Raw genomic sequence first — 144179 nt, 5'->3', positions numbered from 1 at the left:
CTGCGAAAAAAAAGAAGTTGTGCAAATCTATGCAAAACTGATGGTGGCCTGTGTTTCCATCAAAATGTCCTGCTGAACGTAACTTCATCCATAATTGTCAATGTGGAGTTAAACCAGCGGTTTAAAGGAGGTTTCAGTAGTATTAAAGTGCTTATAGTGCAGGTAGTTTGATGAAATTCTACTGCATTGTGAGCACTTGCAGTACTCCTAGACATGTGTTCTTCCCGGAAAACTGCAGAGGTAGCTTAAGCACATGGGTCTCTGGTTAGTTTTGCTGGTTTGCTTTCAGCTTTTCGCCATACTGCTGTGCAAATCCATGCAAAACTGACCATAGAACTGAAATGAATCGATCACAAGTGATCCCTTTCTGTGCAGGTTGGGAGGGGTAGCAATGCTCTGCACTTGTGTGGTATTGCACTTGTCCCGGCCTGTTGAGGAAGTAGGGAATTGTTCTGCACAGAGTTGCCCTGTGAAATTGTCCACAAATAAATGTAGGATTTATACATCCTAGTTGCTGATGTGCTCAAAATGGTGACCTATGAATTATAATCCATGTGTCAGCGTCTTGTCTTGTTTGCTAATTATTTTGAAAATTTGCATAACTAAATGCTATTGTTTACTATATTTAGTTCAGGGTTAAGCAATCATACATTCTACAAGTAAGTATTCAAAATGTTCCCAATCTAACTAAAGTCATGTGAACAAAAAAAAAAATGGAAAAGAAAAAGAAATTGTATTCATTTCATTAAAAAAAAAAAAAATTCCCTTGGCTAACTGATGTGCTTGTTGCTGTTTTTCTCCTCATCAAACCTTTTTTTTAAATTGATTAACATACTTAGTTATCCTGCTCTTATTTCAGTGAGCAAATCATCTGTAATTGTGTTATATAACACGTTTCAGTTTAGTTCTTTATTTCAATGGGTTAACTTTGTCTTTTGAGATGTGCAGTTTGATGAGCAATGATGGAAACCTGCATGTAAATACAAGCTCATTTACACAATCTTTGATACAACTGAACAGCATGAGTAAGTTCTTTTAACTAACATTTAGGTTAAAAATATTTGAAAAATTAAGTAATTGTTGAAATGCCCATAGACTAACATTTGTCTTTTAACAATAATAATTAATGTAAATTGCTAAAAAAAAAAGAATATTAGATATGTTTAACAAATTGATGTCAGCATTTTGTTTAGCATTTAAACTATAATGTAAACTGAATTATTGGAAGTAAGATAAAAACAAGATAAGATATACTTTATTCATCCCAGCAGGGAAATTTAGGTTTTCCAGCAGCCAGCATACATACAAACACAACACAACACATGTATACATATATATCCCACCCATACAAAAAACATGAGCCCACAATACAGTTTGACATAGGATATATGCAACTCAGGCTAAAGTTCAAAAGTTTAAATGTCTTCTGTCCTTACTTAAAGGGGAGTCATTATAAAGTGCAATTGTAGTAGGTAAAAAGGTATTTTTAAATCTGTCCTTTTTGCAGCTTAGCTGCTGTAGCCTCCCACTAAAAACACTCTTTTGTTCACACACGAGATTGTGTAAGGGATGCATGTTATTGTCAATAATGTTCAACAGTTTCTGTATCATCCTTCTCCCCATCACCACCTCCAGGGGCTCCACAGCAGTCCCCAGCACAGAGCCAGCCCTCCTAATCAGCTTATTAAGCTTTTTAGCGTTACAAGCCCTGATGCTGCTGCCCCAACAGACGGCTGTAAAACAAATGGCACTTGCCACAACAGTCTGATAAAACATGGATAACATTTTGCTACACACATGAAAAGACCTAAGCTTCCTCAAGAAGTAGAGTCTGCTCTGACCCTTGTAGACAGCCTCTGTGTGGTGCTTCCAGTCCAGTTTATTGTTCATGTGCACCCCCAAGTATTTATAGCACTCCACCACCTGCACCTCATCCCCAAGGATAAGAGATGGTGCTTAGCTCAGGCCTGTCCCTCCTAAAGTCCACCACCATTTCCTTGGTCTTTGTTACATTTAACACCAGTCACAGGTGCTGCAGCAGGGATTATACAAATTCTGAGTAAAAATGGTTTCCAGCTCCGGTAGACCATTGACATGATATCGATATGCTTTTTATTAGAATTAATTAGCAGTCTAAGGACTGCACTACCTCGATCATCCAGCAGAGAGAGCTCTCTGTCAACCTATTTCAGAATAAGAGCTTTATCTACTGACTCTATTGTAAGGTGAAAGAAATGAAGGGACACATTTTTGAATGAAGCTGCATGCATTTTTTCTGTAATCCAAATTATCTTCCCTTTTTGTAATGGCATCGTGATTATTGTGCTTTGAGATAGAACTGTTGTCAGAACGTTTTTGGAAGAAAATATTTTCATGTGTTTTAAATATCATTCATACAAGCACAAATGTATATCGGATAAAAGTAGTTCAAATGCTTTACCTTTCACTCCACACACTCATGCTTATACACATCCCTCATCTAGCCAACATCTGGTCACTGAGCAAAGTTTTCATTATTGGGCATTGTATGGTAGGCTGGCACAAAGAGAGAGCGTTCACTGAAGTGTTCACCTTTCATTTTCATGTTCTCTATACTTGACAGTCAAGATAAATGGGAAGCATCCAGAAAGGACATGAACTCAAAGATGCATTTCTGTGTGTCAGCCAATGCTGATTGCTCTACAACCCCTATTTACTCTGATGTCTAGAAACAGCTTATGCCTTTATTAGACAGAGTGCTGTGTGATCATGGGTTGACAGGCAGTGGGCACATGGTGTTTTAAGTTGTTTAGCTGGAGTGACTTAACCATCTCCACAGTGTCAACTAATGTGACATAATTCCATGGTGCAAACACAAAATTGAACCAACTAGAAAAGCTCATATTAAACAGTCTTTACATTTGAAATCCCCAATATTAAAACTAAACATACATTTTTTCATATACGGAAATGACTAGCAATTCTCAGGAATGATTCATCCAGGAAATCTGGATTTTCAGATGTGAAGAGGTGACTCTTAAATCTTGATATAGAACATATAATACCTTTAGAGTAGACCTATAGGACAGTGTTTTGTGAAATAAGGAGAATGTTAGGACACAAACAGTCTAAACTGTGATGTGAAGAGCTATGATTACTAATGATTGTTTTGAGTTTAAACTAGACCTGTTTTGAAATTGACAGCTGTTAGCCATGTTGGTTCGTGTTCATCTGCAATGGCATAGCAAGCATGATTTTGTAAATTATGATCCGGTTGTGATCAATGCTTTGTTTCGGTACGGCTTTGTTACGAGGGCTACCATCTTTAAAGTCACCTGGGTCCACAACTTATTAGCTAAAATGAATGAAATTGGGGCTATCTAACTATAAGGATGTTGTTACCTTTTTTTAGTTTACAGCCCAGACTGAGCTTCATTACAAGGACTGTGCTGCCTGATGGTATGTGTTACAGAATTTAATCACATTCTGAATTATGTTTGAATTTAAAGTTTTTGTTTAACCATTCTTGCAAGTAAACAAATCAAAACTTTCAGTTCTTGCCATCATGCCATCCACTCAAATAGGCTAGGACTACACCTAGTGAGGTAGTACTTGAAATCGATCTTGGTCTCAAGACCACTTTTGATGGTCTCGGTTTCGTCTCTCAGTCTCAGACTGGGCGGACTCAGGATTTTACTTCAAGACTGGTCAAGACCACCACTGAAAGACAATTTTTCCATGTCATTACTGTGATTAGAAGGAAAATGTCCCTACCCCAAACAACAAATAACTTCAATTCATTTGTAGTTTTTGTTTTTTTTCCTCTGGTTAACCTTCCCAGTGTTAGACTAAATGAGTGACACGCCCACTGCACACAAGATGAAGATTTTCAGTGATTTTTATGGTCTTGTCTCTGCCTCACCCTGCCTTGGTCTTGACTTGGTCTAAATCCCTTAAAGTGATACTTTACCCTTTGAAACATGAATCTGTATTGACATTGGGTCATATATGTAGTAGAAATGTGAAATACATTTTGAAGTTGGTGCCTTCTTGACCGTGAAAAGGCAGAAAGTGTCTTTTTGGCTCATGTGGATGAAAGACACCAAATCCCAGAATGCACAGCACCACAGGCCACTCCCACTAAGGTCCTCTAGTTCAGAATCAGAAGTACTTTATTAATCCCAGAGGAAAATTCGATCGTTACAGTTTCTCCAAAATATACAATATATATAGAAAATATAGAAATATAGTAATAAAAACATTTACAGACATATTTACTTCAACACATAAGGCCGTTTACACAACTGATTCAGAAATTTCTTCCAGAATTGATCTTGTAAATTCCTGGCAGAAAACAGACTCTATGTCTGTGTCCATAGGCAAACAGTGAGAGCACCAACACTACCAGTCCGCCCCAGCTCGAGCCGGCCCTGGCTCCTCTTCGGCAGCAGCCGTCTCGCAGCTATATGTACTGTATATTTTTTCACCATTATCAGCTTTCTCCATAGAGCCTGTTAGCATAGCTTCCAAGCAATATGGTGGACGTTAAGTTTTGATTCTGGGAGTGAGTTCCCACCCACTGATCTGTGATTGGTCTGTAGCTTCAGTGGTCGAAAATATGAGGAACGAGCGTTCTAGTTTCACCCGCAAAAATCGTCATTTTGCGTCAGTGGTATATTCAAAAATACTACCAGGTTTCTAATGATACAAAGCTTAATGCAAATGGTGAAGTATTCCTTTAATGTCTCGTCTTGGTCTCGGAGCACTCTGGTCACTGGTATAAGTCTTGGTCTCGGATAGTGTGCACCCACATGCACACATAAGAAACTCTGGACATGCACTAATGGAGAGATGTTAGAGTGAGGGGCTGCACATGAAAGAACAGCCGAGCAGTATTCAGGTTCGGCTACCCTCCGGTTCCTACACCAAGTCTCTGCTTTCTGCCGCCCCCAAAATCAGTTACAAAGGGTACTTGTAGAAAACAGCTGTAGAAATTCTGCAGTGCTGAAATAGAGGTTTGTTAATGTATTAGGTGCCATATGCACACTGAAAATGATGTAAAGCAGAGATCACCATTTCACATTACCTTCATTTGTGTGCACATAGTATGTAAATCATACTTTACATTAACCTGAGGCAACTTTGTGTTAAGTGGAAACAAATCTTAGCATGCTGACATTCTAATCGGAAATTATGAAAAGACCTCACAACCTTAACATCATCATGTAGATAATGTCATTAAGAGCATGTTAGCATGTTACCATTAGCATATACTTCAAAGCACCACTGTGCAGCCACAGCCTTTAATCCTGAAGACTGTCTGTTTTATAACGAATACCATTTTTTATTACCCAGGAGTCACTTCATTCTATTAAAAGTAATATATAGGAGCAATTTCATATTCTCATTTTAGTAAAGAATAGTCCAATTTGATGTCCTTTATTAAAACATAAATCATATGTGATTACCCCGTGAATGAGGAATCGTGCTGAGCAGATGATTGCATGCAAAGATGATTAAATATTTCATATGTTGTTTGGGACATGTATTACACTTGCTCTGAGATGGTCATAAGAGAATATGTGATGAGCTATTAGCTGTATCCATGAGAAATGAACACCAATCTCTTTGCAGATGCCATTTGTCCCGAGTCATTCAAAGGCAGACTCTAATTAAGACACAATCCTCTCAGCACTAAAGTGCTCTTTGCTGGATGTGTTGGTCTTTTTTTGTGTTTGGTCTGCTCCTACTCTTCATCTCGTCGATATATTCCACCCTGATCTGTATTCAGAGTTTAGCCCCTCTCTCTGTGTTCTCTCTCACTGCCTTTTTTTCTCTTTTCATCCACAGACAGAAATGATAGAATTTTTTACTAGCCCCTTAACCCATGGCTGGTATTTTTCAGCTCAGGCTTATGCTAAAGTGACCTTTTATTGTGAACAGTTATTGGCCTCACTCTCTCTGGATTAGAGGAGATGATATAGTGTACACTCACCGCATAAACAAGGCTGCTCATTCACTTACTGCCCGCAATGTGCTCTCCTATCTCCTCAATAATAACTATAAATCTAGCACCACAAACGAAAGCAATTTGTGGTTATTACTCAAAGATCAGACTGACTAGACTCTGTTTGCACATGGTTGTTCAGTTTCCTTGTGTAATAATAGCTACAACTGTTCAGAGATTAAACAACAAGAACAAGTGAATGATTTTGATTCTGAACGGGTTTGAGCAACATTTATTAGCCGTGATTTTCCCCAGATGGCCTCAAACACTTAATCAACGGAGGTGCTGAACAAACATACTTGTCGTGATGGTAATTATCCAACACTTACTGTCTGCTATCTAGATTAATATGAAATACTCACCATGCTACCAATTAGACTGCTACCCATTTGTTTTCTCCACTTGTAGAATCTTTAACCCAGAGAGCTTTTTACAGGTACTTCATGGTTAACAGGGTGGGACTGATGTATAACCTGGTTAGCTTCTCTTGTAGTCCTAATTAAATATTCAGAGGGGACCTTGTGTGTGTTCATGTTATGTCTCAGGGGATTGTTTAATTCTGCTAACAGACACAAAAAAAGGCCTGTGTCAGCCACGCTGCTGAGGCTGCATTTTATTGCTGGCGTTCACTCTGATGGGGGTCTGATCCTTTAGCCGACCTCTGCTAGTGAACCGCATCTCCATCTCAGGATGGTGCCCGACCGCGGAGTGAACTCCAATTTTACGTATGCATACGGCGCGCCACAGCTGTCAATTTATGCTAATGCACTTTTGAATTAGCCATGAAAAACAATTAATTTCCTGAACAGGTTGATGAGGAGTTTTCACAAGGAGCTTATTCTCAATCTTTTGTGCTCCGACACTTGCTGACCATGCTTTGGCTCGTGGAGCGAGACACGGACAGAATTCAAAGAATGTCCACTCGAGATTAGGAAACAATCGCTTGCCTGTTTGTTTAATATAATGCTCACACACTGCATGTGTTGTGATGTCAAGCTGGACCCTTGTGATTTATTTGCCTTAGTAATAATCATATCAGTTATTCTAAGTAGCAGATTCTGAGTTATAGAGACCTACACACATCCCTGATTGCTTACAGATCAAGATATTTGCCAACTGCAATAGATAGAGATGTTAAAGCATCCAGCTTTACACCTTGACTGGGCAGATTTAAATAATGGTAAAATGTTTCAAGTAAACTTAGAAAATGTGCTCTGAGGCAAAAATACAAAAATACGTTTCATCCAGATAACATTTTCATTTCAGGCAATCCTGTTACAGTGTAATAACGCCTATATAATAGAGCATGTATGCCAGAGTTAGGCAATAAATAATACTTGTAAGTTGTGTGCAGAGCTCTCCAAAAAAAGGTCCTTGCAAAATATGGGCCAATTTGCGGATAATTGTGTGACGTTGGAGGACCCCTGAGGCACTGTGCACAAGAGACAGTGCTGCTGCGGTTATATACTGGTCTGTTAAATCACGTAAAATGTCTTTTAACCACACTTTTTCTGTGTCCTATTTTCACTCAAACCTACTGTCACCTGTCTCTCATTTCCTCTCCTTTGGGAGTCGAAGTTCCCTTTGGCTTAAAAACTCTTTCCAATCTTTTTTCATCTGCTCATCTCTTTTCCAGTAGGCCAGGCAGAGAGGTTTCAGCACTGCAGATGTCAACGCACCGACTGCTCCACCGTTTTCTGGCCCTGCAGTTTAAGAGGCTATTTCAGGGTTTGTAACTGGGATGAGAGCAGATTCTTGTCATGTTTTACTGTATTTGTGATTGAATATACATGCTTAGCAGTATTTACTATTCAAATGATAACAGGATGTCTCCTCTTTTCCTCTTGTTTGTTTGTTTTTTTTTGTTGCTCAAATGACAGTATGAAGGAGCAGAGGGAAAATGGTGAATACCATGTTGGTTTGTGTTGTTGAAAGGCCACACAGAGCAAATAACGGAGAAACATCTGGGTATCTCATCAATATCACAGGGCAAGAAATATTCAAAATGGGCTGTTGGTCCCAAACATATTCACAGGCTCTACAACACTCTCTTCTGCTATCTCATATTTGTGGTACTTTATCAGTTAAACATTTTAATTACCTGAGTGCTAGCCCATTTGAACAAGAGAACCAATGGGGTTGGGGTGTTCTAGTAGGATTGTATGCCTCCTTTAAAATAGGCAAAGAAAAAGTAAAAGTACTCATGGGAAAGGAAACTGCACCATGACATAGTTGGTCATGTCACTGAAAATTGATTGAATGTGTTGGACAACAAAAAGATATGTTACTCTCACAGTTTATCATCTAGGAGTTACAAAACTATTCAATGAAATAAGTTCTTACTAAGATGTTGATGTGGACGACCATGCTATGCTAAATCTGGCAATGAGGATGCTAACATTGCAGAGACATGGTAGCCCAGGTGAAGGATAGTTAGGGCAATAAGGAGGCTGGTGTGGAGGACGACTGTCTGAGCAAAGTGGATTTATACTGAAAGCATCTTGAGCTAAAGCTACTTCTGTTATTTGCTGTGTTCCTCAGGTTTACATTAGCTTCAGCAGAGAGCTGCTAGCTAGTTTGAGTGGTGTGATGCTGTTTTCATGCCGTTACAGGTTGTCTTAATCTTGTCTGTTCTCAATTAGTTCTTGCTCAGAGCTAGTGAGTTTATTATAGGTTAAAATGCGCTTTTGTGGTAACTATCATTTGGAACTTTCTTGTTTGTTGTATACTTTCGCATGCTTTTGATTTGTTTGTAAATTTGTAAATAAGTAAATGCTGTAAATAATCCCATCCCCCATAGCTTCACCAATCACAGTACCATGGCACACTTCATGGTTTGTATGAGCATTGCACTATTATAAAGTCCGTTGTGTGACCTACTATTTTAACCTCTTCAGTGACAACACCTGCCTGCTGCTGTAAACAGGTTAATGAGCAGTGAGCAGTGAGTTGTAGGCTGTACAACAGCAGAGAGCTGAACATCACTATGTTACTGTAGAGCTATACTTCATGTTGTTAGTTTAACCTTAAACTTTGTTTAAAATAAAATAAATAATAATTTAAATCATGTCTTAACGGTCGTTACCAGCAGCAGAAGACAATAAACACTAAGATCGATGTGAGATCAAATATTGTTTGATATGATATCTAATTTAATTCAGAAGTCATGTTAGATAAGGTGGATCTCCTTCATGTAGGAAGGCTTAGTTTGCATAAATCATACAGTCACAACTCGGAAATTCAGCCATTCCTCACTACAAAATGAAGTGCTTTGCTGGATAATCTGTCGCAGAAGACAACTTTCATAACTGGCTCCGTGGTGCAAATCTGCTGGATACCGTCTAATACTAAAGAGGAAGCAGTATGGCAGATGGCGGATCAAATGAGAATCAATACAGAGATCCTTTTGATGCAAGTCCTCTTTAGAACAGAGAGAGAGAGAGAGAGAGAGAGAGCACTTTGATGTGAAGATCTTAATTAAACCTTAAAGAGAAGCAGTTTACGGTAAACATGGTCCTGGGTTTGATAGACTTCTACCATGATGATGACGATGAGGCTCAGCCTGTTTCACATCTATTTACAGTGAAGAAATCAGTTTCATTAACACACGATTACATATAAACCTTTTTGTTCCATTTTCCGTTTACTGGGAGAGTTGAAGGCTTATTCACACATTTACAAGAATAGCACACATACTGTCACGGCCTCATGCGTGGTGTCTCATGTTTCTGTCACCTTACGCTTTGTCCTCAGTTGCACCGCTTGTCATGGCCGACAGCAACATAGAAATGTTTGGGGAAAAAATGACAGAACATTATGCGCCACTGTGGCAGTGTGCCTGTAAGACACACAGCACATTCTTAGAGAAATATGTGTTTATTTTCCAGCAGACAAAGAGGAGCAAAGAGCCTTCTCAGCCCATTCTTATGTCTTATAATGGCAACATGAAACATTGGCTTAGCCTTATCTCACTTAAGGCATTCCATGGCAGGAGTTATGTTCAATCGAAGAGAGGCAAAGCTTTCTTTTTAGTCCTGGGCATAACTCAGTTCCCCTCAAAGAGATCTTCTCTCCCAGCACATAGTTAAAGAAAAACTCCTTCAGGTATTATATCTTTTATCTTCTGCATTCACGGATAATAATCTCTCCAAGAAAATGTCACTTTGACATCACATCCACAAGGAACGCTCCACTGATTTTATTGTTGGCTCCAGTATAGATTAACAGTGGAAGTTATATTTGCAGTGGTTATAACTGATTATTATAGCCTCCCTCCCTCCCTCCCTCAGGTCTTCCTTCTGCTTGCTGAGGCTTTGCAGGAATGTTGTGAGACCAGGTCACCTGAGGTAACATGCATTGACCCGTTGTCAGGCCAGGGTCTGTCTGCCTTAATGAGTGCTGACAGATGTTGCACCATGCACATTGATTGTTGCCAGTTCCATTAAGGGATAAAGTTAAAAGCTGCATGCAAAGTGGTTGAGGTAACACTTTACAATAAGGTACACATATTTTGCATAGTTAGTGGAAAAATTTTGGGAAACTAACCACTAGGTAACCACTAGGAAACAACTAAGTAATGGTAGATATGGTACACATTTTTTGCATAGTTAGTGGAAAACGAATAGGAAGCTAACCCCTAGGTAACCAATAAGTAACCAATGCCTTTTCACAGCCAGCCCTTCCTCATCGGATGCAAATGAACTGATGAGGAACATTGTGAAATTGTGGCAATTAGAATCCTTCCCTCATCATGATGAAAAGGAAGTGACCAGGTCAAAACTTGACAAGTATGCCCCCCAGCTCCTGAAAACAAAGACCAGACAACTACGATATACAACTTCAAAACTTTAAAAATCTTTACTGGTTTCTTTTGAATATACATGCGTCAATATATATGATTTCGACCATAGTCTGACCCTGAATTGACACTTTTCTCAAACCAAATGGACTATTTGGCCTAACTGAATAGGGTCTGCCTGTAACTATGAATTCTAAGCATCTTAATTGACAGTTCAGCTTCCTGGCACTGGTTGCCTCTGTAGTAGCTCATGTCCCTGGCTGTCTAAATAATAATGTTGTATATGTGCAGTAGTTTTTGTTAAATTATAAATGCTCTAGTCCAGACTGAAACATACCTGTTCAGCAGCACATTCAGACTGCAGACTCTTCTTCATACTTGTAGTTAATTTGCTGTAACTGCCTCTTTATTTTATTCCCACTGAGCTGTCTTCATTTACAAACACAATGCATGTAGCATCTATTACATTATGTAGCATCTTACATTATGAAAGCATTAGTAACAGGCTCATCTCTTCTGCTCCAGCTCTTTCCCTTGCCAAAAGCCTTGGACATAATGTAACCAACCAGTTACAGAAGCACCTCTCTCAAAAGAAGATGAGGAGATTTCTGATTCCTCCTCCTCCTCCTCCCGTTCTTCATCCTCTTTGGAGTCATGCAGAAAAAAAGAAAAAGTCCAAAAAGGGAAACAGGAGAAAAGAATCAGAAAAAGAAGCACATGAAAAGAAAGAGAGGTAAGGCACATCTAGAGTGTAATAATACTTGTCTGAAATAAATGTGGGCTGTCTGTCATGTATGTGTGGGAAACATATGTTTGTGACAGAGACGTAGTTTTCTTAAGTTTGAGGGATTTGTCCCTGACTTTCACATGAATGTTTACACCCTGCTGATATGGCAGTATAAGAATTATTACATGCCTCCATGGCCAGAAGTTAAACATATCAGTCAACGATTTCATTAATATGAATTCATGTATCATCTAACGTCATCCTAATATATCAGCTTGACGTGGAGGAACAGAAATTTAGGAAAAGTCAGATTGAAAAATAAAAAAATATCAGGGTTCTCGTTTATTAACAGTGCGTAGAAAATGTTCTGAATTTTGTCTTTCAGATGAAAAGAAGAATGTACAAAATCTGTATTTATCAGACATGTTCACACCATGCACATCAGTAGGTAATCAGCATTGATAAATCCTCCTTGTTAACCATAGTGATGTAAAGCTTGATCGTGAGGCAGTTCAAAATCGATTTGAAAGGAATCAAGTTTCACATCGGTACTCTGAAAAAAAGAATCGCAATAATATCGTGAGCGTCCGCAGCTGCAGAGCAAGATTTAGAAATTGAGAATGCACCACTTTCTTTATATCGGAGGTGTGGAAGCATTTTAGCTTCCACAAGACAGAAAATGAAACATGAACTACACAAATATCACAACATGATGCAGTATTAATCCACACTGAGGCCAAACCCCTCTGACAAGCGGGTTAATAGCCCCGCTCGCCCAAACGAGTGCAAGAGCCAAAGAGATTACGAGGTGTATTAGTGTCTTCATGAACAAAATAAAGGAATATTTCAATCACAGAGCAGACAGCTAAATGTGACCAGTGATTAAAAGTTTTTCATTGATCAAACTTTTGATTAATAATATCAGAGTGAGAGAAACTGCTGACTGATGTGTCCTCTCTGTCATATGAAGAAGTCAGTGTGGGTCCCGTAAACAGGTAAACATTGCAGATGTACTCGTGTGTAATGGTGAACGGCGGATGTTTGGGCACATAGGACAGGGTGAATGCAGCAGTGACGTGGTGTCATTCTCTGATTTATCTTCAGTTTGTGATCCACCTGCTGCAGTAAACTATCCATATGTTCATTTTATCCTTCACTTCATTCACAAACTCCTTTGTTTCTGGGTCAGAAAGTTTATTTTCTTCGTCTAAACTTCCTGTTTTCACAGCAATCCAGCACTGGAAACCTTAGCTCCGCCCCCTCGTTTGTATGCTTCTTCATTCACGAGCTGCTCTGCATTGACTGTTTATGGTTGATTGTGGGCGTGTAGAGGGCAGAACATGGGACTAATCTACGTGCGCACATTTCCAGGTGGATCGTGATTTATAAAGGGAACATTGTGTGCAGGTGTGTGTACGAACGGTTTTATAAATCTGAATCATTTTGTGCGCACGCCATTTCCGCAATGCGCATGTACATTTTTTGTATGAATTCTACGCACTCTTTTATAAATGAGACCCCTGTGATGTTAACATTTTGGTTTTTGGGTACAGGGATATTTCCAAAAATATGACTGAAACTTGTGATTTACTAGACCAACACAAGTAAAACTTAAAAAGATATTTTAGAGGTCCTTCCCTTAATGAATGGTATTGACAGCTATGCCTTCAGTACACAAATTGAATCACTGACTGGGCAATAACCTTGGAGGCACCAGTACGAGACATGATTTTATAATTGTTGGTAATTCTTTTCTCAATTAAAATATCTTGTTTAATAATTGTTACAAAGCTTTGAACATTATTATGTTAACATATTTATGTTTTTGTTTTGTTGTTGCAGTCTTGACCCCAGAGGAGGCCATCATGAGATACAAACAAGTCCTGTTTGTGTATGGAGGAGGGAGAACCAAGACGGCAGCCTACAGACGACTGAAGGTAGAAAACAGTTACAGATACAGCTCCTATTGCAGAACAGCAAGCTGCAGATGAAGAGTCTTTTGATGCCCTGAGGGCCAATATGGGGAAGAAGGAGACTTTGGACTCCTTCTCCTCCAGGTGTAGAAAACATTTAAAGCAAACTGGCCTTGAGGAGAGAGTTGAAGGCCTACTTAGATCTTTTTGTGTGTGTGAAAACTGGTTAAGGTTATTTTTCTTTAAGATATAAACATTGTATAATTTGTTATTAAAAGCTTTCAAATGTACAAAAGTTCCTTGTTACTTGCTTTTCTACACTTGTGTCAGGTATGTTAAATGCACTTTGGATTGATCCAAACAAAGTTTTAATGAATAACAGGTAAAACAAGAGTGAAGTGGTACCTTTTTTAAGAGGGAAGGAAAGTCATTCAAATGTTATTATGAATGGGTAGTTCACACAAAAGGAGCAAGTATGATGCCTGGCTTCATTCTCTTAAGTAAACAAAAGCTTCTCTGTAGAATTGGATGAGAAGTTACTATCTACCCATTAACTAATAGTAGTTCATTCCCCATTAACTACACATCAATTTTTGTGTTTATCCAGCATTCATTATCCTTTAAATAAGCATCAGCTACTCTAGAACATTTCTTTAAAAATACTTTTTATTTGATAGTTTTGAAGAAAAATAACAAACTGTCAGAATGAGCACAGATCTACATATAAGTGCATCATCTATACAGACATGGATAAATATTTCTGTTAGCTCATTCTACGACAGAAGAGAAGAGTGAGCAAAAAAGAAGGAAAAAATAAAAATAAAATAATAAAATAGAAAAAGAGCAAAAGAACAACAGAGCATATTAACTTATCAAAAAGAATAAATAAAAGATGAAAAACAAAACAATAAAAAAAGTGGGCCTTGGATTGTTCTACTCTAATAGAATTTAATATATATTATTTTGTTTATGTGTTCTTCACCATCTGCTTGTGGCTTAAGTTCAATTCAAAGTATACGCAAAACTTCGCTCTTTGTTGATCTTTGTTTCGCCCCTATATTAAATCTGTGTCTGTTAACATCTTCCATCGTGACTCAAAGACGTCACCTAGATTCCTTATCCTATGTGTAATTCTCTCCATATTATAAACGTCCTTAATTGTTTCTTTCCATTTAATTATTTGTGGTGGGGTTGGTTTAAGCCAGTTTTTAGTTATCTGTTTGATCGCCGTTATTCTTAAAATTCTATAGAGGTATTTATCTGAGTTGAGGGACAGAGCATGGGGGGGAGCTCCCAAAAGTAGAACTTGTGGACCGAGGAAGAGGTTACATTTAAAAATCTTGTTTATTTCCTTTTTCACTGAGGACCAGTATTGTTCTAAAACTGGGCGTGAGTAGAATATGTGAGTGTGGTTGGCTTTGCTTTCTCCACAGTTGCGCCAGCAGCTTGATGTGACGCTATGGCTGTATTTGGATTGGATGATAGGTGTTTTGAAGTATCTAATTTGAAGTTTCCAGGAGAACTCCCTCCAAAATAAGGAGCTTGTTGTTTTCCAAGTGTTACTACAAATATTTTCCCATTCATCATCCATTATGTTTACATGTAATTCGTTTTTCCAATTAGTCAGTGCCTTAAGTCGAAGCACATCTCCCTCCCCTTCTATAATTCTATAATACATTCTTAGAGTTTTGTTTGTTATACATGTTGGCTATATATGTTACTAAGGGGTGTATGTCATTTAGAGTCTTATTGCCCATTATTTTTGTTAAGTAGCTTCTTACTTGGAGGTATTTAAAAAAAATTTGAATTTGGCAGATTGAAACTTTTTGAGAGATTCTCAAAGGTATCCACCCCCTTATTTTCAATGAACTGGATAAATCTGGTCAGCCCTTTTTCAGCCCATAATTCAAATGTATCATCTATTGTATTTGGTTTGAAGTCTCTATCGCTTGCAATTTTTCTCAAGTACACCAGGTCTTTTTGGAGTTGTTTTATTCGTGTAACTTCTACCCAGGCTCTTAACCCTTTGATGCACAACATGGGTCTAAAGTGACCCGGCTGAGTTTTATTTTCTATATCTTTGCAATAAATTCATTTCATCATTCAGTATTCAAGGTATTCCTCAATTAACTTGTTTTTGATCATCATACATCCTTATTTTATTTTTTCCTTTCTTACTTTTTGAATAAAAAACATTTTTGTATCATTACCCTTCTAATGCACAACATGGGTCAAAATGACCCATATCCACTTTCTATGTTATTTCATGTATGGCTGAGTGTTTCTATGCTATATCTTTGAAATAAATAAATTCTATCATTTACTTTTCCAAGTATGCAGTAAATATCTTGTTTTTGTTAAGCACAAATCATCATTTTTATTTTTCCTTTCTTACTTTATGAATGAGCACAGCTTTTGTATTTCTACATCAAGTTTACACGCATGGGTCAGAAACGACCCACATGCATTTACTATAGCATTTGGTGTGAAACGTGTTTGTTTCAGACATTTCACAGCTCAGCACAGCTCCCTTGGCACATCTAATACATGTAAGTATTGTTTTTAAATTGTTCTAACGTCACTTTAGAAAATATTTGATGACAATTGTGAAAGATAACTGTACATAACATTTGATTAGGTTTAGGTTACCTTGAGAGTGAGTACATTACTTGTCAGAAAGTTACAAGTAATTACTATTAGCTAGCTAGCTGTTGACACTTATTTTTTAGTTAGCTAATTCTATTGTAGTTAGCTAACTATTTGATGTGCATCTGAAAATGTTATTGTGCTTTTGATTTTCTTTATCCAGAGTATGGCTGGTCCCAGATTTACTACTGAGATGGTTGTAGCGATGCTGCAGGAAGAACCAGATGAGGAAGATGAGGAGGCAATTTGTTTTGATTCAGAGTCTGAAATTTCTGATGATGATGACCCAGAATATTTGCCACAGGGTCAAGCTGGAGTTGTGGGTGTGTCTGGGAATCCAGCTCTCCTACATGAAGAAGACTCCTCTGATGATACACTCATCTGATGAGTCCTCTGAAGAGGAAACTCAGACCCAGTCCAATAGATTGAGTAAAAACGGATCTTACTGGAATGAGAATCCCCCCATGGCATGTCAAGAACAAGAAGCCATAACATTTTGAGGAGCTGCCCAGGACCTACACCTGGATCACCAGCTGTTTCACCAAAAGATGCTTGGGATATGTTCATGAGTGACAACATCATTGAGGAGGTTCTAAAATGCACCAACTTAGAGGGACGAAGAACAGCCACAGCAAAAGGGAAAGAGTGGAGAAGCATTGATAAAGAAGAATTCATGGCCTTCATTGATTTGACCCTCCTTGCAGGGGGGGGGGGGAGAAGAGCTGGGATGTGGCCTTGCAGGAGCTGTTTGTGGATCCGCTGCAAAATCCAATTTACAAGGCCACCATGGGGCTTAGGAGATATGAAGATATCCGCCGCGTCATACGGTTTGACGACAAGAGGACCAGGGCTCTGCGACTGGAAACAGACCACATGGCGGCATTTAGGTACGTGTGGGACTGTTTCCTGGACAACTGCAGAAGAAAGTTCATCCCCAGTGACTGTGTCACCATAGAGGAGCAGCTTGTGCCATTCCGAGGCAGGTGCAAGTTACGGCAATACATGCCCAGCAAGCCTGCAAAATATGGGATAAAAATCTTCTGGATGTGCGACGCAAGGGTACCTTATGCAATAGATGGAATTGTCTATACCGGGAGACAGCCAGGAGAGGAGGTTCAGAGGAACCTTGGAGAGAATGTCGTCCAACAATTGTGCAGTGGAATCAGACAGACAGGTGACTATAAAGTACAATAGAGGAACTAATGTATTAAGTTTTAGCACAATACCTACATACTTTTTCCCAATCTTTAATAATGTGTATTTTATTTTTTTATTTGATTTCTCTGTAAGCAAAATAGTAAAACAGAATAAAATGCAATGCAACAGATTATGACGTTAGAGTTGAGTAAATTTACAATCTTTTCCCCCTCTCATAGGTCGCAACATCACAATGGACAACTTCTTCACCAGTGTCCCACTGGCTGAGAAGCTCCTCGAGAAGAACCTGACCATTGTTGGGACTCTTTGCCAGAACAAATCGGACATACCACCTATCATGAAGCCATCCGAATCACGGGAGATTCATAGCTCAGAATTCGGATTCAATGGCAACATGACCATGGTGAGCTATGTGCAGAAGAAGGGAAAAGCTGTTGTCCTCCTGAGCACCATGCATGATGACAAAGCAGTGGATGACAGCAGTCAGAAGAAGAAACCAGAAGTGATCCTGTACTACAACAAAACAAAAGGAGGAGTCGAAACAATGGATCAGATGGTTAGCAACTACTCGTGTAAGCGGAGAACCTCGAGGTGGCCCATGGTTCTCTGGTACAATATGCTAGATGTTGCCACCCTCAACGCCTACACCAACTTTACTGCACAACACCCTGATTATATGGGTGGTGTGAACAATGCACGCCGGCTATTTATCAAGGAGCTGGGCAAAGAGCTCGTCATGCCACATACGAAGAGGCGCATGGAGGGCACCCCCAAACTCCAAAAGCATATCATTGAGGCAATGGGAAGATGTGGGTTTAAAAAACAAAACACAGCCACCACCCAGCCACAAGAGGACATCAGACAGGAGGGCCAAAGGAAGAGGTGCGCGATCTGCCCAGTTTCCAAAGACAGAAAAGTCAGCAGCTAGTGTTCCCAGTGCACCAGGCCTGTGTGCAAGGAGCACAAACTCTTAGTGATCATTTGTGAGGCATGTCAAAATTGAGATGGAAATTTGTGCTCTAGTGATGTGTTCAGTTGTATTTTATTTTGTTTGGTCACATTCACCAGTTTACAGTTGCTAAATTACAGATACAGTTCAGTTCAATAGCCGTGTTATCTGTTATCAGAGGTATGTGTATGTGTGACAAAATGACAAATAAACATGTTGCAAATATGAAATACACAAGTGTTTGCCTCCATTCACAGCTAAAGTAATTACTTGAAACAAATTATTATTATAGTATTGATTCATTTAATTTTAAATCACACTTGGATGAATGGGTCATTTTTGACCCATGTGTGTAAACTTGATGTAGTAATATAAAAACTATTTTTGTTCATAAAGCATGAAAGTAAAAATGGAAATAATGACCGGTGGTAATCAAAAACAAGATATTTAAAGAATACTTGGAATATTCAATCATAAAATAAATTGATTTCAAAAGATAGAACAAAGAAAAACTCAGCCAGCATGAAATAACCAGGGAAATTAATGCGGGTCATTTTTGACCCATGTTGTGCATTAGAAGGGGTGTGCATATGTTGTGCATCAAAGAGTTAAAGTACTGCTAATGCATATGCTATCTATTCTATCGGCGGTAAAATTAGTTACTTTAGTAAATATGCATTCATTTAACGTTTTCTCCATTTGTGATATTTCAATTTTTCTCTATTTTGCTTTAGAATTGTTGTTCATCCACGCTAGGATTACTTTTATTTGGGCAGCTATATAGTAGTTAGAGAGGTTTGGTATGGCTAGTACTCCAGATGTTTTTCTTTTTTTTAGTGTCTTAAATTTAATTCGAGCTTTTTTCCCTCCCCAAACAAAGGTATTCAACAGTTGGTCCCATTTATTAAAGTTAGTTTGAGAAATGCATGTTGGTAGGTTTTGAAATAAAAACATGAATCTTGGCAAAATGTTCATATTTATTGTTTCAACTCTTCCTGTTATAGATAGTGGTATGGTTGACCATCTCTTTAAGTCCTGTTTAAGGTTGTTTTCCAGTTTGCCATTGTTGTATTCTTGTAATTTACTGAGGTCTTTGGGGATGAACACCCCTAAGTATTTAATTTAGCTTTGTTCCCATTTAAATTGATATTTCAGTTGAGTATCTTGATCTATTGGTTGGCCAATTACCATTGCCTCTGATTTATTTGTGTTTAGTTTATATCCAGAAATGCCGCTGTATTGCTTTATTTCATTCATCACTGCAGTAAGAGACTGGGTTATATTAGTTACATACAGAATTATGTCGTCCGCATACTGCATTGCCATTTTATGTTCTTCCTGTCCAATATGTATTCCTTGTATATTGTTATTATTCCTCATTTTTTCTGCTAATGGTTCCATAGCTAGTATAAAGATCAACGGGGAGAGGGGCTCCCTCTTGCTAAAATAGCTGTCAGCAGTTTTTGGTCAACGTTCAGCAACGAAATTGGTCGATATGACGCACAGTCTGTTGGGTCTTTGCCCTCTTTGTGTATTACTGTAATTATTGCTGAGTTCCATGTGGGAGCATACTCGAGGGCCCAGTTGTATACTTTACATAAATATGGTATTAATTCTTGTTGAAATTCCTTATAAAATTCATTTGTGAAGCCACCACTACCTGGGCATTTCTCATTTTTAGTTTTTCTTCTAGTTTCTTCTAGTTCCTTCTCTGTTATTGGTTTTGTCTTGTCTAGATCTGTTTTAAACATAAACAAGTAGTCCAGTCTTGAATATTTATTGGGGGCTGCAGGGTAGTAAGTGTAGTCTCTTTTGTTAGGATTTAATTTTCTCCAGATGTCTATAAGACCAATCTCAGTTTCTGCTGCTTTTAATGTTTGTGAGGCCTTCTCTGCTCTATGTTTTACATTGTATTGGCAGTCTAGCTTGGGATTCATGACCAGGTTTAGATCACCCCCCATAATCACTGTCCCTTTTGCCTCTAGAATGATCAAGTCTATTACTACCCCTACCGCTACTCCCCTCCTTGCAGAATGAAAAGAGGCTGAGTGTACTTGAGCATTTGCTAATCTTTCTAGTTTCTTGTGTTCTTCTCTTGAGAGATGAGTTTCCTGGAGGAACATGACATTTCCTCCCTCTCTCTTCATCTTTTGTAGCACTTTTTTCCTTTTTATTGGGTTATTTAAGCCATTCACATTTAGTGAAGTTATCTTAATGTCCCCTGACATAATAAGGTCATTTTTAATGTTTTGAGTCTCATAAATTCTTTCATATTTGTCTTCCTAACTATGTTCCCAGGCCATATCAAAAAGTAAGCAAAAGTGATAAATTGAAAATAAAATAAAAGTAACATACAATTAAATAAAATGACTTCCAATAATGCCACCCCGCTAATTGGACAGCTTTGTTTGGTTTTCCATGTGTCTTTTGTCACATGGATCCTAGGGTCTATAAGCGGTTGTGACTCTTTGCTTATCAAAATAAAAAAGTGTCTGTTACAACACATAATGAAATACAGCAGCAGTAGGCTTTTATAGCCCCTTCCACCTCGGTGCCTCTAATTTCCCTATTTTATTCCTGTATTTTTTTATCTTAAGGCCTAATTTCTGCTTCATCAGGAGGCATTTTTTTCCCAGAGCCAAACTAGTCAAAACAAAACAGCAATATTAAACTAATTTGATCATACATATACAAGTGAATAATTTCATGTTAGTAATTTCATTTTAATAAGGTAGAGACAGATTCAACAGTTTAGAACTAATTCTGATAACACCAATTCTTAATTGCTCTTTTCAGCTAACTCACCCTTGCCCATTATTTTTATTTGTTTGTTGATAATTGATCAAATTGTATTATTTTATTTGTGCTAGTTTCCATTTAAGGCAAATTATACGCTTGTCTAATATTTCAAGTGTCACCCCGTCCCCTTTAAGTCAGGGTGAAGAAAAGGGGGCTGTATCGAAATTATATTATTTTTCTGACACTAAGAGAATTAAAGAAAATCATCGTTGCTCCTTAATCTGAGCTAATTTATTAGTGTATGTTAGAAGAAAGCAGAAATTCATCATAGTCCCCTGCACATTAGTTTTTAAATAACCAAAAAATCTATTCAGTGAAGTTTATATTTACGACAAGCATTCAGTCAAAGTTTAAGCATATGCAAGGGGAAAGAGAAAGTTTCCTGATAAACAAGGGATTAGATGTACTGAGTCATACCAACCAGTACACCGTTAGAAGTTGTCTTCTTTAAACTTAAAACAGTTTTCCATTTTTTTTTACTTGTGTCTCTGTCCATGTTCCGCTATCTTGGCTCTGTCCAACACCATATTTCAGTCTTTACAACATTGTTATGTTTAAGTAACTTAAAGTAATAGAAAGGCTAGATTTATATATAGTTCATGCTTCTTCTTTTTTAATTATTTACCAAAATTACGCCGCATATGAGGGATTTCCTGCCTATATCAAAAGCCATTAGTCTAATTGTCCTGAAACTCCTCATGCGTGCTCCTCTCCGCCTTGCATCTTCGCTGCCGTTCCCCCTTGGATGCATGCGTTTTCCAAAAGTCTCCTTCAAGCAGCTTCTCCTCCAAGTCAGCAATGTGAGATCTTGGGATCTGTATATCCAGGGCTTTACCGGCTGCATAGGCGTCTTCATAGATGTCTATTCGGTCTTTTTCAAACACCTTTAGCCTTGCTGGGTAGATTATGTGGGATTTCACCTGTCTTTCCTGTAAGTGTTTTCTGATTGGGTGCAGTCAGTTTTGTTCCTGTTTGATTTTAGTAGTGAAATCTTCGTCATAAAAGATTCTTGTGCCCTGCAGTAGGATTTCTCTTTTCCCCCAAGCCGATCTGAGAACTTGTCTTGTGTCCCAATTAACAAAAGAGACAATAATCGAGCGTGGTCGAGGGCAATTGTTTTCTGTGCGCTTACTTGCTGCGGCACGGTGTGCTTGTGAAATTTTCTCTTGAGCTTGTAGTCCCAGTTTGCCCTTAAGCAGGCCTTCCAAAAGGTGGATCATGTCTTCACCCTCTGCTCCTTCCTTCACATTATAGATCTGGATGTTATTTTGTCTTGATTTATTCTCCAAATAATCCAGTTTATTGGTTGTCTCTTTCAACTTCATCATTAGGAAATTATTGATCTCATAAAAAACTGTCTCTTTTTCTTTGCAAAGTGCCAGTCTTTCCTCCACCTCCTCCATCCGTTCTCTGGTGTCTTTTATTTCTCGTTTCACCTCTTGTAGTTCAGAGAAAGCTTGCTTTGTTTCCGTCCGAAAGTCTTTGAAGTCTTTTCGGAAGTTGTCCAATTTACAGGTGATTTCGTTGGTAAACTTTTGGAGATTTGTTTGTTTGTTTTACCTCATGATTTCTTTTCCGTCTTCTTCTCTGAAACTGAGAGATTGCTCCTGAGCGCAAATTCATTCCCTTATGAGGATAGGCCTTTGGTTTTCCCCTTCTCGTTTAGAACATGTTATATGTTTATCAACTTAGACCGAGGTGATAGGGAGCTCGAAACTCACGCTGCCATCACTTGTGCGCGTCCGCCGGAAGTCCTCCTACTCTAGAACATTTGATGAGAAAGTACTCACTATCTACCTTTACTTAGAGGTTAGTTTCCCACTAACTAATCATTAGCTAGTCTAGAACATGTGATGAAAAAGTACTCACTATCTACCTTTACTTAGCAGTTACCTAGTGCTTATCCCCATTCGTTTCCCACTAACTATACTAAATGTGTGTACCTTATTGTAAAGTGTTACCCTGGTGGAGAACTCTTTGACACATGCTCTGATCCTGGACCGTCTGTGGTGGGGATGTTGTCTCGTCTTCTGACTTTTTCCTTTCAGAGGTCTGCAGGAAATCAAACCTTGTGGCAGCAGAGATTTATTGACAGCTCAAATGGCACATTGATTTTCTCTGAGTAAAGCGACTGAGAGGAGAAAGATACAAGCCTCTTAGCCGTGTCTCATTAATGAATAATTAGTCTCTATGGGGAAACGAAGCAGTCCTGTAACACTGCATCTTATGGACTACTGCGGGTACTGTGGGTGCAAAGCAGAAGTCCTCAATCATCTATAATACAAGTCTATTTGTCAAATATAGTTAACCACATTTTGATAACACACAAACATGCATCTCTGCTTGTGAGTGCAAACTGGTTTTTGCATGTTGCAACATTTCATTCTACAAAAAACTGCCAGTGTTGTAAACTAGGCATGACAGCTGAAAGCACGTATGAGCATTTACAATCCTCCTCCCATCTCACAAACATGTTTACAGATCCACTGTGGCCGTTGAATTCTATATTTTGTCATCACACAGCGATTCCCCTCTGAGCTACTATTAGATTACTGCGTTTCCTAATTACTCAGCCTGAATTAGCATAGTATTTCCGCTCCACCCTCTGAAAGTTTTACAAAGTAAAGCTGCAAGCGATTATCTGTCACCCTCTTCAGTCTGGAGAATTGACACTTTGACCCCACTTGTCTGAAAATCACACTTGACACTTGTACCCCTGCAGGCAATGTCAAATGAGACAGCCGGGGCTGACATGCATCACTGACGGCTGCTAAAGATGTACCATTTGTCAGAAAGAAACTAATATTTCCTTTCAGAAACAGCACTCTGTTCCACCACATTTCATAATTGCTCCAAGGCAGATCTGAATGCATGCTGGATTGGGAGGGTCTCCTTGGTACTGACATGCCATTTGTCCTAGATATAGGAACCAGCTTTTTTTTTCTGCTAATGTGATCCAAAGAGTGCTCATAGAGTCAAGTTGAGATTTACTTTTAGCAGGCATTTTGACAAGAAACCCTGGCAATGCTGCAAGGCTAAATTCAAAAAGGACCTAAGTGGTTTGCACATCAGAGAGCGACAGCCATCACAGTGCATCAGGCCAGACATTGTGAAGACACTAAAAGTTTATGATGTCTTATCACCCTGTCCAAATGTCTGTGCCTCTTTCAGGACGTACCAGAAAATATACTGCAGCTTTTACACGATTTAGTCCACAATATATGGCCTGTCACAACAATCAGAATTGCTTTGTGCATGCATTTCAATGTAAAGGAAGAGAAGAATTCCAACAATAGACATGCGTGGGATTACATGAAAACAGGAGGCTTGAGGAGCTTATTGATGAATTAGTGGGTGGATTGTATTCCAGGCATCTCTAAACCTGAGGTGCATCTCTAATGTTCCAGGATGTTTTTCATTAGATAACCAAAAAAACATTTAATGACATCAAATTTTAAACAGGTTATGTCTCCTGTGGGTCACATGTATGTGTAAATGTACCACTAAGAGTTATTGGACTATGGACTCTCTACTTTAGGAGTAAAGCATCTCTAATGAGACCTTTCTGTTGTTCTGTGACCAAAGAGCCCCTGTCTTAACCTTCATCATCTGCAGTAAAAGTAATACAGGCTTTGAATTAATGAGCTGGAACCTCTGCAGCAACGCCATCTTGCTAATGGAGCGTGGACGGAGCAGGTTCACACCACCTCGTTGTGACTGAGCAAAAGGCCCAGAGAGAAAACCAGGTTAAGACTGATGATGATTTAAGTTCACCATGGACAGATGTAACAGTATGCCAGGCTTTAAAAAAATACCCTTTATTACAATTATCATAGTCACTGTTACTCTAAACTAGAACAGAGTCCACAGTGAGAAAATAGATCTATGACACATCCCATATTAAAATGACATTAATACTGTGAGAGTAAAATCAACATGTTTCTTTCTCTGCTTTTACTGAGCAGTCTCCAACATTTGACTTGGTGCAGGTACAACTGAATCTACCTTTATACTAAATAATTTGACTTTCATCTGCAGCCTGTAATCTGAAGTATTACCAAATCCTATATGGAAAGCCAACTAAGTACTCGTGGCCTCTGCAAATATTACATAAAATCTATAAATATCCTTACATGAACTCAAAAAACCTGGTATCCACCAGATGGACATTGTGGTTACCTCAGGCCAGGAAGACCACCGCACGCACACACTCTCATACAAGCTCGCAGGCACACACACACGCACACGCACACGCACACACACACACACACAAACACAAACTAAAAAATACTCATAGCCACGGCAAACTGAACTCAACCAACTCATAGTGCTTGGAGGAGGATGAGCAAACCTCTCATTTGAACTCAGTGACCTCTTCTAACAACAACCTAGAATAAAAAGGAATTTTTTAAAAGGAATTTCCAAATTTTGGAAAGGACAATTCAAAAATGCAGCAGTGAAATCAAACAGAAAACAAACATTTACATATACCTGAATAAGTTAAATAAAGCTATAGTCACGTGTAAATTAAACCAAAATCTAAAATAAGACATTTTTAAGAAGAAACAATATCTAAATAAAAAAATGTTTCCAGGCATGTTACTGAGGTCAACGGCTAACAAACAGACCAACAGATTTTTTTAGCTATAAACTCCTCAAAAAAAGTTTGGAAACATTATTCTGGTCACTTGTTTCGCCTCTTCAATAATACTAATTGGTGTTGTATGTTATATAGTGGGAAAGCCTGATTAGTCACCTTTACAACGAGGTATAACTTGTAAGGATCGTGCATTCATGAAATGTGCAACACAGCTAAACATGTGGGTAGTGCCCAAAAACCAATGAGCCAAAATCCTCTGAAATGTTCTTGTGTTGGTATTCACTCCTGTTTTGAGCTTCAAGTGCTGCCAGGTGTGTACCAGTTACAGGTGTATGACTGACACCTGATTGGCACCTGACTGACAGCACTTGTGGGATCATCAGTGACCAACACAACCACGCTGGTTGACCTTCAACAACTCCTGGTTGAGGAGTGGGATGCCATCCCACAGCAAAATGTGACCAGGCTGGTGACCAGCATGAGCATCTCCTTGATTTTCCGACTATCCTGTCTCTCCAAAAGGCCCAAGAATAAATCTTTTCAGAAAAGAGAATAAGTTGCTGATAGCTTCAGCCCTAACTTTTTCCCACGCCCGGTATTGTTGAAAGTTTTCAACATGAAGTTCCTGATTTCTTCATTAGATCTCTGCTCTGATCCATTGATCCTCTCCTTTAATTAACAGGTTTACTGGCTGGCTTATTTATATTCATTACAGGCCAATGGAAAATGCCAGAAACCTGTCGATAACTGACGCCTCTTGACTACAGCTAGAGGTCAATAAATAGACCATTTAATTTCTAATTTAATTTCCTTCTTGCACTTGAGTTGTATCTGTTTATGTGTTTGGCTGGTCCAGCATTGATTTTACCTACAGTATGGAATGACCCACTTCTGCTGCAGGTTCATTTCAAACTGATCTGCATTAACAGTGGTCTCATACAGTTGTCAGATAAAGTCAGATATCCATACACACTCACAAAGGATCTTTCAGTTTCTACATCACTGTTGGCCTTTGCTAGGTGAAGAATTGTGGGAAGTGAGGAGGTCAGAGCCTGTTCACAAATCCCATCAATGCATTTATTCTGTATTCACAGAGCTCATTGAAGACATTTACATGTCATCATTTTGTCAACTTTAAAGATTTTATTAAAGAATTAAGAAGACACAAAAGAAAAAGCAATGGCTGCCAGGGAGACTTTTGATAACATAAAAGACTGAAGTCAAACAAAACTATCCAGCAACCAAACTTCTATACTGGGAGACAGACAATGGAAATCTAATACCCAATGATCTGAGTTACTGTTTATATATAAGACACAGACACAACTTTAGAGAAGCCGCAGGGAGAACCTCTTACTACCTCTGAAGGTGAGATCATGAGTCAGCACAGAGCACTGGAGAGTATATAAACACTCCCCACCTGAGTTTAATCAAAGCCAATCAGTGACACACACGCCTGACTGCAGTGATTCTCTCACACTAATCAGAAAGAGGGTTAATTCAGATTGTCCCTCCTATCCCCTTTCACTATCCACTTTACCTTAACCCCGGGGAAACCATCATGAGGTCACGTTGCTCTGACAATCCCACCGCATTTCCACTAGGCAACGTGATTACATGACGCCGGAGGTTAATGACGTGGGTCTGCCGTGATGAAACTCTGATTATATCCAATCATGTAATTATTCCTCTGACATGTTGGTCAAAAGGAACATAATGCAGAAATAGTTCTTAAGTGTAAATGTTCATTCTTGGCAACACATTCAGTACATCCAGGTTACTGAAACTAAGCCTTTGATAGTTGAGTCAAAGGTTTACATGTTGAGTAACCCAGCCCGTGATGACAGTCTTACTTTGGAGCCCAGTTTGACTTTCATACCAAAATGAAGAGTTTGGATAATAAACTTTCTGCTTGAATACATTTTTGACTTTCAAATAAGTCATCTGATTAAAAATGTGGACCCTCTGCTCAGAACATTAAGGCTGACAGTGTTTCAAACTTGTCAGTTATATCAAGGATTTCTTAAAGTTTCTTCCCCCGTACTTCCAACTTTCCTTCATTCAAAGGGTTTTTCCATTTTTGTTGCAAGCAGTTTGATGTTTGAAATTGAATGTATTCTTGATGAGGGGAGCTGGGAATTGGCTGGCTGTCAGATCAGCACCATTATCTGCCTTTTAGGTTTGAAGCAAATTAGACTTGGGGTCCCTGAGGTGCCTGGACCCTTGCATACTGCAGTGTTGAATTCTCAGAGCGTGTCACTTCCTTGATGGAAATTCATTTTAATCTGAGGACGATTCATGCCCCCCTCTGGACTTGTTCACAGCCTTTCTGATTTGTTTTCAGGACATGTCAGATAGCAAAAAAAAAAATCACCTGATTCTGAGAAATGTTCAATTGATCAATAAACACCCAGTGACGTCTTTTTTACCTGTTATGAATCCGGTCAAAAACATTGGCAAAATGTAGGATCATGAATAACTGTAGGCATGTACCATGAAAACAAATGGATGTAATTCATACAGCAATGGAGACTCCTGCTGGAGCATAAATTAGAACAACTACATCCATAATGTGTGGCTGGCTTGACTGAGCATTGAAACAGATTTTATTTAATTGTGTTTATCTTAAGTGGTGTGCCAAAACAATTAGGTGCAGCGCCTCAGGTAGAGACACAAACGCAGAATTCTACTGCTGCTAAATCTGTTCAATGTACAATGGAGTTCTCCATGGTGGCCTAACACAGAAAGGACGGCTTTTTTGTGTTTGTTTGTTTTTTCAAAAGGGAAAAGCATCCATCTGAAACAATACACTGCGATTATCCATGGTAAGAGGACAATAAAAATGCAAATACATCGGTGGAGCTGATTTGATACAGAGATGCTGTTTACATTTGATTTTAAATTCAACAAAATTGGAGATAAACCAATCCGGGAAGTGTTTCTTTCAATCATTTGGTGTATATTTTCATTGATTAATCCAGAACAGAAGCAATAGAATCAAATGTTTAAATCCGTTTAGTAAACCAATGCTGCTTGACCTGATCGCTGGGTTTCTTTTCTTTTAAATCAATAATTTTTAAGGGCAGTGAAGTGATTTTTGTTTTACAATTGATGACAGGAAAGAAGCCCAAGCCCCCTAAACATGCTCACATAAAACCTCCCACACAAACAGATTTTTCAAGCCCTTGCTGTTTCAGAAACATGCCTATATCCACGGGACAAATACACATGAAACCGGCTTTCAGCGTTCAAGCGTCAACATTTCAGAAACAGCATAGCTCCGATCTTCCTCTGCTCCCATCCATCTTGTCTTATCTGTGTTTATAAGCCATCAGGTGCGTTGTGTCTTGCCCGTTCCCACAGGTAATTTGACTTGCAATATATTTTCAGAATATCTTCCAGACGCCCAGAATAGTCCAAATCATTACGTTTTCTGGCAGCATGGGCGAAAGGATTAAACCAGAGAGGAGCCAAGGAGTGTCAGGATTTGGTTTGTTTGTCCCAGCTGTGTTATTTACAGGCCCTGTTGTTATAGTCTGCAGAAAGCAAAGACTCGAGGTTCGGGAGCTGTGTCGAGCCTATCTCCCCTTGCACTTATTTGCAGGCTGTGAGTGTCCGAGAGGGAGCGTGATTGACCACTAGCCTTAGATTGAAATTGATTGCATAAGGGCTGTAACAATGAAAGAGTGTTGATATTCTGGTGGCGGTGGAGCAGGAGTGTCACAGGATGGGCTTCTGCTGTCACCAGAACAACTGGGTTCTATATTAACGTATTGTCTGTCAGTCAGATCCCTAAGATCAGCTTAGGCTTTTGATCCCAGAGATACTGTGTTTCTAATTGGCTTGTATTGATCGCTACTGCTCAGGCTCATGACTGCACAGTCATGATGAATGTCAGTCTGCTGTGCTGAATGAAAAACTTGGGAAACCAGCCAAATGTTGCCTCCACATCAGGTCGGTTGTCTAGGTGATAGGTGGTGCCAGGTACTAGACATTTTGATAAGAATTAAACTTAAGTAGCAGAAAACATGTCAGTCTAAATCTGGTTTTATTTTAAACTAGATCAGGGACCTGAATGAGTTTGTTATTAACAAGAAGAACATTATGCATTTTCATTTAAAAAACAGATGCACCTTATAAGCACACTGCTCTGGATTTCAGTCAAAATGTATCTACATAGCACCAAATCATTAAAAAATGATGAGGACGGGGGCACTGGTGGTGTAGTGGTTAGTCATAGTCCTCGAGGTGGGCGGCCCGAGTAGGAAACCCATCTGGGGCTCCTTTCCCATAGGTCATTACCCACCGTCTCTGTCCCTGAATTCTGACTCTATCCACTGTCCTATCTCCAAAATAAAAGCCCTCCAAAAATAAAAAATAAACTTCAGGTCTACAGCTGGTCTACATTGTACTCTTTGTTATAGAGACATCTCACATTTATCCAACACAAGCAAACACTTGGTAACTGTTGCAAGAAGAAAAACCCCCTGGCAGAAACCTGTAACAGAACCAGATTTATTGGTGGACAGCAAGAGTAAGAAGGGATAGAGGGAGAAGCAGAAAGGAGGAGATTTCCAATAGGAATGACCGACACAAATGTATGCCACTTAAAGATCGATCTGAAAATGAATTTAAAAAATAAATAAACTTTATTTATATAGCACCTTTAAAAACAGATGTGCTTTGTCTGTGCATTATGTGTTACATTCAAAGAAAATTGCAATGTCGATTCTTAGAAGTATTTATTGTTTTGAAGTGTGAGACAGTTTAGTCTGGGGGCACAATGTTAGGACTATAAAATCTAGTTTGAGTGTATTTTTCCTTTAGTCGACACACACTGCTTTCTTTACATTCCTTTCCTCTTCATGTAAAGCCCTGATTGAATAATTAAGTCGGTGTCCCTGGACATCTATGAACAGCTGAACATGTGAATAAGAAGCATATAGGATAAACATAATCTGGCCCTGAAGCCTATTGATTTGATCACGTTCATTATTTGACATTTGTTTGTTGCCTATAGATTTACACAACCTTCATTTTGTTGACATATTGTGTATTCATACTTGCTGTGAGTAATTGACGTTAGCTAATTACTCAGCTCAGTGCATGCCATTGGAAATCCATCTGACATTTAGAACAAGAGCAACTGTTGTACATACATGCACACCATGTTTTGTATCCTCATTGAAAGTTGCATAGATCCGTCTGACACAGGCAGTGTGTGCCACTGATTCATTATGCTGCATTAGATGCCCCAGGAGGAAGGAGGAAGGGGCAAAGCTTGAAGGATTGCACTGCATATTAAAATCTTTCTCACTGAACATCAGTTGAATGAAGCATTCCCATGAAGATCCCAATGCAGATGTTAAATAACAAGTCGCTAGTGGGAAAAGGAATGACTTTTAACTCACATGCAATCCAGGGACAAACACTGAATTCAGTGATTCTAAAAGTAAGAAAAAGGCAGGTTAGGTAAGATGAATTATTGTATGAATCACAGATTTGTATTGCTGTGTGAGTCAGTCCCTTGCATGTAAAAAAAATAATGTGAGTTGTTGCAGAGGTATTTACTCATCATCATTAAATCTAATAATGCAACCTGTTAAAGCAATCAATCTTCAGCAGATTCTGCAGAAACACAATAAAAAGTTCCTCTTTATGACGAGCTAAGTATTTGCACTTGAAACAAACCACGCTCTTAAAACATCCCACCCATAAAAGAGTCCAGACGAGACTGGGGCAGCCAAGGCCATTAGACCCATGATAAATCATTGAAATGGTCCGGTTTAATGCCAAGACACTTATCTTTATGTGCTAATCTGCCCGCGTTTATTGCTCTGGCCTGGATGTTTGCTAGTGTTAGCAGGTTCTGTCAGGTGGAAGTCCTCTCACTGTGCGGCTCCGCGTTCAGATTACAGTGTTATGAGAGTGCTAATTCTTTCTCTAAATCAGCAGATCCCAGGGAGAAAAAGTGTTTGAGCTTTGCTTATTGCAAAATGTGAATGATACTGATTCAAACGCCAGGAATTTCAAATGCTTTAACTTTCGCTCTTAGATTAAAAAACAATACATTTTAGTTTGGAGGGTACTTTCTTTCAAGGCCCAGAATATTCTGTCGATTCTATCAAATGCAGGATTCATCATGGAGAAAATCTGATGTGTTGTTTGTTTTATTTGCATAATGTAACTGTTTATCGTTCTTCATTATATAATGGATCCATTTCTCAAAGTCAGCCGAAGACATGCCCCAAAGCCACAGTTTGTTTTCTAATGCACTGAAAAATTGCTGAGGTGATGAAGACTGAGTAATGAAAATTCAGTCTTTCTTTGCCTCAGGCTGGCAGAGAATGTGTGGGACCTCTCTGGCCATGAAAACTTTCTTGGTGAACTGCATCAGCAGAGGTGAGCAGATGCAGTATCAGGCCCACAGCATTTTTTTTTTTTTCTTCACACATGCTTTTTTTCTTCACACTTTTCTATGTTCCTGAGAGGTTGAGAGGTTTTTCAAACCTGACAATTGATGTGAAAAGTCATTCAAGTGATTGACTTTATGTGAAGTAATCAACACCTTCCAGGTCTACTGTGTCATTCTAACACAAGATGGTGCATGCCTCCACATAACAAACACTTACTAAACCTAAGGACTATTTTAGTGCAAGAGATCATTTCTATTGTGAAAGAACAAAAAGATGAACCTGCATGTCTGTAGACTTCATGTAGACAGAGTCACTGAGTCATTTGGAGGCCCTCATAAAACACCATGCAATATGAGGCCATTCCCAATTCTGCCTAAAGCAATCACTTAGTGAACAGAATACATTCTGCGGAGTCTCCTTGAAGTTAACAGTCACAGAACTCCAAAAACCTTTTTTAGGGTGTCGAGTGTAACCAGAGGTTAGAGGTTGTAACATTACTGATTGTAAATCAACATTAAAATTGGGATTGAAGTGTGGCTGTTTGGCACTGGTGGTGAGTAAAAAAACATCAGGGGGCAGAATAGATGCAAAAATAAGGTGGTTGATTTATTAACCAAAAATAGCACAAAAGAGCAAAAACAACAGCATCATGTATTAATCTTATAAAACAACTAGACTAAATAAACTGAGCATAGCATTTAATGCACAAGGGGAAGTCAAAGAACAAAAATACTACTTAAAAAGTAATAAATCACTTAACAGCAAAATGACATTATATTATTTAAAGTGGGAATCTAAATCACAAACTAACAACAGTAACAGAGAATTGTTTTAATTAACCCTTTTAAGTAGGAACAAGAAACAACACAAACTGAAGGCTTCACTCTGTCCAATCAGGCGCAGGCAGCCTCACTCTGCCTCATCACTCTGAAGGCTGCAGGACGTGTAGGGAAGGTGGGGGCAGGTGAAAAGGTATGGGAGAACCTTTTCACAGAGATAAAGAACTTCTGACCAAGACTTCTGTGTCCCTGTATTAACATAGTCAGGAGTGAACTGTTAGCTCCACTTGCATGCAGATGTCCATTTAAAGAGATGTCCTAAAGCTATAAGTCATCAGATGACCAGTCCAAGAAAACACTGTTGGAGGATACTACTTGGGGAAGAAAAACAGAAAACAGAACACTTCTGATACCCAAATCTGGTTCGCGGTTACATATTCTCCATTTCTATGCAGGATCTGTAAATAGAGATGAGCATGATGCTAATACACGTTGTTACTTGTCCCAGACACATACATCTCAATAAGCTGTCTTGATTTGACCCTTTTTGGTAATTTTTGTTCTTGGAAATGCATCTTCCTTGTAAAGCCTCCACCATGAAAGAAATTGTTCATGTTTGACCGTTTTCATTTGAATAATTTGGGTTTCATTTTGTTTTTCCGTTAATTAAGTTCAATTCACAATCTTAATGTCCTCATATTCTTATCTTTTTTGAAATAAGATCACAAACAGTGCAGTATGAATGTATGACAATAGCATGTAATTACTCTTTCTTGAGTCTGCAAAGTAAAATATGCAACATGGAGGCTTTCTTCGAAGCTGTCGAGAACGCTGATTTAATTAAAATCACTTGATGTGATTTCAGGTGGCAGCAGTTAGTTTTGTTTCGTTTGTTGAATGTGATTAGCTTTTGCTAAATGTAATTATGGTCTGCAGCTAAAAGAAGTGTGTACAAGTGAAGTGTTGTGTTTTCAGGATTGTTTTTTAATCATGATGTCCATACTGGAATACAGTTTAAACTGATATTGCAATATAATATAAGCTAATAACATCATTTACATCATCTGTTGCATTTCATTAAGGTACCTTGTTATTGTAATGTCCACTTAGAACTTAGACAAACAAAACATAAATACATTTGATAATAAAACAAAGGAGTTATAAATCCATTAAACTGCAATTTAAGTTTGCATGATATCCACAAAGTTGATGTCGTGTGTACAGTGAAGAAGCTTCACAGATATAATATAGCCTGATTTACTTACTTTACACAAATGGAAATATAACTTCTGTTTTTGTCACATTTCTTTTTCTGCCACTTGAACTTATTGATTTTCTTTCATATGTATGGCGACATGGAAAAACATTTTCAACCGAACCTCAAACTAAAACGTTCTTGCACATTAACTCTATTAACTGCTCTCATCTTTGACCTTCACGTTACACTTCCAATACCACCAATGCTTAAAGTATATAAATCCACTGCTTTCTCCTCTTCAAAATAAGAGTTCACTTGCTTTACAGGAGTTTCTTAGAACAAACTCTTCCATTTATTTATGCTTCCCGTTTAACTATTGGTCTTTTAGTATTTGTGTTTCCATTTCTAACTCTGTTCTTCAGTTGAACCCTTTCAGCAGTTTAAAGACTTTCCATGGCAGAATAAGAAGCCTTTTCAAGCTCTGTTCCCCATCTTGTCGATTTTCTTTTGAAAATGACACATTATGGTCTGCTTTGTCTTCTTCATTGACTACATGTTTGATTTTTTTGTATTTTAGAGTGGGCATGAATGAGTATAAAAAGAGTGTGTTTAATATATTTATGATGGTTCTTTTAAGCCTGAGATTGCCCAGTTATTGTGGTGAAGTGGTTTGTGAACCTTTGTAACCACAAGGTTGTGTTTTGCCTCATGCTCCAGGTAAAGACACACACGGTGAAGTAGTGTCAGCTGGAGGTCTACGCAATTTCAATTCAAGAGGAGATCTACAAGTTATTTAATAAAGCAGACCTCACCTGTTGCTGCACACAGTGAAGGGTTTGGAGCTTGGTAAGCCATTATACTGAAGGACTGTCTAATTGTTTTGATGACTAATTTAGCTTTGTGGAAGCCAGTGTTTGTTTACTCCTCTCTCAGTGGGTCCTCTGTGTCTCAGCTGAAACAGCTTGTTTCATTGGGAGTGTATTAACTGTCTCTGTTCTCTGAGCATCTGCTCACCATCTACCCACAACTCAAGACTCCTCATGCACAAGGCTGTTTTTACATCTCAGACAAACCTGAATGGGGGCACAGTCGCAGCAGAAATAAACTTATACAGCAGCCCATATCGAGAATTTCTCCCAGGAAGCATTTCAATCTTTCAATGCCAGAAAAACACAACTAAAAATAGACATCAAATAATCTATTTTTCAAGAGACAAACACTAAAACTTATTCATATGGACTTATTTCCCAGTTTGTAAATGTTCAGAGATCTCTCCCCCCCCCCCCCCCCCAGTGAAGAGTGGGTTGATTTTGCAGGTTTAGAAGTTCACTGCATATAATAGTTGAAAGCAAATGATTTATAGTTCACTCTTCAGAGGTTTGAGTTTGAAGTAGGTTGGTTTGTGGTGACTGTTTTGTACTTGAAGTTCTTCCGAGTGAGGTTAACAAACAGATTCAGACTTTTAAAATGTTTTTTATTTGAAACAAATTATTCGTTTGTTCTACTCCAAGGGAGTGTTTACGAGGTTAATGCTCTAGATTGCAGTTCAAAATGTTCAGCCTAGAAACTATACATTTATTTAAAAAGAAACAGAGAAAGCTGCTGTGATTCAACTTTTTAAATCTGTTTGATTGACATTTTTGAACAGGCCTGGCATAACATCACAGCATGAAGACTGCACTCATAATGGTGGAAATGATGTCCTTAAATTGTTTCAGGAGACAAGAAAAAACAGTTTTTTGCTGCTTTTATTGTCCAGCCGTTGATACAGTGAAGCGCACAATACTTTTTGATGGACTGGAACAGTGGGTGGGATATGTGTCCTCAATGGCTCTAGGATCATGTGTCGTATGTTGTTTCTACTGTAGGCCATAAATCCTCAACGGATCACCTTGACATGTGGAGTCCCCCAGGGTTTGATCCTTGTGCCACTATTAATCAACCTGTGTGGTCATTCTCCCTCAAGGTCAAATCCTACAAGACAGTAATGGTTCTTATATCACAGATACATAGATTTACTTTGCTCTTTCACTGATTGAATAAGGCCCCTAACAATCTCTCCAGCAATGTAGCAAGTGAATGGCTTGATGAAAAAAACAACCTTCGATTGAACAAAGAAAGAGAATCAAAGTCAATGTTGACAAAAGAGCTTTTAAAAAAAGAAAACTAAAGCTAGAAATCTGGTGTTTGAATTGACTCAGACTGGAGGGAGCTTTAGCAGCAACATGGAACTAAATAAGCATTTTATGATCTAAAGAAATCAACCATTGCTTTCCTGATTTCAAATACTACAACTATAATATCAACGTTACATCTATTAAAATTTATATCAATATTCAAGTGAATCTTAGAGCTGCTCAACTTCAACCTCTATCATTGACATGCTTAGTTGTTACTGCTTACAATACACATCCTTCTACTCTGATAATTAATATTGTAGACATAAATCTTTCTCATTCATTAGTGTTTTTGTTGCTGCTCTGTTTGTCCCTATATATCCTTACTCTCTCTTTATCCCATTTTTCAAGTCCAGCTCCGTTTGACAGATGGCTGTTCATCATTTGTCTGGTTTTGTCAAAGGTTTCTGCCTCTTAAAGGAAGTATTTGCTTGCCAGAAACAGACTTTCCATACTTTTCCACTGCAAAGACTCCCAGTGAGTGATAACTGTGAAAAAGACAGCAGGAGAAAATATGTGATCAGAAAACAACACTACACATGTACAATATGAGATAAGATATAGGCCTATGCTTTGTCCAAAGAAGGTGCCCAAATAAACACAAAATAAAGTTCCTCAGGAGCTTTATAACCTGAATTTAGCCAGGGGTTTCACTTGACTAAAATAGTCCTTTAACATTTAAAGTACAGTGGTCATGAAACATTATTTTATAGTGTTATTTTTATGTTCTGGAAACAAAAAAAAAGAATCCTATGGGTTTTAAAAGTCGACAGTGCATTGTATGAATCCAGTTTGGCCTGTTCTGAACAGATTTTATACTCTTTTATACTAAGTTTTTCTATCCACATTGTATGGTATGATAACTAGTGGAAATATGAGCCATCATCTTACAGTATCAGCAGGCAGAATACCCTGAAGGGCTCTAAATGTCAATGAACCACCCTCTTTAAGGAATGTTTAGTGCAGTCAATACATGTATTGGAGGGATCAATGTCCTAATATATTAATGAATAAATAGTTGATGGGACCAACTTGCACTAGAGTCAATTCTTGGAGCATGACTCATGAAAGAATCCTATAAACAACTTTTACACATGTTATTTTAACAGATGCTTTCCTTTGATTACTGTCTATATTATATTAACATGTAAAGAACACACCAGACCCTCTGGGTCTCCAGATTGATTGTTATTATTGACTAAAGCATGTCTTTCATTTACAGAAGTAATAGCTTGGACTAAGAGAGGGGAATTGAATGCTCAATAATATCTTTTAAAACTTGAACTCTGTTGCAGATGGGGGCTCACCTCTGTCTATGTTAAATAACCTAACGATCCCGAGGAACCTTTGTCAAAGAGACAAACAAAAAAACGTGTTGACTTCAGGGAAAAAGGAATTTTAACACCTGAAAAAACGAGGTTCTGTTAGAAGGTGAACCCAATATATCAGCTGATCAGGGGAAGAGATGAATCATATCATTTGACATTCATTAACACATTGTCATAAAAACAACAACAGGGGCTTGGAGCTAGTTTAAGCAGTTGACATTACATGTCTGCTTTTATTAGATCATGCTATCAGCTCTGGGATCTCATCCCCTCAATGTCTGACACCTTTGTCATTGCCTTGAAAAACCCAAAAATGTTTCTCCTTCAAATGAGGAGAGGACAGTTGCAACTGCAGGCATTTCTTAGGTATTAGGGTGATACTGAAAGACTTTAAGCAAGCCAGCAAGAATCATTTTACTTAATATTCAGTAATGTTTGTATATTCGTCATAATGACTCCAAGGATGATTAAAAACCAAGTCATCTGATTTTAAAAGTTCAGCATCCAACATGATCATTTTTAGTTTTCTCTTTTATTCAAAAAGGATGGAACTATATACCTTCTCTATACCGTCACAGATATATAACCTTTAACTAATCCCTATTTTTTACAGCAGAAATAAACATGTACATGTTTGCCTGTTACTAAGTTGATCTAAAGGTAGATGGTGAAAGCATTTCCAACATGGCAATAGCCATCGTTCTACAAACTCAGCTTCAGAAACCAATGGGTGACATCACTGAGACTATGTCCATGTTTTACACAGTCTAACCATAAAACCTGTTGTACCTTCAGCCCTTATCACAAAACCCAGTCACCACTGCACTGTAAATCTTTGTTGTTAATTACATTGAAACTTCAAAATGTTATTTTTTTTGTGATCAATTTTTTATTATTTATGTTTAAACATTGTCACTTACAATAAAGGAAAAACAAGATGTTGTGGTTTTAACAACAGCCCACAAATATACAGGAGAGGAGAATCATATACAGTATATCATATACATAAGTCCCATAAGAAGGAATGAAAACAGCGGACAAAAGGGGCAAACAAAGATTGAATCATCTCTCTCCCCTGGATTACCACAACACAGAAAGTATACAAATAAGTAAAGAATAATGGCAAATGAGGGGGGCAAAGAAAATAATTCAGCCAATATATTCCACCCTAGAAAATGTTCAACCTGAAAATGTTCTACTCAGTTACTGATTGCAATCTGGGGGAAAACTATTTGAGTATAGCACTTTCAGAGAATGCCACTGTTAACAGGAATTAATCTTAAACTTTTCTGTAAACATATTTTAAAAGTCCCCATAGTCTCATCATCAGCTGACTCTATACTGTAGTTGTACTTTTGCATGCTAAATCATGTGGAGAGAATCAAAAATCACACCGCTCTATTTAAAGTTTGATCTTGATTGTGACCGCCACAGGCTGATTACCAAAGGACTTGGGATGTAAATACACAAATAAGTACCTTCCACATGTTACTGGTCTCCACATGTCATAGGGTCATACGTCTCAGCAATCTCAGATTATTTTAAAGATGCACAGTTGACTTTCTCATTTTCCAAAGCTAAATGAGGTTGTTCAGGTAATCTGGTAAAACAGTGGTGCTCTCCAAGGTGCTGATTAAGCAGCTGTCAACTGCAGAGAAGGTGTACCAGGTACACCTCAATTTATTACAGGTGCCAGGTGTTTTTAAGCCAGACTATAACTGAACTCAAGTACTTAAATCACCTGCTTTAAGATTGCTTTTTGATGGTACTCAAGTCTACAGAGACTGTCTTTGATACACCTGATTATATGTTATTTAAAGGTACACTTAACAGTAGAAGTAGATTCTGTTTGTTGCTTCCTGCTATGTCAAGTGATTGCCAACGTTATAGTTTAGTCACATTGGTGGCTGCAGTGTTTACTCTTCTGCCAAGTTGTGTTTGTGCTTTTGCCAGAAAAGAAAACTCAAATTTCAAATCATCTCCGGTCTCCTGCCTCTAAACTGCACTTGCGTTTCTGATTGACTACTTTGTACACCTGGCTTTGGAGCAGAATTGGATATATGACCAGCTGGAATGAGACCCTTAGATAAAGTCACAAAGGGGGAGCCAGCATATCTCGCCGGTCTGGGAGTGTCTGGGAATCCTAAAAGAGCCGGAAGAAGTTGCTTGAGAAAAACATGTTTTGGCAACCCAATGCATCTTAAAATAGAAAATACATACATCACAAGAGGCATGCACAGGCAGCACTGAAGGCAGCCCATATCCCTGCGAGACACACACACACACACACACACACACACACACACACACACACACACACACACACACACACACACACACTGTAAACCTCCCTGCAGTGGCTCACAGTCTTGTTAGGCCACTTGATAGTTATCTTAGCTAAGAGTTTCCCATGAAATTAAATTGTCATTGTATTAAAAGTTTTCATTTGGATGAATTCATCCTTTGTGTTTCAAAGTTGGATACATTAATTAACTGAGAGATGTCCAGGTCAAAAAGTTAGAAAAGGAGAGGAGGATTCATAGCTTAGAACATCCACTGTCAGACTATAAGACTACATTTGTGCCTTAATATATACACAATAAGAAACCGTTTGGCTAACCCACTGTCAAAACCTGCCCTTGTGGATTTTAATATTTGATCCGAAATATTACAGTGCAGTGTCTCCCTCTGAAACAAGCCAAATGTCACTTCAAAGATCCTCTGAAAATGTGGTGTCCCATACCAATAGGAATCCTCTGATTGGTGACGGCAGCCATGTTAATCCACTGTTGATCTACCCTTGGATCAAGTTGTTCCAAAATCAATAAAGCCCATGAAAGCTGGCCTTCTGGTCTCCATCACTTCCTTTACATCCTCTAGTTAATACACTTTAATACCTTGTGGAATTTGAAAAACACTGTTGGCATTTACATTATGTGAATTCAGTAAAAATCTACATCAGTATAGGCCAAATATGGTGATGGCTTTTTTTAAATTATGTGTGGAAACTGATGATACAATTGAATTAATCACATTTCACAAAAAACATTTTTAGTTTTACACAAGTGACATGTGTCCAGTTATCCTATCACATCACTTAAGACATTATAATACAAATAATTAGAAATAACTAGGATAAAAGGGTAGACCAAATATGATTGTCTGTACTCATGCCCAGTCGGTGTAACATCATATATATTCATATATATCATTTCTGACCAACTTACACAATCTTTATTTTAAAAAGTTCCAACATTTTTCAAAATATTCTTCTTTTTTATGTTTTACTGAACTTAAACTTGAACTTTTGGCTACACTGCTTTACACTGTCCCCATGATTTCCAGTATATTACAATGTCTGGTCCGTATCTGTAAACTTCCAGACAACGTGCAGAAATACAGACGAAATGAACATCAGAGTCCGAACACAAGACTCTGTCTGCATCAGTATGTGTATCGGGCTATATGAGCCTTTAATCACTTGGTCTCACACACTTAACTTTATGCTTATGGTCTCGTTTGCTTTTGTTGCTCATTAAGAGGCATCAGTATTCATTTCAGAATATTTCATAAAAAGCTAAAAAAAAAAGTCCTCATGGTAGCTTTAAATGTTCACCAGATACAGCAGCTATATGTAGCTTTTGGTTACATAATTACTTCAGTAAGTTTTCCAAAATGTCCCTACATGTATTTCGTGTGTAGCCATACTGTAATTTATTGTGATTTTAAGTGTTAAAACACCCCATAAATGACTTAGGCTACTTTAAAACCTGGCTTATTGGGATTATAAAATTCCATGATTTGCATTATTTCGTTAATTTTTATCATATATCTTTGAGGTTTTCAAGCTGCAGCCTACACCGACGTGGATGAGGCTAGATTCCACTCCATATTTTGTCTCCCGCTCTGCCTCAGTATATCTGATCTGAACACCGTGCGCTCCTCTCCACGCAGCATTTCCACTCCAACACAGAGACCAGAAGCTTCGCCTGGCTCACACAAGTTGAGTCAACACGCTGGGAAACGCGCCGTCTGGATTTATATGTGGCACCTCCATACTGTCGTCTTTTATGCTGTACCGGAGGACTTTTCTTTATCATTGTCACTTGCCGTAGATCCCCATTCTGCTCTCGGAAATGTGTTAAGTCACTTATAGTTGAGTTGCAACCATTAACCGTCCGGTCATTAAATACCTGCAGATCTGCTGCAGGGGAGTTTTAGCAGCACGCGGGATACTGCAGAGATCAAGGATATAAGTGAACAATGCTTAGACTACAGACTATCATTTGCACTTTTTCTGTGCTGTTTGTTGCAGCCAGAGCTGATTTTAAAGCACGGAACTGCAGCGAGGTGAGGGAGGCATGTACCGGGAGAGGCTTCGGCTTCGCACATGTTCCTCTTCAGGAGATCCCAGGTAAGGCTAGACCCAATGACACCTGTCAAGCATGCTCGCGAGCAATATGCTTGGAGCCGTGAGACACACTCATTGGATAGAAACGCATCTGGATTTATTGTTGTGCTCTCGATGCAACACTTAAAAATCCAGACATGTATCAAGTTTTAGAATTATTCTGATGATAATATTACTGTAGGTTTGGGAAAAACTTCAGTGGTGCAGGGGATCATTTTCTTGCATTTGACCAACTGGCTACATGTCAACCACCTGTCAAAGTTGTTTAGACTGAGTTTACTCACAGGAGATTTACTCAATTACCAAAATAGTCCTTAATGACCTGACCTGACTGGACGTGCAGCCTTCTTTCTGCGGCTCGCCTCAGTAAAGGAACTATCCGATCCCCTCATTCAAAACGCCAGAGCACACAGTCCTGAGGCTATCAGTTTATAAGAGCCCACATTCATGCTGCGATAACAATACATCCCAATCAGCCGGCATCAATAACTCAGTGATTGTGCAAAGACTCCCCCCCCCCCCCCCCCCCCCCCAGGCAGCAGCAGCAGCTGAATGTGTCCAGTAGAGATCTCTGACTGTGCTAACCAAGCCATGATAATGAGTGGTCAGCTTTGCAGGTTACCTCCTGCTGGCCTGAGAAAAAGAAAGTGATAAGGTGAAGCACTCCATAACTAGGATGAGTCACTCTTTCTGCATGGACACAGCATTTTCCCTTTGGAGCAATTAATCTTAATACCCTTTTAATAACTTATAAAGGAACCCATGAATTGTTGCATTAAAGAGAGGGGACTTAAGCTGCAAAGAGACAGGAGTTCACAAGTTACAGGTTTATAATGTTTAAATTACCCACATGCTGTCAGGATATAAGTAACAATCATAGATCCATATCATGAATAACCAAACAGGATGCAGCAGGATTCAAATACATAAGTTTAAAAGATAAAGATTCATGTTAAGTCCAGCAATACATTTCCTGAAATCATAAGTAACATTATCTGATATTAAATGATCCTCTATATCCTGGCATGTTTTGATATAGTGAATATGTCCACATCTGGAAAAGGTAAACAGGAGTAGATGTTTTTGTCCCTGCTGATTTGTCTCTCATGGTCATCATTTTTCTGCTCCTGGGCCAGCGGTTCTCTCTATAAAGCCATGAATCTGGCACACGTAAAAGGCTGCATATTTGATAAGAGGCGCACCTGTTCATGGTTGGGTTGAATAACTACCTGATTAAATCCTTTGGATCCAGGTCCCTGACATCACAACTAATCTGCCAAATGAGTGCAGAATTCAATCTCTCTCATCTCCGAGTGATGTCACCCTGAATGATCGTCCTTTGATCGGCTCTTTGAATGAGTCATAACCTTACATGTCTGCTGGAGAGACAAGGCATTATCAACAGCTCAGCAAATTCACACGCTGATGGACATGCCCTTCAAGGCTTGGACGCTTATTGCCTCTCACTCATGCAAACAATAATCAGGCTGAGAGACACATCATGACAGAAGTGAGCGTGAAGAGGCCTTTCATAAAAAGGTTAATGAAATAGCATGCCATTGCAGGTCTTTATTGTCTATAAAAACAAATTAAATTTTTTATTCTATTCTTTAAGCAGTTTCCTGTGCGGTGACACTTGGCAGTTTGCAAGTTAAATTTCTGTCTTCAACTTTTTCTTTCCTCTTATGTTTCAAAAAGAGGTCATAAGTGACAGAAGCAGAGATGCATATTTACTGTAGAAAATCTGAAGAGAATATTATCATCTTGTGCTGCTGGTATATAATTTCAATTGATGTATATCTGCATTGGTTCACTGTTACATAAATAACTTTAACTGTCACATTTAATAAAAAAATGTGCAATACAGAATGAAATGTAGTGTAATCTTACATTAGATCTATTAACAACAAGTATAGTTTCAGTAATTAAAGTGCACTCAGTACCCAACCCAAGGAGCATGACTGCACAGTTAAAGCCTTTGTGCAGACTTTATTATTTCCATGCAGCAGGTATGTGATATGAGCTTTGGAAGAGTTGACACAGCAGGGGTCAACAGCATCCAGCCTGGCTTCAGCCTGGAAGCTCTGGAGTGATGACATTACATTACATTACACTGCACTTAATATTCCTCTACTTGTGGATTAGTCAGTCCATGTGGGACTCTGTGTTGAAGGGGGCTGTTAAGATTCCTGTGTAGCTTATTGTTTCTGATAGCCGTACAGCTGCCATCACTCTATTAACTCTGATGATTTGCACACACACACAAAAACCCTGCCAACCTTCATGTCACCAGTCAGGCTCTATACAAAGAAGCTTTCACTGCTTCTGCACACAGTTTGTATCTTCACCGTAGATTATAGCTCTTTGCTGTGCACATTCTGGAAATCTGATATATGCAGAAAGTAAAACATCAAATTGAGGTAACAGACAGATGAGGTAACAGTCCATGTTTAACCTCAAATTAGACAGAAAACATACATTTATCTCATGACGTTGTATATATGCTAGAAATTTGGGACTTTGGTTCATCTGTTAATCAAATAATGTGACGTTAATCTGATAAGATTAAATTGTAATCAACTGTATGTTTTGTTACCTTTCACATTAAGAGCGTATTAAATGTTTCTGGCCAATTTGAAGTAACCATAACAACCATTACAAATATAGAAATAACACACCTTTTTGTGTTCAACATAACTGCAAAACCACTGCTACAGTATTTCATGAAACGCTTAGTATCCCAGTGTTCGGTTGCTTTTTTTGTTTTGGTCAAACAGAAGCAAACAGGTCAGGTGAAATGACTGCAGGGTTATGACAGAAATGTTGTTATGATCTGTAGCCCAAAGGCTCACTGGGTGCAGTAATTCCACAAGACTAAGCCGATGCTTCTGCCTGCTGACCAGGCTGGGCTGAAATCTGTCAACAGCTACAAGGTGGAGGTATTTAGAGCATGGGAGCACGAACCTGTGGATTACTCTACAACCCTTTGAGTGTTTGCACATCTAAAAAAACACCCAGGGAATCTTTACCATCCACAGCTGATATATATTTATTCAAGTGCAAACAAATTCATGTAATATAGCTGTATTTGTTCCTCTGATTAAAGATCAAATCTGCGCTCAGCCTGCCCCCCCTGCTGTCTTCACTTCACTCTGCATTACCAAACGTCTGAGACGAGATACGCGATATGGAAAGTTAGTCATAGAGAAGACTGTTGGATTCAATGGAACTTCTTAGCATGTCACACTCGGCGCTATCATTTGACGTCCGTCTCTGTTTACTCTGCGCCGGGAGGTGGAGGTGGAGGTGGGACAGAAATAACGGTGCTGATATTTGATGTGATCTTCAGCCGCTTCAGCAGATGATCTCTGCTGAAGCGTGTGATGTGCACAGGTTCTCTATTGTCATGTAAGGGGATGGAGAGGATTAAAAGGGGCTAAATGTGAGTGCATTCAGAGGGAAGGGCTGGTTGTTAACCCCTGCAGCAAACGTCTGTATTACTGTGATGCATGGTCAGATTATTGCGACCTTCTGGTCAGTCACTTGCAGAGAGGGATTTAAAAAGGCAGTCATGGCGTCAAATTTACGATGGGTTTATTCTTCGCATCATTGCAAACGTCAAAATATTTGTGATAAACCATCTAATGATTGCTCTTTTGGGATTCAGTGTTTACTATACATTAGCGCTTGTATTTTTAGGCTGCATCCTCCTCCATTTAATGTGAACGTTCCCCACTGAGCAGGGGGGGGGGGGTGCACTATCAGGGGAGAATCATCCAAACAATCATCATTTTCTCTCCTGCTGCAGAGGAGATTTCTCAAACGCCGCCTCCATCTCTGTGTCATCAATCATGCTCATGAATGCCAAAATGGCCTCGTGTTGGCTCCTCACGGTGGGGGGTCCCTCTGAGAGCTACAGGAGACATCTTGTCCTGCAAATGGTTTCAGGGCTGCATTGAAAGCAGAGAAACTCAACACTGAAAGCGAATTAAAAAGATAAAGGAGGGACATGATTGATGTGTTTAATTGTTTATCAAACTTTTTGTTCTCTTTGTAATTGAAGGAAAACGTTTTTTGTTTTTTTTTACTGTTAGATTTACTTTATGTTTTGTAACAGTTAGAGGAGAAGCTCAAAGGAGCATAGGTTCATGTTTGAATGCGTTTCAACACACAAGTTTAGAATTAAAGGCTCTGAAAAGCATTCAAAGGCAGTTTTTACCATGAGCTACAAGGGTCTGCCTAAAGCAAGCGTTCAGCTGAAGTTTTGGCAATTTTCCCCTTTTTCCCCCTCACATGTGTGACTGAAGGGCAGATGCAACTAAAATAAGTACAGGAGGAACCAGCTGCATGCAGTCCTGCATCAGACCACAGAACTTTCCTAGCATGGAGATGTAAGGCAGCCTGTAGCCCAACCTTTATTCAACGTATATCTAGTTTTGACCATTAGCATTCTAAGTAAAGCCCCTTCATTTAAGAGCCCCCTGAAGGGCACAGTTCCACATGTCTCAACATGAAGGGTGTCCTTGGGGGCACTCTGCCATTGTCATAACTTTTTATTTTTCTAAAGTTTAAATGATTGTGTTGCTTTTTATCATTTTTATGTCCAGTTGTCTGTTGTGTTTCTGAGTTTTATAGTTCCATTTCGGTTTCACACGAGGTAGCCAAGGACACAGGTGTCGCAGATCACTTTCCTGTAAAAGTGAAGGGTCTCTTCTTACTGAGTTTCGTCCTTGCTGCAGAAGCCACAACGTGAAAGCTCACGTAGCTCAATGCACAACAGCTTTCTGTACATATTGCCACTTCTTCCATGTGGACCTGGCTCAGCTAAGGTGATAGCATATATTTCTGAGCTACAACCAGAGTTGTATCAACGTTTAAATCTAAATCCAAAGGCGGTTAGGATTATATGCTTATGTTGCATTTAAATCTGAACACACTACACCCACCCACTTGTGAAATAAACAAATATGAGTTTGTTTTACACTCTAAATTATTAATACCCATCATAAACTTTACTTTCAGTATGCAGTCATGAATATTTAATGTTATTGAGGACCATGGTCTCAGCACCTTAAAACTTTATGTACTCTCTTCGTAAAGGAGGAAATGTAGATTCTAGAAATGTTTCTTCCTTTTTTCATCTCTTTATTTTGTTAGTATATACAGTACCTTATGATTCCTCGTATGATGGTTATCCGCAGTATGTCCGTCACTGCAGCACTGCTTCTGCTCCCAATAGGAAGATAATGTTTGAGTTTCTTCAGAAGAGGAGAGAATTGTCTCCAGGGTTTCTGTTTGTTTTTTTTCCAAACACCAAAAGTAGCTTCTGGATAGTATTTTCTAAACCTTAATCCTGTCTGTGACCCAAACTTTCTATTTATTCTGTTTGTGGCCTTCAGCAGGGCTTATGTCCAACTCTCTGCTGCTCATAACCCTGATTGCTGAAATGTGAATACAGCCTGAACAATTTAAAACCTGCAGGGGTTTCAGTTGGCAGTGAAGCTGTTATTAGCAATACTGTTTGTTTTGCTAATTCACACTGCATGTAATGTGAATAAGGCGATCATTATTCAGCTATTTTCAGTTCAATTTGCTTTCACACAAAAGCCTTCTTCTTAGACTCATCTCTGAATACATTATAACCAGAATCAAAAACATATGAAAGAGTCATTGGGTTATTGAAGCTTGACCAATCACGTTAGCCTGATGCGCCTTTAATTACACAGTTCATAAGCAGCGGTTGTCATACAGGTTAGTGATGGAAGGAGGCTGCAAACACAGCCATGAAGAATGAATGTTTGTCTAACTCCTTTGAGATAAACCCACTGTTAAAAAACAAGGAGACGGTTTGAAGTGATTCTCCTGAGACCACATGGCAATCGCTGTTTAATGGCTGAAGAGAAATTTGAATGTCAAAGAATGCATGCTCCTGCTGTCAACAAGAGATTGAATAGATGTTATTTGATCTATTAGTTTCTGTCAACAACTGTCCAATTAAATTACAACCTGGAGCCTTTGAGAAACAACTTTTTTTATTCCTCATTTGAGAGGCCTACAAACACATTTCCTTATATTCATTTGTTAAGCTTTAGGTCAGTAGACTACATATACTGATACAGGACAGATTTAAAAATACATCATGCCCGGATTTTTTCCAAGTTTACATTTAAATGATCGTGCTCAAAATTCCGTTCACAGATTAAAACTAGTTCATGTTCATAGTTAACCATTTTGATGTTGAACTAAGTCAACAGTCTTAAAGATGATCTAGTTCATGTTCATTTATTCAGCTTCTCTTTTTCACCAGAGCTCTCTGTGCTTCTTGTAGTGACCATACTACTATGGCCATAAACTATATACTGTTAAACTTGATGAAAGGATCGATTCTATACAAGAGATGTGCTCAACAGTACATTATAATTAATGCACCTCAATAAAATATACATTGATCACTCTTCACTTCTCAGGCTGTTTACCTGTACAGAGGTGGTATCAGTTGATTTACAGGTTTTGCAGAATGGGATTTTAGAAAACATTTTAATTTACATTAGAAACAGGTGCTTAACATACAGGTATTTTATATTACTAACATAGTGCACCTACGGCCCTGATTTCCAACTACAGCGTTTTTTTTAAAGGAGTTTACCAGAGACCAGAAGAAAAACAAAAAAAGTGACTTCATTCAATATATAACTGACCAAAACAAGTATTATTCCATCAAAGAAAAACTAAATCTGACATTTACTCTGAAAGGAAGAGCACATATCTGATGCATGTTAGGTGTTTATATCTAACTTTGGCACACAGTTCTCTACAACTGTATAAACTCTAATACTGGTGCATGACATCTTATTACACAGCTGTGATAAATACTCAATTCTGATTGGTCCATAACAGCATTCTAAGGTCTTTTATTTCTGCTATACGAAGAACAGACTGTTTCTAGAGGCAGCTCTGATCACACACTCAGGATGACTATTATCAATTTCCACATACTGTAGTCCACTACATGCTATGGTCTGCACATTACAGCGCTGCTCACTGCCACTCCAGTCAATGCTCCTGTTTCTGTCTCAGGTGCGTGCCAGCCGTGAAACTATGCTCTGCTCTTTCAAATGCGCACAGAGTCTTTTTGTTGACGGAGCCCACTGCAAGCATGTGTCAAACTGAACAGAATAGATCGACCTGGCCAGGAAGTCAGACAAGGAAAGGCACAGAACACCCAGTCACTTTCAAAATAAAACACAATAAAGAGGCATTAGAACTTTTGTTGCATCACTTTATCAACGTCAAGATAGCAAATCATCCTCAGCATAACAAATCAACATGTTTGCACATTTTTTTTTTAACTGTATTCCCGCGTGATGTTGTAATTCTCCTGTAATGTTGTGAAACCCCGTGTACAGCTGTTCATGGCTGCGCTCTGCTGCGCCCCCGCTCCAGAAATGGACCCAGTGGGGCCGGATGCACCAGTGGAGGGAGCAAAACCGTGGCCCTGACGGAATGCAGCATGCACAGACTGTGTGGAAACTGAGGGTTACTCTTATCAAGTCAACAAGCAAAAATAAGTCTGGGCAGTTTAACATTCAATCCTTTAACTGTTGTTTAAATCCTTCAGTGATGAAAAGGAAAGACCAAACAGATGAATGTTGTATTGGATACAACAGTGTTGAAAGACTGCTGAATGGAAAATAATGATCTGATTGTGACTAGACGGAAACCTGCTGTTGTGTCTGGGATTTATGCGCTCCAGTGGACATATGTTAAGAAGGTTCCAGAGTTTACAGTTTCCGTACAAGCAGCCACAACCATAGAATCTGAGCGATTACTTCTTTAGCCGAAGAATATAATCCCTTTCAATCCATTTTAACATTTGCAAGTCAAAATATTTGTCAAATTATTGGTTTCTTAGTAAGCGGCCTTGCCAAGAGCAATCAAAGTCTTACAGAAACTATTTTAAACCACCTTCAGTTCAGGCACTGACGTTGTTCTGTAAACTAGCAGGCTGAAAACGGAACATTTTGTTCCCTCACATCACACTGGAAAGTTCTTTAGAGGTGTTACTTTGGGTAAAGTTTGAGATTGACTGTCATTTCTTATCTCGCTGACAAATCCCAGATTATAAAATGCCACCAGAGTTCTTTTTTTCCTTTTGTTTGAGACGATCTCTTTTCGACAGTTTGGCACATGCCTGTTACTTGATATCTGACTACATCGTCTGACACTATTTATTTATTTATTTAACAGACTTGTTTACACATTTTCCAGTAGTTGACAGTATTTCACCGTCCTGTTTCAAGCCCTCATCACTGACTTTCAGGCAAACAATCCTCAGGATCAATGTGCTTTTCTTCCATGACACTAGGATCAGAGTTTTGTCTGTGATGTGTTATCTGGTTCTTTCCCCCCCCGACCTCCTCATCTACATGATGTGCAACTGGAGAGGATGTTTGCCTTTACACAGGACGGTTCAGTGTGGAGTGGGGGGCCGTAGAGGACACTTACACTGTTAGGGTATCAGGTCTTATAAACTAAACTGTAAATGCTGACTGAAAGGTAATGATCAGTTCAGGTTTCCAAACAGTCACCAGCTGCTACCTGTAGTGCTACCTCGGCCATGCTCCACTTAGCAACTTGTCGCAGAGGAGAGGGGCTCGCCTGCTCTTGTCTTGGTCTCCGGGGCTTCCAGGCGTGCTGCCTGCGTGAATCGAATATCCACACTTGTCTCTTCATGCCTCCACTAGGCCTTTTTATTACATGCTCCTCCAATAAATATCAAAGGCAGACATAGTGCTACATGTGCTGATTATGTGCTGCTTGTCATTCTGAAATGTGCTGCACATGGTGTTGGGGAAAGTCATACATTAATCTCAGCTGTAGTGCTACTGGTGCACTTTGCAGAAGGGAATGTATGGCACATGAATATTCCACAGCTATTACCCCTGAGGTCAAATGTATTGTACTTTTTGGTGGTGTATTTATCTTGTTGGCAAAGATTTATACCAGGAGTAGTAGTCATGCACATGTTGGTGCATGTAGGGGATTGCTGTTCAACAGAACATAGGGGCTGTGCAAATCAAATGGATACAGCTGCATTATCAATTTACTGCTAAATAGTTCTACAAGGCCAAAATAGTTTTGGCCTTGTAGAATGGCTCCCCTGATTTGTCAGAGCCTAATGTGCAATTTTGACACATATTCTGACCAATAGAAAAGAACAACTTAAAGTCATTTAGTTGTCTAAAGAAGAAAACCATTGTTATGATAAACTAAATAACCCTCTGTAGTGTGGCTCGAGTGTCTAAGGGTGGTGGGAAATCAACTTTTTGTTGATTATTCCTTACATCAAATATTTCCAATAGTTATCAAAGCCAGAGAAATCCGTAATTTTATAGTTGTAATGGGGCGTGTCTTATCGAGGCGACAACAAAGAAATCAAAATAAAACCTTAAATTAACCTTATAGCTCATTCACTCAACTAAATGAACTTTTAATAATTAAATAATACTCTTCTAGTAACTCAAATATGAAAGAAATGATAAGAAAGAAAAAAGAAAACCCTACAGTTGGTTTGCCCCCGTGATGGCAGCGATGACATCATCAATCTTGTAAAAACCCAGGAAGTGCTGGGCCGGCCCCTTTAAGCTGCATGGGACCACATGGGAACTGAACTAAAGAACAAACAAACTTAAGTATGGATAAAGACACAATTATATTTAGAGAATCCTGAAACTAAATAAAAATGACTGAACTTTACCAAGACTGTGTTTTATATTTAGTCATGTAAATATTAGTCTTTTCTGATTATGTTTATTGTTGATATTTAATGTTGTACCTGTACATATGAGAGCACAGTTCACTGAAGTTAAATTCCTTGTGTGTGTAAGCATACCTGGACAATAAATCTGGTTCTGATTCTGAATCTCGATGTCCTCCCTAAACCCTGAGCCCTTTTTATTTAACGTTTTTTACCTGACTCACTCACAGCCATTCCACTTGTAAAAAGTTCTCACTTATGTGTACATCTCTCCGTTGTGGGATAAAGAAAATGGTTATCTTATCTTATATACATATAACAGGACTAACATGCTCTCTGTCTCGCTTGTTTTGTTAAAAGACTCGCAGTAGAGATCTGAATTAGCTGTAGTTTATACTTTTCTGGTAGACTAAATAGAGCGTGGTTTCACCACGGTCTCTTCCCTTTTTTTCGTTTTATGGCGTTTGTTTGCCTTTCTATTCTTGTGGGCTTCCCCAAGGAATCATATGTTTCTATATTTCATGCTATGAACTATGGGTAATTCCCTCACTCTAAGTCTGCAGATTTGCCCTCTTACGGACAGGGTGCATAATGCCTCAAAAAGTCAGCGAGAGATCCCTCAAACACTTGATGATTTGATGGACAGTCCTAAGCCCTCATAGACTGAGCAGGAACTGTGTGAGGGTGGACATCGAGATTGGGGATTTGCTTTAACTTAATTTGTACTTTGAAGTGAACTGTTATTTAATGATAACACAAACAAACCCAGGATAGTAAGGGCTGTAATGTTCCTCAAGCAAAGTTAAATAATAATAAACAACTGTAAAGAATAATGTGATTTAACAGTGGTGAATAAGACAAGAGTCTCAACCACTTTATCACACCCTCTAATACAATCTAAAATGCAGTATCTGTATCAGTACCACAATAATAATCATAATCCGTTTAAATCAAAAATCCATTCTGAATCAAATCCTGAAATAAGGAATCGAAATCATATCCAATCGTGAGATTTTGAAAGACTCTGGTCAATAAACATCATGAAGCCAGTTTGTGGAGATCATCAACTTAAAACAAAATAAATTATCTATGAAAGGTATCCCTCCAAACTGTTTATTAAAAGCCTGTTTAGATATGTTCCTGTGCAGTAACAGAGGGCAGTTCTTCATTTATATCTCTCTCTTCAAATACTTTTTTTTAATCTTCCATTTGATAATATTTCAGTATGACACAGTGTGCAGTTGAATCAACATTTGGATGTTTCATCATACATCCTCACACATGATATCATTTGCAGTGGAATATCTTGACATATTCCCAAAGAAAAAAAATAAACACTGACACATTTGCGAGGAGTATGAAACCGTTCCAACATCTTTATTCCTGTCCTTTCTCCCTTCACGCTGACTCTCCTGAGGATGAAGAATACCATCATACTATTGTAGTGCGCCGCTTTATTGTCGACTGTTTTATGTCGGTGAGAATTCATTTCCTCTTCAACCTGTCCTCATTCACCCAAGGACATATACTCCTCTGTATCTGCATCCCCCAGTTGTTTAAAACACAAGCGTTTCTTTCATTATGACTTCTGACATGACCCAAAATGTGATAGGAATAATGTCATTCAGTTTTTTTTGATTGATGCCAGTTCCAACTTGAGCAAGAAACTTAGCTATTCTGTACACAAAGCCCTCTGGGGACATTATTAAAAGTGTAAAGGAAAGACTGTGAAGGATACATACTGAGGTTCATATGCATTCAATCTCTTTCTTGTGGACTGTAGTTCTTTTTTACATATAGTTTTTATGTCAAAGTGTGATTATCCATCAGTCAGCTTGTTTCAGCATGCTGTAAAGTCAAGGGTGAAACAGACACTGAATACTTTCTACAAGTGATCACTGAAAGCACGTGAAATTTTGATTTAACAAGCAGGAGAAATACGTCTGCTTACTGTCAGCTATAATGAGATCCTTATAGTGTATTATTGAGAGACATGATGCATATGAAGCCAGGAAATAATAAATATTATTAGGGCTGTCAGCATGAACTAGTTAATCGTGATTTATTAAGGTCTGAAATCAATCGATTGCTTTTTTGTCCCTTTAGGCGCACGTGGATCAGATTTTGCAGGCCTACATTTCTTTAGGTCGGGTTTTGGAAAAAGAGCTTTGAAAGAGAAAACATAAAGTAAGGATTGCTTGAGTCCTTAAGTTAGGCTCTGAAGAGGTTGAAGCTTTCTCTTTTACAACAAAAAACACTAGCAATGTATTTTTGATTTGAAGTCAGGGCAGTTTTATGGGTCCACTCTGACTGGTTGAAAGTTCTGTTGCCCATGTGAAATTGTGGAAATTCAATTAGCCTTGCATGGCATTTATTTTGGATTTGACTTATCGACCTGTTCCCATTCCACAATCATCACATGCCAATACTTAGTCAGGATGTATAAAGTTCCCTTTACTGTCAGCACCAGCATCCACAGAACTGAAGAAAGTAGCATTGTGGTCATGAGAACAACAAGGGCCTTTAGGAGACCAGGGTTCAAGTCCCAAGTGAAAACCAAATGTTGAAGTTATTTTGGGGTGTCTTCCCTTTTAATGGATAGGGCAGTCGAGAGGGGCAAGGAGCCACAGCTCGAACTTGACCCGAGACACCGGCTTGGAGGACTATATCCTCCATACATTAGACACAACCTAACCGCAATTTTTATAGTTTTAAGCCACCAAACATAACCATGTGTTTTTTCTTTTTTACCTAAACGCACCAAACAGAACATGTCACTGTTATCAAACAAAAGACACAGCAGTTTGTCTTTGTATGACACTCACACGACTTATGTGTTTCAATAAAATTGAGATGGTGTGGTGTTACAAAGGTTATGCATTTTTCAATTTTTAAAAGAAATGTGTTGAATATTGAATATTGTTGGATACCAAACAATATAGTGAGTAACAGAATCAGCACCTAATGTTCAATAAAAAGTCACAGTGTGTCTCGATAGTCTTGCACAGTGTACACAAATACATGGTTCCAAGCAGAGTAGACACATCAAATGGTATCAAAGAGAAACTATTTAGGTCGTTTTTGGTAAATAAAACAAGAATGGCTGCCACATTCTGTCAAAGATTGCAGAACTGAGAAGGTACATACATATTCACTTTCCTGTAGAGTTAAATGTTCCTGTTCGCAACAGCCATATTGTATTGTCTTTAGATGAAAGTGAGGAAGATTTAGAAGATGTTGGGTTCTGCTGCTTGTTCTGCTGCATGAAGCTCATTATCTGACCAGAACTTAATTAGTTTGGGGCAAGGCCAGAAAAGGTGGCTCAAAGGGCCCTCTTCTGATTTACACTTTTGTGAAAGCAGTGTCATTTGGTGCAGGAATGGTGAAGCTTGTGAAATACTTAAAGTTAATGAGCTGTGTGTAGTTTATGGAGAACTGTACAATTGTTCATTTACAGTTTTGCAGCACTGTACACAACTGTTAATGTCTCTTGCCTAGGCATTTTCCTTCAACTTTACTAAGGTGGCGGAAGTGTTGACATATATGTCTGCTATCATGATGATGATGCATTTTTCAATGAATGACCAAAAAGATGAAAGAAAAAAAACCCCTAAAAAACCTGAAGTTATTATCGAAGAAAAAAGATGTGCAGTTGTGTTTTGGTATTGAACTGATGTGACTTGTTGTGACATCAGAGTTGCTTCTGGTGTATAAAAAGTTTGTCAGGGGGGAACTGTGGGACACGGCAGATGGCAGAGAACATATGCTGCGGGTGTCTTTGGCCAGGTACACTGATGAACACTTCTGAGAGTTGAACTTCGTGCTGGAATGCTCAGGAACTCAAATGCACTCAAAAATGTATTATATCCGTATAATAATAATAATAATAATAATAATAATAATAATAATAATAAAAAATTCGATTAATGTCTTTTCTAAATACTCAAAGACGCTTTGACAGGAAACAACAAAAAAAACAAAGCAAAAACTAAGAACAATACAAAATAGAAATAGTGTCAAGGGAAGAGGATGAGAGTCAGTGGATGAGTTTTTAGGGATTTCTTGTAGGAAGTGAGTGTGGGGGAGTCTCTGATGTTTTTAGGGAGAGGGTTCCAGAGGGTGGGAGCTGCAATGGAGAAGGCCCTGTCCCCCCAGGACCGAAGGTTGGTCCTGCAGGGGGGGGGAACAGGAGGTTTGCATCCGCAGACCTGAGAGTGCGGGTGGGAGTGTGCTGATGGAGGAGCTCAGACAGGTAGGGGGGAGCCAGGTTGTGGAGGGCTTTGTAGGTGATGATGAGGAGTTTGAAGTGGATACGCTGGGGGATGGGGAGCCAGTGGAGGTTATGAAGGACAGGGGTGATGTGATCTCGAGTGCGGGAGTGTGTGAGGAGACAAGCAGCGGAGTTTTGAATGTATTGAAGTTTCTTGAGTGATTTGGATGGTGAACCATAGAGGAGACTGTTGCAATAGTCTAATCTGGAGGTGATGAATACATGGGTGAGGGTCTCGGCAGCTGAGAATGAGAGTGATGGGCGGAGGCGGGAGATGTTTCTGAGGTGGAAAAAGGCTGTTTTGGTGATTTGTTTAATGTGTTTGTCGTAGGAGAGGGTTTGGTCGAAGAAGGTTATGGATGTGGGGGGAAGGGAGCACTGTGGAGCCATCGATGATAAGGGAGAAGTTGTTGGTGGATTTGATGAGGAATTTGGGGCCGATGACTTCTGATTTGTCGCAGTTGAGAAAGTTGGTTTGAAGCCAGGATTTTATTTCTGTGATGCAGTCAGTGAGGACTGAGTGAGTGGCAGGAGTGATGACTTTGGTGGCGATGTGGAGCTGGATGTCGTCGGCAAAGCAGTGGAACTGGAGTCCATGGCGGCGGATGATGTGACCAAGGGGGAGCATGTACATGATGAAGAGGAGGGGACCTAGTACTGAACCTTGAGGAACACCTTGGGAGAGAGGAGCAGTGGGGGATTTGCAGTGGTTGATGCTGATGAACTGGTATCTGTCCGAGAGGTATGATTTGAGCCAGGAGAGTGCAGTGCCGGTGATGTTGAATGTGGTTTCAAGGCGGGAGAGAAGGATGGAGTGGTTGATGGTGTCAAAAGCTGCGCTTAGGTCCAGTAGGATGAGGATGTTGAGGTTTCCGGCATCAGAGGAGAGGAGAAGGTCGTTGGTGATCTTGAGGAGAGCTGTTTCAGTGCTGTGGTGGGAACGGAAACCAGATTGGAATGATTCTTAGAGGTCATTGGCAGAGAGGTGGATTTTGCGTTGTGAAGCAACAGCATGCTCCAGAAGTTTTGAGAGAAAGGGGAGGTTGGAGATGGGTCTGAAGTTGTTTAGGATGTCAGGATTGAGTCCAGGTTTTCTCAAAATGGGGGTGACAGCAGCAAGTTTGAGAGATGGTGGAACGGTACCTGTGGAGAAGGAGGAGTTAATTGTTAAGATAATGAGTGAGTCCCGGTGCGGACCAAGCTTGGAAGTTGGTCGGGTAGCTGGAGATGTGCCAGATCACCTTCTGAGCACTGCCGAGGTGCCCTTGAGCAAGGCACCAAACCCCCTCCCCACCATCAGCTCAGGAGCGCCCACTGTGGGCAGCTCCATCACTCTGACATCTCTCCATTAGTGCATGTCCATATGATCCTGTTTGTGTGCATGTGTGTATATACTTCAGCCTATGTGTGTGTTGCATGAGTACAGAGTGTAAAAACTTAAATTTCCCCTCATGGGGATCAATAAAGTAAATCTTCTTCTTTTTACTTATTACGTTTTAAGTCATGTCACTTGTTCAAATAAAAGGACATGGAATCATGATATACTTAGTGTTTGTAGCTTCCCTAAAGTAACCACCCTGGGTATCTGTCAAATTTCAGCTTCTCTATTTTTGCGCTTTTGCAGGAATGATGATGAGCAACCAAAAAGCATTGCTGTCCTATTGGGTTGTCCACTTCTTTCGGTATTGTGTCAGAAAAGTGAATGACAAATCAAATGAAATCACAGTTTTGAATTCAGTGTTTCAGCTGTAGTTTGTTCTCTCTTCTACCCTTATGTTGTCTCCAGGTGAAGCTTCTGATTGCATAACGAGGCACACCTGGCCACAGAACATGAAAACACAGTGTTGACTTCAGGAGGAGAGGCTTCTGGAGTTGGGACTGCTGTTCCTCTCAGCCAGGGATTGTGTGTGTGTGTGTGTGTGTGTGCGTGTGTGCGTGTGCGCGCGTGCGTGCGTGCGTGTGCGTGTGTGTGTGTGCGCGTGTGTGTTGTTGTGTTAAGTTGAATTTGAGTATTTGAGTTGATCTTTGTCTTAATGGTTTAGTTTGTCTGGTAATAATAAATCCCTTCATTTTGACGTAAGGTGAATAAAGAGGTTTTAAAAAGGCACCAGTGAAGTTCATTGAACTTTTTAAACACTTTAACAACAGAGTCTATTCACATTGTAATTCCACTATGGAATAGTGGGAATAAATGCTGTACGACATTACAAAATGTGAGCAGTCCAGCACTAACAAGGTGGATTTTCAACATCAACTTAGGGTAATAATCGAGCTGATTTGATTGACACTCCATTTGATTACAGGGATTGGAGCGACGTTAAGTAATTGAGACTTACAGTATGATTACAGCACATACAGTATAGGTATTAATGAATCACTGAGTGCGTGCATAATCAAGCGTCTTTCATTTTTCAGCTTTTCAGTCCTCATAGTGTTGCTGTGTGAACTAAAGTGACTTCCCATGAGCATGTATTGAACTTGCTGCTTGTTTTGTTGTCAGTATGATAGTGAGAGTGAGATCTGCTGCTTTGTGTGCATTTATAACAAACTGTAAGACAGTGCTGGTACTCCATGCAAGTTGAGGTTATGAATCTTTTCCAGACAGAACAAGGACAATGTTTGGGTTAAATGACTGAGTTTATTTTAGTCCTAAATGCTTGTCAAGGTCAGCTTTGATACAAGGAAGCATCAGGTGGAAATTCAACTTTGGTGCCAGTAAAAAGACTAAAACCCATCAGCATACGAGTTAGCTCAATGTAGATCAAATAAGTAAAGAAATGAGATGTTCCAAAGCTCTGTGAATACATTTACCTGAAACATGTGAAACTCTCTGGAATCATACAAACCGTTCAGTTCTTCAGTCTGAAAGCTGACACTCAGGGTGTTAGAGTAGTTGTTAAAATCTTGAAGTTTTGGTAAATGATTAGACACATTTTTTTTGGATATAATTCTTGATTTTTCTCTGCATGATTGAGTGAGTAAGAGACATTAAGGAGGAAGACAAAATATGAGTTGAACAGTTTTTAAAGAACAACATCCTGTTCAATGTTTCCCCTCTACTCAGCTATAACAGTAGACTTGAAGTGTTCATGTGTTGCTTCTAGGTATGTATAGATATCAAAATCTCAGTTTATGATAATACCTCGATAACAAGCCCAGAGTACGATAGGTATAGAACACCATTTATTAATCAAAACTACACTTTTTGCCCGTAAGACCCATTGTTTATACCGTCACAGGTCCACTAGGGGCGCACAACTACTTCATACAAGCACTCCTGGCGCACAGACACTGACGCTTTTCTGCCTGGAAAAAACACTATGCTTTCACATGAAAAAAAAACAAAATAGTTACTAACAAAAGCCAAGTAAGCTGCACATCTGGCCAGTTGCTGTTTAGTAAAAGTAAATGTCAGAATGACACAGAAATGGTGAAATGCTGACCCCCTGTTGGTGCTGGAATGGTGAGGTAGGAGCAGCACTGACACTGACTTTTACCAATTAAAAGTCCTCTCTGACCATTAATGTGCAAACATCCAACTGATGTCAGATTTAATGAATCCATTTGGGGTAAATGTATTTATTGAAAGATTTTTTACCCATTACAAGTGAAGCCCTGCATAGGCTTCTTCCCATGCTTTAAAATCACGTATACATCCCTCTGTCCACATGTCACTGTACATGCAGTTACTAAATCACAATGCAGACACGCTAGTCCAAACTTGACAGAAAGCAAATCACTATTACACTATTATAAAAAAATAGCACTTTATTTTACTGTAATTTTACAGTATAGTGTAAGAACTTGCATCGTACAAACGTCATGTATGTCATTTCATGCCAGGGGCTTCTGCTGTACTCCAAGGCTGCTGCTCTGTTCAACATTGTTGGATAGAAACAAAGGCTTGAGGAAAGCTAAGCCTGGTTGTAGGATTTTTGTTCGGTGGTTGCCAAGGTTTTCCAGTATTTTGCCATTGCGTCAATATTTCTGCATTCTGACAAAGCTATTTTTTTCTAGAATGTTTGTATCTAGTCTCTGGTGTGTCCTGCTGGACGCCAACATGTGTTACTGTTTACAGAGAAAAGGGTCTTCCAAAATGGTCCATGACATTACAGTAGGTGGACCAGAACTTTTTCATACACCACATTCTAGACTCTAAAATAGTTATTGGGGTTATTTTAAACCCAATAATTACATTTTTGGGTTGACTAAAAACAACTGACGATGCCTTTTCTCATCATGAGTAACATGCAGTATCACCAGTGCACAAAGGTAGGTTGATAAAGGTGGTCCATAGTAAAGAGACAGTTTTCTTTTAGAAGTAATTCTTGTTTGTCCCTGTAAAAAAATGCTTTAAAGAAGTGTCCAGTCAACCCTCCATCCTGCCTCTTGTTAAAGTGTGTGCTCCAGGAGATAGATTATCTGTGTGGACACAGTGATGTTTTAACCTTGGCAAGGAAGGTCACAGCACTTTGCTAAGTGGTGAAGTCCCTTGAAAGCAGCTTCCCATATGTTGATGTATGACAGGCTTTTATTTGAAAGTGATGGCTCTGTTGAGACTGCCGCAGCGCACAGTAGGATTGTTGTGTCACGTTTGATTTTCCATTTCCTTATTTTGACATATCTGATGAAAAGTCTGCACTCAAATTGTATAGCCTGAGGGACTAATAGGAGACAGTGTGGAATTGATGATCCTACATCAATGTTTTTTATATCTGTGTCAATAAGTGGTTATTTTACACAATGTTTTTTTAGTGAGAAAAAAATACCATTAGTGGAAAATGAACTTTTAAAAGACACATTTCATATCAGACATACTTAAAGACAACTGTTACTAAAATTGAGCTTTTACTCTACCAGCCAGATGTGGTTTAAAACCTTCAGTTGATATTTCTTTTACACACAATATTGTCATTATTCTTCATGTATTGTTTTACCCTCTCTCAGACCCAGGCAGCACATGCTTCTTATTTTTTTATAGAGTCATTAAAAGTGCAACAGACTGCAGCTGTAAATGCTGAGTTTCTGCATTCTTAACTGCTTTCATGCATCATTACATAGAAAATCCACTGCAGCAAGCTTGGTCATACCCAAAAAACATGTGAATAATGGATGCCTCCTTTTTATTTTGCCTGAATTGTTTGCTGACTTGATTGCCCACAGAAAGTTGGACCTTGTATATTTTTGGGTGAAATTCTGCTGAATGATAAAATACAATTCTGGGTAAACCTTTTATTTGTATAAATTCTGGATGTTCTTAAAAACACTTCCTGTTACCATTTGTAGATATCATTGGGAAATAATCTTGTGCTCTAAGTGGAAACCATTTCTTGTTCTGCTGCGGTGCAGTGTATCTGTTGCTGCATGCAGGGAGGATTTCACAGCTGCCATCTGCTTACAGCTGCTTTGTCTGATTGGAAGCTCATGCTCGTTTATGACCGTGTACATTAGATCTGAATTTTCTGAGAGCAAACTGGTTTCACGGTTCTTTGTGTAGGGAGAAGGGATGGGATTGTAACATGTGCACAGAGGAAACAATTGAAATATGAATGAAACTGCAAAAATGTGTTAGTCATTTGACATAACCCAGATACGGGATGCATTCTCATTTCAGTTGTAAAGGGAACCTTGGATCTTTGTGAAATATGCCACAGCTAACAATCACAATAATTTTCCTTCAGAATCTGATGTGAGTGATGCAATTCCAATAATATGCATGTTAAGACCACACTTTTGATTTTCTCCTCTGAAAGAAAAGATTTGCAACAATGGTTGTTTAGGAAAACATGTTATTAACATTGACATGAACGCCTTTCTTGTTCAGCCAAAGATTTCAATTGTTGTGGATCTTCACTATAATTAAATTTTTTAGTGATGGTAAATGGACTTGAGCTTATAAAGCACTTTTCTAGTCTTCCGACTACTCAAAGCGCTTTTACACCACATGTCACACCTACCCATTCACACCCATTCACACACTGATGGTAGTGATCGCTATGTAGTATCATCAGAAGTAACTAATGCCATTCATACACCACCACCAAAGCAGCGGGAGCAATTCAGGGTTAAGTGTCTTGCCCAAGGACACATCAGCCATATTTGCTCAAAAAAAATCAGAATCATCGAACCCTCAACCTTCCGGTTGAGCGGCGACGACTCTACCAACTGAGCCACAGCCGCCCATTGATCGATTGATCTTTTAGGTTTTGGATTTAAAACCAGAACACATACTACATTCCTACAATTCTACAATTCACTTAGCGGACGCTTTTATCCCAACAAGTGAAGAATAGGAACGACCACATTAACAATCCATTTCTCTCCAGCTTGGCAGACACAGCACTTCTGGGGTGGGGTTGGGATCAGGTTGGGCGGGGTGGGGTTGGAAATGGATTGGGTGGGGTGGGGTAATCTGCTGGCAGACTGATGATGCACCTGCTAACTGAACTACCACTAACCTACACAAAATGTAGTTAATGTAACCATTCATTGTAAACTATTTGCTCATATTTGGTGATATTTTCGCTCATCCCTTTGGTCTCATTTTTCTATAGTTAAAAAGACATCGGTTTTCTTTACTGCTTTGTTGTGGAGAAGTGGATGTGTCCTCCAGCAGGTTCTTAACATGCAAGCAAAAGCTGCAGACTTACAGGCTGTTTCCTACACTGTTTCTGCCTAGTGATGGGCTGTTTGATGAATCCATATTGAGTAAATATGTCCAAAGTTATCGTGGTTATCAATGTGAGGTGTATTCTCTTCTTAAGAACCTTTTATAGCCCAGCCATGAACTACACTGTCTTTATTGTAAGATTTGTGCCATGCTGATTCTGAAAAAGTTGACATTGTAAATTTAGACACAGTCTATAAGAATTGCAGTATCATCATTTTTTATTGAATTAGAATTTTTATATTGTTAATTTTTTTAATGAGATTTCAGCTCACAATAAACCCGACCTCCCCTTTACCACTCATTAACCTCATAAGAACAGATTCATGTCTACAAGTTTTAAAAAGTGCTTCTGTACAAGTTTTAAGCTCCATTGACGGATTTTTTGTTTGTTTGTTTGACTTTGATATGTTTGATTGATTTTATTTTGAACATGTAAAAAAAAAAAAAAAAAAAAAAAAAGAAATGCTGTAATTACAGATATGATGAAAACAAATAAAATATAAACACAACATTACATGGCCTTAAACCTATCTAATCCTACCCCCTTTTAACTCAACTATGTAATATAAATAATAGATATTCATTTGTATTAATTATCTAATAGTATATAATGTTAAATAATATGAAATAATTACTTGTATGACAATATCTACTGTGAAACAAAAGTTTAACAAAAGAGTTAAATCTGTTGTCTGCTCATTGTAGTCAAAATTCCTCTTGCACATACTGATCAATATGTTACAGTCTAGTAGCCAGATGTTTGTTTATGCACAAATCAAATTCTTAATTTGCAAATCCATGCTCCTTCACCCTCAAAGGCTGATTAAGTGAAGCTCAAATGTGTTTTGTGCTTTCTGAAATCTTTCATTGTGAGCTTACTTCTGTAGTTTTTGACTGTGAAATGAAGAAATGATCCTCATAATAAAGTCTGCTTTGTCTATGTGTCTATTAAGATGGCTTCACGGGAGACGTAAACAATAGACCATTAACTTTTGATTAACTTTTGTAATTCCCCAATTTCATCAGTTATTTACAGTGTGAGAAAACATGTTAGCAGTTGTCTCCTGATTGGCTGGTGGTGACCGGCTCATTTTCAGCCTGTTTGGCCGTGATCAGTGACCGACCAGTTCTGTGTAATATATCTGATTCTGTGCCGATTTATAGACCTTTCCTGATCGATGTCAACGTATGCAGTTGTTTAGGAAGTACAGCTGTTTGTACACGAGGTCATCATGTTGTCTTTTAATACGCCATGTCATCAACATCAAGTTTCCGCCTCACATGAGAATCAGCTGCTGAAAAACATGAATAACAACTCAGGTCATGCTTTAAGTTGACAACAAAAAGAGGCGGAGCATGAAGAGAGTAGAGGTGTCAGTCTGTAATGTAACCTGGTTCAGTTTACAATTAAGTGTCAGTGTTTCATTATGAACATTTAATGGAAATTCCATTAATAAAAATGTACAAAACTTTTTTTTTGCTGTCATTTATAGTTCTTTGAAGAAAAAGAAAATCAGAATTGGTCAAAATGGGAATCAGCAGGTCAGACCTTAACAAAATAAGTAGCAATTGGTGCATATTGCATGATTGTCTAACCCTAATCCTGAACCCTAAAGACACATTATTTAGAAAAAGAAGTTGAAGTTGTAGATCTGCTGCATGGCTCAGAGCTGTTATAAACCTGTCATGAGGGAAGGAGAGCTTGGTAGACCTTGTAGCATTAACTTCAGGAGGCTAAGGTTAGCAATACTATATTTTGAATGCATTACTGCTTAATTAAGACCACATGCTGGATCTCAGAACCACAGCCTATGGTAACATTTAAAGTTATATAAGAGAACCTGACAGTTAAATACAGTAATCCTCTCAAATGCTTCCAAAGTGGAACTGTGGAAATTTAATCGAGTGAGAGCTCTGAATACAAGTGAAGCTGAACCTCCTGTGGCTTTGTAGAAGTGAGTTTCACTTACATCTTACAGTTCCAAACACCATGGGGTTAAAGAAAGCTTCCAATAAGAACTCCGTAGCTCCTGATAAATTAAACGATTTTTTTATCCTCCATTCATGTGACATTCATCAAGACGACTAAAACCTTGTTTTTAAAAATCTTTTTGCAGGTGAACATCTTCGAGTATGTCCCCAGGGAAACACATGTTGCACCCAGGAAATGGAGGACAAATTTGGCCAACAGAGTAAACAGGACTTTGAGAATCTGGTTGATGAAATGAGTCACGAATTGAGGAGCACTTTTGTTTCCCGACACAAAAGATTTGATGGTAAGTCCTTTTTTATACAAGTTAATTCTCCTAATGTGTCTCTTTTATTTCTAACAGTTTCCATGGTCATGGTCAAAATCAAAGGATGGATACAGTATGTGCTTGAAAAGGTTGACTGTTTGTTCTTCTGAAGCTGTCCTCCCTCGTGTGGAGACGAGATGTGGAAATCTCATTAATATGCCTTGGAGTGAAGATCCCTCTTGTTAGATTAGTCAAACATGGTTCCCTGCCCAGCAGATTGGAACTTTGAAAAATAGCATCAAGCCAAACTCTGCATTATTGAGATAGTTTGTTGGTGTGTGATCGTGTCCTATAGCCCGCACTGTGACTCTCTTGACCACTGAGCCTCTGCTTTGGAGGGGGCGGGGCAGATGTTCTCATTACTGAGCCTCTCTCCACTTCTCCCTCTTGGTATCCTCCTCTGTGGAGTCTGCTTCTTCTAGTTACAGTTTAATGAGAAATAATAATCCCTCCAGCTCCAGACATTACACTGTGTGGGATGCAGCAGCTTATCACTGTGGACAATGGTGAGGGGTTATGGAGGTGGAAACGGTCAAGCATGGCCACCTGTCAGCATTGTCTACTCATTTATTAGGACTGCAGCCTGCAGCCATAATCATCAGTGTTAAACCTTTAAAGAATGTCTTCTCTTAAAGTGAACGTGTGGACAAAACTCTTGATGAGACTCCTAAAACAAACGCCTACATCTTGACCCTAGGATAAGATTTAATTTTCTTGAGTTGAAAATGTGATGTTACATCACTTCTGTAGGTGCCTGTAACTTTTACACTTTGCCAAGCTGACGTCAGGAACAAACTGTGTTCATAGCACTCCCTGAAACACTGAATACAAAGTGTCTAAAAGGAGAAATATTGTGAGTACTAAAAACTAAGGTTATGAAATGAGGAAATACTAGAAGACACCAAAAAGTTGAAGCTTTATTTTCAGTTTAAGGAATGTGCTGAGACTTAGTACAAGGTCTTTTTGAAGTCTTATCAAGAAAATCGAAGCATAAGTTGAATTCTTTGGAAAAAAAAGGGAATTGTAGCCCTGACTTTTTGTGCATGAAATGGACTGCTGCATAGAAACAAACTTCCGCTTTCATGAAATCAAAGCTTCATGGAAAAGAAAAGCAAATAAAAAATTTACATTTTAGGCTAGTATCAGAAAAGTTTAGCTCCATTGCAACAGTTGATCTTATGTAAGCATTCTGTTTTTCAAATTTTCTTTTCGATTTCCTTTTTTTCTCTCCAGATGCCCTGAGGTAATAGCTTCATATTATGCCTAAACAACCACTTGGACTCAATGATGAACTGATTAGAATTTCATCGTCAAAGATTTCCCTTAGGCCTAACTCAAGAATTCATAAACTTTACCTCATCCTGTTTGTAGAAGGTCCTTAAAAAACACCTTTCCATTATACCCATCCCGTTTGTAATATCTCAGGAATGAGAGGGAATATTATCGAAGTTCACATTAGTTCAATATCCATTTTTTATTGGTGGTCAGAGGTCTTCATGATGTCATCTCCAGCCCACGTTTTCTTGTCATTCTCACCCCATCAGTAACACAGTCATTTTGTCTTCAGGTTGATACTAGTGTATCCACAATTCCACAATTTAAAATTTTGATACGATGCTAGTGGTTAAGTTGAAAGGACCACCGCTGCTCTGTCTTTTGCTTGAGGCGGCTTTTAGTTAAAATATGTCTCCCTTTATTCCCAGAGTATTCAACATATTATATGAAATGAACGCTCTTCAGTTACAGCACGCAACTCTAAACTGATGTACACTGCCCAGAAACTCAGTGTCACATCGCCTGGGTGATATCTGTCTGTTTCTTTTGTTTTTTTCCTGGAAACTTCTTCAGCTGTGATTCCTGGAAGCTTGCATAAATAAATAAGTGATATTTTGATCAGCTGCTAGTGGATGTGAAAAGGAGGACTCCATTGAGGGAGGAGATGGGATTTGTGCAGCAGCACTTAGATGCATGACTCCAGGCACCCCTCTTTCCTCTTGGGGTTTGCTGCCACTCTCCATTATTTCATCACTGTCAAAGCAGAGGCCGTATGCAGGTTTCAGCGCTGCAGCCCTCGGCTGACTCGAGACTTGATGTCTGCTGATGATATTGATTGCAAGATTTCAACCATGTCTTTATATGCTATTAAATAAATGTAGTGTTTGAACTTGTGCTTATTGGTTTCAGCAAGTAAGTGTTACACAAAATGCCTCTTTAGTCTATTAAAAGTTGATTTTCTTTTATATTACATTCTGCAGTGCTCTTAAAGCAACTATTCTTCCTTTGCTTGAATAATTGTACCGGTGTTGATGCTGAATCTGAGCACAAAGATCCAAACAATACACAGTTATTTGTTCCTTGAGATGCTCTTTACCATCTCTTTAGCACCTGGCTCTGGAGTCCCTCCTACACAGACGCGGTGTATGTGTGTATTTTATTTATTCTTTATGCAGAGTTTGTGTTGAGTGTTGCTGGAGCTGACAGTAGCTGGCCAGCCCACACATACTGTATACCTGACACTACAAGCCTGTGTGTCACAGCAAGAGGGCACAGTCTCAACTATTCCAAGACCAGCCGAGCAGAAATACTGAAATATCCACAACAACCTGTGTTATTCAGTACAGCTGTGAGAATGTACGAAGAAGAAAAAAACAGCATTATCTGGAAATATAAAGTTTGACATGCAGCCAAAGTAACTACTATTTAAAAATACACCTTCCCTGTTTGAGAACTTATGTTTCAAAATCCATCATTAGGCTGATTATTACACATGTCGAATGTCCGAGAAGAGTGATTTTTTTTTCTTTTTTTGGTAAACAATAAGTCAATCCCTGTCCCTCCTCTGACCATGAACAACATGGTGCTGTGTAGCAAAACAGAATATTAATGTGTTCACTCCTCCACACTTTGTCTTCTTTGAAGTAACTCACTCACAGGTTGTTATTTCTGTTGAAAAATCTGCTGGCAGTCGTTAAAAACATTTAGCATCTGGCACTAAATAGAAATTAAGATGCATTTTTTTTCCACGACAAAATGCACATAGCCATGATTGACACTAATTTCATACCCAAGCTTAGAAAACAGAAAATAAAACGTGTCATCTCTGTGTTACTGTTGGTTTAATCACAATCAAAAATAAAATGTGGTATGTTTTGATGGTTTACCACAATCCCCTCTTCCTTTTCCCATTATCACAATCCATAAGGTGTGGTGAAACTACATCTGATAGCTGCGCATACAGATATCATTATAAATGTAGACCGAGGGAGAAATCTGTACCTGAAGAAAAAACTGAACATGATGCCTTTTGGACACAAAAAGGTTTGTAAGTTTACGTTGTTCATTTCCAGATTTGACTTGATGGGATTATGTTGTGCTTTTTTAAGCATTCTTCCACTTCAAACACTTCTTGCAGGTGCATTTTGGAACTGCTCAAAAATGTGAGAAGCTTGTTGAATATACATTAAAGTCTATAAATAAAACAAATATGAAGTTCCTTGAGCGATTTGCCAATACTGAAATGCTGCATATAAAACCAAATTTACGCCGTTGTGGTTTTATGCCTTCTCCAACAATTTGAGTTACTGTTTGTATCCAAGAATGTCTTTTCTACTGAATGACGGCGTAAATGTGGCCCAGAGGGGGATGAGTTAAAATGTTGGTATATCATTTATTCCTTTTCCTCTTGTGTAATGAAAGTTGTTTCCTCTCCAGAGCATAACAATGAATGAGAGAATCTTATTTCTTTTTTTTATCTTATTTTTGTATAGCGCCAATTCTTAACAAAATGTATTCACTTTACAAAAAGGGCAGGACCAAACTGTACTTTTGATTGTTAGTATTATTAATTACGGAGACCTCATCCATCAGGAGCTCAACACTTTGACATTTGTCTTCTGAATGTTAAAAGAAAGTTTTGATGTTACAAATGATATTCTATTTAAAGGTAGCCATTGAAAAGCTGATCAAGAAGAGATATGCTCTCACTCGCTGCCTTTGTTAGGTTCCACAGTTCTAAAGAAAACAGTGCTATTCATATGCGGCTGCATTGTGCTGCCAGCTACCAGGTGAGAGAGTGTTTGACTGTCTGAGTGGTGCTATAAAGGGTCTGCTGGCTCAATAAAATCCCTCTTCTGTTAGGAAGTCCTGTAAGAATATCCAGCTGAAGACTGGAAGAGTATGTTGGAGTAGACATTTTACTGTCTCTCTAAACATTGCAGGGTTTTTATATATAAATGCCTGTAGGTGTTGTAATCCCTGTGAGTTGGATGGGCCAACCTCTATGTTTATGGATATACTTGTTGGGGGAAAAATCAGAAATACTTTGAAAGTGTAAGGTATGATAACGAAAGGTAATACAGAAAATGTCATCAGATAACATAACTGAACTTTTTTGCAGAAATCACTGTCTTGACACCATTACCATTATTTTTCTCACATTGTCATAATGCTTTTAACTACCACTGACTCACAAAAGGGAAGCTTCAGGAACTATTACAAGAAAATTGAGACATGAACGGTCAGCCTGTCATGTTCTCTGTATACCAGCAAAGCAATAGCAGCCCTCAGTAGACCAGCACTTCCTGCCAGACCAATAAAACGACCCAGCTTTGATTGACATGGAGAATTAGAAGTACCCTTTTGGCAGCAAAATTGCCACTTACATGTACAAGAATGAGAGTTCAATGAGTCTGCATACCAAGCAAGTGTTCCATGCTTTTTCACTAATGACTGAGTGAGTGATGGGCTCCTTCTGTGATTGGCCGAAGTCCTTCAGGAGAAGACATTGAGAGGCTCTGCTGGAGATAAAAGCTGTTATTTCTGCTGCATGAGGTCCAAACAAGTTCATTTTGTTGTTTACGCAGGGGACATTTATATATAAATTACAGATTGTTTTGAAAAAGTGTTACTGGCAGGTTTGTATTTAACAAGAAAACTTTTGATTAATCATCAGTAAATTCATTGTCTTTCTGTTGGTGTATTCGGCTCATTGGGTACCCAGGTGGCCTTGAAATCAAATTCAGAACTTAAAGTAATTAAAACAACTAATAAATGTCATTGCACAGGGGTTTTTAAAGACAGTCCTTACAATGGCAATGCCTCAACACCTGATGTAACAGCATTTCAAGAGTGTCTCTGTTGGTGATGACAGCAAAAGAACCCCATTCCTGTTAACACGACATCTCAAGAACACCTTGAGGAAAAATCTAATTTGGCACAAACTTGGTCTCAAGTGTGTCTGGTTAGATTTTGCTCATCAAAGGTCAATGTTAATGGCCATATGACATGATTTCACATAAATGTGTAATATGGTAAAATAATTAAATATGACATTTTCTCGACTCAGGGTTTAGGATGAAATTCACGACGATCAATGTGGAAAATGCTTTTTAGACCATTATTCCTATCCCTTTTTTTAAATGCAATCTTATGGATGCATTGAAGGAAATTGGACTCCAAGGTGAACTGATACGTTTTGAGTGGTCAAAGGCTTTGGTCACTTAAGTCGGATTTTTGTTAACTCAAAATCACAGCGATGCCTACAAATAGTATAATATTACATATAATAATATAATATATTATTACATATATAATATAGAAATAGATTACATGGGTTTATTTTTAATGTTTCTGTCCATTTTGGAAAACCACTCAAAATCATTCCTTTGGGCTTCTTATGCCTTTATTTTAGAGACAGGACAGTGGATTGAATCAGAAATTGCAAGAGAGATAGATTGGGGAATGACATGCGGGAAAAGAGCCAAAGGTCAGATTCAAACCCAGGCTGTCTGCTGGGAGGACTACATGTATCCGTACATGTATCCGTACATGGCACACACTAACCACTATAGTCTACCGGCGCCCCTCACAATCATTCTTAAACAAACCGCCCTCACTCTCACATTTCTGACCTGTTTATTCCACCTTCCTTAGTAGGTTAATTAATAATATCTTCCATACACGCAGTGATAGAGAGAGGATTCTTCTAGGTTTTTTTCCGTTCCCTGTAAATTGTGATGCGATCATTCCACCAGTTGTTAGCTTACTAATGCCATCGTTACATTTTTTAAGCCAATATATTTCTTTAAATGTCATACAATGGAAATGTGTGGAAATAAACTAGCTTGACTGGTTGTTAAAAGCATCCAAACACAAGTTTTATATGCAGCATTTCAGCATTGGTCAGTCCCTCAAGGAATTTCAGAATTTATATTTACAGGAGTAAATTAAAATACAGCCAGGTTCTTGCATTTTTTAGCAGCTCAGAAAATATTCCTCTTAAAAAAAGTTTAAGCAAAAATATGACATAATCCAATCCAGAGCCAACAAAGAAACCTGGGTCCTGCAAAGTCCAGCCTGGACTTTAACAACCCAAATACTCCAATATGTCCACAGGACATATTATCCATGTCAGGCAGAGCTTACTTCCTGCGTATGTATTAATATGGATTAGGACATGCACTGATGTCAAATGTGTCCAGGAGGCTAAATGCAATAGTTCACTGATCACACTGTTTTGTGTTTTAAAGATTGATACTCAAATGAGTTAGAGGAAATTGTGGTTAAAAAAAAACAAAAAAACATTTACCCTCCTTATTTATTGCTGGTTACAGTTCAGAAGGCTCTGCAGTAATTCATTCTGCAGGCCATGTACCTGTGAGGCTACGCAGTAAATACTATCCCATCCAAAGCTGCTTCAATCTGCCGTGTCTTTACAACCAATCAAGTCATATTAATTCAGGACTGCTGAGAGTCAACTACCTCTGAAAACTGTGCCTGGTTTATGACTGTTAGACATGCTCCTTGCCCTTTTTTTCTATCATCTAACACAAAGATTTGAAATAGAACCGCTCTGTTTTGCGATTACTGACATATTTGACATCTCTGACATCTAGGGGAGCTCTACTCAGTAGGTTTCTTTGAGAGCAACTAGCTTTGTAAACAGAGAGACACAAGCTTTGTCTTTATCACAGAGGAAACGGCTCAGCATAACCTCAGAAATCTGTGCACACAGTGAGGAATCAGAACCAAACCGAGCCTTATCAGTCAAAATGGAATGAACTCCTAGCGAGTTAAGAGTCTAAGAATCACTCCAGTCAAGCCTTTTAGCATCTTTATCCTCCTGCTTGCTCTGCCGCTCTTTTGGACAAACCTCTTAACTATCATTTTTAGAGTCTGACTTTTCACTGAATTAGCTGTGGTCATCCAATGTCCTTAATGTCATTATTCATCATAATCACACCGACACAGAGCAAAGTCATATCAAATACAAACAGGTCACATCAACGCTGTATTCGGCCTTCATTACATTAGATATATTCAGTAATGCTCAGCTGCAGCAGTGGCCTTAAAACATGAATGATTTAAAAAATTTCTGTAGAATGCTCATTGTTTTCAAATGAAATGAATTTTTGAAGCTGTCGTTAATCAGTTCATATATTGCTCAGAACAAGTGACTGAAGCACAAATCATGCCTGGAGCTCTGCAGTATGGCTGCTTTTTTATTTCATGTAGTCATACATAAATAACCACACTTACTTTAAAAAAAAAAAAAAAAAACTTCCCATGTCCTCATAATACATAAAAGACAAAATTCGCATGCTTTACAGAGTGCACAAAAAGGTGTGAAAGTGAATCTAATTTTATCAGATCCCCAGGGGGAGTCTTACAGTTAACGCTCAGTGCTACCTGATAAGATGTGCTAATGAATGATAATTCATTGTGATAAGAATAAAGAGAACCAGCCTTAAACAAGCATGAAGCCGATGATGAATAATAAAAAAAGCACTTTTTTAGTCTGACTAGATTAATGCAGGATTAAGATCTAGCATTTCTTCCGTTGCAAATGTGACCTTTACCCTCCAAGCTAACATCGAGTGTGTTATCATGGCTGTGTGTTGCAGCTAAAAATAAATTTGTCTCAATCAGATAATAATGGAAAAAACTAAAAAAACACATGTGTCCTAACTCCTTGGAGATGAAGCATAGTCGTATGTACTCCTGTTTTCTCATGTTGGTGTACAAATAGGGCAGCTCTTGATGGAGCTAATCAGATGTAATTTTGTTTTATGTCATTGAGAATAATGCCGTTTTGTTTCCCTAAATGTGTCTAATCAGTATTATTACCTGCAGTGCTGAGCCCTTGTGACCGCTTCAAATCCATTATATGTCAGAGCCATCCTGATGACTGATTGTAATGTGCATGGCTCAGAGAGATGGATCTCTTAGTGGGTGCTCAGATTGTTTAATGTAACCTGCTTCTATGAACAGCTTTACAAATAATACAGACCATGCTGAATGAGTGATACACACGGTAGGTAGGTATATGTACGATAGATAACATGCTGTTACAGGGAAAGTCACTCAGCTCATTATTTTTAATTATCTCCACCTCTCTTTTATACACTCTGCTCACAGTGTCGCTGTGCTTTCAAACAGTCACTGCGTCTGTGACACTGGAGACCTTAAAGCTGCACTAATCCATTTTCATATTAGCAGTGGGTTAAATATTGAAGTTGGTGAACCCATTTATAAGTCTTACCAGACTCTTTACAGTCTATCACAACTGTGAACGGTTTTAGAGTCTTCAGGTTGTTGTCTTTTGGGGATTTCGGCCAACAACATCACGGAGTACAGCATTTAGTATTCAAGACAAACAGGACCTACATTTGTATGGTTCAATCATACGACATAAATCCAAAGAATTCTAAATTATGGGCGGCTGTGGCTCGAAACATCGGTTTTCTTTTCAGTCGGTTTCAACTTAAACCTCCTTACAGAAGCTTTAAGAAGTGATAGTATGTCAGTTTTGTATTTACAACTCTTTTTGCTGCTTCTGTAAAATCTGTAAAAGCTTCTTTGAAACTGATATAATATTAAGTAATACCCCCAATCCAATCTGTAAACAGCACTCTGTAGTGGAGTCTCCTCTGACTGTTCTTGAACTATTTCACTTATATCTGTGGAGCTCTGCGGGCTATTTAAATTTTAATATTTGTCCTTAAAAAGCCAGGACTATCATTATGGAGAGCAGATGGTCGGAATTATTATCTCCTCATCCCAATTTCTGGGGAGTCATGGCGGTCATGAGGCAAACAACAAGTGGTGTCTGAAAAGACGAGTGCAGAAAGGCTGCAAACCTCACAGACAAATGTGTGGAATCAATCATACTGAAAGATAATTGATCACACTTCATATGACATCCTTTGGCTTCCAGCTTTTGCAGCAAAAACTCTGGTGTGAACTTTATATTGGAAGCCATTCTGCAGTATATCGTTCTATCAGGGTAAAGGAAGGTATGTTTTTGCTTTACAGATGAGAAAGGGACAATGCAGACCTCATACAGAACAAACAAAGAACTTATTGCTTTTCAGAAATGGCGGGCTCCAATAGCAATGTCTGAGGCACTTTGCTGGAGAAAAAATAAACAAAGCTGTGAAGTCTCTTCAAATGAAGTCAACATCAAAAGCATTAATTCATATACTATTTTTGAATTTTTTGATTGAAGCTGTATTTGTTGTTGGCCTACAACCCAGCAGACTTCTTTTTAAGTAGCTGTCCTCTTACAATTACACATTCAAAGTCATTTGCTGTGTTTCTATTTATTCCTAAATTTATAGAAGGCTTAAGCCTGGCTCACACTGTACGAGTGAAATCGGGACGGAGCGTTGACAATTGTTAATAAAGTCTCATTTGAAAACTCCAAAGGACGGTGGTTGGTGAAAGAGAAGGAAGTGGAAGTTGTTGTATATATCTACGATCTACAATCGTAGATATAGATGGATACAAGTTTCAGAAAAGTGCTGCACTGATGATCTGTACAGAAAACAAAACAAAAAAAACCGCCAGAATGACTACAGTCCCCATTGTAGTCACACACAACTTCTGGCCGACCCTTTCATGACGTAATCATCAAGATTTTAAATTCTAAATATCAAACATGTCTGAAATAAATCGGGGCGTCCCGGACAATCTCCAGCCAGATCGGGGACGTTAAGATTGGAGTTGAGAGCGACCCTGTAATTGTCGGGAAGGAAGAATCGGAGCTCAAATCGGCCCGATTATCCTGCAGTGTGAGCCAGGCTTTACACTGCAGATCATCCATGAACAGCACCTCACACATGAACAGACGTCAGGCACAAAGTAAACATCTTTCCTCTTCTTCTTTTACCCAGAATTCTTCCTGGAGCTCCTGGAGAACACAGAGAGGTCCCTGAACGAGATGTTTGTGAGGACTTACGGCAAGCCGTACATGCAGAACGCAGAGGTCTTTGAGAACCTGTTCTCTGAGCTGAAGCGCTATTACACGGGAGGGAACGTCAACCTGGAGGAAATGCTTAATGACTTTTGGTCGCGGCTGCTGGAGCGCATGTTCACGCTGCTCAACTCGCAGTATGTCATCACAGAGGACTATCTGGAGTGTATCAGCAAGTATACGGATCAGCTGAAGCCCTTTGGAGACGTGCCCAGGAAGCTCAAGGCTCAGGTTACCCGAGCATTCATCGCTGCACGCACATTTGTCCAGGGGCTCTCCGTTGGCCGGGAGGTCGCCCAGAGAGTGTCTAAGGTAGGTGAAAGTGAAGCAGGAAATGAAAACACTCAAAATCAGCTGCTTACAGCCATCACACAACCAAACTTTCACTTGCTTCACTTGTTTATTCAGTGGGAAAATATTCAGCGTTTGACCTCAGCTGAAACGAAGACTTCCACACACATTTTAACATTTTAACAAGCCCAAGGTCTAGCACACATCCAACCCCCCCCACCCGTTATTTCTCACAGTGAAAAAGCTCTCTCTCTTGATGCACGTCTTCAGGAAGTTAAAGGTGCTGTCTAGAAAACAGTGTTGAAGACTATATGGATTGCTCGAGGAGAGAGAAGGCCAGACAGTAGAAATCTTAAATAGCTGAAGGAGATTCCAACATCATTGTTTACTGCTTAATATTTGTACAGCAAATATACAGAATCCATTTATCACGCTGTAACATTCTGTTTGAAGCAATGTAATCTCAGTGCAGCTTCAGCAGTACAACAAACTGCCCTGGGAGTGTTTGGAGTTCTCATCATGTACATGTACGAAGTCCGATTAAAGGAAAAGCTAAAGTCTGTGGCTTGGATTTAGTCACACACAATAACAGGGCTGTTTTTTTTACACACTTTATTTTGGGTCAAGAGAAGCACTGATACACACCATGCTGCAAAGGCCCATCCTCTACACTGATGTCTGGGCACATATCAGATTGTAAACACAACAAGGAATATTTATAGACCTACTGCACTGTAAAGAAACAGAATGCAGAGAAAATGCAACTTCAATCATCAGAGAGAGAGGGGGAGAAAGAGGGAGAGAGAGAGAGAGAGAGAGGAAGAAATCCAACATTGGTTTCCTTGTAGTCCCCCCCGTGTTGCACTCGGTGAACTGTGAACATGCCCCCCCCTCCCTCCCCACCACCACCAGTAGTAATGTTGGGGCTCATTTACAAGCAGCCACGGAGGATGTGTTGTTAGTATGCGTTTACTGAGTTACACCCCGTGTTGGAACAAGCCGGCATGTCCCAGCTTCACCTCTTGACATTTGAGTGAGACTTGAGATCCAGGTCATGTGTCTGCGACTGCAACCCTTTGATCCCCAGGGTATAAAGTCATCAGCAGGGATTGGGTGTAAGCATAATGGAATAAGACACCCTGCTGGAGGTGTCTGTTGCTCGGCTCTTCTTAGATGTGACATCCATGTTTATTGCTGCTGGGATATATATTGAATTAAAGAAGATGATGTAGTGCTTTATTGCTTTTCACATCTTAAGAGACCAACAGAAAACCACCCAGAGGGGCTTTGACGAGACAGTCTGCATCTCACAATGTTTAGTTCATTAACCAACCAGTACATCTGCTTCGGTTCACTGGATCTGAGTAAAAAAAACTTAATCTAATCCTCTTAATTCATACTTAAAATAATCTGAATTCTGGTGGGGGAAACTCCAAATTAAACTTTTCTATCTGAATACACTCACACACTTTAAATATGGAAATGAATAGAAGTGTAAACAATGTGACGACATTGTTTCCAGTACAACCAGGGTGACGGTAATGGGCTGCATTAACTTTGTAAAATGAGAATGTTATTATGCTGCTCAGTATGAGGCCAATGTTGTACTTGTACTGAAGTCAACCATCACCACAGGAGGAATCATCCAATGCAATACACTTCAATTGTCCCTAACAGGCCTCTAATTTCATAGCAGAGAATCAAAGTGTAATATTTGTCCATTTCATCAATCAGAATATGAGCCAGGGTGAATCCAGAGCACTTTTTCCAAAAGTGATATTGATCAAAAACATTTCTGTATTCATAATTTATCATACACTTGTTAAAAGCACAATAATACTTTTTAAAAGATGATTATTTGTTGTGGAAGGAAAATATTTATTTTAACAGAAAAAATGTTGCATATTAAAAAAAGCATGATCTATCACTCCTGACATACTACTACTACAGTTACAGTCATAACATTATGAATGTTCAAACTGACAACAAAAAAGTTCTTGTCAATTTAGAACATATTCCCTGATATTTTGTGTGGCTCAGATTATACAGCACATTGAGAGATCAAACACTCACTCATTGGTCTTACTCCCTTAGTGTCCTATCAGATGACATGAGTTTTGGGCCTTTTTAAAATTTTCATTTTATTCTTCAACAATAAAGGTTCAGTGTGACATGTCTGTCATCTGTCTGATCAGGGCCTCAGGCTGACCCACACCTGTGTCACATGTGATATGATGTTAACATGGCGATCCTTAGAATGCTCAGTGTCATCTTTGTATGTAAGAAATCCAAACCTGTAGTCTGAGTGCTCATGTGTGAGGGTTGCATTAAAGCACTTGTATATTTGAGTCTCCATGGAAACTGAGTCTTCGGGGCTACACAACTACCTCCACTCCTCCCTTCATGATACTCATCTCTTTAACACATATCTCCTAGAGACAGAGGATGTAATTTCTATACATTTCAGCCGTGGAAAAGGTCATCCATGGTTTCTCTCCTCCAGGCAGGTCTACTGTAACTTAGTCTATTCTGCTATTCGATACAGATACAACTTCCACCAACTACAGCTAAGACAAAATGTTGCTGCCAGATTTTTATCACATCTCGACAGAATTGAGCGTAATAAACCAATATTTGCTGCACTGCACTTTCCTGTCTGCTTTCTAATTGATAGAAGCTTTGCTTGGTCAGGCTCTTGCTCAGTTATCAGATAATTCCCCACAAGTCACTGTTTGAGATGTTTCTGCAGGACTCTCTTTAGCCTGTCAGTGTGTCCAAAAGGCCTGTTTGTCACAAAGATTGGCTGGTCTTGTGCTTTGCCCTCAGGCAGCGAAAAGTTGTCTTCTTTGAAACCTTTTTCTTTTTATTGAATGATGTTTTGATGTTTTCTTAATCTTATTTTTGAAACCATTTGTTGCTGTATAAGCGCTTACTGCAAATAGCAGATAGGAAACCCAGGTTTGACACAAGGCTATCCCAGCTCCCCCTTCCTATTGGTGTTTTCTTCTCATAAAACACTCACTCTGCACATCTGTCTGTAAAACAAGAGGTAGGATTAGACACTGGCTGTTTCTACATTCAATCTAAAAATCACTTTAGCACAAGTGCTAAGAGTTACATTTTTATCTTTGTAAAGGAAATGACACAGAAGTGCTTTGCATGCTGTGTCTCTGTATCCAAAAAAAACTTAGACTCATGTTGATGCTTTATGTAATAGAGGAAAAAGTCCATTAGCTGCGACCCGGGAGGTTTGGCCTCAAACATCTTGACAAGCCTCCAGAGTGCGATCGTGAGAGTGCATGAGGATAAGAGTGTCGAGTGCAGCCTGCTCTTTAGAAATCATCTCATAAAATCTGTTTTACTGGGTCACACTGTCAACTTTGTGTTTGCTATCTGAAATGTCACTATCCTCGCCTACACACATAGCAAAACAGTCCATCACTGATAAGATGCTGCAATTTGGAAGGCAGGCTTCACATGTGGCCTAAATGGGAAGGAGGGAACATCTGATTCATCTTCTCACAAAATGAAGATTGAGACGATAAGACACATTAGTCAAATAAAGTTGAGTCCGTTTCATGCACAATAAACAGACAAATTATTCTATCCTATCAGGGCTTGCAGCATTGTATATTGTTTAACAATCATCTATTCAACCCCTGAACCTTTTATTTATTTATTAAGAAAATAACATTAACCAGCTTGGTTTGGATCAGCTTACTGGATCTGCACCATTTGATCTTTGAATGTTTTCTACCTCATTAGAAGAATGTGCAGATCTATACATTTATTTCATGGTTATCAGAATGGCAGTCAGAGAAAAGCCTGTCTCAGAAAACAATTTAAATAAAGCATCACCTTCAATCAATTGTGATATTAGTCGTTTATTTGTAGATACCAATACTGAAACTCTATCAGAAGAACTGAAACACATGTGACAAGTGCCATATTTGACTGTTTAACTGAATGGGATTTCCTTATGTTCCATTCTCTTTTTAAAAGAATGATGAAAACAGTTGTGGCTTATTCATACATTCAAATTAAATAAGGTAAAAAAGGCCTGTGGCTCTGACCAAACTGATATACTGTAGTAAAAAAAACACACCTATGCAAAGAGCTCTTCAACTAAACAAAAGTGAGAGTCTGTCATCTTGTTGATCTTCTGTATATATATTTTTATGCAGCTTTTGTACTTTTTTTTGTATTACTGAAGCTGTGACAGCAAACTTTATTCCCATAAATCTATCAACTAATAGAACACATCATGTTTAAAGTGTGTTTTGCATATCTGTAATAAAAGACAATGCAGGCTCACATTAAGAGTCTGACATCTCCTACATTAACTGTTTACTTCAACAGTAATGTATTCCTTTGACTTGTTGTTCATGTAATTTTTGTCTCTCTTGTAAACAAGGAGATTATTTCAAGTTTGACTCAAGTGTCAAACACGTTTTCTCACACGTCTTCTCTGAGGAGAGATAATCTGAGAAAACAATTGAGAAACATTCCCTCAGTGTTTTTTATGTGCCTGTGTTATTTATAAGACAAGACTTTGTGTCTATGGACGTGTGTTTATGACTTGATTACTGATGAAACTTTACGCCGTTCTTTAAACCGTTACCTGTCACACACAAACAAAACGGGCTCTTTTTGACTTCATTCAAAAAATACAAAACAAAAATATGGAAAACTGACACAACAGCATTCTTGACAACAAATGATTATCTGTATGTATTTAATATTTGATATTTAAAAACAGGTTAAATATGGCTACCAATGATGAATCACAATGACAATGCTCACTAAACACTTTATATATCTTAAATCATCTCTTCTTGTGTGTGCAACCAATTTTTTAAACAATAATATTACATTTAAATTGTGTTATAAATCTTTAAATTTTCTGAGTGCATTAGAAAAAAGTATATCAAAACTCCCTTCAAAAATCTAAAGAATCTGTAATTGTTATGGGTTCAGGCGAAGGACGTCACATGGCGAAGGACGTCACATTTCTTTTGGGAATTGACTTGATCATTCAATTACAAAAAGTGATTCTAATCAAATGAGATTTTGAGGACGTTGTTCAAATACTAATGCCTCCTGTCACACTGTTCTTGCAGGTAAGCAGCACTCCATCATGCATCAGAGCACTGACAAAGCTGATGTACTGCCCCTTTTGTCAGGGCATGCCGGCAGTCAAAGCCTGTAAGAACTACTGCCTCAACGTCATGAAGGGTTGCCTAGCAAATCAAGCTGATCTGGATCCCGAGTGGAACCTGTACATTGGTGAGTCTTTTCAAAGCGATACTCCAAACATTATTCACCTGCTGTCCTGTTTTAAGATTAAGATTTAAGATTTACTTTTATTGATTAAATTTCAGTTTTTACACACTGTAGTCATGCAACACACACATAGGCTGAAGTATATACACACATGCACACAAACAGGATCATATGGACATGCACTAATACGATGTCAGAGTGACGGAGCAGCTCACAGCAGGCGCTCTTGAGTTGGTGGTGGGGAGGGGGTTTAGTGCCTTACTCAAGGGCACCTCGGCAGTGCTCAGGCACCTCTCCAGCTACCAGACCAATTTCCATACTTGGTCCGCACCGGGACTTGAACTGGCGACCCTCCGGTTCCCAACCCAAGTCCCTACAGACTAAGCTACTGCCGCCACATACCAATCAGATCTGTGCTTATACGTTTTTTCTGTTGCACGGATCAGTATGTTTAAATGGGACTAGTTGACGTGGTTCATAATAAGAGCACATGTGTGTATTCTCTGGCCCTCCTTTACAATTTATTCTTACTGTTTACTTTCCAAAGTGGTGCAGGTAAAGAGCAGACAAGAAGCAAGTCGGTATTATGTAATACTTAAGTCTTAAAGTGACAAATATGAGGTGAATGATCTTTTAAGCAGAACATTCAGGTATAAAACAATGAGCTGAAAGCTTCAGACAGTCATGTTGATTGAAATAGATCTGCACTAGCTACATGCAATACTTTGACATTATAGGGCTTAACTGGATTAAAATTTAATAACACAAATATAGCTTCATTGCACCTTTTTCCTTTCATGTTCATTAAAGAGTAAAACACTGAAGTGGTGATGTATGAATGCTTTGGGCACTTTGGAGCTAATGCTTTATGGATGCAAAGAACGACAATATAAAAAACTGAAAATGGAGGAAAAGGGAAATCCAACTGTAGCTGAGCAGTTATGTTGACTTTAATAATCACTTAATCAGCATTATGGAAGCGAAGAACAACAGTCAGATGGATGGTGCAGTGTTTCCTTTAGTCGGTGTAAGCTGGCAGAATAAAACAAAAAGGTTTGTTTAAACAAGTTAAAAGTTAAAAGATTGTGCAGGTCAAAATGTTTACCTTATGAGTGCAGGATTACAGACATAGGTGTGCCACGTTGTCGAGTTTGACTTTGTCTATTTCAGGAGAATTTACAGCTGTTACTCGGCTGTTATCATGACCTGACAACATCTGTTCCATTGACACACACAAACATACACACAAAAGGCTCCTCGGATAAGAAGGTGCTTTATTTGTCATTCTTCTATCAACATTTTTCCTGCATGCAAAGAAAGAATTTATTCATGGGATTCTGGTCCCCCGCTGAGCTAAATGGAGACTTGTAATAGGGCAGAATTGCACTGCAGGGAGTGCCATGTTTTGTGAAGAAAAGTTCAATGGGAACTTGTTCTTCTGAATAAATATTTATATTTGTTTTCAATTTTTCATAGAAGGCCTAACTGAGATGATTCCTGCTGTCATTTAGATCAGGCTCATCCTGAAGGAAAAAATGTGAAAACGTGCTAAGACCCATCACTGAAAATGAAATATGCATCATAGAGCCTTTTAAAAAGAAAACACAATACATATGATAAAAGAGCAGAATAAAGCAATTTAACTTTAGTCATTTAAAACATTTATTTGTTTGTTACTGCTGCCGCTAAAGGACGTGATACAAAAAAAATCCTGTTCTTTTATACTGGGTTGTCCTGTTGACTTTGGTGCTTGTACAAATTCATAAATTCAAATATGGAGCTAACTAAGCCCTCCCCTTATTTGAAACATCACTAAACATTGGTAAAGCTTGGAGCAATCAAATCCTTGAACAATTTGGTCGCATCCCTCTTGATGCTAAACCCCTGCTGGTATACTGTTAAATCCAGAGAAGTTGTCTGTTGTTGGAGGGTCTCCCAGAGTGACAAAAATAGGAAAAAAGAAGCACACTCAACCGTAATAAAATTTTTCAGGTGCACAACCGCAAAAAGCTGAAAGAAAACAGAAGATGTCCTTCAAAGTATGTTTTATGTGGGTAGAGCTGCAGTGTACAGATCAACAACGGGCGCGTTTCAGCACACGGCCTTCTTGGTTTAAAAAAGGTTTAACTGTCTTCGTTCATGAAGATTTCCACTGCATGCAGCAAAGTTCATAACGTGCGCTTTCTGTGCTTCTGTGGAGCTCTATACAGTCTTACGCCTCTGTTATTCCTCCCCTGCGATGTGTAACCCACTGAGGTTTGAATGGTGAGGTAGTATAACAGAGGGGGGAACATGTAACACATTAATAGGTGTGAGTCTTTAATCCCTCAGGTCGTGTGCAGTGGGTGAACGTGGCGGCTGCACTCGCAGTCTTGACGATACCAACGCTCTTGCTCTTCACCTGTTGAAATTTGACCACAGTGAGCAGAAGTGTGTGTAGTTGAGTGCACCTGTCTGCATGACTGAATACTCCTCCAGTAATCACTTTCAGTTTGGTCTGGTCCTGTATTTCGTGCGTGCGTTTCGGTTTGCTTGATGTACAGTCTTCCTCACCAGTCAGTCTTTGGCATCTGGCCATTTTTAAGCTGAGCATAAAGTGTAGTGTACGACCGTTTTGTGTCAGCTTGTGACCTTGGACAAAGTTTTGTGTCTTTGTGAGAGCCATGGGACTTCACGGACCAGCAACACAAAACAATGAGGTTGAAATCTACAAAAAGCCTCCGAATGGAGGACACATTCTCCATCGGAGGAGCAGCACATTTCCCTTTTAGTTCAGTGTTGTTATCAAATAGGTTCTCTTAAAGGAGCTTTGAGAATTAAAATAAGAACCTGTATGACACAGATCAAAGCTAATTCAATCTGCAATGAGTACATACTGTAATTTAGTTTTCTCTGTGAGAGACATTGTAAATGCTAAATAGCAAAGCGTGTGAGTTTTATTTTCATGTTATTCTAATCTGTAAGGTAAGGGTTAGATGCTTGTTTCGTAAGGTGTCACTCACCTGCTCACTGTCTGTATCATGGATACAGAGCTGCATGTGTTTAGCAGGTGGCCATGTTGAGCTAACATTACACATCTGACAGACAGAATGAAGTAGAACGTTTAGCTTCATTCACACATAAGCAGGCAGAGTGGCTCCGTGTGGCTGATTTCATGTCTGCTTCAAAACCTAACCGCCATGAAACAATCAGAATACAACTTCTTTCCCTCTATTTTCTTTCTTCCTTTTTTCCTAAAGGAGCTTCCTTATTTATTTCACACTCTGGCTAGACCAAACACCACGTGCCCTTCTTTTCCTTACTGCAAGGGGCCAACTTTTGTTTCTGTGTCTTCTAGTGTGTCTGTGTTTCAGCACATAGTCTCATAATGAAAAGATCCACTCAGATATGTTCCTGTACTTTTCACATCTGCATGTAAAGGAGACATATACTGTGTAAGTCTTGTATAACACAGATCAAATGAGACCTTCAGTATACAAATCAGTCTTTCAAGAGCAGTGGCCTTCCTCATAAAAGCTTTCTCAGGAAGTTAAAGGGTGTATTGTATGATTGTGAAATTAATTCACTTTATATTCTTATCAAATATGGTGACTCGGACTTATTGCCTTTATTGCAAGCTGACTGTGCTTACTGTTGTGTGTGGCCCACGAAAGTCCATCTTGAGATAGGAAACACCCTGAAAGGAACCAGTTTGATCAAATTATAGTGATGTAATACTATATGTATGCTCTGCCTTGATCCATGCCGTCTGACAGTTTATTTTTTCTGTGACTTCAAGCTGGACGAAACGCAGGACAGCAACATTGGTAGTTGTTTGCTGTGGATACACAAATTCACTGATGTCAGTGTGGAAGGAGATCGCTTTCAAGATTGATATATGGTGGCCTGTGTCAACAAGCACAGGGCAGAGCAGCTGCAGTGTGGCAGCCTAAAGGACGAGACTGAAAGATGCCAGAGTGGGTCATGTTGGGGAAAGTTCTGCTCACAGCAGGGGTGGAGAGTAAATGCTGATTAATGAAATCAAACAACCCCCCCAAAAACCTGGATGATGATATATGCAGATTTCAGCGTGTTCTTTTCCACTGATAGCAGACAAACAGATATTCTCACATGAACATGGAGCAAAATACAAACCACAAGTACAACATGAAGTCTGTTTATAACACAATGAAGAGATCATAAGGAAATATCAATGTGTTTATTTGCTTGCAACTTTGTCGCTGAGTGTGCACTACATATCCAAATCTGCATGAATGAAATGAGTGACAAAAATAATTAGATCCTATTTGTTCAATCCAACATTTTTCAAAATAATACACAAAGTATAAAGCTGGAATCGAACCCAACCCCCGGCAACCCCAAACGGGAGAGCAGTAGATAATGGATGTATGATGGATTATGGTTGAGCATCTTCACTTTCTTTAAACACATTCGGTGCATAGTTTTATTTACTTAATGAATGATTAACACATTTTTTATATATATTTATAAGCTTTATTTGGCCTTGTAAGAAGAATTGTAAAGAACGAGGGCAAATAAGGAATGTACCAGGTTTACAATAAACCTTTCACAGTTAAGATTAAACTAACGTTTGTAATACAGATTTCTTTGCTGAAAAAGTCCTTCAAAGTGCTTCTATAGTAGATACTCTATAATGCAAAGAGGCATGTTGGACTCTTTTTTAAGATTTAGTTTGGGCTTTTTATACATTTATTGGAGAGACAGGACAGTGGACATAGTGGGAAATCATAGGAAGAAACAGAGTGGGGAACAACATGGGGGAAAGGCACCAGACCTGACCCCGGGACAGTGGCCTCTGTACATTGGGCTGGCGCACTAACTTCTATGCTACTGGCGCTCTGGCATGTTGGACATTTAACACAGTTTTGTGTTGATGTACATGCTGAGTCGGATGAAACATTTGTTGTCTCTATAAATGTCTTGAATAATTCTGCCTTGACTTATTTAGATGTTTCATTCAGACAAAAAGCAGTAACTAAGCTCAGCCTTCATCACATCCTCGTACATTCATATTTATTCCGCGATGGTGTATTACAGAGGTGGGATCACTCCGTCACCCCATTACGCCTCCACAACAATCAGACTGAAGGCCAAACTTCACAGGGGTGTAAACATCGCGGGCTTGAAACGGCAGTCTGAATAGAGCTACTGTTCCTGTTGCTTTTAAAGCTCACTCTTGGATAAAATTGGTTCCTTAGAAACGCCCGTCACAGCTCACATTAAACAAGCGATCAACTAAGTAAGACAGGGCAGGAGCTGCAATATTGTCCATAAATGACAGGTTGAAGTGGCTGCAGCTGTCAGTCTTTTAGTCTGTATATGTTCCAATGTTAATCTCCAACCATCAATTTAAAAAAACACTTATCCTGTTTCAGGGTTGTGTGGGCTGCTAAAGGGATATCTTCAGAGCAATAACACAAATATACCAATATATTAACAGTCATATTCACACCTACACAAAGAGAGAGACACTATTTCACACTAGCAGCACTTATTTGTACTGCGTAGGAAACACAAACTCATACTGTATGCTCTTTTAGTGTCTATAAAACCTTAAAGCCTTTTGTCTATTATAGTAAGAAAAACGATCCACCAAGTGTATTTCAGCCTAAGCAGAAATGTCTACATTGACTTTACTAAAAAAGAACAGTTCTGAGAAAGGGCTCAGCTTAAAATGGAAAACTTTGTATTTCTACCATTAATCCTGACGCATGGTGTATTTTGTCTTCATCAGGACTCTTGTCAATTGGAATATTGTTCCTCTGTGTAGATTAAATGCCATTTCAATATCTCCAGGCTCTGACATTTCATGCTCATTATAGAATGAAAGATTTTCAGTTAGCTTAAGGTCTAACCACAAAGAAGGTATTGACTTTGCTCTCAGTGTTAAATTGTAAGGAAGGCTCTCTGCGTTCAGCACGGACAGACAGATTAGTATAATGTTTAATGTGGTAATATGAATACTGCCGAGCCGTTTGTCTTTATTTACGTGGTCCAGTTATCTTAAAATTGGTTATATCAGCTCAGTGAAAACCAATAAGAAGCTTTGGCTTTAAGGCTTATAGAGAAACTGGAACACCTGAGGAGCCTGACACAGAGCGACTACAGACCTGGAGCTATAAGATATTTATCTTGGTTCCTGTGGCATCCATTCAGACCAGCATCATATAACTGCTCCACTGACCAGAAAAGACAAGATATTGCAGAGGCGAAAAACTAATCTGACCAAAGAGCAAGAAATCCTTACTGGAGGCTATGCTGCGGTGATAGCAATGATTTTTTTCCCCCACATGACACCTTCTCCCTGAACCAATCCACTAGCAGGAAACAACACCCCCATGATGAAAAAAAAAACCCAACATGTGGTAGAACTTGAGAGAAAAGTACAGATATAAAAAGTGCCACTTCACATCCAGCAAGGCCTCTGCGTCATTAAGCATGAGTCTGAGGCACAAAGTGTCTCCTGTGACACCACCTTAGGCAAGCAAAAACAGATTTGTGTTTGAGGAGCAGCAGCACAGCTATACAGTCTCAGAAATGTGAAATGATGCAAAAGTCTCTGAATTTACTTGTCAGTTTTCTACCTGTGTGCTGCACTGTGCTTTTACAGTGCAAAAAAATAACTGGTTTCGTATTAATTGCCCACGTTATTTAGAAAGAGTTTCTTGTTGTTTAGGCCAATAATGTTGGAAAATTGTCATTCCTAACTGCTTCACATTAAGAAGATAGAATCTTTATTATAATTGTATACAAGGACACAACGAAACTTTGTTAGCAGCAATCCTATACAGCAGCGTTTACAAAAACAAAAATATATTTGTGGTTATATGAAAACAAATATGTTTGTGAAAAGTGGCCAATTGCTGTTCAGTGAATGAATAATAATAATAAATAAATAGACAGTTGTGGTGACTGAAAGAATATATACAGTTATTATTGTGCAGTGACTGAACAAATATAAATATAGAGATATAGTGCAAATAAGTGAAGTTATAGTGCAGTGAAAGAGTATATACAGTTATTATTGAGCAGTGACTGGATGAGTAAATAAATAAATATCACAAATTGTGATAAACAGTATGCAGGAGAATTGTTGTCCACTAACAACTTTGGATCAAATGTCCTTGCACATGCTTGTTTTGCGTACCCCGAAGCAGAAGATTAATTAGGCATGGAAATAAAATATGACCGAGACATTTCATGGGAAACACACGCTGACTGCAGACTCCCAAAGGCCAATGTCATTTTTAAACACTCCGGTCTCGCGTCGTCATTTCACATTACTTTTGAAAGGTGCTCTTCCTGGAACTAATATAGCTTTAGTTCCACACAGTCATCTCATTATTAATATCACTATGAGACAATTTGGTGCAGGAGTGTTGCTTCATATTTGTTCATGCGGCAGCTAAATGACATGTAGTGTGTGGTTTAATCAAACAAACATCACAGAGCCAGATCGTCAGTCTGTACTTTGTATTTCTTCCTTAATGTTGCATTGAATAAATTAAATCCGGGGAAGAAATCATACAGTAGATTAAATGGGCTCTGCTGAGTAGCCAGTCTTTAATCCTCATGTTCCCACTGGAGGACAAATCCTTGCTGACCTCTCATCCCTCTGCTTCTTAGGACGAGGCTCACACACCACATTCATTATTAAACAGGTGCTCCTTACTGTGTGTTTTTAGCATTTTACACCGTCATGTGATTATCACAAAGGAAATTACATTAGATTTAAAAATGGGTTTGAAATGTGGTACTACTGTTGTTATTATACACATTCATGTTTAAAAGCAATCTATGTGCAGTCTTATGGTGGGATTAGATTTTAATGACATTAATTAGCTGAAGCATGGAGCGCCAGATGAACAGCTGTCAGTCTGTTTCCCACACCTGAGAACTCAACGCTGAACATATACACACCCACCCAAAGTCCTCTGGGATATCTAATAGAGCTGTATGCCTCCTGCATGAATCACCAGTTATCTGTTTCTAAGAACAATCTCTTTGACAATGTTTATATATCTCTGCAGGTATTTGTTTTGTTATTGTAGCAGGCTGTTTTTAACCAGTTTTGATGTTATTTATCACTCTGTCTGCGCGGATGTCTCTTTCCTCACACGTCGTTTGAATATCTCACATGCTGTGCTGATGAATATTGTCCACTGCGGTTTACGCCCCCCGTGTCATCATCGTTTTCATGTGTTGACAGTGAGTTGACACCAGTGATGGAGCTTTTTCTCCTGCAGCCTCACAATATTCACCCTCAGACTCCAGGTTGGCTTTAAGTGATTAAACCTCATGACTCTGCCTCATTTCTATGCAATGGTGTGGCATTGGTTTTTAAAACGTGGTTGTTGTTGCTCTCTCCGGAGAGCCATGTCACCACATTGGAAGTGATCTGCATTGATTGTTTCTACTCATTTCTTTTTAATTAGGTGATTTATCTCACTCTGTTACTGGAGTCAGCCACAACCTTAATGTTTATGTAATTCAAGCCAGCAACATTCCCTGCTCTTTGTTATGAATTCCTCATTAATAAGAAATGTTGAATGGAGAATCTTTCCCTAAGAGATAAATATAAGATATATATGTCTGTGTGTCAGAAAAACAAACAGACAAAAACACATTATAACATAAGTGTTAGGATTTTGAATTTGCTGCTTTTACCAGCATGAATTCCAACAGCTTTAAACAACCACCTTCCAATCATTTACAGAAGTTAAAAGCACTTTCCCCTCTATTCAGCAGGTTAAACCTGCATTCTGCAGTCTGAATGGATCAGTGAATATCATTGATCCGACTGGCTGACCCTTTTTGGTGAACATCTGTTAAAGACAAAACCTGGCTTTCAGAATCATTGTTTTATAAAGCTCAGAAATCTAATTCAGCGTTATTAATGTTTAAAATAAATTTGACAGACTCTCTAACTGAGCTGCCAAAGGAGGAGAGAGACAGGGAGCACACGAGTGGGCGAGTGAAAGAGCGAAAAGTTCTCTCCACTTACAGTAACGTTATTAGTATACAGAACAAACTGGAGTCTCTGTGAACTCTGACAGGCAGTAATTAACCTGTGACAGCCGTCTGCTGAGCCACTGATGGAGAAGGAATTTAAGTTCTTTACATGAGCAATTGAACTAATTGTATACCTTAATAAGACTTAATTTAAATTAAATGTCCTGCTTGAAAAATAATTTTAAAAAAAGTATGTAAGTATAATCAGAACCTTAAAGTAGTAAAGACCTCAACGATGAACACCTTGAAACACTGCTTCACTTAATGTTTGTTTTGTCCAACCAATGAAACCACAAAGTGTCATATCTGAGCAGCTGGAACAATGAAATATGTCGGGTCATTGCATGAAAAAGACCTAAATTATAATCAAAGTAGTTTCCAGTTAAATCTTCAATAAACTACTTATTAATAAACTAATCATATCAGCCCTATACTTCTTCACACTGTTTGGTAAAATGTATAATGTTCTGATACACCAAGCTTATTTTACAAGTACTTAATTTATTTAACATGTGAAGATATTTATCTTGTAACTAAATGTCAGCTTTCAGATCACTTTCACTCTAAAATGAAGCGAGGCAGAAGATTGAAGTAGCATGAAAATATATATATATATATTAAAGTCAAAGTTGCATTTGACTCCACTACATGCAAATACAGTATAAACTCCAGCTCTGAAGAAAGAATTCAAATGAAAATATTTTCAAGAAATATTGAAAGACAAATAAGCCAATGATACTTTTAAATTATTATCAATGAATTACAACTAGTTCCTTCAATAATAAGGCTTGAATCTACTTTGATCACAGCATGACCTAAATGTTTAAAAATGTTCCGTCTGAAGGTGTAGTAAACACTTGAGCCTCTTTACAGAGCGATGGATGATGTCATAGTTTGGAAAGCAGAGACCTGATCTTTTTTGTGACTCGTAATTTAGTGACTGATTTCTGAGCCTTGTTGATTTGCTTGTCCAGCATCCTCACCTGCTGCTCCTGCAGCTTCATGTCCGATTTGTCCTTGCCAGACACTTAACCCCAAGTTGCTCCCGCTGCTTTTGTCGTCAGCTTCTGAATGTGTATGAATAGGATTAGTTACTTTGTGTAGGTGTGACATGCAGTGTAAAAACCGCTTTGAGTAGTCAGAAGACTAGAAAAGCGCTATGCAAGCTCAAGTCCATTTATCAATATTTAACAACTATAGACAAGAATAGGGCTTAAAATCAGCAACCACCTTGAACAATTTCAAAAAGAATACATTTTTGTGTTTTGTTGTTTTTGCCCTTTGTAGTTTGAACAATTATTGCAATAAATAAAACCATCTAGTCTGTCAGACTTTTAAGCTTTCACTGTGAAATATATAGAACATTTACCTTCATCTCAAACATCACCTGTGTTAAAATGCATGTTCCGTGTGAATGTTAATCTTAATTAACTGTTAGTGTGCCGTTTATATAAATATGCTCCTAGCTGTTGGAAAAGAAACTGCTAATGAAATGTATTTACAGTACATAACTTCCACACACAACAGGAGTTATTCCTGCTCCCTGCCAATACCACAAATATTGTAGAACATATTGAGCTCCTTCATCAAGGCACAGAGAGTAATCAATGTTTCTTGTGCAAAGGAATCCAAAATACAACATTCATTTTCATTTTTTTCCCATAGTTCTCGGCTTACCTAATCACTCACAGTTACATGAAGACGTGGTCGAGTGGATCTTATTACAGATTCAGTTCCCACCTGAGCAATTACCAATCTGCAGAAAGAGAGACATTTTGTGAAGAGTGGGAAATCACTTTCTCTGTTCTAGTTGTGAGCAGGAAAGCCTATCTTTGTGTGTGCATCCGATGCTGTTGCTGTTGAGCCTGAGCAGATCATGATGTGCTCTATAACACGTTGTTTCACAGTATTGAATCAAGATTGCTGCCAAGGAGGAAGAACCTCCTCAACACATTTATTTACAAAAGAGTGGCAACAGTCCCGTCAGCATCTGTAGACAGAAATGCCATGACATCCCCATCCCCATTAGTGACAGGATGTGTTTGTGAATGTCTCATTATTGGATTGTGCTGCTTTGTTTCATTAGCAATGCTGCTCCAGTAGACGTCTTTCACAGTAGCAGCCTTGCATGCAATGTGTAAAGTGCTGTTAACACTTCAGTGAAAAAATGGTAATAATGGAAAATTAGCTATAATGAGTGTGTCATGCTTTATTTTGAAACAAGACTGAGCGTCACCAGCCGTGTTTGCACCTCTCTGAGGATGAACCTTAAAAAAATGTCCTAAACCATCCTCCAGGATGTTGTGCAGTTTTTGCCTCCCTCTCTCTATGTTCACGTTGGACACGGATGTGTTCACTGTTGAAACAGAGCAGACTCATAAACCTTTTTAGCTGAGAGCTTTAGTATGCCTTTGACATTCCTGCAGCAGTGCTAATGTGCCAAAGTTTAGCATCTACCACATTTGCAGAAAGCAGGTGCGCGCACACACACACACACACACACAATTGCTGTTCATGCTTAATTTAGACCCATTCTATAGATGATGATGCATTTCAGAGGAGTTTCTTTATCTACTGACTTAGACATTCAGCAAGAAAACAAACAAACACAGCTTGTGCATACTGTAGGATAATTGTTCAAACTACAAAGGGCAAAAACAACAAAACACAAAAATGTATTCTTTTGAAATTGCTCAAGGTGTTACGGTCAGTTGGAAAACAAGGGAGGTGGACCCAAGTGCAGAAACCAAAAATATTTAATTAAACAAATAGGCCAAAGGCAACACAACTTAACTTCAAAAGTTCAACAAAAAAACACAGGGATCAAAAACAGGGAGCCACAGAGGCGCACGAGCAAAACTGACATTCATACAACATACAACATACAATGAACTGACCCAGAAGAGAAGAAACACAGAGACTAAATAGACACAGGGGTAATCAAACACAGGTGAGACTAACGACACAGGTGAAGACAATCAGGGCAATCAACACTGGAGGGAAACACACAGAGGAAGGAATGAACACAAGACAAGAAACACTGAGGACAACTACAAAATAAATACAGGAAACACTGAAGACACACAGAACTCAAGAATGAAACAAAACACACTAGAACATAAAGAAACACTGGGATATGAAGTTACAAAAATAACACATGACACACTAACCTAGAAAACACACAAGGGAAACAACACCATCAGACAAGAACTAAAAACAACAAGAAAACCTAAACTCTGAAAATAAGAAACCAAATCATGACACAAGGTGGTTGCTGATTTAAGCTCTATTCCTGTCTATAGGTGTTAAATATTGATAAATGGAGCTTGTATAGTGTTTTTCTAGTCTTCTGACTTCTGACTGATAAAGTTGTCAAATTACACGCTTGAATACCTGTACATGGCACTCCAGCTTAGATTTGTTAGGCTGGACCACATTGGTCAGTTGGCCAACATCCACTATCTATTTAAATATGAATTTAGCACTTTGTACAAGCAGTTCACAGTAAACAGTGGAGAGGTCCTTTACCCAACCTCTCCCAGACTCCTAACATTTTATCAACTCAGGCTCACACAGATCGTATTGTTTTCATGTACGAAAGGAAAAAAAAGGTCTTTTAGTTCCAGATCATAAGTGTGTTAAAGGTACGCATATTTCCACAGCAGAGTTGAGGAGCTCTGTCAGAACGAGGCTGGTTCTCCACATTCAGCTGTGATCAGCCTGGCAGCTGCTGTGGATACACAACTGCATACCCATATCACTGTGTGTCCCAGAACGGACGCTCTACGTATTGTATCTTTTTGTGTTCTGTGTTCGTATAATCATGATATTCCCTTTGTGAAGCTTCTATCTGCAGAGGATACTTTTGATTTGCTGTGTGCTGTCCTTTCGCTGACTGCCCTTAACGAGTCACTGGAGGTTCAAGAGGGAGGCGAGCATCACATTTAGCTTTGGTAGTGGTATCCATGCAGAATTTCTTCTTGAAGAGGTTTTTCTTTAAAGAGAATAAATTAGAATTTTATAACAGCTTTTAAGGTTTTGTTGGTCTGAAATTTCTGTCTCTGTTTAATTGTTATTAATACTTTAAAGTAAAACAGTGATAGCATTTCGCTTTTTTGTTGAGATGTGGCTTCTCGAGTGTGTGTGTGTGTGTGTGTGTGTGTGTGTGTGTGTGTGTGTGTGTGTGTGTGTGTGTGTGTGTGTGTGTGTGTGTGTGTGTGTGTGTGTGTGTGTGTGTGTGTGTGTGTGTTCAAGGACTTTTTTGAAAATTACAGCTTGTGACCAAGGAGCAACATGCATTTTTTCTCTCCCCCACCTTGATACCTTTCCATACAGCACCATTAGTTGGTTGACTGAACCACAGATGAGCTATGCTTTACAGAATCCAAATTACAGCGAGGCCATTTTTCATGCGGTGGAGCTCTTCACAGGCAAAGAGCTGTAGATGGGCCTGCTCACTTCTCTTATTTGTCCTTGTCTGCTGGAGGTTGCCTCTGGCTGACATAGCCTGAATTTAAGTGGACATCAATCTCGATAAGAAGCCCAGAGTAATATTACCACCTCTGATTTCTTTTTTTTTTTAGCTGTTTAGCCAGATAGCGAAAATAAGCATGTTTCACATCACAAAGTGAAAACTTTAACCTCCGATGTGAAACAAATCATTTTGATCAGGCAGTTCATATCTGTTTTCAAACCCCATCAGTTCAGAATATGAACGGACGTGTGTATTTGCACGGCTGTGTTTTGGCGATAAAAAGATTTCCTCTGGCTGGCCAGTGGCCTATCTGAGCACCACAAAAGTAATGCAAGGAGAATTTGGCTCAGAGTGGCAGCTGTGCCAGATTCATTCATTCTCAATGTAGTTTTTCTACATGGGGTTCAGGCGCCACTCCTCCTCGAGGAAGAAGCTGTACCCTGTGCCTGATTCCAACCCAATCAGCACCAACTGGTTCTTTTTGTTTTCCTCCTTCTCGTCTCTGTCTGCTCTCCCTCGGTTATGTTCTAGGTTGCCTGCTGCCTCTGTTTGTGGAGCCCATCTGATAAGTTGCAAATAAGTCACTTTTGTCAGTAAAGATTGCCATCGTCTGTGATGCTCGAGGCACTCTTCTAGGCTCTTATTTTCAAATGAGAGTTGTTTTCAGTTGGCTTCCTTTGACCTAAATTCAGTATTTGCATTTGACAGCTTTTAAGCTAACACATTTAGATTTGTATGTGTGTGTGTTTGTTATTAGGTAAGCAGACACACCTGAGGCTGTTAAATACATTTATATCATAATAAGATTAAAAGCCGTATACCAACGCTTTATTCAAAGTAAATAAAAGATATCCGTCTCAATTGGAGATAGGTATTAAGAAGCACAATACATATACAATGTATAGCTATGGATGCTTATAGTATAGAAGCAAAACAAAAACATTTGTTAGTTGATTTTTCTGCTGGTGCAGGTGTCATCTACACCCGGAACATATGGTAGTGCAGAGGTGCGATTGAAGTGCTACTGTAGGAAATCGCTTGGCGTGTATATTAGAAATCTCAGCAAGCATCACAGGCTATTTGTAATCCACAGTGTAAACAAACAGAAGAGCTCTTCAAAGGCTCAGACCCCGTCATAATTGGAAAGGAAATGGAGCCAGAGCAGAGCTAATGTATCGCAGCTCTTTCCTCTCCATTAGTGATCTCAGATCCCAGAACTATGAAGAGCTGGACAGACCTCACTGTCAAGGAGGTGGAGAGTCTTTTTAGTTTATTTTTTTTTATCTTTGCCCTCACAGCCAGGGAATCAATTCCTATTTTTTATTTTTTTTAGATAGGTTGGGTGTTGGAAAAAGAAGCCAAAATAAAAACAGTAAAGCTCTTATGAGTCTGCGTTTCCAACAAAAAAAATAAAAAATAATAATGTTTGGGAGAATTGCCTCAGACATTGATAAGCATTTACAGAAGCCAATTACACTAAATTGTGTCATGCTCATGCTGCACCCTATCATTCCAAAATACTCTGAAGACCACCTACAAGACCTTTTTAGTCAATGTTATATCTGACACTGGCATGTAAGTGACAAAAAGCAAGTCATTTACAATTTGAAATAAAACATTAGCATATGAACAGATTTATGAGAACTTAAAATAATAGTTCATTTGCAAAAACAGAAAAAAAACATCCTGAAAGACCGCATTCTGAGTGTTTTCATCAGCACTTTAAATAGAGCTGTTATGTGATCAAAAATCTGTCAAAGCCACACAACTTCAGTCTGAGTGATATACCTGAAATAAACGACAAATAAAAAAAGTGACATTTTTTTAAACAGAGATATCTGCTTTTGCAAATTAACTCTTCAATATTCCTTCAAAAACAACACTCTCCTGCATTTTAAGGAATGCATGCATGTACAGGCAATTTTTTTTCTATAGTCTGAAAATGACAGGATGACCTTATTTGGTAAGGAGGTAATTGAAGAGTCATTAAAAGAGGCTGCTGGTGAGGTCCTGTCCTGGGAGGTCTGTGGATGGAGAAACGTCTCCGGACAGACTTAAGTGCTGCCTCCGGATCTGTCTCCAGATCTGGGACTTGCTAAGTTATGACTTAGTGGTTTGGTAACCAGCCTGAGGCTGCCCATTCAAATACAGAACTGCCATTACAGAGCTTGTGTCACATTAGTATATAAACCCTTTAGCTCTGTTTCATGGCAGCGTCAATTAGCTCATTTAGCTTAAAGGGCAGCAGCAGTTGTAGAGCTGAACTGATTCGAGCTGAGATGTCATCTGATTCCTCACAGTTATGATCTATCTTTTACATGCAACATCTATCTAAAAACGTGTAAGCGATGTTCATTAAAAGTGAAGACAAAACATGAACTCTTTGAAGATGATGACTCTAAATGTCTCATGTTAATATATAGAAGGCCTTCTGCGTTGTGTCCTCACATTGATATTAATGAGTCAGTGACCTTATAGTATTCATCGCCGGCAGCCGATATAAAAATAAGTGCTTGGCTTTCTAAAGTTCTATTAAATCAATGACTCATGATCAGCATTATTTTTCATGCAGCATAACAACATTTAGTCGACGTGATTGAGTTGATCTACATAAAAATTGAATTTGCCCCGAGAAGCATTCAGGCATTATGAGTGCGTGTCAATGGACTGTGATGAGGAGGCGGAGGTTGTTCACAATACTGCTTGGTAATCAGAAGACAAGACACAACCGCTTGTTGTTTAAAAATGTGACCTTTAGTGAAACCATGCATTGAAAGCTAATCATTACTTTTATGTCATCAGTTATTCATTGAAAAATACTTTATATTATAGAAAGCAGTAATGAAATGCCAATGGTATTTTCTTTAAACGTTACACATAGAAGTACTCCATTAACAGTGATTTAAAGCAAAGAAAGGCATGTCTTTGGGTTTCAATGGAATCATCCTGCTCTTTTTTGTTTGTTCCTTTCCCTCTTTTTTCTATGCAAGCTGACAGCCTGACATGCGACATATTGTATTTGAAATATGTCTGTGCTCATTCAAAGGAAGAATGTGAAACATTTTACACATAAAAAGAGAAATCGAGAATATCCTGTGTAAATGTCTCTGAGTCATGACTCAATGAGTGAGAAGCTCGAGTCCCGTTGACTTTACTGTTTTCAGAGCCGTGTTTACATCATGTTTCCATGGACGGGCGGCCTCGCGTATAAACCAGTTTCAGACTGGAGAAAATAAGAATAACATAGCATAGCATTTGGATGTCACGTTAGTGTCTTTAGATCTCGGTCATTCTGTATGTGCACTAAGAAGCTATGAGTTAACCAAAGTGTGCTAACATTAGCATGCTAACACAACAATGCAGGACACAGGCACTTTTGTCCGCCGCTTGCACTTATTTGTGACTAATTGTGGTGCGTTCTAATTCATAACTCCTCTGTGCGACCTCAGGTGGAGACAGGTTGGAGGTGTGATGCTGGAGGAGAGCGGAGGCTTCTGAATGGTAGAGGTGTCTCCAAACAACAGTTTGTTTTAGTTTATTGCTGGTGCTCAATTGTGACATCTACTGGATCAAAAAGTCGCACATTCTTCCTTTAAATGTTAAACAAAAGATTGATACATAACATCAGTGTACCAATACAGAATATCACAAAGCAAGACACAGAAATACTGTGCTGTATCAACATTTTCTCCAACATGAATCCAGTACAGACATGTTGGACGTGGCCACATTAGATCTGACAGGGATTTGTCCCTGGGCATTTGAAGTAGAAACCCTGTACACCAGTCCTCAGATCTTTACACTGGCTTCCTGTGAGTGAAAGGATTGATTTTTAAAAATCTTACTCCTGCTTTATAAAGCACTCAATGTCCTTGGGCTTAAGTACCTATCAGATTAGTTTGTCTGTTATGAAGCATCCAGACCCCTCAGGTCCTCCGGGAAAGCTTTACACACTGTTCCCAGAATCAGAACCAAGCAGGGTGAGGCAACGTTTAGCTTCTACGCTCCTCAACTGTGGAACAAGTTACCAGAGATCTTAAGCCTCGTAAATCTGTCAGCTCTTATATATAATATATAAAATATATCTAAAAACATTTGTGTTTTCTGCTGCCTTCCCATACTGTAAGTGCAATCACTTCTTCTATCTATCAGCTACATATTCACTTGTTGAGTGGTCTTATCATTTTTTATATTTGGATTAGAATGCCTTCTTTTAACTTATTTAAGTATTAATTTAATCACTGAGTTATTTTAATTCAATCACTGTGCTTATTTTTTTTACTAATGCCATATTTATTTAAGTATTTTGAACATGTACATGTCTCATTTTTGCTCAATGTCATTTATCAGTGTGACTGTTCTTAATGCTGATTTTAACTCTGTACAGCACTTTCAAAGTATGAATGGTGCTTTACAAATAAACTGGTCTTGTCCATAGAGCCACATGATACATCTTATGTAAATAATGTACAGTATGAACAAATAAATGGTCAGTTTTTAAATGCAAAAATGTCCCATGTACATTAAAAATCTATACATGAAGTGTTCCGCTATGATACCGTTCAAAATATTAATTACCTGTCTGTTTGCTGTCCTCTCTCCACACCCTACCTTTTTTTTCTTTTTTTTTACCACTGTTGTGACAGATGCCATGCTGCTGGTGGCACAGAGACTGGAGGGACCTTTCAACATTGAATCTGTCATGGAGCCTATTGATGTCAAGATTTCAGAGGCCATCATGAATATGCAAGATAACAGTGCCCAGGTCTCCTACAGGGTATGTCAATTATTTTTACAGCCCATAGTATAGAAAAAGTTACACCTAAGACAGGTTGTTGAAGTGCAACTTTTGTTCTGCTGAAGAGAAGCTGAGAGTGGAGCTGAGTCCTACTGAGCTGTATCCAAGGCTGTCCAAGGTGTGTGTAGTTCAACACATTCTAATTATGTCCAAGTTTAGGCCATGTATTGAATTATAGGTTTCAATTTGGTCAGTTAATCTTAGTTCAACTAACAGTAGTTAATGTGTTTCCTGTGTTTTACTGCATTTTTCTTTGACCACAAAATTGTAGGCAGAAAGGGAAAAAAAATGTAGGTGGTTGTGAAGAATGTCTTTCTGCCTACACAGATTTGGATGCCAGTTCTCAATCCGAAGGGGAATGCTCTGTTGGCTTTCCCATGCAGCAGATGCAGTTTTGTTTATGGTTTAAGTTTATGTGGTCTCCTCCCTAAAGCCTGTAAAAACTTAACTCTGTCATCGTAAATAGCATTGGTCACAGCAGCTGAATCACCTCTCAACGTGGTCACCTCAACGTGATGAAAAGCACCGTCACGCTGCTGCTGTGGGGGGAAACTCTTCACAGTAACTTTACAACAACAGCATTTTCCCCTTATTTTCTGCATCCAATGTCATTTAAACCCCTGACAATTGGGTGCCCATGTTTTTGTGTAATTGCAGGTCTTTCAAGGCTGTGGTCAGCCGAAGCCCGCAGGAATGACTAGGTCTGCCCGCGGTGTTTCGGATGTGTTCAACGCTCGCTTCAAGCCGTACAGCCCCGAGGAGCGGCCGACCACTGCAGCTGGCACAAGCCTGGACAGACTGGTAAGGAGGCCGAGCCAAAGCTGCTGTTATTCAGGGCGAGACAGTAAACCCTGTAAACATCGTTTGTCTTTGGGACTTGACACTGTTGATTAAAGCTGGTGGTTTGCCATGGTAAGCCCCCGGAGCCGGAAATTAATTCTTTGTGCTCGCCCTCAAATCAGGGCCCACTCTATCGATTTGTGTTTGTTAACGAATCAACGGCTTTACCCCGAGAGGGCAGAGGGAAGGTGTGCTGCTCTGTGCTTAGTGCCCTTCTCCTCTCTGTGTACCTGGCAAACAGAAACAGAAGCACTGGAAGAATTGATGGATAGATTTTGTGACGTTGGCCGTATCAAATGTTTGCTGTAAAGAACCCTCTTTATTTTCTATCAGATTAGCCGCATGTTTGTTGGACTGGATCCTGATACATGGATTTTCATTTCAAACAACCTTGAAGCCGAAAATGCTGCATCAGGGTAAAGGTTAACACGTGGCTGACAGACCAATTCGGCTGAGAGACAGTTCTCATCACGGATTACCTTTGCAGCCACACTGCCCTTCCTTCCTCCTCTCTTGCCCATTTTCAAAGTGGATCTTTTCAAATTGTTCTTAGGAGCTATTCTTTGTCCAAAACCATACATTTTGTTGGCCATAATGATGCTTGACAAGCACCAAACCAGTTAAGTTGAAAGTTAGTCTAACCACTGTGTTTTAATTATACTCAACAAAACATCTGTGTCCTTTTGTGAAGTTATTAAAAAATCATTTAGTTAATGAATACATAATTTAAAAAGCATCCTTTTCTAGGCAGTGGGCTCTTGGAATCCCACAACAATAAGTGATATGTTTGCTTCAGTCTATACTAATTATGTTTATGCAGTCAGTTTCTGATGTCTTCTATACAGCCGCTGCCTTTTTAGTTTGTGTGTGCTCATCGCCCATTTCTTCCACCTACACTGAATAATTAAGCCTTTCTGTCTCCCTGCCTTTATGCTGCAAACCAGAGGATTGTTTGGAATGCGATGCAGCACAGTGTAAGGTTCAAACATTTCATACTAATTTAATTTCTATTTTCCTAGAAGTGTTGTCTTAAACTGTGTTATGCATTGTGACTGGAAGCACATCATGTTTTTTTTGTTATTACTCTGTGGCTGCGGGTGCATAGGAATGCGCTCCAAGCATTAAAGATTTACAGTAAGCAGGCTGTGTGACCTGTAAATCCCAGAGGTATGCAGCACTTGGTGCGCCAAGTGTCAGTCATGGTGTCATTTTCATGTCACCTGGGACTCAGTGTCATCTAGTCTTATTGAAATTGAAATAACAGTTTGTTGTTGCTGAGGCTTTTTAGATGTTTGAATACAGAAACTTCTCAGACTTGGATGATAGCCTCTGTGGTGTGTTATGGCATTCAAATATCAGCTGTTAAACACCCTATTTTAAAGGTATTTGTTGAAGAGATCAAACATGAATTTTTATCTCTTCTGCACACTTTAAGACCCCTCATTGCCTCATAACTAACAAAGTCAACTACTCGACATGGGCGACCAATCAGCAGGTGACATTCCTCCATCAGAGCTGGCAAAGGGGAGAGCTGTGAAGAGATGGGGGGGGGGGGGATACAGCCAGCATCTGCTCTAATGGTAGAGTGAAGTGGGGGCTCCAGACTGCTCATGAATAACTGGGCAATTAGCCTGCTGGGAGAATCTCACAAGATAGCCCTCAGTGACAGGAGCTTATTTTTGACAAACAATAACTACACCAGTGTTCCCAAGCACATTTTTTTTTTAAATTTAAACTGCAAAAATAAAGATGTAAACTTTATGTACAAGGGAAGGTGGATTATAGTTTTCTAAAAATAAACCTCCAGAGCTTTGTAAAGAGGCTTTCTCCAGGCAGAAAAACTATTAGCGATGTCTGTGTATGTGGAGGAGGAAGCCATGGTGATTCTAGTGTCCTGGAAGTCACGTCATCATGACATTTCATGTAATGTGTCATAATTAGGGTTGTTCTGTTCATATTGAGAAAAAAAGGTGTTTCCCACAGAGTGACGTTTACCTGTGGGCGATGACCAGGGAGTGGGGTTATGATCAAAGTTCAATAATACACTAATATATGAAGATATTTATATGAGGTTTGGTTAGAAATTAAATTAATTGTACTTTAATCTCTAACTTTACAAACAACTGTAATGCGCTCATCTTACTTACCTGCAGTTCTCGTATCCACACACAACCTCAACTGCACCAATCCATAATGAACACAGTGACATGTCCCACCCCCACTCTGTCAGTGTGCTCCTTTTAGTATAATCATGAGAAGAACATTTTAGAAAGTCACCCAAACAACTAAACTCCTGTTTTAAAAAGTTTCACTTTAAATTCCATGATGACAACAGGTGAGCCTCGTGCAGAGAGAAACCAGCGGCATCAAATGATTAAATCAACGACATTAGGAGGTTCATATTTAACACGAGACGTTGCACCGAAATCAATGTATTGTTGAGCAGCAGACATCTATATATCCTTCTACCTGCAGATTAAACAGACAGGTGCAAAGTGAGTCTGCTAGTTAGTCCACTAGTTCATTGTTCTTATGGCAATGAAAAATAAGAAAAATGCTAAATATGGTTGGCAAATATACCTGGACGACCCGCCCATGTAGTCTATGTGTGGGAAACACTGTGCTTGGTTTGTCTTTTGGCTCAGTCAGACTTTTCAGTTGCAATCAGGTGATTGAAACTACATTGAATTTCAGAAATGTTATTAATGATTGACAGCTTTTTGAAAAAGAGACATTTTAAAGAAACAATTCCCAACATGCATATTAAGGCCTGTGTCCAGGTAATATTTCCTTCAATAATAAAAAGTTTTTAGTGGACAAAGGCCCTTCAGCTATATTGAATAAGAGCCAAATTCATCAAATCTGCATGAAGTTAATTTTTGTATAACTTTTTTTTCCAATCTTTAAATCAATCATGACATTTTAAGTAATATCACAAAAATGTTTGCAAAAAGTTTCCCTATTGTAGATGTAGCAGATACAAAGCAACATCAGCATTCATTTGGATTCATGTTTTATACAACTTTTTGTCCTGTTTTTGGCCTCCACTAATTCCACAGGTTAATATCTGATTCCTAAGCGACTAAATGCTCCACTATGCTCACCACCTAGTCGTTAACTCTGTCTGCCTGCTGTTTATTGCCAAGCAAAAAGGGTCTACTGGGTTTATTAGAGCTCTTTTTTTCTCTTAAAACAGCTGCCTGCTGCGTCTGCAAAACCCAAAGTGAACCCAAACAGCAAAGTTGCAGGCCTTTACACCAAAACAATGAGCTGAAACATGCTTTAAAGCTCAGCAGAGCTGAGGGGAAGTGCAGAATCAGGTGGTTATTGTCCATGGGCTCTTCACTACAAAAGAACCCTTTCACATCCAAGCTGTCCTAAGATCCATTGTTAATATAAAGGGATTTGTTATTGCCATGATATACCATTATACATTTACACAAGCTGAAAAAATAAACATCTTACACTGTAGATCTTTCCAAACTAAAGCAGTGCAGCTTCTGTTTCCATGGGAAGACAGGCCTCAGTGAGCTAGATGAATGGATGAAATCATTAACAGTGGTTGACAAAGTACACAACTTCATTATTTAAGTCAAATCACAGATACTGCTGATCAAATATTACTCCAATACAAGTGAAAGTTGTCTAAATTATTGCTTGAATTTAATTGTGCATAAGTGTACCTTCTCACTGTGAGCCAACAGCACTAATCACTGCACCACCCTGCAGCCTAAAAACAACACAATGTGCATCATCATTGAATGAGGGAGGCTGTCTATCATACCTATGACCACATGAAGCCTGCAGCAGGATATGGTCTTCAGTAGTTTATCATTTTTTGTGAATGTGAGTGTGGCTGGTGGTCTGTCTCTGTATGTCAGCCATGTGATTGACTGGTGAACAGTCTAGGGTGTATCCTGCCTCTCGCCCAATGGCAGCTGGGATCAGCTCCAGCCCCAGCGGTATAGATAATGGATGGATGGACTTCGAGTGTAGATTCATTGTCAGCGTTCAGTTTATCTTGTAAAATTTGCAATGCTTTGCTGGCAGTGCAAAACTGTGTGCAATGTTTTTATTTAGCTTTGCTGCATCACCTACAGGCCCCACTTTGGGAATAACTGGTCTAGAGGATGTTTCAGCTGTTGACAAGATGCAAATATTTCCTTAACTTGAACGAGTGCATGTTTGCATTGTTTAGTATACAAATATAATCTCAGAGGACATCACACATACGTATATCTGCCCACCATCTTTTTTTATGTCCAAGAGTCTTTAAAGCAAATGGGAGACAGGTGATCAGTGGAAGCCGTTGATATTTATGAGCTCAGTTCTTGCTTTTTGCCTTCATATTTTTTTCCAGTATCATTGAAGATGGAGGTCTCAGCTGGCAACTCATAGCTGAAAGTTTTGCGTCTGTTCTTGAACCTCTTTTCATGTATCTCTTTGGAGGCCTTGGAAAAAAGAATATTATGAAGAATAGTTGCTTTTTACTGGAAGCTCTCTGTCAGTGCATGTCCTAATTGAAGCTGCTGCCAGTTAGTTATTTCCTTTTACCTGCCTTCCTGCTGTACCCCAGGGCTAAGTGTAGAGGTGTTAGTCTTGTCTTTCAGCTGCCTCGTGCCGTCATTAATGCGGCAACACTTACTGTATGTGTACATCCTGCGGCAGACACATGACTAGGTTCCCTCTGAGAGAGCGTCTTTGTCGTCCCACACACTGTCCCTGTTTACAATCTGGTACAGGATAATTACCTGTGACAGTGACACTGCTCAGCCTTGTGAAAGTTGAAAATAGTTTTAAGTGTCCTTTGATAAAAACTTCTTGTTTGGATTAAGCGCTAAATTTGTGAGTCAAAGAATGGCGGGGAGGGCCTGCGTTCAATTCTTGTGCAGCTTGGAGGAGCAGGCCCACCTCCGGCTCAATGAGCCATGACTGTTTAATTGCCTGACATTCTGTCAGAGCACACACCCTCAAAGCTCAGAGAGAAATGGAGATTTGAAAGTCCAAAGAGGGGATAAAGGCAAAACAGACTGTCAGGCTCCGAAGGGCATTATAGATAAGAGGAGGGGCTTTTAATTTGACATTTGTAACATGTTTGGTGCAGTTCAATTTAGAATTGGTTCTTTTGGTTCCCTTGTGTACAGTGCACATTTTATCAGTCTGGCACTTAAACAATAAACACAAGAAACAAACCAGACTAGTCTGCAGAGAGAGCCTGAAGAGGAAAGTATTTTTCATAAATGAATCCCTTGTATCATAACTTTTCTGTGTATACATTTTGCTAAAAACCTTTTTTTATTTTAAGCCTACCAGAGAGACACAGTATGACCTGATAGTCAATCACGGGTTGCCGTTATGATTACATTCAAATCATTAAATCATCACCAGCAATGTTTTTCATGTAGACATACTTCCCTGATTATTTTATGATTGCTAAACAGCAGCGTTTCCAAACAGCAGCGTTTCCAAAAACAACAACAACAAAAATATATTTGTGGTGATATGAGAGAGAAGTATGCAAAAAATGGCCAGAGCAATTGCTGTTCAGTGAATGGATGATAATAATAATAAATAAATAGACAGTTGTGGTGACTGAAAGAATATATACAGTTATTATTTTACAGTGACTGATTAATTAAACAAATATAAATATAGAGATATAGTGCAAATAAGTGAAGTTATAGTGCAGTGACAGAGTATATACAGTTATTATTGTGCAGTGACTGGATGAATGAATAAATAAATAAATAGACAGTTAACGTTAAAATGCAGTGACTGAGTAAATAAATAGACAATTATAAAGCAGTGAATTACAAAGTTATTGCACAAGTAATATTGAACAGCTAGCAGCAGTAAGGTAATTATTGCACATTGTATTCCCGTCTTGTTGGGGGGGGGGGGGGTGTTTATGGGTTGAGGAGTTTGTCCACAGCTCTGGGATAGAAGCTGTTTTTTAGTCTGTTTGACCGTGTGCGGATGGTCCTGAGTCTGCCTGAGGGAAGGGTGGTGAACATACAGTGTCCGGAGTGAGATGTGTCTCTCCGGATGTTTGAGGCTCGCTTGTGGAGACGGCGCGAGTGGGTGTCTCTGAGGGATGGGAGAGGGGAGCCAACAATCCACTGAGCTGTTTTGACGATCCGCTGAAGATTCTTCTTTTCTGCTGCAGTGCAGCTCGAGTACCATACAGTACAGCCGTACGTCAGGATGCTCTCGATTGTGCAGCAGTAAAAGTTCTTCAGCAGATCGCGAGGAAGTCTGTTGCGCCTCAGGGTCCTCAGGAAAAAGAGGCGTTGCTGTGCCATCTTTATCAGGTGTGCTGTGTTGAGGCTCCAGCTCAGGTCCCCTGAGATGTGCACTCCCAGGAACTTAAAGCTGGAGACACGTTCCACCTCTTCCTGGTTTATGTGCAGACTGTTGTGGGGTGTTTTGTGTCATTTGTAAATGAATACAAGGTCATTGTGTTGTCCATCTCAAACATCTTCAATGAATTCAGACAGCTCACTCAGCTAGTTAGGTGAATATACTGTATGACTTGTCAAAGCATTTTCTTCTTTTTTTATGGAAAAATACATGGAATTTCTGATATTTTCAAAAATAACACGTAAGCTCAATGATTGTGTCACAGCTAGAAGACACTATTCCCATGAAACATACAGAAATGATTTTGCAAAAACTGCTTACCTTAATTAATAGAAGAGACAAAACATGAGGTTCTGGATTTTCATTTAGTGATTATTTTTTTCTTTTTGTGCACACAAATAGGAGAAATGCTTGATGGTTATGCAAACACATCTAGAAAAAAAAAGGAAAGCTATAATTCTGAACAAATTGTCGCTCCTCTTTCATCTGTATAGATATAATTTACTCATGACTTTCTCATTTCTCCGCCTGTGTCTGTCTCACTCAAGCCAGGCATGTTTTGAATAGTTGGGCAAAGTAAATATTTTCTGAAAAACCAAAGTCAAAAATTTATTCACAAACTTTCAGGCATGCACCCCAGTTTGTTGAGACTTGCCACAGTAATTCCAGACTACTGCTCCAAACTGAAAAATTATTTTTGCAGAAAATTGTAGGGGGGGAAAAAGAACATGGAAACTTCAAGATGCTTTTAAAAATATTTACATTGGTTTCCAACACGGCATTCCACAACACTATAGAAAACAGTTATTATATTCAAGTTTGTTTGATCCTTTGCATTTTTCTTTTGCGATACTATATTGTTATTATGTCCAGGTTTATGAAAACCTTTTTTTTAAAGATCCCAACCGGATTTATCTGATGACATCATAGTCAGTCAGTCAGTCACCCATTGGTGTCTGAAGAGGTCTTTTAAGGCCCAGTCATGGCACTAACTTTGGGAAAATTAAGGAGCAGGCAAAGAGAGGCACTGGTTTAGCTCAGTTGTTAGAGCAGGTGTGCCATGAACAGATTGAAACAGCTGAAAAAAGCAGTCAATGAGATGGAGCTAAAGAGGGCAAATGAATATCTTGGTTGATAAAAAAAAAAAGCCCATGTAGCTTATTATCCAGCTAGCATTTCAAACAGTACAGATACAGGCCAACTGGTTTCATTTAAGCTGTATGCTGGCATGTGAACTGCAGTCAAGCCGTATGCACTTCTTGTGATAGAAGCCATTCTCCCTGTTCAAAGTTATTATACTAGATCAACTTTGAAACTACTATTTTACGGTAGAAAGGTTACATATTGTTGCATCAATATACACAAAACAGAAGACCTATAGCCTCCAGATTTTTCAATAAAGAAATGAGCTATAGAGACCAATTTTTTTTTTCTTTTGTATGAGGCTGTAAACATGTTAATCTCTGCTGTAAAAGCTGATATTTTCATATGGGCTGTAATAGGAATACATCTGCATTGGCCTCACTTTTCAACATATAAGGTTATCGCTTGGCTCCAAAAAAAACTATTTTGAAAGATTAAAGCACCGACAAACTTCAATCAATCAATCAATCATTCAACCTTTATTTGTATAGCGCCAATTTATAATGTTATCTTACAAAAAGCTGGTAAAAAAAACTTACTCATTGCTTTATTACAGACCCCATGTTAATCCATCATGAGCACAGCACTTATCAACTTCCCTTCATCAGATGACTGTTGAGAATCTGCACGTTTTTCAACACTATGGAGTATTAGCGTTCAAGCGATTGGACCCAACAAAAGACTTCTCCTTAGAGTTGCATCACAGAAACAGTTTGTTGTGGGTTGTGTCTTCATGTCTGCTGTTTGTGTTATTATGCTTTTATGCATATCAATAATTGGGAGACACTCAAGTCCAAATAGATGATCACTCTTCTCCTCTTGGCTCGTCTTCTCAGTAAGCAGAGGTGACAGCTTGGTGGATCAATGCTTGAGAATTGCTGCGCCACAGCAAAAATGTTGAGAACCAATTTTTTTTCTCTCATTCTTGTTTCTTGGAACCGTTCCTCGCAGGTCACTAAACTGCTGTTGGGTGTAGCTGTGTGATTGTCTGTCTGTGTTTGTTAGCATTGTAAGAAAGCAGTGATGTGCCCTGGGTTTTTACTTGCCTTAAGCCAATACATGAGCGCAGCCATCCATGACCCTGATAAGAAGTAAGAGTGTGAATGGATAAAAGGTGCCTAAAGGTAGTTTTTTTTTTGGCTAGGTATACTGAGATCTAAAGGGATTGCTCAGAACAGTCTAACTGGATCTATTTTCACACATGGACGGGTTTGGAATGGGGATATCACTTTTATCCACCGCTAACTTTGATGTTAGGGTAAATTATTCACTCTTACATTTAGCACATGGATAACCTGTAACTTTATGGCATTAAGTGAAAGAGAATATTCATGCACACAGTCTTTTTCTCTCTCTGTCTTTATCTTCAGTAGGAAACTCTGAGTAAAACATCTGTGTGTGGTTTGTCAGTTGGGGGAAGAAGAAAAAAACCCAACCACTCCTTTCCCAAAATCTTGACCCTGACATTATAGCCGTCCAGGAACAAGTTGAGCCACTGAGACATTCTTGTTTTGGATACAGCTTAATGGAAAGCAAAGTGAGCTTATCCACAATGCCATTCTTCAAGTGGTTGTATCAACGACAGCGGCCCGAGTTATGCAATTATCTAGATTCCACAGATTCTAACATAACTCATACGTTTTTCTCTAAGACCACGCAGAGACAAATAAAGTAGCAGTGAACATGTGGCGTGATAGTTCAGCGGACTGATTGACCTTAAACTAATCAGTTTCACCACTTAGGGCTGGCACTAAATACTGATTGGTTTTGACTTTAACCCACACACTTTCTAATGATTTATGAAGGGAGAATTAACACAAAATAATTTAAACTGAATATCAGTGACTGTATGATGAGCAGGTAAAAAGGCAATTTTCATATTTCCAATTCACCGTGTATCACAATACAGGGTTATGATTCTATATATTAAATTTTAATTTTGGAAAACTGTCATATTACTGTATGAGAAAAAACAACATTCAGTTGGAATCCACCAGTGAATCCCTACCTCACACACTCGGACGCATTGTCCCTTTCACAGTCAGCAGTCACAATCTATTAAAACACATTTGGTAACTTCACAGTAGCTTGAATGTATCATACTTGATTCCTTCATATCTTTATGTATTTGTTCCCTTTTCATGCTAACCACCTGTGCAGTAGTCATGGCTCTGTTGGTCAGTGGTCAGACATGATGTTTTCTTTATCGGCTGTGTTTATTGTTTGTGAAGTATGAGAGAAAGTACCTTCTGTTTCTGAGCATGTTTCTCTTGTCTGACTGCAAATGAACATTTTACCACATGCAGACAATCCACAACAGGCAGACGCCCAGAGGCACTAACATATGAGTCTCTGCATGGTTTGTTCAGTGAGAGTACAGTATGTTCTCTGAGTCTCAAACCAGGCAACATGTGATAAATGTCTAACTTTATATACTGACTCAGTGTCCGCAGGTCTTTGAAGGGATATTTTTCAAGCGTAATGTTTGTGTTTCAGGTTTACAGCTCGTCACCAGTTTGGAAATAGGGGGGAAGTTTGGGTGGAGCTGCTGTGGGACAGGGTTAAATGCCAGTAAATTATATCCTGGGATTTCCCATAAAAATTTCTGCATAACCAGGGATTTTCAACATTTCAGAACATTTATGTACAAGACCCCAAATCATTAACTACATATATTATTTCAACCTCTTGACACCAGGACACAATCATTCAGGAAGCAAAGGAAATGAGTGTTCTTTTACAACAACAATTTCTTATAAAGTTTGGACATATTTATTTGAAAATAGCACAAAGACAAAATGTCAAAGTGCTGAAAATGCAAAATGTCATTGCTTTTGGATACTATATGCTAATTTAGAATTTTATGCCAGAAACACTTTACAAATACTTAAGACAGTGGCAAAGAAAGACTGGGAAAGTTGGGAAATGCTCAAAGAAAAGGAACATCTCACAGTTAATGAGGTTAACTGGCAACAGGTTGGTAACATGATGGGTATGAAAAGAGCATCCTAAAGAAGCTTTCTGAAGAGAAGATGGGAAGTGTTCACCTCTATGTGAAAGACTGCGCTTGAAAAATATTACAAAAAATATATTTTTCATTGTAAAATTGCAAAGCACCTGGAGAATTCCTCATCTACAATACAACATATCATTAAATGATTCAAAGGATTTGAATAAATCTCTCAACACAATGGACGAGGAAGAAAAGCAATATTTGACGGATGTGATCTACGAGCCTTCAGACAGCACAGCATTCAAAACAGACACTATTGTGTAATGGACAACACTACAAGGACATAGGAACACTCCCAAAACGTTGTCTATGGACGCTGTATTCACAAATTAAAGTTGAAAGTCTATTCATAAACAAACGATAATGATGTCCTGAGGTCTCACAGGTAAACAATTTGACTTTCTGTTAGGAAATCATGGGTAAAGATGCTAAGAGAGGAGTATGTGTTACAGGCTGGATCCATAGTCAATTAGACCAAGAGTAAAACTGGTCTGCCTGGAGTCCCGACTTGTCCCCCATCCAAAATGTTTTTGGGCATTATGAAGCATGAAATACGACTAAAGAGACCCTGAACTGCTGAACAGCTGAAATCCAACAAGAGCAAGAATGGTGAATCAAAACAAAATACAGAAAGTCTTCTCCTCAATTCCCAAATGCTTACAGAGTGTTGAGAAAGAAGAGGTGATGCAACAAAGTCATAAACATCACCCTCTCACAACTGTTTTCAAATGTGTTGCTGGCATTGAGCATATAAAAAAATCAGTTTCGACATTAAAATGTCTTTGTGCTATATTGAATTCAATATGGAGTAATATTAGAAAAACGATCACATTCTATTTCTGCTTACATTTTTCACAACATCCCAACTCTTTAGAAAATGGGGTTGTATTCACAGTGACAGTAAATTGAATTGTAGCATTGTTGCTCTTTCCAGCTCAATCAGAACTGAAATTTTCTTTGTGTGTCAAATCCTGCACTGAATAAACACATTGCTACCAACATATTAACTCATGATAGGAATAAAACAACATCATAATACAAAAAGTCTGTGAGTTAAATCAAAACAAATGTGGAGGAACCCTGAGAAAATAATCGTACATTCCTGGTATGTAATAATTTAACAAGCACAAGAAATAATTTAATTCCAGTGAACATGCAAAACACACAATTTCACTGTATGCATGTTATTTTGTTCTTTTCAGCTTTACAGACACGTTAGACAAATTAAAAGGGGATACCTAATAGTATCAGCTTCTTTGGGGGAGAAATATATTTCTCTTTTAATAAGCCTGGTTTTCTAGAGAGTGCTCAGAGTCACTGACCAGAACTTCAGCTTAATCCATTCCTGTCGCAGTCCCAGCTTTTATCCATGATGCTAATGATACGTTCAAAACAGGTCAGATGTTGGACAGATGAGTAAGGCCTCATTGTCTGACATCTAATTATTTAAAGAGGCAGAAGTTATGTGTGGTAGACCTTTAGGACCTCCCTCAGAGGAACATCCTGCATTATTTATGTTTGGTAATGACTGATCTAAATTCAGATAAATCTCTACTATCAAGATTGTTCTTTGGCTTTAGTTAGATTTAAAATATTCTTCTTTTAATGAGTATTATATGAGAAGTATTCATATGTTAATATGTTTAATAATAGTATCTTACTTTGTATCAATGTCTTTATCTTAAATTAAACAAATGTAATGCTCATGGTGCCCCACTCACTCACTCACTCTCTCACTCTCTCACTCTATCACTCACTCATTCACTCACTCACTCACTCACTCACTCACTCACTCACTCACTCACTCACTCACTCACTCACTCTCTCACTCATCACTCACTCACTCACTCACTCTCTCACTCTCTCACTCTATCACTCACTCACTCACTCACTCACTCTCTCACTCTCTCACTCATCACTCACTCACTCACTCACTCACTCACTCTCTCACTCTCTCACTCTATCACTCACTCATTCACTCACTCACTCACTCTCTCACTCTCTCACTCTCTCACTCTATCACTCACTCACTCACTCACTCACTCTCTCACTCTCTCACTCATCACTCACTCACTCACTCACTCACTCACTCTCTCACTCTCTCACTCTATCACTCACTCATTCACTCACTCACTCACTCTCTCACTCTCTCACTCTATCACTCACTCACTCACTCACTCACTCACTCACTCACTCACTCACTAACTCTCTCACCCTCTCTCTCTCTCACTCTCTCACTCACTCTCTCACTCACTCACTCTGTATATATATATATATATATATATATATATACATATATATATATTCAAAATAAGCTGAGTGCACATGCCATCAGACTGATCCCCAGACCTACATTAGTAAAGTGAGCGTGCTCCTATTCATAACTTTCAGTCATGTGACCAGCGCAAAGGCCTGAAGGGCAAAAATAATTAAATGACTTTCTAATATTACAACCAGACACATTACAGATCTAAACTTGAATATTGGTTCTATAGTATAGACAGAAACCATTAATAGGAAAATAATCTACTAGTTGAAAGCTTAGTCGTGGTGACACTGAAATCAGTCGACCTCTGTGTAGTTCCTTTATAGCCTAAATTTAGCTTTTTACTTTTGCTGAGAGGGTTTACACTTAAAAAATTATGAAAATGCCGTGAGCAACATGCATCCAGCCTCAAGACTTGAATAGAGAGAAAATAATCACAACATGCTACAGCACAATTTTCTGTCAATATGAAAACAGGCTGAGGGTTTTGTTTTGTTCCCACCTCGAACAGAAAAATAACTCAGCAGGTGGAGTAAAGGCCACCACAAGCAGTCACCAAAAAAATCAAGCTGTTATGATTAAGGTTCCTATTGAAGCTCTCTTGATCTTAATTGTGTTTCCCACAGAAAGACGCTGTGTCTGTGCAGTGGCGAGGGTTGTGTGTTAAAAGAATCATTAGGAAAACTGGTCTACATTATCCTATTCATATTAGGCTAGGTTATACCTACAGTAGGTTAGTTTATTAATTGTGCTTTGTTCTCCAACTTTTTTTATGTGTTTTTAAACTGCTTTAATCAGATCTCCCTTTTCCCTACACACTTAGCCTACACACCTGCAGCTCTTCCCTGCTAATACAACAGTTTGTCTCTTTCCATTTCTCTCATGTTTTTGCTGTTTTAAAAGTAGCCTTTTCATCAGCAGCATGTTTTATAATAGTCTAATTAACCCCATTGGCATTTTAAAATATTCCATTCAATATTCCATTCTTCAAAACTCAACTTTATTAAGCCCGTTTGGCAAGAGGAGACTGTACATTTGATTAGTATATTGTGATTGGTGATCTTATATAAAAAAGTTTTTAAAAAAATGCTAAAATGATCAGCAAATAATTTCAGCCAGACATTTTGGCCATTGATATTTTTATCTCCAAGACAACTGCACATGATGCTGTAAACTGGTCTGGTGACTTATTTATCAAGATAACTACTGTAAGCAATGTACAATTGTACCATTCAGCTTCTAGCTGTGAGTTTGTGGACCTGTCTTGTGGAGCTTTAAACCTCACTGAATCAAGATAAAGGTTTGTTTTGTGTGTGGGTGTGTAAGAATGCAGATGAGCTTCTATTTTTTCTCTATTTTTAGTTTGACTGTACATTTAAGGGGTCTTAAATTTAAATTACCTCTGAAATCACTACGTTAAAATCTTCCTGTGCTGACCATTAACTACAAATGACCACATCCACCAAAGCAGATTAATCGCAGCATCTTCCAGATATTTTCATAGTTTTATCAAACATATCACAGAAGAGGTGGCTGTGAGCATTTTTCATTTACAATTCTCTCCTTTAGATAGAGACTATAGGAGCCCCTTCACATGTCACAACCAACACTAAGCGTCAGACGGAAGGTCATAATTAGATAATGTTTCTGACGAACATGCAAAGAGACATCTCCCAAAGCGACACATCTCAATCAGGCTATCAGAGAGCTGAGCTCACAGCTGTTCAGTAAACTTAAGCTGAATGACCTTGGTCCTGTCGTGACAAAGACATCACACATGCTGTATTAAGCCAAAAGGTGCAACAACAAAAGAATATTTATCTCACAGTTCATTGTTGTTATTCACAAGGCAACATCAGAATAGCTGACAGTGTTGAAACCCTGTGAACTTAAAGGTTCTACAATGTGCAAAATATTATAAAAGGAGGCTTTAATAAGAGGTAATAAGTTACTGGTATTAAACATTCTGAAGTTTAGTGAAGATGGTTGTAGGTAGGTTTTTAAGAGGATGACCTTGGTCTGTATCACAAAGAACGCACGTTCCACAGAACCACAGTTAAGCCAATTCTTAAAGCTCCCAGAAACCTGACTTGAAATATTCAAAATGTACTCGTAATATCAAAATGTAATGTTTCATTACATTTCAGGACTGTGTGGACGTGGCAGCTCACATTATGTCAACATTTGCCCCCATTCATTGTATATTGGAACGGTCCAACTAGCTGCTCATAGCATCCTGGGAAAGCTAGCCACCCTCAAAGAGCTAGCAGCGCCACTTTTTAACATGTTTTCTTCCTTTTTATGTCAAACTCATCCACACAAAGACAACAGCGATATAATGTTTGGAAAATAAACTTTGGGGAGTGTTGGTTTGTTTGACTAGAAACTTAAAAAGTTAACAACAACAGAATAAACTAAAAGTCCGGCAACAGGAAATTAAACTTGCCTGTCCTTGAGAGTAACAAGTTGGTTTCTGCAAGTCAGCTCCTGGAGCCGCTTCTTAAGATTCAAGATGACCTCATTCATAGCTGTGATGGCCAGGCCGTTTAGTTGAATTGCCCCTGAAGCCAAGGCTTAGAGGTCTTAGTTAACCCCCATGAACATGCCCAAGGACCGCCCCACAGCAGTTGTGCATTGCCTTAAGCCCTGATTTTGAGTACCTCTGAAGGCACACGTTCATCTTCAAGAGATGATAGTGCCTCTGATGCTTGTGTGCCTCAAGTTTAGGCAAGAACAGGAAGTGTAAACCTGACTTGATCGCAGTCACGAGTCCAACTCAAGGACTTCACCATCAAGGTCCCCTAAGACTCCAGATAATGTTCAAGATCAGTGATGGTGCTTGGGTGAAGGCTGACCCCAAGCCGAATTCAAAAACTCCTCAACTGAGCGGAATCACTAGTTAGCATCTAGCAGGCCTTCATTTCCTGCACATGTAGATACATGGAGCGACTCAGCTCTTATCCGGCACTCAGGGGTATTAACTTAATTTTGACCAATTGAAAAGCTTTGTCTTAGCTAATCATCCAATCAAATTCATCCCAATGTTATGTCTCGCCTCAGTGTAATTATCACATTCTCAGTCTTTTTTTGAGGCTTTAGAGTTTTTCTTTTGGTTCACAGGAAACTAACATCGAGAGGTTAAGTTTTAAAAGTTAAAAGTTTTAAGAGAGAATTAAAAATCCCGTACTTTTTGATGTAGCTCACAGAAGGGAACATTCAGAAATTGTCTGATCTAAAATAATGTCTGAGAACAGCAATATTTCTATACAGTTAAATCTGTTTGAAACTGTCTAAGTTCTTCTTTATAACAAAATGTGGCGTGTGTCTTAATATTTTACCAAGAAAAGAAGAAGAAACATAAACCGGCACATGCAAGGTGTAAATAGGGACGAATGTATCTACCAAATTCCATCTGGAGGTGGTGAGCCAGATGCAAAGTTTTTTCTATTTTTGAAGAAATATATACCCAATTCGAAAGTTCACATAACACTATCTCATCCTGCAAACTGAAGCAAGTCTGGCAGAGAGCGACACATGACCCACCGTCTAGACTGAAGAGCCAATGCTGATTTACATCTTCCCACGGGAAAAAGCAAGACAGATGTAGTAACATCTGTGATCACGGTTATGGAGGCTCAAACATTTGTAGTGCACACACAGTGTATTTTATAAATGTAGACAGTTAAAATGACAACTGTAAATGTGCTCTGCTTCTGGAGTTGTGGACCACAGATTGCTGAAGTTGCATTACTCTGATCCAGACATTTAGAAAGTTGCAAGTTAATTTTAATACACCATAAAAATGATTTGATAAACTGACCGTGAGGGGATATTAACTATTAATGTGCAGCCATAGTTGACTGGAGCCTTAATTACCTTCAATTAAGCACTGGCCTGATCTACTTAAAACTGAAACACACAAAATATATACTACACGTATGTATAAATGGCTCTAACAACAATTATCAATAAAACTAGTATAGTATACAAAGTATGCCCTTTCAAAGTAAAAGCAGAGGTCTGTTCAGACAGCTTTCTTACCAAGGGTATTATTTTCACAAAAGGTCTGTGATTTATGAAAATCACACACATACATTGTCCCCTCTCTCTCTCTTCCACTAATGCTGTTGAAAAAGAGGCCCTGCTCAGTTCATATCTGTCAATACTTTAATGAGGCACATTGGCCCTATTGCACTCTAGGCATGTGTGTCTCTAGGGAGCACAGGCAGCAGGGAGCTAGCGAACCTGCCCATGATTGCTCTGTTCTCCACAGTGCATAGCTTCTCTTTAATCATCTCCCTTTTTCAAACTTCTCTTGTTGTAGCCCCGGGCCAATCACCAGCGCAAACTCACCACTGCTTCATCAATATTCTGTCATTTTCTCTCACTGTGGGATCACTGTGTGATACATTTCTCTCACCATGATGCACCATATTGCCCCATCGTTTAAATGCCATGGGAGTAAGAGAATGGTTTAAGGCGGTGTTGTGTAAAATGGGCCAGTGTGTTTGTCCTATTGTGTGCTGACAGTATGTAAATACTACATGAGCTACAATAATGTACAGCCATTTTTCATAGATGAGTGAAAAAACACATCACATTGCAGATAGGATTTCCCTAAAACGGAAACTATGTTTTGTCTAACAGCTAACAAAGAATCAATTTCAACATCAATATCCCAAAAATGACAAAAGGTTGCTGCATATTCTTTTAAGTGGAAGACAAAATTAGTTTTCTGGTGCTTTTCACTGTACAAATTGAACAGTTGAAGCTGATTTAATTATCCTAAAGAGACCAAAGTTGTTGGTCTGTCATTATGTTTCTCTTAAAACAATGTAGTATCTGCTGTTTTTAGAACCACAACTTTTTTTCCCTGTTTTTGTGTTTCTTCAAAGTACCCGGAGATTCAACATCACATTCAATTAAAGGCTTGCTGAACTAATTCTCCTTCAACAATTATGCAGACTGGGGAAAGTTGAAAACAAAGTGAGACGTATAGGTTGTCAAAGAACTCATATAAACTCTGTGTTCAGCTTTCACTCTCTGAGGTACAAAACAAAACTAGCTTTGATTACTAAGTCAGATCCAATACAAAATACTAGTGCAGAAACATCAACACACTGTAAGGAGTTTTTTTAAGGCAATACTTAAAAAATGGAAGGATGTGTGCACTGGTAAGTGATAAATATTTATTACTTTGCTTTCTTGTCTGAAAAGTTTCTGAATCTATTCCTCAGTATCCGTCAGATCAGATGTAACATTAAGATGGATCTCACAGCATTTCTGCTCCCGCTATAAACTCGGCCTGCCAAATCAAAACAAATACAAAGTAAAAGCCTTTTTGAATAACAATACAATCTCACTTTATGTCAAGTATATATTCCCAGGAAGCAGCATAATAACAATCTCACAGTGCTGTCCCTGACAGAGCTGTCAGCAGGAGATATAGGAAAGAGATATACGCACTGGCCTGGCTGAGGCTTTGTTGAGATGTCATGTTAAATCATGTTTTAGTATTCTGCTGTGGCAGCTTTAGGATAGGACATAATCAGTTGTAATCAAGAGAAACAAGGAGGGCCACCCAAGGTAGCTGAGGGTTGAAAACTAGAAAAAAGTGTGCCAGCCTGCAGAATGATGCTAAAAATGGGATTATTGTGAACACATGGGCGTGTAGGCAAATGGTGGGGGACAGAACCCAACGCCTGCGCTGTCATAACAAACCTCCAATTCAGTTTGCGAGTGGTTGTGCTGTTTTCTTTCCATGATGTGCTTGGGAATACCATTCCCATCTGTTAGATAAACAACTGCCGTTCTTGTCTCATCTGCTGTGAAGTCACATAGGGGAAACATATTTGCTCTGGCCCTCTCTTGATGGATATTGATTGGATGAAAACAGCCCACATCTATATGCACTCCGGTAGTTACCTGCTCTGACAGTCACCTTTTGAGGTGAATGTTTCCCGACAAGGACAAAAGAGACGAGACAAAGGGGAGACAAGTGCTGCTCAAAACATTGTCCCAGAGGTTGTTTGGTTTGTATGCTTTGGGAAAGCCAATGTTATTCCTACTCTGCCGATTTTTTTAATGTGCTAAAAATGCTTCCTAACCAGATGGCACGTCCTGGTTTAGAAGATCTGCAGACCTGAACCAATGAGCAGTGCTTTATGATGTGTTAAACAGCAGATTAAATAGCCGAGTCCAGGGACAAACACCCAGCAGGCCTCAGCACCCTGTTACTCGACACTCTGGCTGCATTGCCACATAGTGCACCCAAACTTAGAGGGGCGCTTGTATTAGTCCTGAGGATCGCCTCGGTCAACAATATAACTCAATCAGGAATGTGATGAAGAGGCAGAGCTATTCTTACCACGGCCTTACTCCTTGTGAGAAATTATTCTGTCCGTCCTCAAAGTGGTCACTGGTCAGTCAGGGAGAGATTTAGCGGCAGGGCCAAGGTCTCTGGTATGAGCCGGACCGACTCGCTGACCTCTGTAATTGAGCTGCAGGAAGAATACTGCATTCGTATCAAATGAAAAAACTATTTTAATGCAGACAGGAGGAGCAGTTGCCAGGGAAAATAAGTTGATCGAGGAGTTGTCTGCCCCTTGTGGGTTTGGTGGCGAGACCTGCTGCTGCCGAGTCTATGATTAGATAGAACACGCACCATGCACTCATTTAGCTCAAAGTCGCAGCAGAGGGATATGCTCTGTGTCAAGCGCTGATGACATCCCTGGATAAATGCAGAAAAAGGGGGTCTAATGGTTAATTTAACAAGATGGAGGTGTATCATGACAACAGAACAGAACGATAATTTTTATTTTACCTTTATTTTTTCTCGAGAAATCTTTACAATGACGTCGAGAGTATGAATAAGAGACAAAAAACAACGAATATAAAATACATAAATTATAAAAATGTGATCAGGTTTAAATTGACCCATTGGTAACCATTGTATTGAGTTTGAATGTGTTTTGTGTTCCAGGTGTGTGCAGCACAATAGGTGAAGGATGTTTTCCCAAAGTTAGTTTTTTAGAAAAGGGGAGATTTCTCAGCAGGCAGACAGAGCAGTCAAACTGAACACTGTAGGTGAACTTCAATGTGAGCGTGATATGAAAAAGGAAAAAGTGAGAAATAAAGTCCTTTCACATATTTCTTTTTTTTTTATTCTTTGAAAGGCAGATATCTCATCCAGGCGTGATCCCACAGCCAGATCAGAGCGTTTAGGCCCCTGACATTGTGCTGTCGCCAGGAGTCAGCTGCAGCCTTAAATCCGGCGACACGTCAGCTTCTTGATCTGAGAATAGGCAAGGGCATCTGCAAAAAACCGCTGGTCATAGTACACGTCTGTGTGCAGAGCAGAAAGGTGGCACGCAGCTGCCACCTTTACATGCAAACAGAACATCTCATGTCCTGGCCGTGTGAGCGTCTCGCTGCATGCACCAGAAAGACTGATCATAATAAATAATGCAAGAAACACTTTGAGTGTGTGTAAACACACAGAAACCTGCTTACACCATTATCTCACTGACTCATGCTGTTGTTTTTGGAAACAATCATATTCTGTAAACACTTCCCCATGTTTGTCCATTATAGCTAGCCAATTAGGCTTTACAGCAGGTAAACTCTGTATATCCTGCCTGTGTGTTTGGATGGATTTTATTTATAGCAAGAGAGGAAAAAAGAGAACTTTAAGGTGAAGTTACATTTGGATCCTTTCTGTTGCTCTCAGGCTGTTACAGACAAATCTCCTGTGTTGTGGATTAGCCGCCTGGTAAACTTCCTGTTTTTCCTGTTGTCAAGGAGACAGATACAACAGGAACACAAGGAAAATGAAATGATAGGTAATTGATTTGATTATGTCCATGATGGATTTAAAATGTATTAAAAGATTGAGTTCATATGAAACCACCAGAGAAATTAGGATCAATTAAAGTTCATCTGCTCTCCAGTCCAGAGAAGAGGTAGTCTACGCTGTTGCATCAGGGTTGAGGGAAAGACGAGGGGTTTAGTTTACAAAGCTGCTTAGAAAATGAATTGGGTCTTGCTTCATTAGTGTCAGTGAAGGACTGGCCCTACTTTCCAAACAAATTAATTCACTGAAAAAACACACAATGTAAACTGTTATCCCTACGGTCACTGATGACTGTTGACAATGATTTAATGTTTTACAATCAGACAACGGATCCTCCCTTTTCATTTATATTTTTCTATTAGCCTGGTAGAGCAAGCTGACCTTTTCATTTTTCTACATTTAGGGCATCATGTGTGTTTATTTATTTTAACTCTTTGTCATTTAAGATTCATAACATCCCTTTTCTGAACCCAAATAATTAAACGATGACCTCTTCTGGTCAGCCAATAGTCAAGCAGCCCTTCTGGCATTTATCTGTTACTGCTAATCAGATGGCCATGAAACTTTAGATTTTACTTACTGGGCTGTGTAAGGACAATAGACACCAGAGTCATGTCAGGAGGTCAGAGAGAGAGAGAGAGAAACATGGTGAAGTAATATATTGATCATGACAGGAAGCCTCGTGACAAAAGAATGAACAAGAAAATATATGGCTGCTGGAGAGGACAGAACATCACCTTTCTGCAACTCTACATCCTCGAGGTTTTAGTCTATTCTAAATCATGTGAACTGTTTTTTTTAGTCAGTCACACAGACAGCAGCCTCCAGTTAGTGCATAAAATGTGTTTAAATAGAAAGAAGAATAGCCCCCAACAAAAGCACTATTAACTCATGTTTGAGTATCTTAAGCTAAAATCTTCAGAGGCCAGCAGTTTGAAAAAAAATATTGCTGATGAAATCAAAGTCAAAGGACTTTTTTAAGAAATGTGAAAATTAATGAAACTGTTCAAAAGTAAATCAAGTTATTATTGACTTCTTAATATCCTAATCGACCTCAATGACTGAGAACCTTCATAGCCCTTAATAGCAGATTAGCCATTCGCAATAAACTGAATATTCTACGACAGCGTCTTCTTTAACCATCTTCAGGTATCTCTTTTTACATAATTGCAGAGAACATTTTATAAAATGAAACCTAGAATATAGATGATGCAATGCCGGAGCAAGGCCATACAGCCCATGTAGTCTGATCAGTCCTTGTAAAGACCTTGGAAATGTAGAAAATTCTATATTTTTATGCTTTAAGTGAAAAAGAGTAATAGATAGATACTGACAAGTTGTGACTGTAGAGAATCTTATACAGCTAAAAAAGAATGAGAATGTGTGTGTGTGTGTGTGTGTGTGTGTGTGTGTGTGTGTGTGTGTGTGTGTGTTTTTCATTGATGTGAAGAACCTCCATTTAAAGCATTCCACCTACATTATCCACCAAAACTCAACATTTCTCCAAATTACAGGTGATTTTAAAAAAAGCTATGAATTCACATTTTATAAGCAGTTTTTAATACAAAACAGTTGAATCTTAAGCAGGTATAGGTGTTTATATTTGTATTGTCTTTCATACAGCTGCATACCCATCATTCAATGTGTAAATGCAAAAAAAGGCTGTCTGTTATTTGTTAAGCCATTACTTGTTACAATGCTTTTTCAGAAAGCTATGACATTATATGAATGAGTTTTTTTGGACATTAATATGCAAACTCTTGTGCTAAGTGTGTGTCTGTAAGTGTGATCAAAACAATGTCCTTCATTCTGTTCTATTTAAAACATGACATAGGCTCAGTGTCAGGGAAAAACAGGTGTACTGTTAATGCATATATAGACGTGCCTGTCACATCCCAGCACTGTCTCTAACAAACGTTTGTCTTTGGTTTATGAGTTCATAAAGTCATGCCAAGGTACAATAATGACATAAATGATGATGGTGTGCACATCCCATGCGTAAATGCCTCTATGAACGGCCTTGTCAGCCCTTATTACAGAGCCGTAGGTATCACGCTCTAATAACACCTTTAATATCAACACAGATTGCAGTAGCTATCACACATCATGATTACAATCATCTTTTAGGGTGATGGAGGAAACAAATACAATGCAACATCCTGGTGGGAGAGGGGAGGGGTGTCTGTGATCTTCATAGTGATTTTTTAATGAGAATATCAAGCCTGTCAGTAATAGACAGCTGATTATAATGAGGCTCTCTGCTCCACAAACACACTTCCTCTCTCCTGCTCCTCATACCACCACCGCACTGGAATTACAATGAACTTTTCATTATCCTGTTTCCACTGCAGATTGTTGTGACATTAACTATTATATTAGTGCTGCATCTGTTGACCTCTTCATTCAGATCACATAGAGATTAGTGTGAAGTCTGATGTAAAGGGAAATCATTATTCACCATAATTCATTTCAATTTATAATATTTTCCACTTTCAACCCCCCCCCCCCCTCTCTATTTTCTCTCTGGTTGCATTCATTTCCACATTTCTCAGCAGCATACTGCCATCTAGTGTGCAATGTATGTGGTTGCATGCCAGGGCTGCTTGTTGCAGTTGTATTATTTATTCATGGACAATGCAATGAATTGAGATTTTTTTCCATCACACATGTAGTTTTTGTGACAAAATTGTCATCTTTCGCGTTTTTATTTTGTAATTTTCCCACTTCAGAAATATACATATGAGCTTATAGAGCTGCATACCACTGCCAATACCACATGTTTATTGTGTGCCGTTGAAGTAGCTGGCTTTTTTATCATCCAGGTCTCTGTGAAAATGATAAACAGCTGATTTAAAGACATCTCTTGTTAGTCATCTCAGCCACGCAAAAAAGTTAGAAAAATCAAACTTTTATCTATTTCCAGCCACGCTAAGAATGGCAGCTCCATGTTAACTGTAGGTGCTAATTAAATGTTTGCCTTAATAAAATGTGAGCAAGTCCTTACAATTTCAATTCACACCTTGGCAGGCCTGGTTTTGCCAGCTGATCCCGAGAAAAACTGTGAATCACTCGGTGGTTTAACCAAACTTAATATGTGAGCTTTAGTCAAACATTGCCAGTCAATCTCTTGCATTGAGTGCAGCCTTGACCCTCTGGGCAGTATCAGAGCCGCTGAAGTGCTTTGGCATCAGTGTGACAGGATTAACACATCAAAAGCAGAGTCGGGGCCTACAGCAGCGTCACACAGGCAGTACAGCACCTTTCATGTTCTGCTCAGGTTCACTACAATTTCACGTAAGCCAACAGCAAGTCAGACGGAAAAAGATAATGGGGCCAACCTGCTGCTATCAGGCTTTCCCTCAGCGTCAGTGAAATATGTCAAATTCTGTGTTTGATGAAAGATTGGGAGTTCAACAGACTCAAGTCAGGGAACGATATCTGACTGTGTCACATGGCCAGGATGCAAAAGAGCATTTAAGTCTGACATTGAAGCTGAAATTATTGCTGCAAGCCTGCATGGTCTTACTTTTTTATGATGCAAACTCTAGATAGTCAGCATGGGAGGAAAAATTAAACCGCAATCATTTTTGGGGAGTTAAAATGTCTCAGGGTTAAATCCGAACTTTTATAATCCTTTGATAAAATGTTGTAGTAACTGAAGGTGGGGCATTTTTAAGAATGAGGTTCAAATGAGATGTATCATGAGTACCTGAGAGTTTAAAATAATATAAAAGCTCGTTTCAAGCATAGTTTACTGGACAAAAACTCTAGATATGTACCTGCCTCACAGAAATCAGGACAAATATCATTGTATGTAGCATTGTTTTCTTTTTCCACCCAGATGCTTGTAAAAGAATATATGACCAAATTAAATACTTGTAAAACACTATAAATAGACAGATCCAAATGTGCAAGAATGTGTGATTATTTTCTTTTAGGTGTCCATATTTTGCCTTATTTTACTGTGGTTCTAAATGTTTTATTGGCATGAATGTAATAGAGACAATTTTGCCAAAGCTTTAAAAAAGTGGAAAATAACAAACAAGAAAGGATTAATGTGTTATTCTGAGAGTGTTTGTGTTAAATGAAACTGTTGAAAGACAGTGCGTCTGACTCTATGTGTGTGTGTTTGTATTTCTCTTTGGCATGCAGATTCTTGAAATCGGTGCATTTTTCGTCGTATATGTGATATATATTTTTTTGTAGTGTGTGTGTGTGTGTGTGTGTGTGTGTGTGTGTGTGCGTATGTGTGGGTGGGTTCATTGTTTCTCAGTTTTTCTTTGAAGTGGAAGGTTCCACTATTTTCTTCTGCTATAAACTCTCATTTTGGCTTTTCTTCTTGTAAATCTTCACTTTAAATCATGTCCTATATAAATAAACTTGCCTTGTAAATAAAGGAGTTTGTCGAAAATAATGAAAATACAGCAACATGGCAAAGTATTCACTTCTTACTGTTATTGGGGGCATGAGGTGAGGAAGAATTGCTCTGACTCTACCTCTTGTGTGTCACATTGGAAGCAGAGTGTCTCCTCCTCGTGCACCCAGCTCTCTCTCTATCTCTCTCTCTCTCTCTCTCTCTCTCTCTCTCTCTCTCTCTCTCTCTCTCTCTCTCTCTCTCTCTCTCTCTCTGCCATCTCGTCTCTCAAGCCAGACTGAGCTCGCTGAGTCTGTCCAGAAACAGTGCTTATCTTAATCTAGAATTGTACTTTCCTATGGTCTGGTTATTTGCCTATTTGAGTGTCTTTATGGGGTCATTTGTCATTTTTATTCACATGATCAGTCATTTTCAAACTGTAACTCTATATCCTCTATTAGAACAGAGACTTGCTGTGTTTATACTTTTTTTTTTCTCCTGTGTAAAAAAACCCTTCTCTTTGCTCAGGTGGTTGACATAAAAGAGAAACTGAAGCTGTCAAAGAAATTTTGGTCCAACCTGCCCGAGGCGATGTGCGTGGAAGACAGAGTGACCGCAGGAAATACCAGCGATGAGGAGTGCTGGAATGGACACACTAAGGGCAGGTAAGTGCACCAAGGCCTGAGGCTAAAGCAGGCCAATATGAAAGTCTGCTCCACTCGACTAATGTTAATCAGTGTCATCCTGGAACTGAGGACCAGATTATGAACTGTGACTGACCTAAGCCTTTTAAAAGCTCAGCCTACTTTTCTTTCTTTTTACTTCAATGTAACATTAAAAAAAACAGTGAATTATCAAACCATATTTGATCATTCAGGCCTCAGTGTGTTGTATGATAAACTTAGATTATTTTATTTGCTTTTAAAAAAATAATAATATTTTTATGCTACACCATAATATAAATCCAACATGGTTTCTCCATTTGAATCTAATTTAAAAAAATATATATTTGCATGAGCACTCCCAATGCAAGCTGCAATGGCTTGTATCAAACTTGAATTGATTCATTTTTAAAATTTTATTCAAAACATCAACTATGATCAAAAAATATCCAGCATTCAAAACAGTTTTATTCTTCTAATAACCCTTAAAGTGAATAATTTGACCTTATAAGTGGGCACTGGGTGCGGCAGCTGCTGCTATTTCCTGTGACTAAAGAAAAAAGAATCCGGGGTTGTATATTATGAATTGACGTGTGCCTACAGGAACAAATGCTTTTGTGTAAAACGATTTATGGAGTGCCCTCACATGACTGTGTGCTGCTTATTTATCAAAGAGGAATGCAGGCAGCTGACATGTTTTCCCGGGAGAAATATCTCACAAGTTTGTGAGAACATTACCCAACATGATGAGGTCAAGTGTTCATTTTGCCAAACCCTCTTTTATCCTCAGAGGTTTTTTTAAACTGCTGAATGAGACAACAAAACACCTCTTAGACATTCACTGGCAATTATGAGTGAATGTTTGATTATTAGAATTTTTTTGAGAGACTTTAAATAAAATTACACAATAATTTAATTTAACACATTTAATTGTTCATTTTTATCTGAAGGTACTTCCCTGAAGTTCAAAAGGATGGACTTACAAACCAGGTGAATAACCCAGAGGTGGGTGTGGACATCACCCGTCCAGACACTTTCATCCGCCAGCAGATCATGGCTCTGAGAGTGATGACAAACAAGTTGAAAAATGCCTACAACGGCAATGATATCTACTTTCAAGACTCAAGTAAGCAATTTTCCTTCGCAGAAACAATGAGCCTTTTTTTTATTGAGGAGAGAGATTTATTTTTAGTCTTGCCCTCACTGCCCTGGTCGGTCAAGTTCATACTCCAGCCTGTCATTCATCTTGATCAACTGTCCACTTTGAAAGGCTACCTAACCCTGTGGCAGAGCTAATCAGCGTCAGTGAAAAGGCACAGAAGGAGCCGATAACCAACACGGGCTGCAATGTGAAAACACTGACAAGCCAGTTAAGAGCAATTTGTTGACAGCACATTGGCTGTGCAGTATTTTAGTGTGTGTAATTAATCCCCTAAAAACAGCCAGCAAACACAGAAATACAGCAAACACAAAGATTTGTTTCAGCAGTGACTTTCAGATTTACTGGGATAACAGTCACAAATACTTGCATAATGTTATTGTGCGCTCATTATACTGCATTATTAAACCTTTATTCATTTAATTTTGGACCCGTCTTACTGTAGCAGTGGAAACAAGCTGTGACTTTACACTAACAAATTGTATTATCACCTTTAAAGTTGACACGCTGAGCTTGTAATCAAACAGTAACTTATGAGTGTTTGCATTTATTTGAAAATGTAGTCCTCTTGATCAATTCTATCCCCGTATTCACTCTGCTTTTAGCTCTAATTTTGGTCCCTACCAACTCTGTAAATCAATCTGCAGTTGAACTCTGCGCTGTGATCCCCTTGCCTGCCACCTGGTGGTTATGAGAAATATCTGCCATGTGAGATAAGATACGATACATGATAAATATATTTATACTGAAGTGTGCATTTTAGCCATAACTTATTGTTCATATTTTTATACATTTTAGAATATTTTACATTATACAAGGGTGTTAAATTATTTTTCTTTTCAATAGAAATGATGGGCTTCAAACATTAGAAGAAAGTAGTGAATACAATGTTTAAATGCTGAGGTGGAATGGAATGCACTCGTAATCTACTATAACATAGTTTTTCTTATTGTGTTTCATTGTTTCATGCAGCGTTTTGCAATATCTCTTCGATGATGTAAAATGCTATTTCCTCTGCAGACACAGAGCTGGAAATGCAGTATACAGTACATAGGGTTTATTAAAGCTGTGTCTGACAACAACACAGATCAGAGGTATATATCTGAGATACTTTCAGTCCTGTGGTCGAGTATATTAGATTTTAAAAAGTGTTTACTGATGTTGCATTTTCAGTTAAAAATTAAAAAATTAAATTAAATTAAATTAAAATCAAGTTTAGAAGTCAAGAAAAAAAATTATTTATAAATTAAATAAAAATCAAGTTTAGAAGTCAAGAACTATATTTCCGGAGGTCAGACCCTCCCGTTTTGCTTAAATTAAATAAAAATCAGGTTTAGAAGTCAAGAAAAAAAATTATTTATAAATTAAATAAAAATCAAGTTTAGAAGTCAAGAACTATATTTCCGGAGGTCAGACCCTTCCGTTTTGCATGAGGCATAGCAGCTAACATAGCTCACTCTAACTAAGGTTTTTTTTTTTTTTTTTTTTTGCTGTTGCAGGTGATGAAGGCAGTGGTTCAGGCAGCGGCAGTGGCTGCACAGACGTCTGCCCCACAGAAGCTGACGATGCTGCCACCGAAGCCCCGGTGGTGGAGGCTGACCGGAGCGGGCCTGTGGATGATTCCAACCCACTCTGTGCACCAATAGCCCTACCAACCATGCTGGCCCTCTCAGCCCTGGCATTCCACCAACAGTGGAGATAATGCTGGAGGAACCAGCTAAACATGGACAGCAGGGTTGTTTTTCTTTCTTTTTTTTTCATCTTTGCAGTTTTTGTATTCAGGCAGATTGGAGCTACAGTCGAGCAGACAGTATGACGGCTGCTCGCCTCACAGTGAGAGGAGACTGTTCTGAAAAACCAGAGCGGTCATGCATCATGATTTCCCAATCTCCCAAAGATCGTGCAGTGCCATCCTTAGACTTGATATATGACGGCATCACCCCTCCGTCTAACCCTGATGCCGACCCAACAGACTCTGCTTCAGAGATTTCTTGCACATATGGCAGGTACTAATGTAGGTCTCCATGTGGAAAATTATAACACGCACTTTGATTGTTTTCATTTTTTTAATGCAAAAAGTTGTTTGTGTGTTGAGAATGTGGTTATGTGAGGCATCAAAAAGAGACACTTGATAACTTTGAATATACGTTAAACAGGATATTTACAGAGGATGATCTATTTGCTGAAAAATTCAGGAACATTTCAACATTTCATATTAATTCAATTCTTCCATTGTCATATAATCATGTGCCAATTATTGATTATTTTTTCACAAGACGTAAGCTCATTATATTCTGATATTGTTCAGAGTGGTCATAAATCCATGTATGTTTATTACATGCTGCTTCATCTTTCATTTTAAACATGGCAACATCATACATTAAGTATTTCCCTGTTCTGCTCTAGTTATCCACCTAAACTGTTCAACAGCCGCCTTGTGCTGAACTCACATTTTGTAAAAAAAAAAAAAAAAAAAAGGATTAGACTGGCTTTTTTATTATGCATTTGCCTCGCAACAAATTTATAATCTGCAAAATATTTGTATATCATGCTGATTTGTTGGCCTTGGAGCAGACAGCCTGGACTGAATAATATGAAGCAGTGATTGACACATCGGGAAAGGTGCCACTGTATGTACAATTGTAGGAATGGTTGCTCTGTAGTCTTTTGGGGTACAGGTCCTTGACTGTAATTACTTTCATTATGTTAGAGAAGGATAAACAAATGCCAATCCGCAGTTTCTAAAAGAATTGGTGATTCAATTATTTAGGGTACCATTACATCAGTATAGGGCTTAAGACTTCAGTACGTTACCTAATGTATTTCCATCTTACCACTTAAAAGCATCTGGAACCGTAATACCAAGACAATATAATTAGGGGATTTAATATTTTACAATTGTATTTATAAAGATTTCCAAACTGCTCATGAAACAAACTCTGTTGAGATTATATATCAGTTCATGTAAATGTGTAATTGGAAATGCTCCCCAATTTAATACAAAATCACCATTTACCAAAGAAAGTAATGTGCTGCCATAGTTTTTATTAATCAACAGTAACTGGATCCTATAGAATATCATGTGCCATATCTGGATTGTCTTTAACAAATATAAAATGTTTTATTTCCAGTAATTCTGGGTTTGCACATATAGTAGGCAACATCAACAAAGAAGGTGCCAATTAGGCAGATGTGATTGTTATCCTGTAACTTTATTAACAATTTGGATAGAGTATTTGATGTGTGTTGTGATGTTTTTAAAAAGAAACAAAACAGAAATACTGGCAGACAGTATTAGAATTGAAGTTTAAAGTTGTCTTTTTTGAAAAAATTTATCCCAACAGATATGTAAAAGCTGCAGGAATTACTAAAGAAGAAGTAGCAAACAGCACACAGTGGTTACCGGGAATGCAAAGAAAAGGTCCCTAAATTTATCTGTAAAGCTTGGCTGGTTGTGTCTGCAGCACAGACAGGCTTGAAGCCGACCACAGTCACCTGTGAAATGAGAATCTGTGGAGACCGGACAGGCCTGAATGCTCCGCTGAAGCTCCTCAGTAGAGCGTACTCACATAGAATGTGAGAGGCCTGGCACTGCTGAGGGGGGCGGACAAAACCAGCCAGTATGTACGTCTACTGTTCTCTAAGAGCCTGTCAGCTACATAACCACAGGGCCAGCTTAGCTTACACATCCACCGAATTAGCCAGTGTTACGCCCTTAGCAGTATACTCATGTTCAGCGTTTTTCATTATTGCACTTAACGACAGCATTTGCCTCAACATTGCAAGAACAAGTGAAAATGTGTCAAACGTGTCATTTAAAAGGATTCTTTATTATGAATAATGATCTTACAGGATGCCCTTTTTATGTTTTGTATCATTGAACTTTACATGTAATATTTTTGCAATAAAATATTGAAAATGGATGTCTGGTCAGACAAATTATCTGAAAAATAGAAGTAGCAGGAAACGCTGTAAGACAACATTTTTTTACAATCAATGCTTTGCGCTATGAAGTCAAATCCTAATGAGGTAAAGTCAGTTTGAAGTTTGAATCTCAGTTCAAACCAGGAGGGCGGAGGAACTAGTCAAGAAAATATGCCTTATTGTTTTTCAGTGCAATGAAGACTATTGCATTCGTGTTTTGTTACTGTTCTTGAAAATAAATATTTATTAAAAACATTCCAATAGATTTGTATTTGTGATTCTGTAAAGAGAAAGTCACCAAACCAGTTAAAGTATACATTAATTTTGATTGGTCCCACTTGAAACCTGTATTCAGTTTCTATTATCATTTTAAAGTGGATGCTACTTGATTCACATTGTTTCCTCGATGGATTTAAAATTCTAGAAAGTTACATTTCTCTTTGTTTACAGGATTATGTTTTTCATCTTGCCCACATAGCATAAAGACGATCAGCTGCTCCATCTCTCTTAGGTATGTATAAAGACTGAAGACTGCTTCGGAACAACGGGTGGTCCTCTACGCTTCCTCTGTGTACTTCCTTGTGCTGAAGTCTGCTTTTATCAGAGGCTCAAAGCCTCTGTTTCTCCGCTGACGCAGCCAGAGCACAAAGATAAGGAGAAGCACCAGGAGACCGATGAAGATTCCCCCCAGAGTGGAGCCTAGCACGAACACACTTGGCCCTCCATCTGTCTCTGCAAAAGAAGAGGCACAGGAGGAGATGTTCATTTTCAGAAGACTTTTTGTCCATCAATATGTTTAAAAAAAAATAGGTTAAATAAAACAAAAGTGGATTTGACTGATTTGATGAGCCTTCAAACATCAGTCACTTGGCATTAATCACCTTACCCCTAAGCTTCATTTCCCACTGTTTTTCCATCTATCTTCCCTATCTGTGTGACCTACTACAAAACTAATCCTTCAAACAAACATGAGGCCACTAGCATGCAGGTATTTTCAAGTTTTTATGAAATGTGGAAAAACCACAATATGTTGCATCTACTTTGGGTATTCGGCTTTTTGTATATTAGTAAATAAATACATAACATTATTTAAATCATCAGCTGACTTAAGCAACTCCAAGTAGATACATTGTTTTCAGTAGTGAACTTTGGAGGGGCGGTTGTTTGTATATGACAACTTTATGTTAAGGCCTGTTCAAATCCTTATGCTAAGCTAACTAGCCAATGGCGCTATATTAGCCTCACCATGATGAGATTTAAAGATTTGTTATGTTTCCAACAGAGCTAGGCAAGGCTAGTTGCTCTAGCTTCATATTTACCTTGTCAATTAGTAGTTTCAATGGTGGTAAATTTAAAAGGTTAAACTTAAAATTGTGTTGACAGATATTGCTATTTTGCCCTTTTTTCTCAGTCTTTATAAGTTAAGGTACCACAAGCTGCCATTTCTGGCTCTACCACACCAATATGAGAGCATTATTCAAGTAATCTCTAAAATATTGTTTTTCTTTGCTTTGGACAGCAAGCTCTTTTCCCCTGATTATAGTTGTTATTCTAAGCTAGGTTAACAAGCCTCTGGTTCAAGCCTCAACGTAACTTAAAAGATCAAATCTTTTGTTAGCTTTTGATAGAGCCAGGCTTGCTGTTTGCCACTGATTTAGTCTTAATGCTGGCTCCTGTCTTATTTACTGCATAGTGTTGTTGATATTCACATTTAACTCTAAATAAAGCATTTAATCACATTATGTGACTATTTCTACAGACTGTAGTATTAACACTTTCTCACCATCCAGGACAACAGCGTAGGAATATCCAAGCTGTTCAGATGGAATGTATATGTCCTGGTTAGTGATTGCAGGAAAGAACGGAACCATATTGTAGTCTCTGTTGTGACCAATTGGGGCCATCTCATCGGGGAAGGTGGCGTTGGAGGGAGCAAACCTTTTCATCCACTCATCAAAAATGGCATCAGTGAAGGCATGGAGCACCTGCGAGACAAATAACCAGGTACACCACAGTGATTTAGGCAACAACCACAAGGATACCATACTGTATCTTTTCAAAATAAACCATGAAATCAGAATCTGACCACAAAGATGGGGTCATTGGCTGCAGAGTGAGACATGGAGCTGGTTCCATTGAGAACATCATGGACCAGGTTGTGAAGGTTAGTGACTGAATCATCCAATTGTCCATCAGGTTTTTCGTAGCCTTCAAGAGCATTTCTGTAGTTGAAAAGCAAAAAGTTACCCACTTAAAACATCAGCATGCCAGCATGCAGATTTCCAAATGGTTATACCAAACATGTGAGTTGTACCTAAAACTGGAGGAGGAGTTGGTGTAGTATGGAGGGCTGTCAAAGTCCCTGATTCCAAGACAGCTTCTGACGTCAGTCATGGTGGGCAGAGACATGTTAGCCCTCTCCATCATTCCTCTCTGGATGAAACCCTCATTAGTGCCATTACAAAGGGTAACCAGGCGATTGTAGTCGTCCAAACTGGAAGGGAAAACCATTAAGATATTAAATGACAAGATATTAAATGTTTTACTGATATCTATTTTCAGCCAATTACATTTATTTCCTCTCCAGTCAGTATCTTGTGCTAACCTGTTACATATCACCCCCCATCTTGAGAATCTGGACTGGCTGCTGATGAGGGAAGGGTTTTCTGGGTCTCTTCCCCCGAACATGGAGTCAGTACACACATCACAATCACTCTGCCCAGTGGCAAAGTTCCAGTAAGGGATGGCAAAGTTTGGATTGTCACTCAATCTCTACAGGGAACAAACATAACTCAGTTATTGTTCACATTAGTATCAACATGTTCATTTTGGTCATCAACAAGGGATCTCTGAAATCTCTGAAATCTGATCGGTCACTGCAGGTTCAACCCAATAATCCTACACTAGGATTGGTGATACGACCAATCAGAGGCGGGACTTGAGTTATGATTGTAAAAGGCTGCTAACATCTTTTGTTGCATTTCAAGGTCGAGCAATTTCTTTTGCTGGTGCTTAATTCTGTGAATTTTGGAGATGCATATTCTCTTGAATCTTTAAATAAGTAAGCATGTCATTTTTTGTGTCTTTTAAAAGAAAAGAAAATATAACAAATATATCAATGCATTTGTTACCTCCAGGTTGGATTATTGTAATTCTCTTTTGTCAGGGTGCTCTGGTAAGTCTCTAAAGACTCTTCAACTAGTCCAGAACGCTGCAGCTCGTGTACTGACTAGAATCGTTGACCACCGGATCGTTGATGGACGACTTTCCTGAACAACACCCCATCCCCCACCATCCCCTTGCTCCCTATCCCTCTTCCTGCATTTTATCCCATCTCTCCCCCTATCCCCTTCCAAGCCCGGTGCAGTCTAGACCTGTGAAGGCTGTTTTGTCATGAGCCGGGGATCCAGCCGAAGATTTCTGCCTTTTAATAAGGCAGTTTTTTCTTACCACTGTAACTTTTGCTGCTTTGCTAAAGTACTCATGATGGATAGGCCAGGTCTTTGTAATATAGCAATAAGTAAGGTCTCATGATGGATAGGTAAGGCCTATCCATCATGAGCAGCTTTTTGTAACATAACAACGAGTAAGGTCTTTTACCTGCTTTTTGTAACATAACAACGAGTATGGTCTTTTTACCTGCTCTTTTGTAATGTTAAAAGACAAAGAGTAAGGTCTTTTACCTGCTTTTTGTAAAGTGTCTCGAGATAACACTTGTTATGAGTTGACGCTATACAAATAAAGATTGATTGATTAATTGATTGATTGATAAAAAGGAATATAATATCTGTTTGAAAAATTATTCAAGTAAATATGATTGGTGAAATTGTATACTATGCAGTTGTGTGTGTGCCCCCCTTTAAATAAGCCTGTGCCCGGGTTAGGCTACTCCAGTCAAAAAATTGTAGATACGCCCCTTCTTTTGATCAGGCCGACTGTTTTACTGTAACTGATACTGATGGCGTCTTGGATCTATATTTCTTCTGTTGTCTCTCTTGAATGTCCCAGTCTCTCACTTCCATTTCGCTTACACATTGTTCTCTTTCAAAGAACCATGCGACATACAGAAATGTTTTTTCAAAGAAAACAACCTGCTCCTTATTAACCTGGGTGGATTAATTGTTTTAAGGGAAAAATCTAACTTTAAATAAAACCTCTTTCTAATGTTCAAAGATATCAGACACTGATTCATAATAATCAGTATTTAATATTTGCACAAATTAGGATTTTGAATTAATTGCTAATTAATTAAGTTACAAGTTCACAGTGACAGGACCTTCTTTTGATCAACCATTTGGTTTGATTGAATATTATCTCTTGTAAATGTAGTATTTTTTTCCATTCAGCCACTCCAAAAAATATATTTTAGAAACAAGCTGAAAAACATAATTTCAGACTTTCACACCCACCTGCAGCTCTCTTTCCAAGGTGAGGAGGTGATACCTGTGCCAGGTGATGAATGCTGGTCCTTTATGTGAGAAATCAATTGCTTTGAATGGACGACCGGGACCTGCAGAAAAACAAAGTGATCAATGAGTTAATCTACACGATCACAAGGCATGCATGTGCACATTCCACACTATAAGTTGTGTAGAAATATTAATACTTTGTAATCCATCCACTTGATTTCTCACAAACGATCCTTGAAGTCAATTTAAAAAAAGTACAAAACAAAAATGTGTGTTCCTCTGAATTAATAAGTAATATTTTAAATTGCGAATTAAATATCATCATTATTCAGTAAAAGAAAAATGTTCAATTTCAACCAACCCTAACCCTAACCCTAACATAAACCTCTCTAATAAATAATCTGAAAACCTCACATATATGTTTTTAAGAAATCAATGATTCACAGATTTTTTTAAGTCACATAATTTGAACATGTCTGGAGCTACCTTGAAAATGGCTTTTGGCAATAAAAAATAAAGCAACACATTAACAATGGCAGTTCAAACCATCATTTATATTATTATATTCCTGATTATTTTGTAATGATATTTTTGACATTATACTTATACATTATACAACCACATATCCATTAAGGTCAACACATTTTTACATTTAATGAATTACTTTCTTGTAAGAAATTTCCATGTAAATATATTTCTAATTGTTTTCATGATGATATTTTTGTCATAATCCAAATAAAGACAGCCAACCTCATAAACCAACCACTTCTTTTAGCTTTATAAAGCATGATTTACCTAGAAGAGTGTCACGGACGGAGTAGTAGTGCTGCCAAACAAAGAAGTCATAAACAGAGATGTTTGCCACTTGGGGTTCGTTTCCATTTGGTCCCAAGAGTCCCAGCCAATGCTCGGTGGCAATAACGTAGTCTGGGTGGATGCTGGTCTTAGCCAGGTCCAAAACATCTAGGAACTCCTGGAGCTCCTCGGGGGTCAGGTCGTGGATGTTCCTGCGCACCACAGGGGTTTTCCTCTGGTCACAGTTAGGTCCTATCCAGCCAAATTTACACTGACCGCAGTCAAACCCTGAAAAGTTACCTGCAAGACAGAGTGTAAATATAACCTGTTATCGTTTGAATGCAGATGATGTTCTACTTTTAACACGTTATTATCTTTCCCACCTGAACAACATCTTCATAAGTACATTACTCACCGTTACATCTGCAAGTCTGATTGAAGAATTTGGTCGGCCACCTCTCTCTGTCATCCACATTCCTCAGACTGTATGGTCCTCCCCAGGGTTTCTCATCGACTTGAACAGTCACACAGCTTCCTCTCCCCGACAAAACGCCACACACGTTGGCAGGATCTGAGCCAAGAGGTGGGCAGCACTGCTTGGACAGGATCCCCTGGACTGTGCAGCAAGCACGTGGAAACTGAGCCTCCGCAGACTCTGACCAGAGCAGCAAACACAGAAAACCTAGACCCAGAGCCTTTTTCATATTTAGACTGTTTGTTTTCCTCCAGTCAAATCAGTTTGTACATCAACTTTCAGCAAGAAATGTGGTCGATTAGTTCCTCCAGAAGAGTGTGGAATCTCAGTCTGCTATGGTCCACAGTTGTGTATCTTCGAATTAGATTCAGTGATAGTTTTAAACATCTGTGGAACCAACACTTAGAGCCGAATCATGTTGTGTTCCACTTGGTTTCATGCACATTAAGAAAGCCCTCTAATTTCGCCTCTTCCTTTTGTAGAGCTTTAGGAGGATTAAGCCACTGGTCTTGTGATGATCACCTGACGGCAGAGCTGGGAGCTGGACTCAGATCTGGGTGAATAGCGAGGAACAGCCTGGAGGAACTATAAAGTGTTGTGTAGGGACTCTGTTCCAAAGAATGAATCGTGTCTGATTTTATGCTTTGAGGGAATCAGGGGGAAAAAAACAAATACAAGCAGGCCATCCCGTCAAATTTGTCTTAGAAAGGACAGTTTGTACTGCCAGTATATCTGGTCAAATATAATATATATATTCAGTTTTTATGTATGGAAAAAAAGCTAAAGATGATTCTGATAGCAAACAATCTGACAAAAATCAAGATAGAAGCATTGTCTCATAGCTATCTGTTGATTTGATTTCTCAGTCATTGTGATGGAAAGAGTTGACGTAAATTCAGTTAAATTCCCGAATGACCCGACTGTAAACTGTGGTATAATCTTCATGAGGGACTAATCACTTTAATCCAGGCAGAAATTAGAGTTCAGATCTTTTTGCCATTGATGAGGGTCTACTCTCATTGTTATCAAACCTTCCACCGAGGTCTCAGCTGACACCCTTTGTCAGCTCATGTGAACTGACAGAAAAGTAACTGTAAAGATTTTTAGGTGTTAAAAGTTTAACAGATCCATACTGATATTTTAATAGTGGTTTTCAGAGGGTAAAGTTACAAAGTACTTAAGTGCTGTATTTAAGTAGAATTGTCAAGTACTTGTTCTTAAGGATATCCATTAAATGCTACATTATTCTTCTGAGACACATTATTCATTTCAACTCCACCAATCAGGCAGCCATGGTAACTTTACAGACTGAGATGAAAAAAATGAAAAATTTAAAAAACAATATACAATGTCAAGAATATATTCTATTTGTTCAAAAAAAAAAAAGACAGCATCTACTTGTGGCCCAAATAGTTGTGTAACAGAAAAAGAGTTTTAAAAAGTTCCAACAAATAGACATTTTCTGACATTTTGTTTGAAGAGGTAAAAGTATTTTATTTACCAAAAATAAAGCAATACAAGTAAATCTGTCATGCAGAACTGAGCCTTTCCTTCCTTCCCTCTGTATGAATCATCTCCTAATGCCCCAGATTTATCCAGTGACCCTCTGGAGGGAATCCAAATAGGTTAAGAACCCATGGATTACTGTTCTTAAATACAATCTAGCACAATTTTTAACAGCAACTGATGAGCCATTATTTAAACTATTACAAAATATCATAATCAAATATAATAATAATTCCATTTTACAATATAAAGTTGCTGATTAGCTTTGTGTTCTTTACATTCAGTACAGTTTCTATTTGAGGACTTTGATTTTTAATGTAACACTGCTGTATACATAGTGTAACGATTTGAAAAGTGGGTAAAACTTAATTTGTAGAAATACAAGAGAAAATGAAATTTGCGCCAAAGCCCAACAGGCCACCGCATGCATGATGGAAATTTGAGGGCAGATTATGCAGACATGGTACTCACTTTTTCCTTTAGAGATGGTTAACAATAACGTAAAGATTATGTGATTTATGTTTAAGCGACTTAAACAACTGAACACTGACATGGTCCTCAGCGTTTCCTGAGCCTTACAAACTAAAACTTCCTAGTGGCCTGCAGAATATCCTTCCTTTTTTTAACGAGTGATGGTGTAATGAATCATATGTGTCATGTGCCAACTGTAATCATTCAACAATGATGTGGGGATCAATGCTCACCTTCATTTGATTGGCTGACATTTCAAATCTGGTAACCCTTTGTTGGAGACCATTAGTTTGCATTCATTAAGCTGGCTAGTTTCTTTAAGTGTTATAGCAACTACAAATTTGGAATTAAACTAGGAAATAGGCTACAACTTGTTGCTCTAAGATGCTAAGGCTAATTAGCTCATTATAAACAGGTTTACTTTAATTTCTGCAACAACAAAAAAAGAACAAGAGAGTACACGATTGCTAATTCAAGCAACAATTGTGCTAATTGCTAAAGCTATGAGGAGCATCTTTATACCAAAGATGGAAGATAATGAGGAGGAGGATGAAAAAGAGGAGTGTGGGACTGAACATTAACAAAATAGAAAGTGAGCCTCGTTAGCTGAAAGTAAGCTTCTCCTGCCAGATGGTGGTTTGGGCTAATGTTAGCTAAAGCTAGCAGGCTTTAGCTTACTGATGGTCTAATACTTAAGCTAGCTAACTAGCTAGCTGTAGATATATATTGCTCTTTCCATAACAGAAAATACATTTGCTTTACCATACTTAACTCTCTCTAGACAGCACTAGTCATTTAAGCTCACAGCTGGAGAAAATCACATACATGTATTCTTTTAGTTGTGATTTTGGTTGTAGCCTATTGTTGTTACTTTTCTGTTTGTAGGCCTATGCAGTTGTTTTGTTTCATAGAACCTCACATAATCGTTCTTGTGTTGTAAATGTATTAAGGTACAATTCAAATATATTCCGGGAACTAATTAACCTGGATTTGAAAAAATGTGCACGTGTTTGTTTATGAATTTTTGTAGAGTTTGTCTATTATTTTTAAAATATAGTCAAACTTGATTTGAAACCTTATCCAAACTGCACTTGGGCATCCATGAGATTGCACTTGTGACTGAAACGAAGTGAATCACTTGCTCAGTTTTTTATTTTATATCAGAAGTCATCAAAGATGGTCTTATGGTTGATTTTGATCACATAGACAACATGATTTAGAGAAAGATTGTGGCCTTGTTAAGAATCAGAAGCTTCACACCAATCAAAGAAGCATTGTTGAGAGAAACTCCTGATGGTTACATTTTTCTCTTTGACCTGCACTCCTGATGCATTCCTGTGGCTCAGCATGTGACTGCTGACACTGTAAGTACATGTAGTATTAAGAGTTAAGGGCAGGCTTTATCCCACCACACAATATAGAAAACTATGGACTGAAGCTACACTACTTTTATAGCAAGTAAAGACATATTAAAAATGTTGATTTCTCTCATTTTTTTCACACAACTTCTAGTCTACCCAAAAATCCAGGAATCTTTCATTCTCTTAGATAAAAGTGTTCTTTGCAGTAATACTCAAATAATGTCAAAATGAATGGCCTAAAGTATTTCCACAGTCAGGTGTTATGCGTACATCCTTTATTCCATTAGATTATTGAAAAAAAATCAGATTCCATGTCCATACGGTTACCTTTCAGATATTTTAAATCTTTGCAAAGAGTCCCAGGGTCTGTATCTAAACTCAATACCATAAAGAATGTTTTTTTTTATTTTATTTATTATCTATCTCCCTGTTTTTTTAATTGTAAAACAATAAAATTAACAGGTGTCTTCAACTCAGTGTCCAAGACCTTAACATCTTGAAAGAGTGAAGTATCAGACGGAAATAAGAGTCTTGAACATGGAACAGACATAAACACGGCCCCCAGAGAGAGCTCATGTGTGACCGCTGAGTCTTTTACACAATCGACCCTGTGAGGTTCACTGCACTCGAGAGGATTAGTGAGCAGAATTCCAGGAAAGAGTCGAATGGAATGTATCTCTACAGAAATTATTTCTCATAAATTTCAGTAAACACGTCAGTAAGTGTGGAAATAGAAGAGTAAAAATTAAGCCCAAGGTGTTTTTGATTGAAATAAAACCACCAAAGACTTGATTGTCTGAATCAGTCACAGCTTCTCATGTGGAGGGATATGTGATGCTTTACGGGTAAAAAAAAAACTGAATCTATTTATTTGCGGTATACAAAGATACAACAAATCAAAGACCATAAAGATCATAAAATCAGAGGTTAACAAATCGAAAAAAAAACATTCATACAAACATAATCGTCTGGCACAAAACTTTAGGGAAACCAAGGGAGAGATCAAATACAAACAATGAGTAATTTCAACACATATTGCGCAGTTGCATAAAGACATAAAAATACTGAAATTACGTTTTTTTTTCCTTTGGCAAAAGATAGTGGTTTAAATAAAGTTTTAGTGATTTGGATCAATTAAGCTTAAAAAAGACACTATTGTGTAGCAACTACCTTCTAGTAGTGCTTTATTTTTCAAAACACAAAAAAAAGAGTTCGACAAGATATTGAATAATAGTAAATCACCTCACATACACTCCAAAACCAAAAGAAAGTGTTTATTAACTTCCTAAAATAAAAACATTGGTTTTTGAATGCTAAACGGTTTACCATCTATATATCTATATCTAGATATTTGTTGTATACCTATCAATGAAATGAAATATCTGAATTATCTGAATAAAATGTAGAATGTATGTTCTTTTATCAAATTCTATAAAAACAATACTAAACTAACTCAACTCTAAAATGTGTAACAAACCAGAATCCATTATTGTGACTGAAACACAGGATGGTGCCAGAGAGCTACGCAGGAACAAGCTGCTACGTTTAATGGTGTAGAAGACATGAGTGTGTGAAGGATAATATTTACATTAAAAGAAGTTCAAGGCTTCATGACTAAAAACAATTTGTCATGTTTGGATATTATGTGACAACTTATTTCTGTTTTAAACTGAGGAGAGTTTGAGGCACAAACAAGAAGTATTGATTATTAAAAAAGAACATGTTTTGATTTGCATATCAGTAAACTCCTTGAATCTATTTATATGGTTTTATATGGCGGTCCTCTTCAACATTGCATATTAGCCAATAATGTATCTTTAAGGCGAAACAAAAGAAACCATTCTGTTAACAGTGTTTCAAAGAGAATCACACAAGGAGAAGATTCATTTGTGAAATGAAAATACCTGTTACCATGAGGATGGAGAAATGCAACCATTTGTGTGACAGCTTTGTGAATGTTACACTTAGCCCACTCTGCATACATTTTAAAGGAATACGTGTTGGCTAAATAATAGGAGACCTTTTGAAATTTTAATTGTGGGCACTTCAGTTACATTTGCAGAGCTGAGTGTTCTAGAAACTGGTGAAAAGCTACCAATTCAAATCTTTTTTGTTTTAACAATAGTATATTGTAAGTAGTGAAAGTGTTATGTAATAAATTACGTGTGAAAAGAGGCGCCCTAAAGAACACACACTAGGCTGTTGCTTTTCTTCTCAATGTTTTATTTTTCATCAAGAACATTTTCTTATATTTTAGTTTGAAAACCCTTATATTTTATTTTGCATATAAACTGAAAACTTAAAAAGGACGGAAATGCATATCATATGTGTCTATATTGTTTAGAAATGTTTTGCTTTGAACCTAACTGAAACAGTAAGTGTTATTGCTAAGAGGAAAAAATATTCACAATGACTTAAAAAAAAAAAACTCCCGATAATCATTATAGCCTTTAAAAAAAATCAAGCACAGGTCATGTTTTCACCTTTAAAATGTTCTCATTATTTTCATTATAGTTTAATTAAAACACATATATGAACCTCTTTTGTGATGTTTCAGTAGATATTTTTAAATATATCGGGTGTATCGATGTAGATATTCTAACATATAGCCCTCTCTTTTTTAAAGGAAGGACAAGAAACCAACATGTCAAAGAGCAGTCTTAAAAATCGGAGCTATGAATAAATACAGAGAAGTTGATGTGTTAGTAGGCTTCTCCTCTGACAGTCTACCCGAGTGTTGGAGACAGAGTGATGCTGTTCAGTCAGAGGGTTACATGCAGTATCTGTAGACAATAGCAGGGGGGCAGTGTTGCTGTTTCTGGGCGACCCTGGTTCACTGGAATAACTGGCCCTAACAGTTTGCATTTCCTTCAGGATGTGCCACAAAATATGCCATGAAATAGTCTAGGATTGGACATCTTTGTACTTTAACTGTCACCATTTCAAATTTCAACCATGCCGAGTAGTGACTGACAGAATATACAGCGGGCTGGGTGGTATGCAGCCGTATGAAATGACTAGCCTGCATAGAGTTTTAATCCTCTTTAAGACTCCTATCCATCTCCAAATTAATATCTAGGGGCCACATATTCCTCTGCACTAGTTTGTACTCTGTATAACCCATTTCTCCAGCAAACTGATCAAATTATCCACTGGAAAATAAGATTAATAGTTATGCTGCAAAATATGCTTGAGGTCAATTATTTGGGAGATTTCCCGCGATATCCTCATTACACCATAATGCCGATTCAAGGATGAGCAGCATGAAGAACAGTGTTGTAGATTAATTGCCATTAAAGGTCAACATGCGTTCAAATTGATGAAGATGCTATCCATCTCCATCGCTATGAAGTGCAAAGTATATGGGAAACCTATAACACTCATTACATGCATTTAAATGAGTCTGTCCTAATTACTAATCAGTCTCTTGTACCATTAGAGATGGAAATTAGAAATACAAAACAGACCCCTGGGCGTCATTCACTCAGGATATATTAGAGTTTCTTTTAATAATGGAGTTGGCATTTGGAGAAATTAATAAAAAAAAATGCTCGAAACTATGTCAAATATTAGAATAATTTAAGGCGGAAGTGTCAGTTTTTATCACTCCAGCTTAAATCTCTAGAAGTCTGTGACACTAAAGAGCACTTGTTTGCGAATATAACAGAGCAGTGTGATATATTTTGTTCATCGGCTCCTTAAAAAACAAAACTATACTGTTTATTTTGCTATGCCCCAATCAGAATATTGGCTAGACCCTTCAGTGATTCTTTCTTCAGTGATTCCCGCCCACCTCTCTGGCAGCTTACCGATTTACATTTGAGCATAATGCAGGCATTAGAGGAGGCACAAGGCAGCCCTGATAAGTTACAAAGTGCTCCAGGGGTAAACCTCGTAAGAGAGGGTTTGGAGTTATTTACAGCGTTCAAATCCTTCAAAAATTCATGTCTGGAGGATGAGATTGGTTTTGCAGTTGATGCTTTGCACACAAAGCAAACACAATACACACGGAGGGTGTTTAGCTCCAAATGACCAGATGACATTAATTCTAATTGACTGATCTCATCCCATGCTTAGGACCAGTGTGTGTGATACTGCTCAGGACACAAGGGCCCTGTCAAGGCACAGTGTTCCACACAAAGCGGCAAAACACAAACACTAAAGATTGGCTTAAGAAATGAGGAACACACAGGACTAAAAATGATTTTTAAATGCAATTTAATTTTCAATGAAGCAATACTTAAGTTGTATGGCATTTTCTATTCAGCGATATGTTTTGATTGTGCAATTCTCATAATAAGAGTGCTCGGAAATTGCAGAGCCCTTACAAAGGAGGTTAAAGGCAATGGAATTCCTTCTTATCAGAAATGCTCTCTGTACAGTTGTTCCATTTGAAATGCATTTAATTGCAAATAGAAAAGAGGAGAGAGAAAGGCAACAATGCGAGGGTCTGAAGCATTTTTCCCGTCTGCTTTGAGTGAGCGTATTCAAATCTTTGCGGAGCAGACAATGAAGGTAAGGAATCGTGCTCTGAATAGCCTCTCTCTCTCTCTCTCTCTCTCTCTCACTTTCTCTTACT

General features: G+C 38.6%; 2 protein-coding genes across 3 annotated transcripts; one reads left to right on the top strand and one right to left on the bottom strand.

Annotated features, from left to right (window-relative positions):
- The first annotated feature begins 41417 nt into the window (after positions 1-41417).
- Positions 41418-130706, top strand: gpc6b (glypican 6b). 2 transcript variants are annotated; one of them, XM_065962338.1, is made up of 10 exons: positions 41418-41888; positions 64700-64858; positions 75052-75443; positions 80543-80708; positions 98859-98989; positions 99668-99811; positions 100795-100824; positions 125367-125503; positions 126451-126626; positions 128159-130706. In XM_065962338.1, the coding sequence occupies exons 1-10, from the start codon at positions 41738-41740 to the stop codon at positions 128359-128361; spliced, it is 1689 nt and encodes a 562-aa protein (XP_065818410.1). In that variant the 5' UTR covers positions 41418-41737; the 3' UTR covers positions 128362-130706. The 2 variants fall into 2 exon arrangements, with proteins under 2 accessions (XP_065818410.1, XP_065818411.1); XM_065962339.1 differs by lacking the exon at positions 100795-100824.
- A 92-nt stretch (positions 130707-130798) lies between these two features.
- dct (dopachrome tautomerase) lies at positions 130799-136717 on the bottom strand. The gene is made up of 8 exons (XM_020634518.2): positions 136203-136717; positions 135788-136087; positions 134993-135093; positions 133189-133355; positions 132898-133077; positions 132670-132805; positions 132367-132568; positions 130799-131315 (listed from the first exon to the last, which is right to left on the bottom strand). The coding sequence occupies exons 1-8, from the start codon at positions 136489-136491 to the stop codon at positions 131140-131142; spliced, it is 1551 nt and encodes a 516-aa protein (XP_020490174.1). The 5' UTR covers positions 136492-136717; the 3' UTR covers positions 130799-131139.
- Between the last annotated feature and the right edge of the window lie 7462 nt (positions 136718-144179).

This window comes from Labrus bergylta, chromosome 13, assembly GCF_963930695.1.
Source record: "Labrus bergylta chromosome 13, fLabBer1.1, whole genome shotgun sequence".
Classification (NCBI taxonomy): domain Eukaryota; kingdom Metazoa; phylum Chordata; class Actinopteri; order Labriformes; family Labridae; genus Labrus; species Labrus bergylta.
This window is presented reverse-complemented; position numbering and strand designations above follow the sequence as displayed.

What these genes read in the sequence shown, in the direction of transcription:
- gpc6b (XM_065962338.1), top strand. Translation starts at nt 41,738, where the DNA reads ATGCTTAGACTACAGACTATCATTTGCACTTTTTCTGTGCTGTTTGTT. An exon ending in CCGACACAAAAGATTTGATG is followed by an intron (nt 64,859 to 75,051) that starts GTAAGTCCTTTT and finishes TCTTTTACCCAG; the next exon opens with AATTCTTCCTGGAGCTCCTG. An exon ending in GGAATGCGATGCAGCACAGT is followed by an intron (nt 100,825 to 125,366) that starts GTAAGGTTCAAA and finishes CTCTTTGCTCAG; the next exon opens with GTGGTTGACATAAAAGAGAA.
- dct (XM_020634518.2), bottom strand. Translation starts at nt 136,491, where the DNA reads ATGAAAAAGGCTCTGGGTCTAGGTTTTCTGTGTTTGCTGCTCTGGTCA. An exon ending in TGGGGGGTGATATGTAACAG is followed by an intron (nt 133,078 to 133,188) that starts GTTAGCACAAGA and finishes TTTCCCTTCCAG; the next exon opens with TTTGGACGACTACAATCGCC. An exon ending in CCAATGACCCCATCTTTGTG is followed by an intron (nt 132,569 to 132,669) that starts GTCAGATTCTGA and finishes TTTGTCTCGCAG; the next exon opens with GTGCTCCATGCCTTCACTGA.